The sequence below is a fragment of the Camellia sinensis genome, chromosome 6, assembly GCF_055761805.1.
Source record: "Camellia sinensis isolate YWXY chromosome 6, ASM5576180v1, whole genome shotgun sequence".
NCBI lineage: Eukaryota > Viridiplantae > Streptophyta > Magnoliopsida > Ericales > Theaceae > Camellia > Camellia sinensis.
The window spans coordinates 91,903,689-92,047,867 of NC_138966.1; the positions used below are offsets into that span (position 1 = coordinate 91,903,689).

The 144,179-nt window shown below is 41.0% G+C and overlaps 5 protein-coding genes and 2 long non-coding RNA genes across 21 annotated transcripts; 5 read left to right on the forward strand and 2 right to left on the reverse strand.

The window, feature by feature from the left end:
- Positions 1–54,559: 54,559 nt before the first annotated feature.
- Positions 54,560–55,258, forward strand: LOC145793414 (uncharacterized). Its single transcript, XM_082876237.1, has one exon. The coding sequence runs from the start codon at positions 54,560–54,562 to the stop codon at positions 55,256–55,258; it is 699 nt and encodes a 232-aa protein (XP_082732363.1).
- A 1,131-nt stretch (positions 55,259–56,389) lies between these two features.
- On the forward strand, positions 56,390–59,799 carry LOC145793415 (uncharacterized). The gene is made up of 3 exons (XM_082876238.1): positions 56,390–56,982; positions 57,133–59,000; positions 59,327–59,799. The coding sequence occupies exons 1-3, from the start codon at positions 56,390–56,392 to the stop codon at positions 59,797–59,799; spliced, it is 2,934 nt and encodes a 977-aa protein (XP_082732364.1).
- A 13,936-nt stretch (positions 59,800–73,735) lies between these two features.
- LOC145792773 (uncharacterized) lies at positions 73,736–74,207 on the forward strand. The gene is made up of 2 exons (XR_014332650.1): positions 73,736–73,786; positions 73,976–74,207. It is a non-coding gene; the product is annotated as an uncharacterized LOC145792773 (long non-coding RNA).
- A 3,654-nt stretch (positions 74,208–77,861) lies between these two features.
- Positions 77,862–79,898, forward strand: LOC114300288 (putative U3 small nucleolar RNA-associated protein 11). The gene is made up of 5 exons (XM_082876239.1): positions 77,862–78,288; positions 79,184–79,275; positions 79,398–79,489; positions 79,574–79,667; positions 79,764–79,898. The coding sequence occupies exons 1-5, from the start codon at positions 78,249–78,251 to the stop codon at positions 79,896–79,898; spliced, it is 453 nt and encodes a 150-aa protein (XP_082732365.1). The 5' UTR covers positions 77,862–78,248.
- Positions 79,899–96,492: 16,594 nt separating this feature from the next.
- Positions 96,493–96,891, reverse strand: LOC145793416 (uncharacterized). Its single transcript, XM_082876240.1, has one exon. It carries the CDS (start codon positions 96,889–96,891, stop codon positions 96,493–96,495), a length of 399 nt encoding a protein of 132 aa, XP_082732366.1.
- A 1,987-nt stretch (positions 96,892–98,878) lies between these two features.
- LOC145792774 (uncharacterized) lies at positions 98,879–99,806 on the forward strand. Its single transcript, XR_014332653.1, has 3 exons — positions 98,879–99,016; positions 99,104–99,198; positions 99,519–99,806. It is a non-coding gene; the product is annotated as an uncharacterized LOC145792774 (long non-coding RNA).
- A 263-nt stretch (positions 99,807–100,069) lies between these two features.
- On the reverse strand, positions 100,070–109,598 carry LOC114295591 (L-2-hydroxyglutarate dehydrogenase, mitochondrial-like). 15 transcript variants are annotated; one of them, XR_014332652.1, is made up of 8 exons: positions 109,377–109,598; positions 109,205–109,253; positions 108,932–109,019; positions 102,453–102,628; positions 101,839–102,301; positions 101,436–101,499; positions 100,989–101,148; positions 100,070–100,402 (listed from the first exon to the last, which is right to left on the reverse strand). XR_014332652.1 is itself a non-coding variant. In XM_082874208.1 (7 exons), the coding sequence occupies exons 5-7, from the start codon at positions 101,844–101,846 to the stop codon at positions 100,286–100,288; spliced, it is 285 nt and encodes a 94-aa protein (XP_082730334.1). In that variant the 5' UTR covers positions 101,847–102,275; positions 102,453–102,628; positions 108,932–109,019; positions 109,205–109,253; positions 109,377–109,598; the 3' UTR covers positions 100,070–100,285. The 15 variants fall into 15 exon arrangements, 13 of the variants coding, with proteins under 13 accessions (XP_082730334.1, XP_082730329.1, XP_082730333.1 ...); XR_014332651.1 differs by having other exon boundaries at positions 102,453–102,834; XM_082874208.1 differs by lacking the exon at positions 101,436–101,499 and having other exon boundaries at positions 101,839–102,275.
- Positions 109,599–144,179: the final 34,581 nt, after the last annotated feature.

Sequence of the window (144,179 nt, forward strand, 5' to 3'; positions counted from 1 at the left end):
CCAAATTGGAGTATTTTCGACAAGAGTTCCCCATCCCAGTCGATGTTCAAATCAGGTTGGTTGGGGAGGAGGACTCTATCATGCCTAATGGAGACTCTATGCCCTTTTCCGTAGTTGCATTCATAGAGTGTGGACTCTGATTCCCTCTAGACACCTTGAAGCCCAGATCCACTGCCTACAAACTCATAGCTGACCTCCCAGACTCCAACAAGGGTGCTGGAGATGATTACTTGATCGTCTCGGACAATTGGGAGTTTGAGCCTGATGGCGATCTTCATATCTTTTCTCTGGGCTGAGCAGTGTTTAAAGAGGGTGATGGGAAAAATGGAGTCATCTCATAACTTACCTCTATTAAGACTTGTCAATTCATCTATATGCACTATTTTTTTTTTTTTTTTGCAGCTCTTCCCCAGCCATCAAAGGATTTCCGCCAAACTTTCTTCCCCAGCCCGGATCTGAAAAGGCTTCTAGGTTTGGATATTAACAAGCACAAAGCCCCTTTGCTGCTTAACTACGGGCCGACCTACAAATATGCTTTGCTTGACATTTCCAAGCGAAGCAAGACTCCTCTATCTGAAACAACTCCACCAGTTGCTTCATCTTCGAGGCCAGACCAAGCCTCTTCGTCCGATCCAGTATAGTAGCTATTGACTTCTACCCTCTAGTTAATTCCACCTTCTCAACACTGACGTAGACGCCGAGTTCCTCCGAACGTTCCTACCAATAGAACTCGAAGTAGAAGACGCCGAGATACTGAGTTTTCAATGACAAACCCATCAAACTCTCATGTTGCCCTGCCAGCAATACATTTCGGCACCAAGGTTACCGTCGCTGCAACAGCTGACGAGATGGGCCGCAAACCAGTTGTCGTCGAAGATCTTCTTGCTAACATTCCTAGGGTTGTGACTGTGCAATCCTCCTCTTCTCCATCCCAGTCCAACCCAAAGCCAAAGAGCGAGAAGAAGGCTAAGGTCAAGGCAACAGTGACTCAGGTTGATTCTGAGGACACTGCGCTGATCTCCAAGTTGGCTGAGAAGAGGCCAACTGAGGCAGCAACACCAGATGCCCCACCACCAAAGAAACTGAGGACTAATTGCCCAGAGGGTAACAGCAGCTTCCCTCGCAATATGACCTAGGCACCTAAAGTCAGGGTGGGGGACAGACCTTTGACAGCTGACGACAGCGCGATTGAGAGCATCGAGGTCGGTGCCACCCTGTCAACGGCTGTACTCCTACCACAAGATATGAATCACATGGCCGATCTCCATGAGTATGAGAACTTCGGCTTAATGATACAGCACTTAGTCTTGGTAAGTCTCCTGTTGTATCTTTTAAGCTTTCTAATACTTAGTCAAAATTTTACTAATCTATTTCATTCTTTGCAGGCTATCCAGCATGTGCACTCATATGCGGTCAAGACCGAGATAACGAGGGAGGAGTTGGTAAAGAAAACTCAAGAAGCTGCCAAACTCCTCTCCTCACTTAACCGCTCTGAGGCCAGCAACCGAAGTCTATTGGATCAAGCCAAGGCTGCCAATACTGCTCAAACCGAGGCTGAAACTAAATCCGAAGTTGCTGATGCAGCTACCAAGGTCGCCAAGGCCAGGGTAGCAGAGCTAGAGGCCAAGCTCAAGAAGGCCATTGACTCAAAAGAGGCCGAGGTCAAGGCGACTGACGAAAAGGCTTTTAAAGAAGGCCAAGCAGCCGTTTGTGATCAATACAAAGAGCAAGTTAATTTGTCTTGCAACCAAGGTTATTACCTTGGCTGGACGGCTACGCTCAACAAGTTGTCTGTCCCCATGGACTCCACATTCAGAGACATTAACCAGCTCAGTGTGCCCTTCCCTCCCTCATCAAAGGACTCTGAAGATGAAGCTGAAGAGGAGGACACCGAGATTGATGATGCCGATGAAGAGAAGGAGGCTGCTGTTAGGGCCAAGTCCCTCACTCTGAATGAGCAAGTCCTAGACTTGACTTAGGACGAAGAGGACGAGGTCTCCAAGAGTGCCTCCCCTAAGAAGACAACATCTGAGGCTGAGGTCCATACAGTCGAAAAAAGCCTCGATGAGACCTTGCTGGAAATTGATGCTAAAATCTAGGCCGAAAAAACTGCCTAGCTGGCTGCCGAGGCTAAAACAACGCCGATTGCCGAGGCAAGACAGTCTGAGGAAAATGTTGAAGACTCTTGTACTTAGGATATTTTCCTTTTTTTCTTTGAATCTGCTTTCACTACTTGTAATCTTTTTACTTTGTGAACAATGCTTGCTTTCGTTTGGCCGATGTGCCATTTGCTGTAATCCAAAACTTCATTTTTTAATGCAAGTCGTCTTTTTCTCTAAATGTTGGATATTCCTCCTAATGTATGCTTATTGTTTTTCTTTTGTGCCTTGCATGCTTCCATACTTAGAATATTTTTGCATTTATTTTAAGTACAACTTTCTTGTATAATCACTTTGGGTTGGAACACATCTAACATGTATCACCTCAGACCCATTTCATCTCGGGTGTATCCTTAATTGGTCACCTCGGACTAACTTACCTTGGATTTTCATCTTTTACTGTGATCTCGGCTAGAGGGCACTTTATTAAAAACATTCCACAAGTATTGCTTCCTTACTTGTACTTGCAGCCTTTTATCAATACTTCACCCTTCCAACCCTTCCAGGTTTGACACCCTGGTTAGTGATCTCGAGTAACAAAAAATTCGAGTTTCCTTTATCTGGATATCTCGGCTGACTCAAACTTGTAAATTTTTCCAAAAATTCCCAACAAGTGTCAAGCCTTATAAATTTTTCCAAAAATTCCAACAAGTATCAAGCCTATTCCTGCCTCTAGCCCCCTAATGTGAATCTAAGTACCACTTAAGTTCACATTAAGCATGCAACTCCAATTCTTGCTGACGTCTTATTCAAACAAAGATTAGCCGAGGTTTTTTACCGAGCTTTCTTTGTTAATCAAACTAGATCAAACTTAGTTCAACTTTGCCATTGTGGCAAGTCTAAGTTACTCGTCATGTTTCAATCAGAAATATCGCCAACTTAGTTTAACTCTATCATATGGCAAGTATAATTCAATTCTACCATATGACAAGTCTAAGTTACTCGTCATGTTTCAATCAGAAATATCACCAACTTAGTTCAACTCTATTGTATGGCAAGTATAATTCAACTCTACCATATGATAAGTCTAAGTTACTCATGTTTCAATAAAAAACATCATCATAGGACTATTCAGTCTTATCGCACAAATTTCAACAATTATTTACAAAATCAAACTAGCACTTTATTAAAACTTTGGCTAATAGTACATAAATCTCAAAAAACAAAAACTAATGATAGAAAAACTTCAAATTGCAAGTGTTCTAAGGTCGTGGAAACTCTTTGCCATCAGTGTCTTCAAGCCGATATGCCCCATTGCCGGCAGCTGAGATGATTCTATAAGGCCCTTTCCGGTTTGGGCCAAGTTTACCCTCCCTAAGATCCGTCTTGTTACCGACAACTTTCTTCAAGACGAGGTCGTGAGCCTTGAACTCTCTTGGGTTAACCTTCTTGTTGTAAGTCTTAGCAAGCTGTTGCTGGTATGCCCATAATCGAATTGTTGCTTTCTCCCTTCTTTTTTCCAACAGGTCTAGATCTCAGGTTAGGAATGCCTTGTTAGTTCCATTCTCCACTCCCTGGGTTCTGATGCCAGGATGCCGACTTCCAGTGGGATGAGCGCTTCAGTGCCATAAGCCATGGCAAAAAGAGACTCCCCAGTTGATCTTCTCGGTGTATTCCGATATGCCCACAGAACATTTGGCAATTCTCCCACCCACTTGCCCTTGGCTGATTCCAACCTCCTCTTAATCCCATCCAAAATGGTCTTGTTGGATGCTTTTGTCTGACCATTACTATGGGGGAAACTAGGAGTAGAGTAATAGTTTTTGATCTTGTATTTTACACAGAAGCTCTTAATCAGCTTACTGTCAAACTGAGTGCCATTGTTTGCTATAATGGCTCTTGGAATCCCAAATCTAGTGATTATGTTCTTCCAGATGAAATTCTTCACATTAATATCTTGAATCTTCGCGAGAGGTTCAGCCTCTACCCATTTGGTAAAGTAGTCTGTGGCTACTAGCAAAAATTTTCTCTGTCCAGTTGCCTGGGGCAGTGGTCCCATCAAGTCCATGCCCCACTGGGAAAATGGCCAAGGACTGAACACTGGGTTTAGATTTGCTGTTGGCTGATGTATCAAACGTGCAAACCTATGACATTTTTCACACTTTCTGACATAGGCTTTAACATCCTTTGCATGTATGGCCACCAGTATCCCCAGGAGATGGCTCTATGGGCAAGTGACCTGCCCCCTACATGGCTTCCACAAACTCCTTCATGGATTTCATATAAAAAGTCCTCTACCTGAGAAGGATGCACACACTGGAGTAGAGGTCTAGTGAAGGATCTTCTGTACAGATGGCCTTCTGCTTACAAGCAGAACATGGCCGACTTCAACCTAGTTTTGTGTGCCTCATTTCTGTCCTCTGGTAGTCTACCCTCTTTTAGGAACATAACTATGGCGTCCATTCAACTAGGACCATTTCCACGCACATTGCTTCATACTCCGTTATCAGAGGCTCTACACTTGGCCTTGACAAATAGTCAACCATTATTGTCCTAGCCTCACTTAATTTCATAGCACTGTCCAGGTTAGTTAAGATGTTGGCATGGCTATTGCCATCTCGACTAACCTGTTGTAGATGGCAATTTTCAAACAGTGTTAGCAGCTTGACAACCTCCTTGACATAGGCTATCATTCTTTCATCTTGGGCTGTATACTTGCCCGTTGCTTGATTTACAATAAGCTGGGAGTCACAAAAGACTACCACCTCATCGGCTTCCATGGCTACTGCTAGTTTTAGTCTAGCAATCAGCACCTCATACTCTTCTTCCTTGTTTGAGACCTTAAACCCTAAATGAATAGATTACTCAATCATTCGCCCATCTGGCGATACCAAAACCACTCATGCCCCCGCTCTTTGGCGATTTGAACTTCCATCAATAAACAGGCGGAAATAGTCGCCGATGTAGATATCACAGGGCTTTGGTTTCTCTTCCTTCTTCTGTTTTGCTGGAGTGGGGTCTTTTGGCCCCAGTTGGGTTTCTTTTGGTTCCCCTGGACATCCTAAACCTCGGCTCGCTGGATCCCAGCATGGGATGGCACCAGGGGTGAACTCGACCACAAAGTCAGCCAAAATCTGGCCTTTGATCGCTGTTCTTGGCCTGAATTCCAAGTCGTGTTAGCCCAGTACCACTGCCCATCTGGCTATTCTACCTGTCAGATCTCCATGCTGCAACAGAGACTTCAAGGGATGCTCAGTCAGCATCATAATCTTGTGGGCTTAAAAATAGTGATTCAATTTTTTGGAAGCCATCACCAAGGCTAGTGTCAACTTTTCCAAAGGCAAGTACCTAGTTTCTGCACTTGTTAGGGTTTTACTCACATAGTATACCGTCTTTTGTTCTCCCTCCTTTTCTCAGATTACCATTGCACTCACTGCGTGGTCTAAAACTGCCAAGTATAGAAACTATTCCTCTCCAGATATTAGATTTGATAGAACCGGGCTGTTGTTAAGTACATTTTCAAGTCGGCCAATATGACTTCGCACTATTCTATCCACAAGAAATCTGTGGCCTTCTTCAACAATTGAAAAAATAGTTTACACTTATCAGAACTTCGGCTGATAAATCTATTCATGGCTGTTGCCTTGCCAGTCAAAATTTGGACCAACTTGGCAATTGTTAGACTCTTTAAATCAAAGATAGCCTTAATTTGATCTGGGCTTGCCTCAATGCCCCTTCTAGTGACCAAGTACCCCAGGAACTTACCAAACCCGACTCCAAATGCACATTTTGAAGCATTGCGTCAGAGCCGATATGTTCTTAGGATATCAAAAACTACTTTCAAATCAACCAGATGATTCCCAGGTTCCTTGGTCTTCACGACCATGTCATCAATGTAGACTTCAATTGTCTTTCCAATCAGATGCTTAAACATCTTGGACACTAACCGCTGGTAGGTTGCTCTTGCATTCTTTAACCCGAAAGACATCACTCTGTAACAATAGAGTCCTTTCGAGGTGATGAATGTTGTCTTCTCATTATCTGGGGCATATAGTGCTATTTGGTGGTAGCTTCTGTATGTGTCCAAGAAACTCAACCTCCCATGCTCTGAAGTGGCATCCATTAATTGATCAATCTTAGGCAATGGGAAACTGTCTTTGGGGCAAGCCTTATTTAGGCTGGTGAAGTCCACACAGACCCTCCACTTGCCATTCTTCTTTTTTACTACCATTGTGTTGGACAGCCAGGTCGGATAGTGTACTTCTCGAATGGCCTGGGCTTCCAGCAGCTTGTCCACTTCCTCCTCTATTGCTTCTACATGTACTAGTGTCAGCTTTCTTGCCTGCTGGATGATAGGTTTAGCCGACCTGTCTACATTGAGCCTGTGGCAAGTGACCTCGGGGTTGATGCCTAGCATCTCGTAGGGCGTCCAGGCAAACAATTCTATATTTGCTCGCAATAAAGCTTCTAACTCTTTTTCCTTCTCCTCGGCTAAGCCTGAGTCGAGAAGCAAGAAGCGCTCCTCATCATCTTCTTGGACCAGAATATTCTTCAAAGCCTTCTTACTCTTATCGGCTAGTTCTTTGCCGACATCATCTAGGACCTCCATGTCCTCATCTTCAATTTCAACTGTCTCTACTTCTCGCACATTATAGGTGGACTTAATTGCTGTCATGGAGCAATTTTTTGCCTGTACCTGATCTCCTCTGACCTCCTCAATTCCATGCTCAGTTGGAAATCGTAATAGTTGGTGCAGCGTTGAGGGAACAGCCCTCATTGCATGCAACCACGGTCTTCCCAAAATAACATTGTAAGGGGTAGGGGTATCAATTATTGTAAACTCTATACTTACCTTCTTCGTGCCTGCCTGCACCTCCAGATTCGTGGCTCCTCGAGACCACGTCGGCATTCCGTTGAATCCAACCATCGAGCTGTTAGATTGTTCCAGATTATCTGGGTGAAGGCCAAGCTCCTTGTAACATCTAACATACATGATGTCACATGAACTGCCTTGATCAACCAGTATGCACCTTACCTGGAACTCCTCAATTTTCAGCGTTATCACCAGGGCTTCGTTGTGTGGATGCTGCACCATATCTAGGTCTGCCTCAATAAAAGAAACCATTGGTCTCTGGTACTCATTTGTCCTAGGCTTCTTTTGTTAGACCTGATCACATGTTGGAGGTGCCTCACTTTCTGAGTTTTCCCTCGTACATCATTCTCATTGACCTTTGAGTGAATCACAATGATCACCCGAGGTCCCACTGTTTGCTAAGGTGAAGGCGGTATTGTCGGTGCCTTGGGTAGCATTGTTTGCTCTTCCCTTGTCCTGGCCTCATCTACTAGGTCTCTCAGGTGACCCTGTCTAACCAGATCCTCCAAGTGTGTCTTTAGTGCCCTACATTTTGAGTCAAATGCCCATCGTCATTATGGTACGCACAACGCTTCTCAAGGCTCCTTCCCATAAACTCGCCAGGGATCTTCTTCGACACTCTGTAATATGATTGGTTTCTGATCCTTTTGAGAAATTTATAGACCGGGATCCTGAATACAGTGGTGACTGCCTGTGTAGCCCTCAACCCTATTTCCTACTTGTTGAAACTAGTATTACCTCGAACTCGCTTCGGTGAGCCATTTCTCTTCTCTTGCTTTGGTGTTTGTGCTCCATTCGTGTCTTCCTCTGCATTGGCATACTTCTCAATTCGTGCCATGAGCTCCTCCATACTCTTTAGTAGAGTTTTTGCAAGTGACTTTCAAAGCGGGCATTCATCCTCCAGGCCATTTTTGAAAGATACAGCCCCCAGCTCCTGGTTGCATGCTGGTATTCAGTTGAACACCTCATAATACCGTTTGGCATAAGCCTTGAGGCTTTCACCCTCACTAATGTTCAGAGCTAGCAGGAAGTCTACCCTTAGTGGTTGCAACTTGTTTGTTACAAACTTGGCCACAAAACATCTCGGCCAGGCCTTCCCAACTCTTCATAGTTCATTTCGACAACTTGTGGAACCAATCCGATGCGATTTCCCCAAAGGACGAGGGGAACTATCATGACCAAACCCGCCCCCATAGGTTTAGGAATGTGACTGGCCAGTAATCCGTGATTACGAAAGGCCTAATTGGACAAAGCAAACAAAGGGGGCTAGCAGAAGCTATTATGTAGAAACAAAACGTCCATTGAGCCATGCATTTAAATGATAATGCTATACAAAGATATACACATATGTACACACAGAAGTACAACAAGCCATTACAAGTTCGTCAAAACTTAAGGAAAATGGGAGAAAGATACTCCTATTGACGATAGTTACAATACCAATAACCACTTGACCAAAACACATGAATGTATAACAAAAGGGCAAACATTGACTAGATCCAAACTTAAGTCGGTGGGGGACCTCGCAGTGAGGCACAATGGTTGGCTTGGAAAAACCTGAGTGAGACTGACGTCACTACGTCCTTTCCTGAGCTGGATCACCTACATGGCATAACAAAATGTGAGCCAAGGCCCAGTGAATAACAACTAAACAAAGAGATTATAAATGGCTATTATAACGTAAAATGAAACACAAATTAAGTAGGTTCATACAACCCTTGAGAAGCACAACATTTCATGTAGCGTGAGTGAAAGTAGTAAATACAGGCAGTCTAAAAGACCGAACAGACGGTCGTGAAGACTGGGCAGGCGATCAGGGAGACCGAATAGACAGTCATTAAGACCGAAAATCAGATTTGGTAGACAACCTCACATTAAACAGGAGTTCCTCGAAATGGAACTAAGAGGTCTATAAGCGTTAATGGCACCAGAATAACAAACAGAGAAAATCATGGTCACATCATCAATCATTATCATAGGAATCTTTTAAAATATTCATAAGTTCGAAACAGAGAAAGACAATTAGAATTAACCATATTTAAGCAACAGTGTTATTCACAGTCCGTTCCGTGTTGCGGGTGATTGGAATGAAACGTTTGACCTACACAAACAAAAACAACTGTTGTTCACTTAATTCATCAAATCCTGATTAGTTACTTCCATGACTTAGGAGAATGTAGTTTATTCTTATTAAATATTCATGCAAAGTGAAAGGATATCAATTACGGGCGTGATACGTGCTAACAGAGATCCGAGAATGGAGTAAACGACCCAGAAAAGCGAACCCAGGTAGCCAAACCGGCGTACGTGCGGAGCTCTTTGGCCGCACGTGCGGGACCCTTTCCGCACGTGCGCCCCTACATGCTTTTTAGATAGAACACCTCCTAACCTTCCCCTGCAATCCGCACGTGCGGGCCCACTTGACGTACGTGTGCCAGTACACTCTCGCACGTGCGGGTTTCCCTTACTGCACGTGCGGCTCTGGGTGTTCCAGAACCAAATTTTGCCCTGTTTTTTTCTGCACTCCAACCTCTAAATTTCAAACCCAAATTCATCCAAATCAAGAGCCAAAATTAAGAAACATAGCATAACAACAATTATTAACTAATTCCCAAGGATAAAGCTTAAAATTCATTCATCAAATCCCTTAATCTCATAAACATCTAAAGGTAAAATAAAAGGGATGTACAAGATAGCTCTATGCCTTAATTAAACTGTAAAACATGACTTAAATTCATGCAAAACTATAGAAAGGAGTAAGATCATGGGAAAACCCCTCTTAGTAGGGTTTCTAGCCTCACTTTCACCACATACTCCCTCACCCACTCCTCAATCCTCATGGGTTCATGATGCAAATTAATCTCATACAAGTGATTAAGAGGAAGGTTTACCTTAATGTGTTAGTTGATAAAATTAACTCAAGTTCTTTTCTTCTTCTCCTTCTTGATCATCCACCCAACTCCAATCCTAGAATATCCTCCTCCTCTCATACTCTCTCTCTCTCTCTCTCTCTCTCTCAGGTTATATCTCTCTCCTCCCTTTCTATTTGAAGTCAAGGTATATATATATACAACCCAATTCCCTAACTTAGGTTAACCACATAAGAGTTACCTTAGTTTAAATTGTTAATTAGGTTCACTATCACCTATCTTAACGTAAGGTGTAAAACCCCACTCACCTAGCTCATTAACTAATTGCATAACTCAAGCAATTTAACCAATCAGTCAGATCTCCCCTCGGAGGAACATAACTGTAATAGACTCTAAGCATAAAGATAGGCATTTAAAGCTTAAATAATTGCATAATTCAGATTAATCATAAAAGTAATCATAAAACCACGGTTAAGAAGAAAGGCAGATGTTACAGGAACACCTTGCACAACAACTGCTCATTCCTGCTATACAAAGCCATTGAATTTAAATATAAGCCGACGTGAAAGTTTGAATTGGACTTACCATTATAAATCTGGAACCTCGGCATATGAAATCTTTTTGGGGCCTCAAATCTATCCAACTCCACTGAGAACGGCGTTCTCGACTTGACGGGGGATGTTACCTCGGCGCGGAGACGTTTCCTCTGGGGGTAGTCACTCAGATCCTCATTCGTTCAACCGGGAGCTCGGCTATTAACAGATTTCAGCCTTTTCGGTGCGCTACTCCCGGTGTCATTGTGCGTCCTTCTTGACTTCTCTTCATTCATTGTATCAAAGCAAAGTCTCTTCCGCTGGATATGCCGACGTTCTTTGACGTAGGTCCCCTTGGTTTGTGGTGTCCTCTACAACTCACCTCTCATCGACTCCACTTGCCTGACATCCCGTGAAGGCCGATGTGAGCACTCATTTTCTTTGCCATGTTACGGGACTGCTGGGATTGTTTTCTGCCCCCCTTTCTGGGAGTCAGTCTTTGCTGCTAGTACTAGCGTGTCTTGCAACGGGAACGGTGGTTGCATCACGTTGTTCTGCACCATGAAGTTGACAATCGATTGTAGGTCGGCCAACTTGTTGGCCATCCCTTTCATTTTTCCGTCTTTCCTCAGGCATCTATCCTTCCATACTTGGAGGTCACTTTCGTTTTAGTACTCATATCGACCAGCTTTCTTCGAGGTATTCCCCTCTTTGCCGACGCCCTTCTCCCTAAGATTCGGATCCCGTGCTTCCTCATTACAGTTTTCTTTCTCGATGTTAGGATCTCTATGTTCACAACTCTCACAGTTAATGTCATCCCTAATCTTTTCTTCATGTCCGTCATTACCCATCTATTCTCTTTAAGTTCCCACAGACGGCGCCAAATTATGGGTGTTAATTTTTGACCACACAACTAAACGGGGAAGTCAACTAGAGAGCACAAGCAGAATAGATTAAGCTCAACAACCTATAACAAGAAGACGAGAATACTGCTGTGGTTCGTCCACCTAGAGGTACTCCAACGTTCACGTCAATAATCAATATCTCTCAAAGATAGTACTTCCCTCTGACCCACAATGATGCCCTGCTTTTATAACCAGCAATGACCTAATCTCCTTAGAAGCCTTACTTCAATGGACTTAGGCTCCATACTCATCCTGGACCCTCATCTAGATAGAGATAAACTCTTCTTCAGCTTTATCTCTATCCAGAATGAGATCCTCCTCTGTTCTAGGATTCTTGTCCGTTATCTGCTTAACTCGAATTCCAGTATCTCTGCAGGTAACCTTGGCCTAGCTGAGATCATTTCAGCACGTGACCAGGCCACATGGCACCTCCACTGACACTTCAGCGTCACCTTTGCCACGTGTTGTCATTCATAAAATGTGTCCCCATAGAAACCTTATAATCAATACCATTTTTTTTTTCTATGTGTTTAAGAACACATGTACAATACTCATAGCATATCACCTTTGTTATGTGAAGGTGCAATGTGAAGGTGCTTTTGTAAACACAATTTCAATCTGCAATCCAATGTGTATATCGACTTCACTTTTATTTTACAATCCCACATCGGGAAAAGAAGGACAGAGTGAATTGTTTCACTTATATAAAGTGAATCTTATGTTCCTGTGATATCCCTGTTCTGTAATATGTTAATTGGTCCTTAACATGAATGTGATTATGTGTTTCATATGATTTTGTGTGCCATTATGTGAAAATATGTGGTTTTGAATTTCTATTTGTTCACCGTAGGAATATCTGTTTGATTATCTGCTCTGAAAATTAAATTGAAGGCCTTATCGGCCACGAGAACCGAAATTGACTACGCCATTGTGATTAGCGTAATTTTTAGAGCCTACGGTAAAATTTAATTGGAAATTGAGTCGGATCAAAATAATTAGATTCAGAACGATTAATTAAGTGCCCAATTATTTAATATTGATATTTTTTATTAGTGGGACTTACCTTAAGGGCACTATACACTCAATATCTCTCTTTTATTTCATTTGGCTGATTTTGAGCTCCTTAGAGAGTGAGAAAACCGAATTAGAGAGAGAGTGTGTAGAAGATTGAAGGTTTCTCAAGAAGCTTGAAGATTTTGGAGTGTAACTCAAGAATTAAGCATAAGTTTGGGAAGATTAAAGCTCCTAGGTGAGTAATCAACCCTTAACATATGAATTAGAGTTGTGATTTTGTGAATTGAAGATTAAATATTGATCTAAAACAAGAAATGAGTTGGTTTTGTTGAATTGAAAGTCATAGAACACATGCATGTAAGGAATTGTTATAAATTTCCATGTTTGAGCACAATGTGTATGATCCATGTTGAATTTCTGGTTTAAGTCCATGTATTTGATCATCTCTTCACCAATTAAGTTGAGAATAATGGGTGTCTCCCACATGCATGTGCAAATCTTGGAGGTGTTGGTCTTGAATGTTTGAATTTAATGTGTTGGTGATGAGTTTGGGTCAATTTGAGCCATGTATGTGTTTGATTCATGGAATTGAGCATCATAATGTTGTAATTTAGTGTTTATACCATGTTAGTACATGTATATGTGGAGTTTGAGCTGAAATCAGGCATTTAGAGCCTTTGAATATCAAGTTGAAGCTCAAGTACATGTTCTGGAAAACCTAGAATTTTTTATGTTCGCTCGAGCGGGGGAACCGCCGCTCAGGTGGGAAATACAAGCTCCCAATATTTTCTGCAGACTTGACGTCCGCTCGAGCGGGGAAGTTCACGCTCGAGCGGGGAGCTATGTAGACCGAGTTCATGCTCGAGCGTCCGAGTGCGCGCTCGAGCGTAAATTTGATGTAACCAGCACTTTTGCAGACCTCATGGGTCCGCTCGAGCGGGGAAGTCCACGCTCAAGTGGGGACCCTGTTTCTGAAAATTTTGAAAGTACGCTCTGTGTTTCATTTTCTGTTCCCTTTCACTTCTAAGTACTCTTAGGCATACATTAAACATTGTAAATGAGATAAGAAGATAAGAATGAAGCCTAAAGAGGAATATGGGAATTAAAGAACGGATTAAATCGATTGTGACTCATATGTGTTATGTGATGTGTAGGGTCAAGTTCTAGGGCAAAGCAATCAGCCGATCACTGTGAGTAATATCTTAACAAAGATATCTGAAATATGTTGTTGTCCAAATTACTTACTCCTATATAAGTTTTATAAGTTCGTTGATTTGATTAGTAGACAATGTTATTATGCCAATTGAATGGGCCAGAGGCCAGTTTGATCTAAATAATAGAGTGAATGGGCCAAAGGCCGTTTGGACACGAATGAATGAATGGGCCAGAGGCCGTTTTGACATGAACGAATGGGCCAAAGGCCGTTTTGACACGAATGAATGAATGGGCCAAAGGCTGTTTTGACACGAATGAATGAATGGGCCAGAGGTCGTTTTGACATGAATGAATGGGCCAAAGGCCATTTTGACACGAATGAATGAATGGGCCAAAGGCCAGTTGACATAAATGAAAATATGAATTGGGCCCAAGGCCGTTTGAAGTATGCTGTTCTACATATTGTTTGTATAACTTCTTTATTTGATATTATTCACTAGGCTGTCACTCACGCTCATTCATGTGTCTGTAGGTGAGTCAAGAGAAGTCCAGACCCAGCCCCAGTGATGTTTGTGTGGAACAACAAAGGTTTTGAAGAGTCAGCCCTTGTGTCTCATGTATGAGACCCGTTTTCGCCTTTTGTCATTCTGTTTTATTTTGTCATGTGGGCGAAGTCTTTGAATATGTTGTATATAGTTTTCTTGGGTTGACTTAGATTTATATGATCCTGTATGTATAGAACTTTGTGTAGTACATAAATTGTTGTGAGTTATTAATATGCATAAGTATGGTTTGTTATGATGTGCCATGTAAGCACAGCTCTATGGACAAAGTTTTAAACTGCTTCCATTTGGCCCCCATTAACTCTGTTAACATACTTTCATTTTGGTTTGAGGCCGTAGGTAATCTCATGATTACTGGCTGGTTATGTCCTCAACCCACGGGGGCGGGTTCGGGTCATGATAGAGTGGTATCAAAGCACGAGTTAATAACTCACACACTTGTCCAAAAGAGCAATAAGCGTCTAGAAAAGATCTAGGATGCATTCATGTGATAAGTATGAATTTGGAAGCATCAGGAATATGCCTAACTGTTTTGATATAAACAATTATGTGCGATAAGTTTGTGAATTGCTTGCATTGTAATTGTTTGAATATGTGTGCTTCCTAGTATGTGCATACTTGTGTATCTTTTGTATAAAATATAATGTAAATTAATCAGATGGTGAGAACAAGAGGTGATGAGATAGAGGAGTCCTCTACTGCCAGAATAGACAAAATGGAAAGACTGATATAGGAAATGGCAGAAACGTTGAGGCAACAACAGGAGTGGCAACAACAGTGGCAACAACCACACCCTCCACCTCCATCTCCGGCACCTCTTGTGCCAGATAATCAGAATGACGATCGGATAATAGCACTCACCAAAGAATTCAAGAAAATGAAACCACCACAGTTCCACAGGGGACTAGATCCGTTGAAAGCCGAAGCATGGGTCATCGGCATTGAGAAACTGTTTGAAGTGTTCCCATGTTCAGAGACACAGAAAGTACTTCTAGCCACTTTTATGCTAGAAGACGAGGCAAGAAGATGGTAGATGTTAATGCGAGAAAATCATAAAGATGTTGACTAGGTGAAATTTCTAGAGATTTTCTACGACAAGTACTTCCCATAATGTGTTCGGGATAGGAAAGTAGCAGAGTTCATGGAACTTAGGCAAGACAGCATGACTGTAGCTGCGTATGAGGCCAAATTCATTGAATTGGCCAGGTTTGCACCACACGTGATTGACACTGACTATAAGAAGGCGAGACATTTTGAAGGTGGGCTCCAAAGTGACATTTTAGAAAGAGTGAATGTCTTGACGCTGGAGACCTACATTGGGGTGCAGGACAGGGCCATCATATCAGAGGCTAACATAGCTAGACAGACTAAGTCAACAACTGACTAGAAAAGTAACAAAAGGCAAGGCTTCTTCTCAAAGAAGAGATTTTCAAAAAAGCAAAATACGGGCTCCTCAAATACTTCAAATTCTTCCCGAGACACAGCTCCCATGTGCAATATTTGTAGCAGAAAGCACCGTGGAGTTTGTTACCGTATGTCAGGAGCCTGTTTCAAATGTGGGAAACAAGGGCATATGGCCCGAGATTGTAATCAGAACAATGGGAAACTAGTTGTTAGCTCAACTGCATCAATCTCGAAGACGGGAAATACTATGAGACCTGCCATCACCGGGGATACCGTGAGACAGGGGAGAGTTTTTGCGCTTGTTCCGGGCGATACACGAAATGCCAACGTAGTTGTCTCAGGTACTATTTCTATATGTAATCAGGATGCTTTTGTGTTAATTGACTCTGGATCAACACACTCATTTGTAACATGTGCATTTGCATCTAGACTGAATAGACCTTTAGAATTATTGCCATATCTGCTATGTGTGTCTGCTCCGTCTAGGGAATCTGTATTGTGTGAATCTATATACCGGCTTTGTGATATGCGTGTTGAGGATGCTATCCTATATGTAGATTTGCTGCCCTTAAACTTCAGGCATTTCGATGCAATTTTGGGCATGGATTGGTTGACCAAATATTGTGCCACCATTGATTGTGTGACAAAACGGGTTGTGTTTAAGCCACCAGAACATAAAGAGATTGTGTTTGTGGGTAATGGGGAAGTGCCTCCACCTTATTTTTTATCTACAATGAAAGCATGCAAACTGATCAGGAAAGGGTGTCAGGGTTATTTGTGCTATGTGTTGTCTGAACAATCTGTGAATGTTGAATTGAATGATATCCCTATTGTTAGAGAATTTTCAGATGTGTTTCCAAATGAATTACCAGGGGAATTGGTAGACAGGAAAATAGAGTTTACTATTGAAACTGTGCCAGGCACCCAGCCCATTTCTAAAATTCCCTACAGAATAGCTACTGCTGAAATAAAAGAACTGAAAGAACAGTTACAAGACCTGCTTGACAAGGGGCTTATCCGACCTAGCACTTCACCTTGGGGTGCGCCAGTACTGTTTGTGAAAAAGAAAGATGGAACCCTACGCTTGTGTATCGATTATCGGGAATTGAACAAGGTAACAATAAAGAACAAATATCCCCTACCCCGTATTGATGACTTATTTGACCAGTTGCAGGGATCACAAGTGTTTTTCAAGATTGATTTGAGATCCGGGTATCATCAATTGAAAGTAAAGGCAGAAGATGTTGAGAAAACTGCATTCAAAACGAGGTATGGACATTTTGAGTTTCTTGTTATGCCATTTGGAGCGACTAATGCTCCGACAGCATTTATGGACTTAATGAACTAAATTTTTAAAGCCTACCTTGACGAATTTGTTGTGGTTTTTATTGATGACATTTTGATATATTCTAAAGATAGACTTGAACATGAACATCATTTGAGAATTGTCCTACAAATACTTCGGGAAAGGAAATTATTTGCTAAGCTAAAGAAATGTGAGTTTTGGTTGGATGAAGTTGTTTTCTCAGGGCATGTTATCAACAAAGAAGGGATTTCAGTGGACCTACAGAAAATAGAAGCAATTGTGAATTGGCCCACACCGACGAATGTAACAGAAGTCCGCAGTTTCATAGGCTTAGTTGGGTACTACAGGAGGTTTGTGAAAAACTTTTCCAAGATAATTGTACCTCTTACCCAGTTGACTCGCAAGGAGCAATCATTTGCATGGAATGACGAAAGAGAAACTGTCTTTCATGAACTGAAAACAAGATTGACCACTGCACCAATTTTGACACTACCTTCAGGTACGGAGAATTTTGTAATTTTTAGTGATGCGTCTTATAAAGGTTTGGGTTGTGTGTTAATGCAGAACGGAAAGGTTATTGCTTACACCTCCCGACAGTTGAGGCCACACGAGAAGAATTATCCAACACATGACCTAGAATTGGCCGCAGTTGTTTTTGCTTTGAAAATCTGGTGGCACTATTTGTATGGAGCAAAGTGTGAAGTCTACACAGATCACAAAAGTCTGAAATACTTCTTCACGCAGAAGGAGTTGAATATGCGACAGAGGAGATGGCTGGAACTGATAAAGGATTATGATTTAGAGATTCAGTATCACCCCGGGAAAGCTAACATAGTTGTTGATGCCTTGAGCAGAAAATCAACGGGGAGTATGGCTTGTTTGCTTACTGAACAGAAAGAGATCTTGCAAGATTTTGAGAAGTCTGAAATTGAAGTGGTAATGTGTGAACAGGGTGGATTGATAGCCGCTATTACAGCCGTGCCGGCAATCATTGATGAAATCAAACAGAAACAGAAAGAGGATGAATTCCTCAAGAAGGTGATAGATGAACTTGAGACAAGTTCGAAAGCAGAGTTTGGTGTTGTAAATGAAGTGTTGAGATTTCGAAACCGAATGTGTGTCCCAGATATTCCGGAACTACAAAAGGGGGTTTTAGATGAAGCCCACAAATCGGCATTTGCTATGCATAAGGGTAACAATAAAATGTATCGGGATTTGAAACAGACCTATTGGTGGCCTAAGATGAAGAAAGAGATTGCAGAATATGTGTCCAGATGTCTTCAATGTCAGCAAGTTAAAACTGAACATCAGAAACCAGGCGGTCTACTGCAACCTTTCCCTATTCCTGAATGGAAGTGGGAGCATGTGACTATGGATTTTGTTGTTGGCCTACCTCGGACTTCTCGAGGTATGGATTCTATTTGGGTTGTAGTTGATAGACTGATTAAATCTGCACATTTTCTGCCTGTCAAAACTACATTTAATGCTTATAGATTGGCTACTATTTATGTTGATGAGATCGTCCGTTTACACGAAGTTTCGGTATCTATTGTGTCGGATAAAGATCCGAAATTTGTATCTGGATTGTGGAAGAGTTTGCAGGAAACTATGGGGACAGAACTAAGGTTCAGTACTACATTCCACGCACAGACAGATGGGCAATCAGAACGAACAGTACAGACTTTGGAAGATATGCTTCGAATGTGTGCTTTAGATTTTCAGGGGAGTTGGGAAGACTATTTGCCACTGGCGGAATTTGCTTATAATAACAGCTTCCACTCCAACATCAGTATAGCACCGTACGAGGCTTCGTATGGTAGAAGGTGTGGATCACCAAATTGTTGGACGGAGGTCAGGGATAGAGCTTTACTTGGGCCTAAAATTGTGCAAGATACTTCTGAGAAAATCAAAACTATTCGGCAAAGGCTCAAAACAGCTCAGGACCAACAAAAGAACTATGCAGACGTTCGGAGAAGACCTCTTGAGTATGAGGTTGGTGACCATATGTTCATCCGTGTTTCTCCGATAAAAGGCTAAGTCAGGTTTGGAAAGAAGGGCAAGCTGTCGCCCCGTTACATTGGGCCGTTTCAAATTCTGGAAAGGCTTGGCCCAGTGGCCTATAGAGTTGCTTTGCCACTGGGATTCGAGCAAATCCATAATGTGTTTCATGTATCGATGTTGAGGGGTTATCTCCGAGACCCGTTCTATGTGATTGATTATCACCGGGTAGCTTTGGATGAAAATATGGAGTGCGCTGAATGGCCGGAATGAATTGTTGACCGGCAAGTGAAACAACTGAGAAGCAAGTCCATCCCAATGGTGAAAGTTGAATGAAAAGAACACTATGGGATGGATGCCACGTGGGAAAAAGAGGAGGAAATGCGACTATGCTATCCACATTTGTTTCCCAACGAAGGTAAAATAAGTTTGGAGGACCAAACTTCCTAAAAGGGAGAAGACTGTGATATCCCTGTTCCATAATATGTTAATTGGTCCTTATCATGAATGTGATTATGTGTTTCATATGATTTTGTGTGCCATTATGTGAAAATATGTGGTTTTGAATTTCTATCTGTTCACCGTAGGAATATCTGTTTGATTATCTGCTCTGGAAATTAAATTGAAGGCCTTATCGGCCATGAGAATCGAAATTGACTAGGCTATTGTGATTAGCGTAATTTTTAGAGCCTACGGTAAAATTTAATTGGAAATTGAGTCGGATCAAAATAATTAGATTCAGAACGATTAATTAAGTGCCCAATTATTTAATATTGATATTTTTTATTAGTGGGACTTACCTTAAGGGCACTATACACTCAATATCTCTCTTTTATTTCATTTGGCTGATTTTGAACTCCTTAGAGAGTGAGAGAACCGAATTAGAGAGAGGGAGTGTAGAAGATTGAAGGTTTCTCAAGAAGCTTGAAGATTTTGGAGTGTAACTCAAGAATTAAGCATAAGTTTGGGAAGATTAAAGCTCCTAGGTGAGTAATCAACCCTTAACATATGAATTAGAGTTGTGATTTTGTGAATTGAAGATTAAATATTGATCTAAAGCAAGAAATGAGTTGGTTTTGTTGAATTGAAAGTCATAGAACACATGCATGTAAGGAATTGTTATAAATTTCCATGTTTGAGCACAATGTGTATGATCCATGTTGAATTTCTGGTTTAAGTCCATGTATTTGATCATCTCTTCACCAATTAAGTTGAGAATAATGGGTGTCTCCCACATGCATGTGCAAATCTTGGAGGTGTTGGTCTTGAATGTTTGAATTTAATGTGTTGGCGATGAGTTTGGGTCAATTTGAGCCATGCATGTGTTTGATCCATGGAATTGAGCTTCATAATGTTATAATTTAGTGTTTATACCATGTTAGTACATGTATATGTGGAGTTTGAGCTGAAATCAGGCATTTAGAGCCTTTGAATATCAAGTTGAAGCACAAGAACATGTTTTGGGAAACCCAGAATTTTTTATGTCCGCTCGAGTGGAGGAACCGCCGCTCAAGCGGGAAATACGAGCTCCCAATATTTTCTACAGACTTGACGTCCGCTCGAGCGGGCAAGTTCACGCTCGAGTGGGGAGCTATGTAGATCGAGTTCGCACTCGAGGGTCCGAATGCGCGCTCGAGCGTAAATTTGATGTAACCAGCACTTTTGCAGACCTCATGGGTCCGCTCGAGCGGGGACCTTGTTTTTGAAAATTTTTGAAAGTACGCTCTGTGTTTCGTTTTCCATTCCCTTTCACTTCTAAGTACTCTTAGGCATGCATTAAACATTGTAAATGAGATAAGAGGATAAGAATGAAACCTAAAAAGAAATATGGGAATTAAAGAACAGATTGAATCGGTTATGACCCATATGGGTTATGTGATGTGTAGGGTTAAACGCCAGAGCAAACCAACCAGCCGATCACTGTGAGTAATATCTTAACAAAGATATCTGAAATATGTTGTTGTCCAAATTACTTACTCCTATGTAAGTTTTATAAGTTCGTTGATTCGATTAGTGGACAATGTTGCTATGTCAAATGAATGGGCCAGAGGCCAGTTTGATCTGAATGATAGAGTGAATGGGCCAGAGGCCGTTTTGATATGAATGAATGGGCCAGAGGCCGTTTTGACATGAATGAATGGGCCAAATTCCGTTTTGACACGAATAAATGAATGGGCCAAATGCCGTTTTGACACGAATGAATAAATAGGCCAGAGGCCGTTTTGACACGAATGAATGGGCCAAAGGCCGTTTTGATATGAATGAATAGGCCAAAGGCCGTTTTGACACGAATGAATGAATGGGCCAAAGGCCGTTTCGATACGAATAAATGAATGGGCCAAAGGCCAGTTGACATAAATGAAAATATGAATTGGGCCCAAGGCCGTTTGAAGTATGTTGTTCTACATATCGTTTGTATAACTTCTTTATTTGATATTATTCACTAGGCTATCGCTCATGCTCATTCATGTGTCTGTAGGTGAGCCAAGAGAAGTCCAGACCCAGCCCCAGTGATGTCTGTGTAGAACAACAAAGGTTTTGAAGAGTCAGCCCTTGCGTCTCACGCACGAGACCCATCTTCGCCTTTTGTCATTCTGTTTTATTTTGTCATGTAGGTGAAGTCATTGAATATGTTCTATATAGTTTTCTTGGGTTGACTTAGACTTATATGATCCTGTATGTACAGAACTTTGTGTAGTACATAAATTGTTGTGAGTTATTAATATGCATATGTATGGTTTGTTATGATGTGCCATGTAAGCACAGTTCTATGGACAAAGTTTTAAACTGCTTCCGTTTGGCCCCCATTAACTCTGTTAACATACTTTCGTTTTGGTTTGAGGTCATAGGTAATCTCATTATTACTGGCCGGTTATGTCCTCGACCCACGAGAGCGGGTTCGGGTCAAGACAGTTCCTATTTATATAAGCAAAAGAAGAGTTTTAGTGAGAAGCCCTATAACAATACCATTTTTTTTTCTTAATTTTAAACAATTAAGAAAATCTCCATCGGTTAGTTTTCATTTAACTTTTATTGTACAATCTCACATAGACGTTTTGATTTAAAAATAATTTTGTATGAAATTTTGAAACTCTCATAATATTTAATTTTAAAATAATTAAAATCCCACATCGAGAAAAGAAATAAAAAGTGAGTTGTTTCACTTATATAAAGTGAATCTTATACTCTCATTTAATATTATAATATTGTGCATGTTTCAGTTCAAAATGGTTTAAATTTTAGAATAAAATTTAAAGGTTTTAATTAATATTTTTTTTTTTTGTAAATTTGTTGATTTTTTGACTTAGCTGATTAGGCTAAATCATTTTCGGTTTGACTGATTCACTGGTTTAACCACGGTTTTCGCTATTTAATCAAAATATATTGCGTAAATTTGTTTGAATGACTAAGATTGCTTGATTAGAAATGAACTTCCCGTCCAAACAATTGTTAACTTTTATTTTACAATCCTACATCAAAAAAATGAGGAAAAAATGAGTTGTTTCACTATATAAACCTTATGCTCTCATTTAATACTATAGTGTTGTGTATATTTTAGTTCAAGATAGTTTAAATTTTAAAATTAAAATAAAATTTAAAAGTTATAATTAATTAGTTTTGTATAAGTTGGTTGGTTCTTTGACCTAACCGATGGGATGAACCGTTTTCGGTTTGACTGATTCGCTAGTTTAACTACGATTTTAGCAGTTTTATCAAAATATATTGGTTAAATTTATTTGATTCAAAATAAATTAAAGATTGACCTAATTAAAGATTAAACAGCTAAGATAGCTTGATTCAAAATAAACTTTCCGTCCAAACAATTCTTAACTTTTAAACAATTAAGAAAATCTCGATTGACTAGTTTTCATTTAACTTTTATTTTACATAATATAAAAAAATTAAATATAATTATCATATTTTTATTAAATAATATATTATTTTATCTCATACATAACACAGGTGATATGCTAGTAGAAATAGAATAAGATGGAATGATTAATTTTTAGTCGTGTTATGTATCTCCAAAGCCCCTTTAAACAAAGTGTGTAAGGTGTTATAGCTAGTATCATTATATTTTAGGCAAATTACACTTTATTTTCCTTCAATTATCACATTTTCTCAGTGTATTCCCTCAAATTAAAAATTGATACAATGTATCCTCCTCATCTCTTGAAAGTTTTTAAAGTAACTCGTATGTCTCCATTTTATTAACAAAATAGATAGACAAGGTGCATGTAATGTGACATGTCATATTTATGATGCAAATACCCTTTAAGCCCCGTTTGTTTTCAGATGTAGAATGAGGGGGATTCATAGTGAGGGAATTAATAGTGAGGGGATTGTTAGTGAGGGGATTAAGTAAAATTGTGTTTGTTTTAATGATAGTTGTTAGTGTAGGGATTGTTAAATTATTTTATATAAAATAAATATAAAACGATAAAACAAATAAAAAAATACAAAAATATTAAACATTAATGTTTTAAAAAAATGCCCAATATGTAAAAAATTTTAAATAAATAAAAAATTTCTAGAAAAAAATAAAACAAATAAAATAATGATTTTTATTTAACAAAAAATACAAAAAAAATTAAACATTAATGTTCAAAAAAAAAAATTCCCAACGTGTAAAAAATAAAATAAAAATAAAAAATTTCTAGTCCCGCGGAATCCCCTTGGGGAGGCCCATCCAAATCCCCTTGGGGAGGCCCATCCGAATCCGGCGCCCACTATCAATCCTCTCCTCATCTCTCAAAATAAATACAATATTAGTGAGTCACACCTTACTACCAATCCCAATCCCCCCTCTAACTCCCTAAACAAACAGGGCCTTAAAAGATTTGTTTCAAACATGACATTTGCACATTACATGCACTTTTTTCGCCTGTTTCATTAACAGAATGAAGACATAAGGATTAAACTGAAAATTTTCAGAAGATGCAAGGGGTACATCGTATCAATTTTTAGTTTGAGGGGATAAAATGAAAAACAATAATAGTTAAGGGAGGCAAAGTGTAATTTGTCCTTATATTTTAGTTATTCTAATGAGCTATAACAATACCTATTTTAACAAAAAAAATAATTACATTTGAAGAGCCTTGAGAGGTTCTTTAAATAATTTATGTGTATATATAGATAAAATAAATAGTAGAGTTAAAATACATAGATAAAAAAAAATTACACAAAATAAAGAAGATATATTTTTCATATTTTAACTAGTAAAAAATAAAAAAATATAATTACAACTGCTCTCACGTAATGAATATTCTTTGAATAATCATTATATTTGTAATGAGAAAATGCTATAAATTCTAAAAAATTTATCAATTTTTTTACTAAACCTCTCAAATGAGTATAAAATCTATACAAATCTATATATATATATATATATAAATCTCACCCTCACATAAAAGATTTAATAAATTATTAAATACCCCTAACATAACTCTTTTACATTTACTCCATGAACCAAACGTACACTACTTTTTGGATATGGGGACATTGCTATGCAGCCCGCACAGCAGTGTCTATTGTGCGGCAATTTGAGCCCATTTCAGGATCCATTATGATAATTCAAACCGTTCACATTTTAGAATACGTCAAGTAAAACATGCCTGCAAAAAATCAAGTTAATCGGATATCGTTTACGCATTCATCCACTCACATTTGTGTCTACAAAAATAAATACAAATGTATTTTAGCTTGATTAAAATGAATACAAATATGAATAGATCAATACGTAAACGATATCCAATTAACTTGATTTTTTGCAGTTATGTTCTACTTGACGTATTCTAAAATATGAACGGTTCGAATTATCAAAATAGGCCCCAAAATGAGCCCAAATCGCCGCAAAGCAGCGTCCCCAACTCCCTAATTTTTGTGGTCAAAAAAATTCCTCATATAAACGTGTACATAATGAATAGGGCTTCAATGTGTGTGTATACCCTGAGGCCCCGTTTGTTTGGGTTATGGGGAGGGGATTGGGTTTGATAGTGAGGAGGGGATTGAGAATGGGGTGTTTGTTTTGAGAGATAGGGAGGGGACTAGTAATCCCTTGGTATTAGTAAGAAGGAGGAAGGGGGATTGGTAAGGAGGAGGTAGAGATGGTATTAGAAAAATAGTGAGGGGATTAGAAATTTTTTTATTTTTTTTATTTTTTATATATTGGGAATTTTTTTAAAATATAATGTTTATTTTTTTTTATTTTTTTATTTGTTTTATTATTTTATATAAAAATAATTTAACAATTCCTCACTATTAATCCTCTCACTAACAATCCTCTCACTATTAATTCTCTCACTATCAATCCCCTCCATTCTATTTCCCAAAACAAACGAGGGCTGAAAATATAGGTATCGGCAGGGTCATCTTGACTTTGACTCCATCAGAATTAATATTAGTTTTATTATTTTTTAATATGTAAATGTTATTAAGTTATTTTATTCTTATTGTTTTTCACTTTGTCTTATTTTTTTATATTTTTTCTCACTAAGGGGTTATTTGGGATATTTTAAATAAGTGTACTTTTTAACTTTTTATGAAATATGAGTTGGGTTTGAAGTAATGTAATAGAGAGGTGATGTGACTTAAATAAGATGATGTGACTTAAATAGGATAGTGACTTTTTAACTTTTTTTTAAAATGCCAAACTTAGCCTAACTTATTTTGTCATGTTATTCTTTGTCAGTATCAACTCTCAAAAGTATATCAAAACTTTTCTTTAAAAAAAAAAAAATTAACTAAATTATGTGATTTGGTTTTAATATATGCATTATTTGCCTTTTATTAAATAATAGTTTGATTTTTCGGGCTTCTTCCGATCCGTTTGACGTCATTTCTCTCAACTCCAAGTATTTCCAAGTATGTTCATCATTTCATGGTTCTTCAGGTGCATTATTAACCAAGCTGAAGGGCAATGCGTTCCCCATTGGATATGAGGAATTCCTAAAAGAAAAAGAAGCACAGTTCAGTACTTCACCAAGATCTTTCTATCAATGAATGTCCCTACTTTTTCCGTTATCTTACTTTATTTTCTTTCATAAACCCACTTTCCTTGCCCCTTAAAGGGAAAAAAAATTAGCGAAAAGTCATATGGGTATAAGATATTAGATCTAATATAAAATCTTATTTATTGATAAGGACACACCGGAAAAGTCATCGACGGTGGCAGTAGGAGGTGGTGATGAGGCAGAAAAATGTGTGATATTGAACAGATAGGTTATTGAATGAGTGATACGTGTCACATTACAGCAGATAATCACTACTAGAAAAGGAGGCTTTAGATACGGAGCTTTTTGCGACGACTTGAAAATTGTCGTAAAAAGCAAGCTTTCGCGATGGCAAGAGGAAACCGTCGCGAAATTAATGAAATACATTATTAGAGATGGAAAATCCAAGACTGTGGCAAAAAGTAATATTATATGCGACGGTACGTTATCCGTCATAATTTTTTTTTTTTTTTGTGACGCCCTTTGTTAGTCCATCACAAAAGGCCTTATTTTTGCTCATTCACGACAGTTCTTAAACTTGTCGCAAAAACTTAATCAATATTTTGCTCATTCTCGACGAAGTTTTGTTGGAAATGGTTATAAAATTCTGGATAAAACCAGAATTTTTTCCTAAGTTCGGTCTATTTTTTAGGTGGGCCCCGAGTGTCGATTTACTCGGGTCAAAGTGGTAACGCGTTCTATGCCGCGTTGTGATTCACGTGGTATATTTGGTTGCTCAAAACCATTACCGAGTGAATGGGAAATTCAAGCCAAAGTGTGCTCCATGGAAATGGAGTTTTGGTAGAAATTCCTTAAGGTGGTAAATTGGCTTGTCTCACATTGATTTGGTGGGAAGTTTTGAAAGGGTTTATAAGGCTTAGGGTGAGATACTTGGGGTGTGCCCCAAGGGGTACCCAAGTGTTTTAGAGGGAGAGGTTATGGGCAAAATGGGCTAGACCCATTGGACCCAAAAATCACCACGCGCGCCACCATCTGTCCGGTCGGGCGGGACTTGGGCGCGGGTGTGTGGTTGGGCTTCTAATCTTTTTGGGCCAAAAACATTTTAATTTAATTTTATTTTTTATTAAAATAAAATCCATAATTCAAATTAAACTGGTTTGGATTTATTCCTCATCCAAACAGAATTAAACTGTTTTGGATTTATTGCTCATCCAAACAGAGCCCTTCCCGTTTCTATCTGTTTAAATAAACAGATTCAAATCTGTTTAAATTTGAATCTAACAGATTTCATGCATGTTCAATTCAAAACCAAAAGCCACCTTTACATCTATAAATAGACTAGCCTCCCATTTGGATTTTACTAAAATTTTTCGTACTCCATCCTCTGCAAATTATATTCTTCATCTTGCTGCATTTTATTTCCGAAAGAAAGAGTGTAAACACTTAGTGCGTTTGTAAGGCAAACAATTTGTAGTGCTGCTATTGTTTGTGGTAAGATCATTTCATCCTGGGAGATAGACGTCCAAATTCTGAAAGCACCGTGGAGAGGACGAATCTGTCTTAAGGACACAGTGTTAAACACTGGACTTGATCAGAAAAGTTATTCAAATAAATTAACCAAGTAAGTTGTTTAATTTTATTCTGTTTTTATTTGTTTATTTAATCAGATTTTATTTTTGTTTTTGTAACAAAATAAAATCTGTGGTTTTATTTATTTATTTTTATTTCGAGTTTGATTTTTGTAATCAAACAAATTCTCTCCTTTTCTCTATTTCTTTTATTCTTGTTGTTGTTTTGTACACAACAGAATTTAATCTTTTTAAATACAGTGAAGATTGTCCAACAATCTTAAGACAGAATCCTTTTTGGGTATCTTCATTGTATTTAATTTTCTGTGTTTTCAAATTAATATTCTGGTTGGAAAAACAAATAGTGATTTATGTTATTTGACAGATAGTAGTAATATACCGTCTCTTTTCTTTGACAACAACTAGTAGTACGATACTGGTGTCATTAACAATTCAGAATATTATTTGGTATTACAGAAAATTCTTGTGATATTTTATTTTTCTAGTTTTAGTAACAAGGAAAATAAAATTATTTTGTTGTTATAATTTATTTTCTAGTTTTAGTAACTAGAAAATTAATTTGTGTTTTAATTTTTTCTGATTTTTGTAATCAGAGATTATGGCTACTACAACTGAAACTGCATCTGGCAGTGGTACTCCTATTGTTACACCTACATCGGTCCCTATCCAGAACCATGTTCATGTACCAATCAATCATGGAGAAAAACCAGAAAAATTTAACGGTACCGAGTTTAAGAGATGGCAGCAGAAGATGCTGTTCTATCTTACAACTCTTAATTTGGCTCGGTTTCTCCATGAAGAGGCTCCAGTACTTAAAGAGGGTGAAAGTGATCGGCAAGTTGTTGCCACTATAGATGCTTGGAAACATTCAGATTTCCTGTGCAGAAACTACATCTTAAATGGCCTTGACAATATGCTGTATAATGTATACAGTCCTCTGAAAACAGCAAAAGAATTGTGGGATTCTTTGGAGAAGAAATACAAAACAGAAGATGCCGGCACGAAGAAATTTGTCGTCAGTAAATTTCTGGACTTTGTTATGGTAGACTCCCAAACGGTAATATCTCAAGTTCAAAGTTTTCAAATAATTTTGCATGATATTCATTCAGAAGGTATGTCTCTTAGCGAGTCATTCCAAGTCGCTGCTTTAGTGGAAAAGTTACCACCGGCTTGGAAAGATTTCAAAAATTATTTAAAACACAAACGCAAAGAGATGACTATGGATGAATTGATTGTAAGATTAAGAATTGAGGAAGATAACCGAAAGGCTGAAAAGAGGAATGGGAAAAATCCCATTGAGTCCAAGGCTAATGTGGTTGAACAAGTTCATAAACCACATAACAAAAAGAGGAAGTTTACTGGAGATGGTCCTAAACAAGGCGATAGTAGCAAGAAGTTCAAAGGAAAATGCTATAACTGTGGCAAAACTGGACATCGAGCTTCTGACTGCCGCCGCCCTAAAAAGAATCATGGAAGTACAAGTAAGAAGACCACCAATCAAGCCAATGTAACAGAATTGGATTACATCTCTGACGGAGTGAATGACATCAACCTTTCTGCTGTGGTGTCTGAGGCTAACTTGGTTGGAAATTCCAAAGAGTGGTGGGTTGACACTGGAGCAACTCGTTACATATGTGCGGACAAGAAGATGTTCACTACCTACAATGAGGCTGCAAATGGTGAACAACTTTTCATGGGAAATTCTTCTACTTCTACTGTGGCTGGACATGGGAAAGTGATCTTGAAGATGACATCAGGGAAAGAACTGACCCTCAACAACGTACTGCATGTACCTGACATCCGGAAGAATTTAGTTTCTGGGTCTTTGTTAAGTAAAAATGGTTTTAGGCTTGTATTTGAGTCTAATAAATTTGTATTAACAAAGAGTGGTATGTATGTTGGTAACGGATACATGAGTGATGGTCTCTTTAAGTTAAATGTAATGACAGTTGTACCGAAAGTTGCTATAAATAAGAATAACACATCTTTTGTTTATATTCTTGAGTCAAATTTATGGCATGGTAGATGAGGACATGTGAATTTTGATGCTTTGCGTAGATTAATTGGTTTAGATCATATACCAAAGTTTGAAATTAATCCTAATCATAAATGTGAAATTTGTGTAGAAGCGAAACTAACTAAGGCTCCATTTAAATCGGTTGAAAGAAAGACCGAACCTCTAGAATTAATTCATACTGATGTATGTGATTTAAAATTTATTCAAACTAGAGGTGGCAAAAAGTATTTCATAACATTTATCGATGATTGCACAAGATATTGTTATGTTTATTTACTTAGAAGTAAAGATGAAGCCTTAGAAATGTTTAAACTCTACAAAACAAAAGTTGAAAATCAACTTGGTAAAACCATTAAAATGGTTAGAAGTGATAGGGGTGGTGAATATGATGCACCATTAAATGAATTTTGTGCACAACATGGCATTATTCACCAAACTATAGCCCCTTGTTCTCCACAGCAAAATGGAATTGCTGAAAAGAAGAATAGAACCCAAAAAGAAATGATGAATGCCATGTTACTAAGTTCAGGTTTACCACAGAACTTGTGGGGGGAAGCAATATTGTCTGCTAATTATGTTCTTAATAGAATACCCCACAAGAAAACCAAAAGCAATCCTTATGAATTGTGGAAAGGTCGACCGCCTTCCTACAAATACTTAAAAGTGTGGGGGTGTTTGGCAAAAGTTGAAGTTCCTGTTCCTAAAAAGACTAAGATTGGACCAAAAATAATAGACTGTGTGTTTATTGGTTATGCTCAGAATAGTAGTGCATATCGGTTTCTGACTTATAAATTAGAAATATCTGATATAAATGTGAACACTATTATAGAGTCAAGGAATGCTGTGTTTTTTGAACATGTCTTTCCTTACAAGAGAGGACAGGAATTAAGTTCACAGAAAAGAACTTATGATTGTACACAAAGTCAAGAGACTAATGACAATCAAACACAAGAGACTAGTAATAGTCTCGACCAACAGGATTTTACTAATGATGAACCAAGACGAAGTAAGAGAGCAAAAACATCAAAATCCTTTAGTCCAGATTTTCTGACATACTTGTTAGAAAATGAACCTCAAAGCTTTAAGGCAGCAATGACAGGTCCTGAAGCACCTTTGTGGAAAGAGGCTGTTAATAATGAAATTGAATCCATTATGCAAAATCATACTTGGGAATTGGTGGATCTTCCACCAGGTTCTAAACCTCTTGGATATAAATGGATATTCAAGAGAAAAATGAAAGCAGATGGTTCAATTGACAAGTACAAAGCAAGACTTGTTGTTAAAGGTTACAGACAAAAGGAAGGTCTGGACTATTTTGACACATATTCCCTTGTGACAAGAATAACATCCATTCGCATGCTTATTTCTATAGCAGCGTTGTTTAATTTAGAAATACATCAAATGGATGTTAAAACAGCTTTCTTAAACGGTAATCTAAATGAAGAGATCTATATGGAAAAACCCGAAGGGTTTGTAGTATCAGGGCAAGAAAAGAAAGTTTGTCGACTTGTAAAATCCCTTTATGGATTAAAACAAGCACCTAAGCAATGGCATGAAAAATTTGATCATGCAATGCTTACTAATGGGTTTAAGATAAACGAATGTGACAAATACGTCTATGTTAAAAACACTGACCAAGGATATGCCATAGTTTGTCTTTATGTGGATGACATGCTTATCATCGGAAGCAGTCAAAACATGATCAAATCAACTACGCAGATGCTTAACAAAAGATTTGATATGAAAGATATGGGGGTCGCAGATGTTATATTAGGAATGAAAATTACTAAAACATCTGACGAATATGCATTATCTCAATCTCATTATATTGAGAAAATTCTTGATAAATTTATCAAGGATGATTTGAATTTAGCTAGAACACCTGTAGACATCAGTCTTTATTTATCAAAAAATAAAGGAGATGCAGTGTCTCAGTTAAAATACTCCCAAATCATTGGAAGCCTAATGTACCTAATGAATTGCACTCGTCCTGATATAGCTTATGCTATTAGTAAATTGAGTAGGTACACTAGTAACCCTGGAGAAGACCATTGGAAAGCGATCATTTGAGTTCTTAGATATCTAAGATTCACCCGTGATTATGGTTTGAACTTTACTCGATATCCAGCAGTACTTGAAGGTTATTGTGATGCAAATTGGATATCGGATACTAAAGATTCAAAATCCACTAGTGGATATGTCTTTACTTTAGGAGGCGCTGCTGTTTCTTGGAAATCCACCAGACAAACTTGCATCGCACGATCCACAATGGAATCCGAGTTCATTGCTTTGGACAAAGCAGGAGAAGAAGCAGAATGGCTTCGTCACTTCTTAGAAGACATTCCAATGTGGCCAAAACCTGTGCCAGCTATTTGCATTCATTGTGATAGTCAATCTGCAATAGGCAGGGCACAGAATCATATGTATAATGGTAAGTCACGACATATTCGTCGTCGACATAATACCGTAAGGCAATTGTTGTCAAACGGAATAATCTCAATAGATTATATAAAATCTAAAGAGAATATTGCGGATCCGTTAACAAAAGGTTTGACAAAAGAGCTAGTGTATAGTTCATCGAAGGGGATGGGATTAAAGCCTATTACATAAGAGTCGTCATAATGGTAACCCTACTTATATGACTGGTGATCCCAAGAACTAAGTTCAAAGGGACAACTAAGTTATGTATGGCTCACCAGAAATCACCAAGGGATTAAAAATTCCCTACCCATTCCTATGGTGCGAGTGATATCTGCAATATATGTTGTATGCAGGGGTATAAGGATAAGCTTTGCTTTTAATGATTACTTATATCTTGGTTAAGGCATAAAATCAAGACGAGTATAAGGAGATACTCACAATAAGAATCACCTATATGAGTGTTGAACTGGGGCCGGTTCTATGAGAATGAAAAGACTAAATTCTCTAGAAACACTTATGAAAACCAGGCGCGTTCAAGGCCAAAATGAACACAACAGTGAGAACCATGATGTGCTAGAAGATATTTTGTGTGAAATCTATTGTCTTGGCTTACACAAACGGCTGAACAATTCAAGGCATCGCGTCCATTGGTTAGCCAGTAAGTCCGATAGGTTATCACTAGGGAAGGTTCAAAGCCGAAAACTACCTATCCTGATGCAAGATATTTTCGAGTTATACTCTTTCGTTAAAGTCTGCATATTGTTGCATTTCCGTTGTCATCAAATTCCATTCATGTGGGGGATTGTTGGAAATGGTTATAAAATTCTGGATAAAACCAGAATTTTTTCCTAAGTTCGGTCTATTTTTTAGGTGGGCCCCGAGTATCGATTTACTCGGGTCAAAGTGGTAACGCGTTCTATGCCGTGTTGTGATTCACGTGGTATATTTGGTTGCTCAAAACCATTACCGAGTGAATGGGAAATTGAAGCCAAAGTGTGCTCCATGAAAATGGAGTTTTGGTGGAAATTCCTTAAGGTGGTAAATTGGCTTGTCCCACATTGATTTGGTGGGAAGTTTTGAAAGGGTTTATAAGGCTTAGGGTGAGATACTTGGGGTGTGCCCCAAGGGGTACCCAAGTGTTTTAGAGGGAGAGGTTATGGGCAAAATGGGCTAGACCCATTGGACCCAAAAATCACCACACACGCGCGCGCGCCGCCGCCGCCGGCCGTCCGGTCGGGCGCGGGTGCGTGGTGTGTGGTTGGGCTTCTAATCTTTTTGGGCCAAAAGCATTTGAATTTAATTTTATTTTTTATTAAAATAAAATCCAGAATTCAAATTAAACTGGTTTGGATTTATTGCTCATCCAAACAGAGCCCTTCCCGTTTTCAAACAGAATTAAACTGTTTTGGATTTATTGCTCATCCAAACAAAGCCCTTCCCGTTTCTATTTAAATTTGAATCTAACAGGTTTCATACATGTTCAATTCAAAACCAAAAGCCACCTTTACATCTATAAATAGACTAGCCTCCCATTTGGATTTTACTAAAATTTTTCGTATTCCATCCTCTGCAAATTATATTCTTCATCTTGCTGCATTTTATTTCCGAAAGAAAGAGTGTAAACACTTAGTGTGTTCGTAAGGCAAACAATTTGTAGTGGTGCTATTGTTTGTGGTAAGATCATTTCATCTTGGGAGATAGACGTCCAAATTCTGAAAGCACCGTGGAGAGGACGAATCTGTCTTAAGGACACAGTGTTAAACACTGGACTTGATCAGAAAAGTTATTCAAATAAATTAACCAAGTAAGTTGTTTAATTTTATTCTGTTTTTATTTGTTTATTTAATCAGATTTTATTTTTGTTTTTGTAACAAAATAAAATCTGTGGTTTTATTTATTTTTTTTATTTCGAGTTTGATTTTTGTAATCAAACAAATTCTCTCCTTTTCTCTATTTCTTTTATTCTTGTTGTTGTTTTGTACACAACAGAATTTAATCTTTTTAAATACAGTAAAGATTGTCCAACAAGTTTGTCACGACCCAACCCTGATGTTTAGGACTGGATGTCGCAACTAGTTGATTTCTAAAGCTACTAGGGATTAATTCTAGATTAAACAAACTAAGTAATGCAGCGAGCTAAGATAAAATGTGCACATAGATATTTAAAGAGTACATTGGAACTTTTATTTATGTAACATGAGTCTGACAATAATTACAAATAACAAAGGAAAAAAAAAATAGCCAGTGTGTTTGGTTTGAGTTTTTTGGATTAAGTTTTTTGAAAATTAAGTTTTTTGATTTTCGTATTTTTTTGTTTTTAATGAATATTTTTAACATTTTAAACATTTTTTTTACTTTTTTAGATGCACCTTACTTAGATGTATCTAAAAAGTAAAAAATTTGTAAAAAAATATTTTAAAAGTTAATAAATACATAAAAATATAAAAAATGTACATAATTTTCATATTTTTTTTGTATTTTTAGTATTTAGTGAATTTTTAAAAGGTTTTTTTCACAAATTTTTTACTTTTTAAGTATAATTATGTTAGGCATGTCTAAAAAGTTAAAAAAAAAAATCTTAAAATATTAAAAAAATTCCGTAAAAACAAAAAAACACGAAAAATAAGAAAGTAGAATTTTCTGAAAACTGTTTTTGAAAAAATGGAACCAAGCATAGTGAGTAGTGTTTATCTCAAGTCTTAGTCTTGATTAATGGGGTAAACCAATTTCTCCTTAAAATTTTCACCTAAAAAGGTTTAATAACTATAAACACATGGCAGAGTGAATAATATTATACTAAGAGTATAAGGGTATACATATCACTATGAATAATTATTTAAGCTAAACAATGAATAATTTTATTCGAATAAATAAATCATTTTAACCAATAGGAACATAATGCATAAATCAAATATGCAAAATAATCATAACTATAGTACAAAACATAACAGAAGGTCAATGGATTCATGACAGACAAAGGGTGACAAAGTGACTAATCAGAGAGCCAATAGTTATATAAGTCACCCAAAACATGTGATCGTCAGAGGGTCACTAAAGTGATAATTTAGAAGGCCGATGGTTATTTAAGCCTCCTAAGGTATAAGACTTCCGTGGTGGTACTTATAAAAAAATTGCTTAAAAGCACATTTAATAAACAGTTATATTCATGGGTTTTCATTTTTAAGCAAATAGAATTCATAAAATAAATAACATAATTAAAATATTAATATAATTTATAAAATATGATTTACATAAAATTAATTCATAAAATAATAAAACAATTTATAATTATTCAAGATATAATACAAATCATTTTAATATCGATCCACAATATTTACTTTTTCGTTTCTTACTCTGCTAACTCCCTCTTTTCTCTTTTGCTTATGTTCAAATGGTTAACACTATTTCTTATTTATACTAAGGCTACACAGATGATCAGCACTGGCGAGACAAACTTTACATCCATAAAAATCTGCCACCTTTCTTTCCTCCTAGATACATTTTTTCCTAGCAGCTTATCTCCAAGCAAGCAAGGAGATTAACTTTAGGTTTAATGCCTATTTACTCCTTGGCCCATATACCAAAATAATTACATTATCACTTTTTTTTTAATAATACACAATGATTTGTAGTTTAAAATTAAATTACATTTTAGCACATATAATTATAAAATTAAGTATATTAATATTATTTTATTTTATTTCGGGCTTCCATTGGAATAACATACGTTGCAAATCGCATCAATTCATTGGAATAACATATTCTGCTACCAACATCATTCCTTACTTCAAGTGTAGGAACTCCGACGCCTTCCGTTCCCATAGTGAATCTGGAAAATACTTTTCATAGAATACTTTTAGAAATCTAGCCCAAGTTACAATCTTTTCATTTTCTAAGGTGAGAAGCCACCATTCTTGCTCATCCTCTTTAAGAGTGAAGGTGGTGAATGGCACTTTATGTTCTTTTGTGCAAGGTAGGGTGCGAAAAATCTTCTCTATTTCTTTAACCCAAGCTTCACCTAGCAATGGGTTTGAATCCCTTGTGAATGTAGAAGGTTTCAGGTCTTGAAAGTGCTTAATCGTAGTTTGCCCTTCTCGATGTTCTGCATTCCATTGGTTACATTATTTTGCAAGGCTGACAAGAAACTAGCAACAACTCTTTCTACGATTCTTTCCATTGGATCGACTCTGCTGGACAACGATCTTGTACCATTTCCATTCGTTAGCCATTGCTACAAAGTATAAGTTTTAATGAAAATGGTGCATAATTTCTATTTGTACATAACAATTGTTAATCATCACACACCTAATTTAAAATATTACCCACATAATTTACAAAACATTATACACATTATTCACAAAAAAAACACCGGCTTTATTTATGCATAAAGATGTTGGTACATTACTTGTCTCTACGAGTTAACAGTTACGTCTAGATAGTGTCTAACCCTTCTATTGCAAAAATGGATTAGAACTAGGCCATGATAAGCTCACTGTACATCAAAAAATGATCTTACTCTCAGGGTCTAATTTGGAAAGAACCATAGAAACTGCAACTACACGTGGTATTCAAGCTCCCAACCACTTAGCTTAATACCAAAACATAGCCAAACGACCTCCACCTGGTAGATAGGAATGCCTACTTTGTAACTCCATATCTGACATCCTGTGATGCGTACCGATACCTCTACATTTGCCATAAAATCACAAAAATTGACTATTTGGACAATAATAATGTTTTGAGGGGGAAGGGTTCTTGCTTTTAGGTTGTCACTTAAAAAATCATTTCCTCTTCGGGCCACAAATTTTGGAGGCAAGGATGCCACCAAGAAGCGAGGGTGTCCTATGCTTGAGGTCATGCCTACCACTCATGTTGGTCCGAGAAATCTGTCTAGTGTACTGTCGTGTCACGACCCAAACCCATCTCTATAGGTTTGGCGTTATGACCGGCCAATCTTAAGATTAGCGAAGACCTCTTAAACAGATTTACAAAATTAGGGGCTGGCGAAAACAAATATTAAACATACATTGTCCATTGAGTTGTGCAAACATATATGAGACAGAAAAATTTAAATTTTATATATATAATTACACATCATTCTTACGTCATCATATATACAGAGTAGACAAAAGGAACTTAGCCCTAATTATAGAATAAACAAAAACTTAAACTTAAATCACATAGCCTTGACCACTTGACATATTTGGAACCTCCACAGGAGGCACATAGGTTGGTTGACAAAAACAAACTCCAGGCAGACCTTTCTAAGCTTGGTTACGCACTTGATCACCTACATATATATACATAAACAATGAGCTAGAGCCCAATGAATAACAACAAAGTAAAGGTTTTAATGAACGATGTCCCATAACAGATTTCAAAATCAAAATTTTAGATCAGAAATAGATTCATATATATATTTAGATTTGTAAACGGTCATATGTGATACATTCATTAACTAATAGATCAGATTAGTCATAAAGACCCATGTGCAGAGTAGTTGGTCATAATGACCCATATTCACATGGTGGGGTTGTCACATGTCGCCACCGATCTTCCACCATAGTAATTCCATCTCTGTTGGGTCTGCCCGTAGGTATACAAGCCTACCCATTAGTCGGTTAAGGATTGGATATGAATGTCTAACTATGTCTTCAGAATCCTCCATTTCCTCTGGCAGATCTGGGACACAGTTGTTGGTTTCAAAAATCCTCTCAAAATCTGGCAGATCGAGCCCGTACCAAAAAGAATCACCGAAGTTGAGTTATGACATTTCCTACACCATAGGATGCCTAAACTCAGCTATATAACTAATAAGAGACTATACACATAATGGCTAACGTATCAAACAAACTAAGATTTTCCTTATCCTACTTCCTAATTGTACGCATGTCTTATGCTTCAATGATTTTGATTTTGATTTTTATTTTTTAAATCATTGCCCTGATATCAATTTTGTCGCGACCCAACCCTGGTGCTTAGGGTTGAATATCGTAACTAGTTGTTTTCTAAAGTTGCCAAGAATTAATTCTGGATTAAACAAACTAAATAATGCAACAGGATAAAATAAAAGGTGAACAGAGATATTTAAAGCATACATTGGAACTTTTATTTATGTAACATGAGTTAGACAATAATTACAAATGACAAAGAAAGAGAAAAAAAAAACATGGTATTTATCTCAAATCGTGGTCCTGATTAATGGGATAAAACAATTACTCCTTAAGTTTTTCACATGAAAGGAACAACTATAAGTACATGGCAGAGTAAGTGTCACGCCCTAATTTTAATTACTCGGAAACATTACCAAAGCCTTAAAATTAGGTCCATTTTTTTTAATATAAATATCTATTACACTCGAGTAATAGAAATACAACGATACCTGTTTTCTCTCTCTCAATGAACATTACAATGACAATCATACATGCCAATCTCCTACTGTGCTACAAATAAATAAATACAAATATAAAATCCACTTCCTTTACATCTACTATGAAATTATACAAATGGACTCAAGAACTCCATAAATCTTCAATCAAATAATTCAAATTTTCTTCCTGTAAAAAGATAAAACAACAACGGGGTGAGCACTAATGCCTAGTAGGAATCTCATAGTTCTAAATCAATAACTAACACACATATAGAAATGATCATGCATGCAGGGCGATACCATATAGTAGGGTAACATTTCATAATCTCAAAATATCATAAGTAAGGTATCTTTTTCTCAAAAACTATTGAAATACTTTTAAGAAAAACCTTTAGCCATTAAAATCATCCCTTAACTTTAGAAAACCATAGATCCTTGTGAAACAACCATATTTAAGAAACAACATCATTTAAAGATTATTAACCAATCCCCAAAATATTTCTCATTTAATTTTCCATTTTTAATACTTCTCTTTTCCTTTCATTCTTCTTTTCTACTATTTGTTTTCAATTTAAAACCCCATAACTTCAAGTTTAGGTTCCTTTTTGACTCGCCAACAATTCTCCTGTACTTAATTCACACCGTTAATTACACCCGCAAAGTTTCATTTCAAGATAACACAATACTAATAACCCCTTCAATCCAATCCTTTATTTAATTACAGAACAACACTCACAATTTACTTTTATTAACACAACTACTTCATTAAGTTTACCATCATAGTCTATAATTCCCATATCCATTTTTGGTTTCCATTATTTACAAATAATGCCTATGCACGTTTCCTCTTTGAACCAAACTACACACCAATATGAAATTTCACAAATTCATCACAAGCAACAAATAACATCATCAACTCAACACACTTCTCAACACATAGCTCAACACAATCCACCTTTTGCCGACTTACTACGAAGGGATAGCGGGCACCCAATTCATTTTCGAAAACTAACCATTTTTGTAATTAATTTCCATGTTCTGAAGAGAATTCTCACAAAGTGTATATAGTTATGTTTTTTCCTCAACACAAAAGTAAATGTAAATGCAATGCTATGCCAAGGGTAATCAATGAGGAAAAATATTCAGTTCAATACATTGTTTCAAAATCGCCATGTTCTCAACATTATCATGTGATTTCATCAATTTCAAACTTCCAATATTAATTCAATAGGGGCGGTAAATACGACACTGGTAATCCCTAGGTTGGTGTCTGCAAGTAGGCTCAACAAGTACTACCAAACTGTCATTTTTACTGGTGCTAACCGGAAGGCTCGACACCTATCCGCGCGGCTTTCGGATATTTCACCCTTGACACTCAAACCAACTTATCAAATTCATCTACACCCCTATCCGGACTTACCAACATATTTACCCCATACACATTTCCATATATCTCATACAAATCATTTTCTGTCATGAATGCAAATCTCTTTGATTTAGAACCACAATGCACAATAATAAATGAAATTATATGCAATGCAATAATTCCCATAACTCTTAACATTTCTTCATGTTCAAAATTTCTACAATAATGCCACATTCAAAATTTCCCATTTCTTTCCTTCATTATTCTTCACAAACCCACCATTAACCATCAATTCATACCACAATTTCCTTCATCTCAATATATATATAAATAGAAGATTACCATTCTTGCAAACACATTATGGAATTTATAATCAATCACTTCGATTTCAAGATAGAAAGGAATTGAATGGACATCTTTCACATTTTTCCAAAAATCCCTGAATGTCTAGGGTTTTCACCAAAAACCAAACATTTTCCATCCCCATAAAGAAACCCCAGTAAATCATTCTTTTGATTTTAATAACCAAGCAAACCCACAAGTATTTAGTAAAATGATTTGGGATTAAACCCATTTTTGAAAACTCCACATTTTAGGTCACAAAAATCAAAATCAACATAGTCAATACAATTCCACATAATCACCACAATTCAACATATCTTAACTCAACACCACTAATTATAATTCAAAGTGTACTCCTAAATTTTCATTTCATCATTTCATCCCAAGGCTCATGTTATCCATATCATTAACTAATCCTTTTTCTCAAGTTTCATTTCATATCATAGCTTAATTTACAATATTCATAAATAAGGTTCAATCGCTAATTTTTAACATGATTTTCAAACACTTCCAAAATTCAATTAAACTTGTATATATACAATTCAATACCTCAATTTCATGATTCTACTTACAATTTGGGCAACCTCATTGTTTATCATCATGAATCAACTTAGGGTTTTCAAGAAAAATATAGAATTTCAAGAAAAAATTCAAACTTCTTAAACCTTTACTTTTTGTTCCAATCTTCCCATTTGTTATACACCCTTGGTCCATAATCCATAATCCATAATCTAAACCCAATAATAGAACCCCAACATTTCAAACCCTAACCCCAAAATTTCATGATTAATACTATATGCTCAAAATGTAGATTTTGCATTTATATACTCCAAAATACTACAAATCTATCTATTAATGTAAGCATTGAAGGAGAACTAGGACCCCTACCTCAAGAATCAAGCAAAGGAGCGAAGCTTTGATGAGAATCCGTCACAAATCCGAGCTTCAATCGGTTGAAAATGTTGATCTTCTCTTGTTCTCCATCCTTAATTCAAGATCCATGGTGGATTTGTTGATAAAAGTGGAGGAAATCAAGGTTTTAGGGCTAGGTTTTCGGACCTAGAATGAGAGGAAAGAAGAGGGGAAAAGAAAATGTAAGAAATGATCTAAAAATCACGTTTTTGAAGCTGCTGAATCGCACAGTCCCGCACGTGCGCCGTTTTTCCCGCTCGTGCGGATCTGCTTCTAGCACAGATATGTAAACTTCAAATGGGTATAACTCTCTCATCCGGACTTCGTTTTAGGTCGTTCTTGTGTCCAAATTGAAGCCCTGGAAATAAGCTTTCCAATGGTTCTAGCCTCACATCTAAATTCAAAGTGCGGAAAAAGAAAAAGGCAAAAGAGTGACGGCTGATCGTAGGCGAATTGTTCGAATTAAAGTTTTTAGTCCAATCTTTCTCTACCATCATGTTACCACCTCAATCGATGCCCCAAAATAAAAAAATAAGGAGGTTCCAAACATCACTCAAGGGTCCTCAATTATAATATTTAAAGTTCACTTGTCAACCCATCAATATCAAGAGTCCGACAACCATACAAGTTTTAAGGTGACAAGCACCACTATACATCAATCCAACGTGAATTTAAAATCCGAGTCATTATAACCTTCCCACCTTAAGAAATTTCATCCCCAAAATTGCATTCGTTCTAACAAAAATAGCAACAACCCTATGCTCACCAATTCTTAACAACCCCTAGTTCACAACAAAACATGAGAGCACCCATACATATCCACCCAACCTTGACAACTTTCAATTACATCTCACTTCAATTCTAAACCCAAAATACAAAGTGTTATAGTAAGGAATATTATACTAAGACCGTAAGGGTGTACAAATCACCATAGATAATTATTTAGGCTAAACAATGAATAGTTTGGTTCGAAGCCATTGGTTATTTAAATCCCCAAGCCATGAGATTGTCAGATGGTCAGTAAAATGACAATTCAGAGAGCCAATAGTTATTTAAGTTCTCTAATGCATGAGACCTCTATGGTGGTACTTATAAAATAATTACTCAAAAATATATTTAATAAATAGTTATATCCATGAGTTTTTATTTTGAAACAAATGAGGTTCATAAAATAAATAACGTAATTAAAATATTAATATAATTTATAAAATATGATTTACATAAAATAATTCATAAAATAATTCATAATTATTCAAGATATAATATAACCCATTTTAATATCCATCCTGAATTTTTACTTTTTAGTTCTTTACTCTGCTAACTCCCGCTTTTCTATTTTGCTTATGTTCAAATGGCTAACACTATTCTCCTATTTATACTAGCTGCACAGATGATCAACACTGGCGAGATACACGTTACAGCCATAAAAATTCTGCCATCTTTCCTGCTCATTTTTTCCTAGAAGGTTATCTCCAAGTAAGCAATGGTTCCTAGTTTAATGCCTATGTACACCTTGGCCCATATACCAAAATAATTACGTTATCACTTTCTTCTTCTTTTTTTAATAATACACAATGATTCCTAGTTTAAAATTAAATTACATTTTAATACACACAATTATAAAATTAAATATATTATTATTTTATTTTATTTTGATATTAACACAGTGTTAAAATTAATTAAATACTTGGAGTGTCACAAAGTTAATATATGGCGACTAAAATTTTAGTCACAAAATGTAATTTTTTGGTGACAACAATTATTTAGTCGCAAAAAACATGGGCTACATTTATGGCAACCTAATTAGTTTGGTCATTAATAATTTATTTGTCAATATTACACTGTTTTGAATGAATCCCTAATTTTTTTATTTCCCAGAAATAGTTGAGCAAAACTCTCTAAATTTTCCAAATTTCTTCAACAATAATACTTGAGACCCCTACAATTTTTGACCCCCACAACCCCCCATTGATTTGTGGCCACACATTATATATATATATATATATTTCTTTTCTTTTCTCCCCTCTCTCTCCTCCATCTCTCTCACAAATGTACTGGGGATGCTGGGGTCTGGACCATAACCCTTTCTTCAAACCCTTTGGCACCTATAATTTCTTCTTTCTCCTTCTCTCATTTTCACGCTCAAATCTCTCTCTCTCTCTCTCTCTCTCTCTCTCCATTCATCTTTATTACGGGACTCATCTCACTCCCATTCTGATTCATCCACCGGCTAGACACTACTACAATAATGCTTAAAGATCACACAAGAGGAATTAAAAATATTTCACTTTTATTAGAAGTGTGATTAATAAAATTAGAATAATATTTTAATCACAATTAATTCAATTGAATGAAATAATATTTATTTTTAATCTAACAGACACCTTGCTTATGGGTGTAAATTCAATTTTCTTTTTTATATGAGTTTCAATAGTCTAAATGGGATTCAAGTTTTGAAATGGGTTTGAAATATACAAGTGTTCTCTAGCCTTGTCCAAATAAATTTTATGTTTAAGTTTTTGTTTTTCCAATTTTTTCAGCATGTAATGCCATTTATAATATCCATGAAGTTCATGTCTTCTTCTTTGTAGTTTTGCACCTTAAATGTTTATTTGTTTACTTAATTGAACTTCAATGTAATGGCTTTCATTTTCCTGCATATTTCATACAACAACAAAGGGTTTGAGTTTGTTATTGTGAAAAGAGTAAGCTTCTAAGAGGAGTATGTCAACCAAAACTTTGATTTCATATTATTTGGAGCACCATAAATACAATTATTTTATTTGTTTGAATGTGGGCCGTTATTTGAAGCCTTTCCTTATTGCTTGAGAGTTGATTTTGGTTTTGGCTTTTGATGATTTATTTTATTTTATTTTATTTTTTGAATTTGAATTTGAACTGTTTTGGAATGGGTAGTTTTCCTTTTATGTTCATTTTTTTTTTCTCCAAATTTTATGGCCTTCTTAGGGTTTTGCCACGTAATCCTGTTGGAGATTTTTAAAAATTACATGAGATTTATCACAGATTGACAAATGTTGTGCTACAACACCAAGTTCAGATTTTTAAAAATTACATGAGATTTATCACAGATTGACAAATGTTGTGCTACAACACCAAGTTCAGATTCTTGATGCAAGGATGCCTCTGTGTTTGAACAAGATGAATACTTAGTTCATTCATCAATCTCTGTAAGTTCCTCTCTGTGTGTAAATCCTCTCTATACATCTATTTATACTATTAGTTTAATCTTTCAGATTTGAAGGAGTGTTAGATTAGGTCCCTCTCTGGTTTGAAATAGTGTTAGATTAGGTCATTAAAAAGTTGTTATGGCTTTGTTTGCTGCAATATTTGATTAGGTAATGGGTTTATTTAATTAGGTCATAAAAAAGTTATTATGGCTTTGTTTGCTGCAATGTTCGATTAGGTAATGGGTATCCCTCCGTTAATTAATTTGTTCATTTGTACATATCTATTTGTGAATAATTTGTTGCTTATCTGTTGTTCAACTTAAGATTCGTGCGCTTTGCTATAAAAACTGTTGGCTATCTTCTTAATCATTACTATGGGTATGTAATAATAATTTCAAATCTTGCTAGAAACAAATCATGGTTATTCTATTCTTAATGATCAATTTCTTGGATGAGTTGCTAGGTTTAGTTTGTGTTTTTCATAGGTTGTAGCAAAAGCCAAGGAGTGAGTACATCACCTTTGATGGTGATAATTATTGTGTGGGATGAGTGCATTAAGTATGCATTTTGTGATAATTTTGACTACAATTTAAACATTTGCATTGTTTAGATTACCTAAATTATAATTTTTAATCTTTTTTATATTTTTATATTCCCATTTGTTTGCAACAAAGGATTTTTTCTTCACTATTTTCTATTTTCCAAAAATAAAATGTTTACTTTGTTGGGTTTTGATTGGAAAAATTTAGGTTATAAAGGCAATGGAAGGGTTGTATAGCGTTTCTGGTTTAGACTCTATCCATTTTGGTATTCTGGACTCGGGTTTCATAACCTTGTATGGTTGTTTATGTCTTTTCCCCTCATTCTTCCTTAAACTTGATTGTTGGAATATAGTTGTTGTGCTTGGAACAGGTTAGTTGCTTGATTTTCAAACCTTTGTTGCCCAGATTTTTGCTCTCCCGCTCAAGCGGTACTTCTTGCGCTCAAGTAGGCTTTGCAAACTCTCAGTACTTTTGCAAGTCTGCAAAACTACTGGGAGAGTGTATTCTACGCTCGAATGGAGTTCCTACGCTTGAGCGGGTGTGCGCTCGAGCGGCCATTCTTGCGCTCGAGTGATATTCTTCAGTCTGTAAAATTACTGGATGTGTGTATTCTGCATTCAAGCAGCCATTTCTTGAGCTCGAGGGAAACAACTTATTGTGTATGACGCTCGAGCATCAACTCGTGCGCTTGAGCAGACTGTGCATATATCAGTTCACAGCAGCACTTTTTCACATCACTTTTTCACATTTTTTTCTACCAAAATTGTAGATTTAGAGCTCCTCTCTCTAAAACTCACTGTCTCTCTACCTTTTCACCTAGATTTAGTGGTTTCTGCACCCTACTCTAGAGCATCTCAAGAGCTCCATTTTGATCTGAGTAGAAGTTGGTTTCGGCATCCTTGAAGTTCTTCCATTGTTGCTTTGGTCATCTAAGCTTGAGGTAGAAACTCTTTACACTCTCTATGAATTTTAACTTGGTTATTTTCTTAATGTGTGAGTAACATTGGGTATTGAAGAAATTTTTAATAAACCTAGGGTTTGGGGTTTCAATTCCAAAAAGGGGTTTTATAATGGATGTTTTAGAAATGGTTATGGGGATGGATATGACCTTGGGTTATGTTAAAATTGTTGATTTTTGGTGATTGGGATGAGATTGTGAAAAATGGAAATTTGGCCCTAATATGTTCAAGTAATTATTTTGCATAAATAATGAAATTGGAAATGGGAATATGAAATTAGATGAATGGTTATATAAATGGTGGAATTGGATGTGTATCACCTCTCATCTATGGTAATTTGAATAATTTATCTGTTGAAAAGATTGTATATCTCTTTAGAAACATCTATTTTGGACTATCAGTTGAGGATAGCCATGGTTGTTGTAGAAATTGCATGAGGATTAGGTGAATTGAAACTAATCTCTTATTGATTGTCATTGAATATAACCTTGCTAAATGCATTGTATATGTATCATGCTGGGGAGGAGAAAGGGGATGGACTCCATTGAATTAAGTTGGCCTGTGCATCTAGGGTGAAAGTCTCGAAAACTTGGTGTATACATGGGTGCCGATTTCCGCAAATGAAATTTCCGTAAAATAGCAAATTGAAGTGTTTGTGTGTAATGGTTATGTAGTAAGAAAGCCACTGAGTTGTAATCTCAGTTGGGTTGTCTAGGTAACAATGGATATAACTCATGAATTGAGAAGATATGAAATGACAAGAAACGAATTGATACAAAATGGATTGGGATATCATACTTGGCAAAATACGATTTTGGAAAAAGAGTTGTAAATGATTTTATCTTCAAGCATTGGTCATGTGCATCATGTTTATAACCTTGTTAAAGTTCATATATTGTGCTAGATTATTTTTTGCTGGGTTTTGGCTCACCCTATTTGGGAAAAAACCATTTTCAGGTGCCAGTGATATGCCTCCGCCAAGGCAGTAGCTTGGAGGGATTGAGAGCAAGAGCTTCTATTTTGTTATATTTATTTTTGTATAGCCAAGGGCTTTAAATTGTGTTAAGCTAGGCTCACTTTTGTTGTAACCAAGAACTGTCTTGGAAAGATGTAAGCCCACAGGGCATTTATTTCGTTGATCACTTAGTTTGGTGCCACATACTATAGATTCATGGTAGAGCTTATGAATATGTAATGCATGTGACCTTTTGTAAATAGACTCTGAATAATGAAAGTCTAATACTCTGTTTATGTCATTTTGTATTAGTCTTTACTATTGAATTATTGTATTATTTTGGGGGCATGACAGGTTGTGCTGGTCAATTAGTGAGTGTTCCAAGAAATTGAGTACGAGCACAACGGCTAATAGAGCAAGTGAGCCTTTTCTCTTCTTTATATATAAAATATATATATATATATATATATATATATATTTATGGTGAAATCGATCGAAATTAGATTAATGTAAATTGATTTACAATATTATTAATGCTTCCAGGCTACCCAACATTTAAGGAAGTGAAGATGTATTTATACTGTTGAGAAGTTTTGTTGTCTTAAGAAGTGGATCATTAGTTAGGGTAGTTTTATATAGAAATGGTTACAAGTAACTAACTCTAACAAATTCAAGATTCTGACTTCCACAACTAACACAGTTATAACAAAGATATTTATCACTCAAGTACATATAAAGTTAGAAACAAACAATACCTCAATTGGAATTTTGGTTAGAAAATTATAAGCAAATTAGCAAAAGCCAAGCACTGTGGATGAGCTATGTGAATTGATCAAAATTAGAGTGGCCTTATGGATGAAGTCAATAAGCACTAAGGAATCTCATTTCACAATTCATGACCTTATTTATAATTTGAGGCAGATTAGAGTTGGCTTAGATGAAAGGAGGGGGTAGTGGCAGAGCCGATCCTTGGCTGCTACAGCTGGTTTTGATTGGTTGAGGATTAGCTAGTGATACTACTGGATGGTTTGTAGGTTGTCCAGTATAAATCTGATAAAATGCTTGGTGGCTGTCCTTTAAGTGGGATTTGTTTGATGTTTGCTGTTTTCTAATTTTTTTTGTTGTTCTGTTCACTAGTTTGTTTGGTAGTTAGTGCCTTGTAAAAACAAAAGCATCCCAATTGGAATTCCTATTAAAATGTTCAAAAATTTGCAAAACCTAAGGCTTAGTTATAACTTGTTTGAGGATGAGATTATAAAATAGCCAGTAAACCAACTAAAAATTAGTACAAGCACCTCATAAAAGTCTATATAAACTTCTACAAACAAACTAAACCCCTATTCAACTCTCAGTTGTAAAAGTCGAGCTAAATTTGGCAAATTTAATTAGAAACACTCTAATTGGTATATCATAGTTTTGAGAGCTTGATCCTAGGCTACATTTGAATTAATGAAATATCAAATGAATGGTTAAATGGCATCGAATGTCAACGAAACTTGACATACACAACTAACTAGGCACAAATGACTTGTATAAAAAGACGGGACTCGAAACCGATTCTTAGTTTTGAATTTGGAGCTTAATTTTCGTTTGTGAAAACTTGTCCTTAAGAAAATCTTTTACTGAGCTGGTTGACACACTAAAATGATCAAAATAGCGTTGGATGTCAATGAAACTTGACACACACGACTAATTAGGCACAAATTACTTGTAAAAAAAGACAGGACTTGAAACCTATTTTTGGTTTTGAATTTGGAACTTAATTTCCAAACCGGTTAACACACTAAAATGGTCAAATGGCTTTGGATGCCAACGAAATAGTCGAAGTTGGTTTGGAACCACCATCCTGAGGTCTAAGAACAGTTAGAGAAACTGTTGGAAGATATATTTTGTGGCGCTTGATTCATGTTAAAATCTTATTTATTTATTTATTGAAATAAATATCAAATGTTTTACATTTTTTGTAAGCTTGAAATTAATTATATTGTAAATAATTATTTTTATGTTTCTTTCTGCAAATGCTACCCTTTTGAGTACGTGATGATATCTTCGTATATCGATAACTATTGATACTAAAACAAACTATAATATATATGTTTCTTTATTTGTACTGTCGATACTTTTGTTTTATTTTATATACAAATTTGAGTTCTTGATTTATAAATTTTTTTTAGTATTGTTGGAGGATGTTTTATATATTTGTGTAAAAAAAGTTTGGTTGATACCGTATTGTTATAGGGTATATATAAATTATTATTCATATATATAATTTTGTGAATGTGATTGTAAATGTGGTTGTGGATGTATTTTATTTTAGAAAATATTAATAATTTGTACAGGGAATGAATTAATAAAATATATATTTATTTTATGAAAATAATTATTTTGCGACAGTAATAAACCGTCGCTAATGTAATCATTATTTCTTTGCATTTTATTAGCAAGGGTTAACCTGTCGCATATAAATATTAGTACCAGATAGACAAAAAGGCCGATTTCAACAAACATATTGATTTCAACTGATAAACAGATAGGTTGATTTCAACAGAAAGTTATCTTTTTGGACAAATCGTGTTCTTTTAGCCTAAAAAGATTAAAATTTGGGGCTAATGGCTTGAATGATTCAAAAATGGACTTATGGCCTAGTTGTCCCTATTTATATGGTTTTATTTTATATAATTGTATTTTAATAGTAGTAATTTTACGTGTTAGTTAATTGAAATTTGTGTTTTTATTTTAGGGGACTTGGTCCATAAATCCAAATCTCAATTTTGTTTGGCTAAAAGTTTAGGTATTGAAATATTTTGTCCATAAGGGCATGGCTAAGTAAAATGACCAAAATACCCCTCTATATATAAAATTGTCTCTCTCTCTCTCTGTCTCTCTCTCTCTCCTCTGAAACCAAAAGTCCACAACACACTCTCTCTTATCGCAAACCTTAAACATCTCTCTTTCTCTGTTCTCTCTTCTAATTCTCTACTACTTTTCATCTCCAACACCACCACATCCATCGCTACTAGCACCAGTGGTGGTGATGTCTCTAGTGATTGTTTCAATGTCATCGTTTTCGTCGATGGTTCCATCTCTCTCTCTAAAACCCTTTCATCTCTTTCTCTCTCTAGCTCTTCTATCTCTGTCAGCCCACACCCCCCTTCTCTTTCTCCTTTCATCATTGCTCGTTGATCTCTCTTCCTTCGTCGCCGATGATAGATCTACTTTGTCTTTACCTTCGCTGTCTCATCCCTCTTCCTAATCATTCACGATAACCTTAACCTCACAGTAACGTCGAAATTGTTGGTTATGGAAGATCTAGATCTGTCAAGACAACATAGTAGAGCTTAGCGAAGGTGTACCTTCTCGATGTGCTTCGATCGGTGACGGTAGAAGTTGAGATGCGCTTTGGTCTGGAATAACACAAACTCTACTCTCATTCACGTTCAAAAACCGATGAAGGCACCACTGTCGGATCCAGATCCAAATCTAATATTCTTTGATCTAGATCTTGCTCTCTCTATCTCTATCAGATTTCTCAGATTGATCTAAACAGATAGTCTCATATTTGAGATCTATTTATTTATTTTATTTTGTAGTTGTTGTTGATAGGGGAAGGGGTAGACTTAGACTAACGTGGACTAGTGTAGTAAATAGATATATGAATTTCCTTAATTTAACTAATGAAATGGCCTTGGATAGAGTCGAGTGGAAAAGAAAGATTTATGCAACCGACCCATTTGATGGGACTTATGGCTTGGTTTGGTTTGGTTTGGTTTGGCTTGGTAGTGGTGGTGGTGGTGGTGGTGGAGACGACGACGATGATGATCTAAAATCTTTATTTTTTTTGGTAATTCTTGTTGATGATGATGATGATGAACTGATATATATATATATATATATTGATGATGATGGTGTTGAAACAGATTGCAACATATATGGAAAGAGAAAAATAGAGATTTGAACAAATAGAATTTGTTTTGTTTTGGTATTTCAACAGATACAAAAAGTAAAAAAATGAATAGAGATTTTCCAATAGATATTGAGAGAAGAGAGATAGAGAGAGAAATAGATAGAGAGAGAAAAGAGAACTGGATAGAGGAATAGATAGAGAAAGAAAGCTTGAAAATGGTGTGAATTTGAACAAATAGAAAAAAATAGATTATACAAATTCAACAGATAGACAAAAAACTTGAACGGATATAAAATAATTTGAACAGATAAATATAAATTTAAACATATAGTCAAAAAAGTCAACAAATAAATTAAGAGATAAAATTAGAAACAAAATGTCCTCCCAAAATAACAAAAAGACTTCTCATCAAACTATTTCATAATGGATCTCTCACCAACAAAAACTATTCATGAATCCTAATGCCTTATACCCTCCTTAAATTGGATTTATTACCAAGTTTTTCTCTTTTTTATATATATGTATCATTTACTATTTATTAATTGATCTTACACCTACTCTTTCTCCTTCTATCCTACTTTTTCTTCCATAACCCACTTTTCATGCTATTTATCTGATTTTGTTAAATAGGTACACACTATACCCATGCAAGTAGTGTTAGTAGTGTATAGTTTTTCGATAATTTTGTAAATCTACAAAGCATTTCTCATTTATATTTATCTTTTAATTAGTAGTAATTTTACATATTATTCTTTTTGTTTGTATTTAATTTTACATCTTTACCCTTTCAGTTAGTAGAAAGATGGCAGTGTATTAGTCCTACACTTTCTTATTATAATAAAAACAATAGTAGTATAGATACTAGATAAAAAAACAAAAAGAAAAGAAAAACATTTCAAAACATATTTTTAACTTTAATATATGATGATATTTAACGTTTTGTATATGATTTTTTACTATTTGATAATATTTGAATTCTAACATCCGCTTCTATCTCTCATATTACAATTAGACCCAAGATACCGGGTCATTTTGTAAATAATTTATGAACACAATGAAATATTTATAAGATTTTTTTTATTAGAAACAGCTTAATAACTCAATTCAGCATTTAAAGATGATTTTTTTTTTTTTGGTTGTTGTTGTTGTGGTTGTTACATCTAAAGATGAGTTTATTATAGTAAATATAAATTAAATGTGTTTGATAACCAAAATTCATCTCACTTAAAAAATTTATCTGACTCATAATAAATACATGGAAACAGATTCTCTCCAGTTCGGTGTTGTTGGGCCTGTGAGGTCCACCACATGTCTCATTTCGATAATCTAAACTATTCAATATGTAGAGCTTGTCGAGTACTTCATCCTATAAAAATTACGTTGATCGGATATTGATAGCCCCTTGATCAGAACATATTTTTGTCAACAATTTATTTTTAAAATTATATTTACCATTAAAAAAAATATGATCCGATTAAAAGACTACCGATATCCGATCAACGTAATTTTTTACAAAGATGAAGTATTCAACGAATTCTACATAATGATTAATGGTAAATATAATCGGTAAGAGAGACATAAGGGAAGGAAAATTTCACTTCGAACACTAAAATTCATACTCAACATCACACTTGATAAAAGAGAATCTCACCTACTAGAGTAACTTCTTAAGCTTAAAATTTTGTTATGAGAAACGATGAGATATTTGAACCTCCAACCTCAACTTAAAAAAAGGGATAAATTACACTCATTTTTTCTAAATTTGGAAAAATAATAATAATAATAATAATAATTCCTACACTTTTGAGATACTTACATTGATTTTTTTTTTTTTTTTTTTCGATGGTGAAAAATAGGAACTACACTGAGCGAATAGCCTCCTTTCGAGCTAAATCCACCAAAGCTGGTGGAACTTCCTCCATCCACACTTGTTGAGAATAATGTTGAGCTAACTTAGCTAAACCATGAGCCAGTTGATTACCTTGACGCCGCACATAAGAAGCTTTGAATCGCCGAAAACATCTACTTTTGCTCACGGCATGAGTCAATATGTTCACAATCAGAGAGAGGTGCAATTTGACTTTGAAATGCCTTGATAATGTTCAGAGAATCCATCCCCCAGGTGAATGAAAAACTGACGTCGTGTAATCACATAACAGTTATGACATTTTTCATCAACAATTTATTAATCGTGTAAATGAAAAAATGATATCATATCTTTTTTACTAAAATATATATTATATTTATTTATTTTGGTATCTACCCACCATTGTATTAATTTCAATCACTTCAGGCTTACTAAAAAAAAAAAAAAAATCAATGTAATCATATTAAAAGTATGAATATCTAACAGTATTTTTTTCAGTTTTCAAGAGAGGGGTTTGCCCTCAAAGACAAAATGGCAGGTGATGCCATCAGGCCCGAAGGCCTTTGGTTGGGAGCTCAATTCGGTCACTTTTGTTTTAGTTCACATTTTTCCTGGGCTTGTAGGTTAATAATTAGGCCATTTTACTATTTGTTTGTTTTGGGCATGCAAGGCCAATTCGGGAGATTCTATATACTCTATTATGCTGTGTTTAGTTGAGAGATTTGGAGAGAAATTTAGAAAGAAAAATAAAAAAGGTAGGTGAAATGTGAATAAATCATGCCTATATTTCACCTAGTTTCACATACCTTTTCCCTTTCCCTTTCCCTTTCCAAATCCCTCCCCAAATCCCCCCACCAAACACAGCATTAATATATTCAATTTATTAATATACTCTATTAAATTATTTAAGATTATAATTTACTTTTAATACACTTTTTTTTTTTTTTTTCAAATTATCCTTCAAGATACACTCAAATAATAAACACATCAAAATTCTCAAATAATACCATTTTGAAAAATCCTTCAAAAAATCCTTAAATAAATTTCTCATTAAAGTTATTTCATTTTGATCACCACAACTTTTTTCTGGCAAAACATGTCGATTCTTTTCCTCAATACACATGCTGAATAAACATAAAAATTGATATTGCATTTAACCCTAGCTCGTTTTATTGAGTGATGTATATCTATATTTGTATGTGTACATGTTTCTGTCTCTATATGTAGTATCAGTATTGAGAGGGGAGATTTGCGCCGGACAGTACGACCGAGCTACGGTAACACGGGTGTAGCAAACCTCACGGTGCCGAGTTGTCTTCTCAATTGGCGTGGCCCTCCGGCCTGTCATACACGGCCGAGGTAGGTTGGCCGACCAGGCATGGTCTAAGGCCTGGCCGAGCTATGACTGCTAGACGTTCGGCGATATGCGCGCGTTAGCACGGCGCAACCGAGCAAATGACAGTCCGGAATGAGTCTAGGCCGAGAAGAGGACCAGCACGCTTCACCTTCAGTTAACCCGAAGAGTTTGGACCAGGATGGTGGTCGGCGTGCGCCCGACCGGATAGCACGGAAGCTCGGTCGTGTTCTCTGTGGTTGTGATTTTCTCCAAGGTGGTGGGAGGCGAGCATTGCCACCTGTCCAGGGAAGTACAGCAGAGGTAATGCACGCACAATCCTGAGGCTGCATGGCCAGCCTAGAAAAAGGAATGGGGGATGAACGTTAGGGGTAAGCAATTGATGCCATCTGAAACACACACTCTCTCTCTCTAACAGCCTTCTTCTTCCTCAAGTGATCTGACTTGATCGTCGGAGGGTCTATCCGGCAACCCACCGCCGGGCAGCTCACCGTTTCTGTGTTGCCAGGTTAGACGCCGTCACGTGAAGCTTGAGTCCAAGGAGTACGGAAAGTAATGAATATTTCACCCCCGTACAATTGGCGCCGTCTGTGGGAAGTCATTGATACTCAAACCTTGCTCTTCAAGCTTCTTCGACCATTTCCATGGCCAACAATGACGAAACTCCACTATCCGTCGTCGATGGTATCACACCAGAGTCTATCCGACGGAGAGAAGGACCCCCAAATGTTTCAGCCATGGCGGGCCTAGAGACCTCTTCGAGAGGTACGCGTACTGATCGCTTGCACAGTCCAGAGGGCCGTCGACGGAGAGGGGAGTCTCGTGCGCAGAGCCTGGAGCACAAACTCAAAGACCAGGACGCCCTCATTCACAGGATGATGGCTGAGATGGAGATGCTAAAACACCAAATAAAGGGGAAGGGTGTTGCTGGAGAGGGCAACCTCAGTGAGCGCACCCCGTCTCCTCGTTCTAGCAGTCGCCGCCAGGAAAGGACGCACTCTCTCTCTATCACCAGAAACTATGGGGTTGGGGATTCCAACCCAAGGGAGGGCAGGTCCCTCACTCGCAATAGCACCTACCACCCCTCGCGCCCCTCGTCGATGTCGCGATACTCTTTCTCCACCCGTTCTAGAGACCTGAGAGATGTGTTGGAGGAGAGGGCGCACCGTCGAGAGGCTCAGAGAGTGCCAGCGTTGCAAAGGTTAGGCACCCATGTTCGTTGTAGCGAAGAAGTGGCAATGCCAGCACCCAGGGTGATGGCTCCTGCACTAGTGGACAAAGAGCTGGCGAGACTTACAACCATGCCGCTGTCTCCAGAAATCGAGAGTACACCGCTCCCTGCCGGATTCCACCAGCCTAAGTTCACCTTGTACGACGGCAAGACGGATCCGTACATGCACGTGAGTCATTACCGGCAAGTAATGGCTGGCCACCGGCGTAGTGACGCCTTGATGTGCCTCATATTCCTAGTAAGCTTGGGAAAACTGGGCCTGAAATGGTTCGAGAGGCTTCCAGAGGGGAGTATCGAGGGATGGCAGCAACTAGCAGAAGTCTTCGTCACCAGATTCAAAACCAACACTCAAACACCGAAGGAGGTCGACCATCTCCTGGGCGTCAAGATGGAATCTGGAGGTTCGTTGAAGGCATACAATGCAAGGTACTGGGAAACTTACAACGAAATCCTCGACTGCCCTACTAATCTGGCGATCACTCAATACAAGCGGGGTCTCCCAGTCGGACATAGGCTGCGAGATTCACTCACAATGCACCAACCCACAACCATGGAGTCCTTGATGTAGCGGATCGATGAACACATTCGTGTGGAGGATGATGCCGCCTCCACGGCCGAGAAGGTTAATCCGGTCGCGGCGGACAGAAGGGTGGCAGGGAAGGTTTACTTGGTCGGGCAGGAGGATAATCGCCCAAACGACCAGTTTAAAAGATCAACGCTATGGCCCAAATCGCGATGATAGAAACAAAGGTCGCAGAAACGACCGAGCTGACGCTCCGCGTGATGCAGAGGAGGATGCCAAGAGAAATTGAAGGTGTGGACTGGAATCACCACGGTCTTTAAAATCCCTATCTACTGTATCTTAAGTGAGATTCGAGGCGAGCCTTTTGTCCGCTGGCCGGCCAAGTTGGGGAATGCACAGAGAGGCTTCAATTCAAGGTATCGCTGCACATTCCATGAGGAATGGGGACACCGAACGAAGGATTGCTTGCCACTCAAACAACATTTGGAGGAGCTAGTGGCCTCGGGACATCTTGACCAACACATAGATGGGGGTATGAAAGCCGCGCCATTGGGGCAAACCGAGCCAAACGGCCTAGCCGCCCTAGAGGCAGCACCCCAAGGGGTAATCAACGTCATCCATGGCATCATTGAACCAGCAAGGGTCTGCGAGCTCAGAGGGATGATTAAGAAAGCCGAGCACATAAGGGAAGTGCTCTCCGTTCAGCCCGCTGTGAAGAAAGGGAAGACCGAGAAGAAGGACATCCTTATCTTTTCGAGCAGGGACTTGGAGTGGATCCAGATATCCCACAATGATACCCTAGTGGTAACCCTTCGTGTCAAAGACTTTGACATCAAGAGGATCTTGATCGACCAGGGGAGTTCGGTCGAAATTATGTATTATGACGCGTTCAAACAAATGAAGTTGGAGGACAAGGACTTGGCCCCTGCGACGTCCCTTTTGGTTGGCTTCAACTCTCAGCCAGAATGGCCGGTAGGGAAGATCATATTGCCGGTAAAAGCGGGTTCAGTCACAAAGCAAGTAGAGTTTTGGGTGCTCAAAGTCTCATCCACCTACAATTTAATTTTGGGCAGGGACTGGTTGCACGCCATGCAAGCAGTAGCGTCGACTTACCATCAGGTTTTGCGCTTCCCGACGCCAAGCGGACAGATATAGGAAGTTTGGGGATACCAAGTGATGGCAAAACAATGCTTCGTTGCGGTAAATGGCAGCCGAGCAGCCAAAGGGTTTGTCCAAATGATTGAGGGACCCGAAGGAAATGAAGTCCTTGAAGACGTAGGAAGAAAGGTCGAGGAAAAATCGGTCAAGGATTTGGTGGAAGTGCGCATCGACGAGAACGACCCAACTAAGTTCTTCCTCTTGGGATCATCTTTGTCTAGCACTGAGCGGTTAGATTATGTTAACTTTTTGGTTTCCAATTTGGAGGCTTTTGCATGGTCGCCTTACGACATGACTGGCGTCGACCCCAGCTTTATTTGCTACCAGTTGAATGCTTTCCCTAATGCGCGGCCGGTCATTCAGAGGACTTGCTGCTCGGCTCTGCACCATGCTGAGGTAGTGGCAGAAGAGGTCAAAAAATTGTTGGAAGCAGGGGCAATAGAAGAAGTGCAATGCCCTCGATGGATATCCAATACGGTAGTTGTTCCAAAAAAGAATGGCAAGTGGCGAGTCTGCATTGACTACAAGACGGTCAACCGTGCATGCCTAAAGGATAGCTTCCCCCTCCCTCGAATCGACCAGCTGGTGGACTTGACCGCTGGCCATCAGAGGTTTAGCTTCCTGGATGCATATCGCGGCTACCACCAGATAGCCATGTATGAACCGGACCGAGAGATCACATCGTTCACTACTCCCAAGGGCTTGTATTGCTATAAAGTCATGCCGTTCGGACTGAAAAATGCCGGGGCAACTTTTTAAAGGATGGTGACAAAGATGTTCGCTCCACTGCTGGGCCGCACCATGGAGGCCTACATTGATGATATGGTGGTAAAGAGTAAGGAGAAGTCTCAACACCTCGCCGCCCTAGCAGAGATGTTTGCCATACTTAAACACCACAAGCTTCGTTTGAATGCCTCCAAATGCGCCTTCGGAGTCGGCACCGGAAAGTTTCTGGATTTTCTGGTCACAAACCGAGGGATTGAAGCCGACCCATCCCAAATCAAAGCTGTACAAGAGCTGGAGCGCCCGGACTCCACAAATGACGTGCAACATCTTGCCGGGATGGCAGCCGTGCTAAACAGATTTATCAGCCTGTCTTCAGATCGTTGTTGGCCCTTCTTCAAAACTTTGAAGTTCAAGTTTTTCTGGGATGACGAATGTGACCGTGCACTGGCGGATCTAAAAGTGTACCTTCCCTCAGCCCTAATCATGGTCACGCCAAAATCGGGTGAAGAACTGTATCTCTACTTGGTGGCCTCTCAACATGCAGTGAGCGCCGTCCTTGTCCGTACTGAAGGCATCCAGCACCTGCCCATCTTCTATGTAAGCAAGACTGTGCTCCCGGCTGAGACGAGATATCTTCCGCTGGAAAAATTAGCTCTGGCCCTGATGATGGCTTCGAGAAAGCTGGCACACTATTTTCATGCCCATGCAATAGTTGTGCTGACCGAGTTTCCACTTAAGGTGCTCTTTGAAAAGGCACACTTTACCAGGGGAATCCTGAAATGGGCCGTGGAATTGGGGCAGTACGACATCAAGTTCCGACCGCACACCGCAATCAAGGCTCAAGCCCTTGCAGACTTTGTGGCGAAATTTGCCCCTGGAATGCATCCGGTTTGCCTGGTTGATTTGGCTAGAGCAGATTTGGCACAGCCCGTGGTTCAGGCAATGGCGACGAATGTTGTCTCGCAAGTGGAAGAAGAGCAAATGGCAGCCGAACTTGAGAACCCGGATAACTCATCGGGGTGTGAACCCAGCCAAGGCAAGAAAAGAGACCAGAATGGTGAACCCAGCCAAGGCAAGAAAGGAGACCAGAATGAGCCGACCAGAGCCTTAGAGTTGAGAAGCTCACAAAACCCCTCTGACTGTTGGAAGTTGTTCATTGACGAGATGTGGAAGCTCTTCGTCGACGGGGCATCCAACAGGCATGTCGCTGGGCTGGGTATCGTGTTGACTTCCCCGGACGGGCTGGTTATCGAACAAGCAATTACGCTTAGCTTCCCTACGTCCAACAATGAGGTGGAGTATGAAGCCCTCCTTGCCAGACTGAGGAGTGCATTGAGGATGAAAGCGTCGGCTCTCATGGTGTTCAACGACTCCAAACTGGTGGTCAATCAGGTCTCCGGGGAGTATAAGGCCAGGGATGAAAGAATGGCCAAGTATCAGGCGTTGGTGCGCACAGAGATCAAGAAGTTCACCGCCATACGAGTAGAGCAAATCAACCGTGAAGAAAACAACGCAGTAGACGAACTGGCCGGCCTTGCATCTACGCAATCAGCCTTCCCTAATCCCTTGATGATAGGATTCTTGCCTCAGCCAAGCATTGAGGAGCCAGAAGTGCCCAAGGTACTCTGCACTGACTTGGGACCTTCCTGGATGGACCCCATCATCACCTTCCTGAAAGATAGAGTTCTACCCGAAGAAAAGAAAGCAGCCAACAAAATCCGGGCTAAGTCAGAGCGGTTTTGGCTCTCGCCGTCCGGAGCCTTGTACAAGAAGTCTTTTACCGGGCCGCTCCTAAAGTGTGTCTATCCCGCCAAAGTGGAAGCTTTCCTCTATGAGATTCATGAGGGCATCTACGGGAGCCATACAGGGGGCAGATCCTTGGCTTACCGAGCAATCTCCCAAGGTTACTGGTGGCCATGCATGCAGGCAGACGCGTAGAAATACGTTCGCCGGTGTGAAAAGTGTCAGAAATTCGCTCACCAAATCCACCAGCCAGCCAGAAAGTTGCTCCCCCTTAGAAGTCCTTGGTCGTTCGCGCTTTGAGGACTGGATATTGTGGGGCCACTCGCAGCTGCCCCGGGCAACCGCAAGTTCTTCATCGCTGCTACCGACTACTTCACCAAGTGGGTTGAGGCCGAGCCATTGCAACCATAAAGGAAAAAGATGTAAAGAAATTTGTTTGGCAAAATGTTATCACTCGCTTCGGTATACCAAAAGCCCTTATCTCAGATAATGGTACTCAGTTCGATGGGAAACTCTTTCGCGAATTTTGCGAAGAGCTGAAGATTGAGTTCTATAATTCAACACCGGCCTATCCTCAATCAAATGGGCAAGCGGAGACCTCCAACAAGACCATTCTAGGCGGGCTGAAGAAGCGTCTTGAAAAAGCCAAAGGGAAGTGGGCTGAAGAACTCCCTAATGTGCTCTGGGCATACCGCACTACGCCGAGGCGATCGACCGGAGAGACACCATTCGCCTTGGCCTATGGCATGGAAGCCGTTATCCCGCTGGAAATTGGTATGCCAACTATCCGGTCTGAGAGTTTCCAGCCAGATTTGAACAATAAAGCAGTCGCATTGGAGCTTGACCTAGCCGAGGAAAGAAAAGAACGTGCTCTGATCCACATAGCGGCCTATCAACAGGAACTCTCCAAGAAATACAACAAGGCTGTGCACCCCAGGCTGTTCAAAATCGGGGACTGAGTCTTGAGAAAGGTGATGGGCAACACGGTGGTCCCTGGCGAAGGAAAACTTGGTGCAAATTGGGAAGGACCGCACAAGGTGACTGGCCTAGCAGGCAAAAGGGCATACCATCTGGAAGACTTAGATGGTAAAGTTATTCTCAGACCATAGAATGCTGCCAACCTCAAGATTTTCTACTTTTGAAATGTAATTGCTTTTCTTGCTTAGCTTTCTAGACCTTTAGCCTTTTGGTACTTGATGTAAGGATAGCACTGCTTTTCGTAATGAAAAATAGCTCTACCTTTTGTTTTATATTGTGTCTTCCTGTGCAAAGACATTACAAGGTTATTGGACCTCTGAGGCTGCCAGGGGCAAGGAGACCTATAGAAACAGACCGCACAAACAGTTGGTGTATTGTCCAGTGAAATAATTGGCGTATTGTCCAATTTGCATAAGGTCCGAGCTAATTTTTGCTCGCCCAATTGGGATGTTGGCGTCATGACAACTTAAATGAAATATTGGTGTTCTGACCAATCAACAGGCCGAGCTGATTTTGCTCGGCCAAATCGAAATGTTAGTGTTTTGCCCAACTGAAAAGAGCCGAGCTGACTTTGCTCGGCCCAACGAAATGTTGGTGTCTTGTCCAACTTATAAGAGCCAAGCTGGCTTTGCTCGGACAAATGAAATGTTGGCGTTTTACGCAACTCAAGCAGGCCGAGCTAATTTTGCTCGGCCACATGAACATATAGGTGTTCTGCCAATCGAAGAAGGCCGAGATGATTTTTGCTCGGTGAAAGGGCCGTGATGCTTGGCATCTTATCAAAATGAAAGGGGCCGAGCCGATTTTGCTCGGCCAAAATGAAATTTTGGAAATACATCCAACCTCCTATAGGACCGAGCTGATTTTCGCTCGCCCAAATCAGAGCGTTCACGTTTTGCCCAATTCATGAAGCCGAGCTGATTTTAGCTCGGCCAAATGAAATAGTGACATTCGCTCAAAAATTGAAGGAATTTTGATTTTGGCTTGGCATAGCCGACCTACCAGTTGTGATTCATGACCATTTGAATGAAGAAATTTTGCACGTCGCAACCGAACAGAAATAGAAGATCAACGAGCAAAAAGTTCAAATTTTCATTCATTAAGGAAATTGCATTACAAATGTGGGGCCTAGCCCGGTTACATTCAACAAAAAAAAAAAAAAAAGAGAAAAATAAAAAGCAACAAGGCAGGAAACGGTGGGTCTTCAGTCAAGATCGATCTCAACAGTTTGCTTGGCAGTCGTCGTTGTTTGCTCGGTCAAGCCCTCCTCAGTCTCATCTTCCACAGCAACAACTTCCTGCTCGGCCTCGCCATTTTTGGCCGTCTTAGAAGTTTCATGAGGAGTTTGGTCGGCGGGCCGTACAGTGTCGACTTCTTCTTCGGCGACTTTCTTCGCCTCTTCGATGAGCCTTTTTTGAGCAGCGGTGGCATACGCCTGCATGTACACCGGGATATAAGTAGCGGGCGAATGTTGGAACATCTCAGCGTCTTGTTCAAGGCCAACTTTTTCCACGGCAGCTTTCCAGCCGCACTGGAAAAAGATGTCCTTCGTTGCTTGAACCTACCGTTCATAAGTCTTCTCGCCTTGCGCATACCCCTAGTCTTCAGTGTCATCAACAGCCTTATCCTTCTCCTCCTTATGGGCATCGCGAAGTTTCTGCAGCACGGCAAGGTACCGAGCCTCGTCGACTTCACGGCCCGATGTTTATCCTCTTCAGCCCGACCCAACTTCTGGCTTAGCGTATCGCGCTCGGCCTCGGTCGCTTCTTGCACGGCCTTTAACTTGGCTATTTCGGCCGTTTTGGCCTTGTTTTCAGCAATGGCATCCCGCAGGCTCTGCCGCACTGCGATCATTCGATCGTGGGCTAAATAGTTCTTTTGCGCAGCCTGAAAACAAATGAAAGATTGTAAGAATTCTGAAAACCGAGCAAAAACCGGTCAATAACCTGAAGAAAAAAGAGTGGAGAACTTACCAAAACGATCGATTTTGCCGCCGAGCGAAGCACCTTTAGGTCGGGCAGTTCGTCGTGCTTCTTCATGTCGGCGGGAAGGATCAACCCCTTGGTCATGTTGAAACCGAATGAGTAATCCTTGTCCGCGTACACTGAATCGGCCTTAGAGACAGCCCGACCTTTGTACTTGATCTCGGGCGCCCAGACCGGGGGGGCAGTTGGGGTTTTGGATGGCCCGCTGAGTAGTTGTTCGGTCTGGTCACCCAACTCGGTGGATGGGTGCTCGGTTGAATCTTCGTCGACTAGATGCTGCCCGGTTTGGTCTTTTCTTGGTCGCTTCTTCGACCGGCCTGTTGGTTATTCGCTTGCAAGAGCCAGTACAGGCCCCTCCTTTTGCCCGGCTGGAGTGGAGGAAGTCCCCCCAGATACCTCTGGTGGCTGGGAGTCGCTTGGTTCTTCGGTGATCATTGATTTGATTGCCCGGATTTTTGCCATTTCTTGTTCGGCGGTGAGGGGAACAAGTTTGATCGGTGGGAGGTTTCGATCCGGCTTTGGGGAGGGCGCACGAAGAAAGTCAGGCACCCTGCTCTTGCGCGGTGCTGTGTAGTGGTAGGTCGGTTCGAAGCCGAGGAGTTTTGGAGACTTCCTTTCCTCGGCCGGATGATGAAGGAGAACTCTAATGGCCTCTTGATTAGCTCGGGAGTAGTCGTCGGCCAAGAGCTTGTAATCTGCAAAAAAAAAAAAAAAAAAGGACAATTGTTAGATCGGTAAGAAAAAAATTAATGCAAAAAGAAAGTAGTGCAGTTTGCCGAGCTACTCACCAGCACTGCCAAAAGCTTTCCTAATGTACCAGCCCGGTATGGGCGCCTCAGTATCCTCATAACGACCGGACACCCACAGGAAGTCATCGTCGTTTGTCTCCTTATCTGGGTTACCCTCTATGAATTTTGCTCGGCCCTTCTTGACCTTCAGGTACCAGCAAAACCCACCCTTATTTTTGCTAAGATTGTTTTGATGTAATATCTCGGCGAGACCGAGATTGAGACCAAGCCTCCTATTCAGCTCGGCCACGCCGTTTATTATCTTGTACGTGTTGTTTGAGACTTGGGTCGGACAAAGCCTTGTTTGCCTCAAAAATTTGCAGATCAAGGGTTGGACCAAGAAGCGAAGCCCTCCTTCCACGATGGATACGACCGTGAAGGGGCACCAATCTAGGTCACCCCATGGGTTATCTCCCTTTTTGGCCAGCTCTAAATGGATATCATCTGGAATGTTGTACTCCCTACGAAACTCAGCTAGTGCACCGGGCGAGCTCACCATAAACTGGTACTTTCCCATCTATCTCGGTTTTACTTATTTGGCAGTTTAATTTGTATCGCGGTGGAAAATTCTGGTGTATTTGCTCAGACTTTAAGTTCCACCAGTGGTAATGCTGAAGGGGCCTGGTCGGTCCTAGTTTGTTCTGCATTGTTAAAAAATAAGTCTAAGGGTTAGCACAGCATAAATTGCACGGCTCCTATTAGAACTCCTAGCTTGGTCAAAATCCCCCGTTATATGTAGCCGGTCTAGCCCCTATCTCGGCTCAACTATCTGGCTGATTTGGCCTTCCTAGTTCGGTTCTGACTTCCTATAACCAGCACAGTCGCGGCCTCAACGAGAAGCCACGAACGAGTTTTTGCTCGGCTGAAGTTTTATTTATCAATCTAAGTTGCCTATGTAGCTCGGTTCCACCCAGATTCAATTTGTTCATCACAAGTGCAGAGTTTGTGCTTTGAGGCTTGGGGAATTAAGGGGCACGAAAACCCCAAATGCTCCCCCAGTTCCAGTTTTTTCTAGAGTGTATCATTGTTAGTCTAAAGGGGAGGGGGATTGTTGTGATTCCAACATCCCTAAGCAAGGACACGAAGAACACAGTTGAAGAACTTGAAGAGTAAAGACTAAATGTACGAAATATGGATAGAGGGACTTACCAATGTCAGATGCCTAGCAAAGTCGACCCCTCAAGCTTGTTTGTAGCTTCGGAAGGAACAGAAATGGACGTTGGGGAGCGAAGGGGAGCAACGGCAATAATGGTGGAAGTTTGAAGTATTGAGGGCTAGGGTTTTGGCTTGAAGGAGGAGATGAATAGTGTAGGTGCAAATGACCCTTCGTTTGTGCATAAAAATGGGGGAAAACCAAAAGGCTGCGCCGTTCGAATTTCGCACATGAAAAAACAGCTTTGGGGCTGCACGGGGCCAGTGGGATGAAGCCATGTGGCATCAAAAGGACAGCTGTCAGTACGGTTGTACGACCCTTGATAGGACTACAGGCAGAATTCGAAGACCGACCAAATGGGATAGCTCGATGATAGCTTCGGCCCCAATCACGCTCGGCTTGGTACTGGCGCAACTAAGGGACTGTTAGCTCGGTCATGGTGGTAACCCCAATCACGATTAGCTCGGATGGGATTAAGGGGCAATTGAGAGGGGAGATTTGCACCGGACAGTATAGCCGAGTTACAGTAACGCGGGTGTAGCAAACCTCACGGTGCGGAGCTATCTTCTCAATTGGCGCGGCCCTCCGGCCTGTCATACATGGCCGAGGTAGGTTGGCCGACCAGGCATGGTCTAAGGCCTGGCCGAGCTGTGACTACTAGACGTTCGGCGATATGCGCGCGTTAGCACGGTGCAACCGAGCAAATGACAGTCCGGAATGAGTCTAGGTCGAGAAGAGGACCAGCACGCTTCACCTTTAGTTAACCCGGAGAGTTTGGACCAGGATGGTGGTCGACGTACGCCCGACCGGATAGCACGGAAGCTCGGTTGTGTTCTTTGTGGTTACGATTTTCTCCAAGGAATAGGCCGGTCTTGGTTTGCCGGTCAAGTGTGCCACGTGGGCCAATGGCGTGAGGCAGGGGAAATCTACTCCAGGCACGCGTCAGTGCCGTTTGGTAGTTTTGTATGTACTGGATGGAGGATTTGGCCTTTACACGCGTAAAGTGGTGGGCGGCGAGCACTGCTACCTGTCTAGGGAAGGATCGCAGAGGTAGTGCGCGCACAATCCTGAGGTTGCATGGCCAGCCTAGAAAAAGGAAGGGGGGATGAACGTTAGAGGTAAGCAATTGATGCCATCTGAAACACACACACTCTCTCTCTCTCTAATAGCCTTCTTCTTCCTCAAGTGATCTGACTTGATCGTCAAAGGGTCTATCCGGCAACCCACCACCGGGCAGCTCACCGTTTCTGTGCTGCCAGGTTAGACGCCGTCACATGAAGCTTGAGTCCAAGGAGTACGGAAAGCACTGAATATTTCGCCCCCGTACAAGTATGTTGTCTGTTTTTATCTCATTGTCAAGAAAAGTATCAATACAATAAAAAATAATGATATTAATGATAATAGTGAGTTTTGGTGGGATGAATTAGAGTTTTTGAGTGAAGAAGATAAAGATAAAATAATTTCACTTTGCTTGTTTTTAGTTTTCCAAAAATACTTCTCAAAAAATTCTACTTTATTATTTTTCATTTTTTTTTGTTTTTACTAAATTTTTTTAATATTTTAAGCATGTTTTTTAATTTTTAGACACACCTAACATAAATGCACATAAAAATTATAATTTTTGTGAAACAAATATTTTAAAAATTCACTAAATACCAAAAAATACGAGAATTCAATCTATTTTTCATATTTTTATGTATTTATTAATTTTTTAAAATATTTTTTCACAGATTTTTTACTTTTTAGATATATCTAAGTAAGGTGCATCTAAAAAAGTAAAAAAAAAAATACTTAAAATTTTGAAAATATTCACTAAAAACAAAAAAAAATACTAAAAATAAAAAAACTCAATTTGTAAAAAACTTAATCCAAAAAACTCAAACCAAACACATATTGAAACTAGGAGAAGAAGATGAAGGAAGTTAAATATAAAGAATACGTATACGTGGTTTGGATATACCATAAAAAATATATATTCTATTTTAAGATTTAATATGCATTGTTTTTATTAATAAATTTTAATTAAAATATAATAAGAATTTAAAATTTAAAATTTTAACTAAAGGTGTGGAGTTTTTATTTGAATGCAATACAAAAAATGAAAAGTTGGACAGCCCAGATCTCAAATAGACTGGACCAATTCCAGCCCACCACAAAGCCCATGAAAGCATGATTAGCCTCAGGCCAACTAACAAAAAAATTAAATAAAGGGCAAGTTTTTAATGGGTCATCTAATCCATAGTTTTAGTAGAAGTCCCACAATTTTTTTTTATCAACCCACTAAAAAGTTCCACATATCACCACTTTTAAATGAAATTGGATCACGTGAGCAATTTCTTTTCTTATCAAACAAATTTTATTAGTAACAGTCGATTTGATTGATTCACATACGTAATATGTGTCAACACTTCTAATTATTAAAATGTGATAGGCACAATAATGATTTGAAGATAATTATGTTCGTTTAATTATTTATTTATTTTAAACTTTAAAATTCCATACGTTTTGTTCCATAAATTCAGTTTTTATAAAATTGCTCATTTTGAAAACTATTTGAGTAGATCTATCACAACAACAAAAAATTTTAAAAAATCCATGGTAGAAAAATAGGAAATTTCGCTGTCAACTGAGAGATATCTCAGTTATGTATTATGTACACAAAAGTTTTGAACCGTAGAATTTCTCAATTATGGTCATAAAAGCTGCAAATTTTCTTATTTTTTTAAACATAATTTTATATTCAACAACAATTTTATTTGATAGATATAAACAAATAATCTTAGAGCATGATCATACACTTAGAAATATACACGTTGTTGTGATTTTTGTAATTGTTATAACTATGTCTAAATTAATTGAAACAATTAAGATCATTTCAAGTGTAACCTATTGATAGTATTAGATTGAAGACTGCAACTTTGTAGTTTTAATCATGTTGGTTTCTTTCGAATTGTGCTTTCTCTTTTAAGTGTGTAGTAATAATGAAATCATATAATTTTTTCATCATTTTCTTATTTTTAGCGTCACGTAATTCTTAAACTCTTATTGGGCACTATTAACATAAAATTGCCAGAAGACAATGTAATTATTCGTAGCATGGGGAACCATCTTGACTAACCCACACTGGTTCGGGTCTTGACTTCATCGATATATTCTATTACTCATATTTATTACTTGTACATTACTCGTATATATCATTATAATAAAGGATAATGTTATGGTACACACCTTCTTTAAAATGTGTACCATATGCACTAAGGATGGGCGCAAATCGGTTGCGGCCATGGAACTTCTAATCCGTTATCTGTCTACCAGATTGGTAGATTGAAGAAAATCAATCCGCGTCTGTCCGCCAATCCGGCGGATACGGATTGGGCAGATTGGCGGATTGGCAGATGGATACGAATCGGTTTAGCAATTGAAAATTTTACAAATTTTCAACATGCAAAAAAAAACAATGAAAATAATAACAGTGCACTTCCTCAAAACCTAGGCAATTTTCACAAAACCTAGGCAATTCATAACAATGCACTTCCAAAAAATAACAGTGCACTTACAAATTAACATAACCTGGGCACTTAACATAATAGTGCACTTACAAATTAACAGTCATCCAAAACCTGGGCAATTTTCACATCTATGTATGTAACATAACAGTGCACTTCCTCAAAAAAACCAATGTTTATTCCTCAAAACAACCAATATTTATTTACAGTTGCATAATTGGTTCCATTCCGGTGGGCATAATTCACCTCATATTCACATCTGAGAGGTTGTTGTCCAAAAACTAATCTATTATTTTCATTTTGAATATCTCAAATGCCCCCCTCTCAACTGTCATGAATCTTTTTATTTTCAGTTCCTAAATCAATTTATAAACACAAATTGCTCAAATCAGTTCATTTTCAAAGCAATTCCTAAATCATACTGTAGACACCCTATTTTTGACCGTCCTCAAGACTTGGACGTCATCGTTTGAACACTCGGTGATCATCCATGTTCGTGTTCGTTTTGAGTTCTCAGAGGTCTCGGCTACGCACCTTGCCTTAAGATCTCTCGACTTGCTTGTTTTGTGTTTGGTTTTGCACCAAACACTTGTTGTTTTGCTTCTGAGGATAGGGAATGGCTTGTTGGTCATCCTCATACCTCACCGGCCATGGCTTGAGACCACCGGCCCTGTTTTGTTTCTACCGGCCATTGGTGATGGTCGGTCGGCACCCTTTATGGTCGGGCGACCATTGTTTTGGTCAATTTGTCATTTTTGGCTGGCCAACCACTGTTCATCTACTTTTGGCAGATATTTTATGCCAGCTGTGATAGCTGGCATCCACGATGCCCCCCTTCCATACACACCCTCGTACTTAGCTTGTTTTGTAAACTTTGCAAGATTGGAATTCCTATAAAAGGAGGGCTTCTCCTTCCTCCTCAAGGGTTCCAAAAAGTTCCAGAGGTCTGATATTAGGGTTAGAGAAGTCCTATATCTATCCATCTCTATATCTCCCTCTCCTTTTGATTTGTGTGTGTATAAAGGTGTTTTGTTCTTAGTTTTGCACTAAGACACATAGTATTACACCATATCTTGGTTGCTGAGGTGCCAAAGGGTTGTTCTTGGAGTTTTTGAGTTGGTTTTGACCTAAGGAGGCTGCTGGAGTGGTCTTCTTGAAGAAGGTCTTCAAGGATAAGAACTTTACCTCTTTATTCTCCATTTTTGCACAAGCTTTTGACCTATCTTGCATCTGTTTTTGAGCTTAGTGCATAACTATAAAAGTTCTGATTTTGTGTGTTTTAGAACTTTGTTTAAGCTTGTTTTGAGGTTTGGGGTTGTTTCCCCCCTCCAAGACCTTGTTAGGCCTTGTTTAAGGCCATACCTTTTGGCCCTCGCTTTGAGCTTTGCATGACCTCTCTACCACTGAAATCCAAAGGATTTTCAGTGGTGGAGAGGTGGTTTTGAGGTCCTAAATGGGAGAGGGTCATCCCCTCTCCATGTTGCCTTTGATGCTTGCACAAATGGCTTGTGTTATAGCTTGTATGCCTAGCTTGCTTTAGCTTCATTTCAGCCGGTATTTGTGCTTATTTTGTCATGATATAGCACTGTTTTAAGTTGGTTTAGACACACCATGGATGCTTTGCATACATGTCTTGTAATGCCATGAAATTGCCTTAACATGTATCATGATGTACCATGACTTTCTAGCATGATTTTGGCTTAGTTTTGTGGAGCTTTTATGCATGTTTTGGTATGCTTAAGGTTTGATTTTGGTTGTTTGGGTCATCCATGACTTGTTTTGTATAGCTACCATGCAATCTAGCTTGTAGACTTTGAGTATTGGATCCTCTAGCATGCTTTACTTGCATTATTTCAATAACTTGGAGTCACTTAACATGTGATTTCAGTCCATATGGCATGCTTGTTTACTCACAATTGATGCTTCTTTAATGTCTTAAAGAGTTTGTGTTTCATGCTCTATGTTTGTGCCATTGTGCATGCCATCATGTGTAGGCATTTGGGATGCCATCTAAGTGTGTCTTTGGCCTTGTTTTGGTCTTCCTTGGGACTATTTTGAGTCCCTTTGGCCCTTTGAGGCTTGGTCGGCATGGTCATGGCTTGAGCCCCTTGGCTAGCCTTGAGCCTTGGACCTTGTTGCATGCTTTGCTTGATTTGTTTAGTTGGTTTGGCACCTTTTCTAACATGATTTCAAAGCTTACAATGTATGTCATTTGTCCATGTTTGTTTCTTTTAAGTGTGCTTAAAAGTTGCTTCTTTATGCTTAAGTATTGGACCATGTATGCATGTATGTTTGTGTGTACACTTGCCTCCATTTCCTTGGCATATGCTTAAGTATTGGACCATGTATGCATGTATGTTTGTGTGTACACTTGCCTCAATTTCCTTGGCATATTGGCCACTGTTTTGGACCTATTAGAGGGCTGTCCATCTTGGTGTAAGTCCATCCTTTGTATGTTGCTGCATGCTCGCCTTGCGTGTTGTTGCATACTTGGCCTATCGCATGTTGTCGCATGCTTGAATCACATTGCATTTGGTATGCATCGTCTTTGTTAAGTTGCCTTACATGCTTCCATGCTAAGTCCCCTTTACATATTGTTGCATGTTTGTCATTAGCATGGTTGTTACATGCCTCGTATGCTTGTTTGCTTAGGTTGTGTGCCTAGTACACATTGCTTGTTTACATGTTCATGTTGCATACTTAGCTTGCATGCTTAGGATGCATAACATTGTGCATATCATGCATGCCTTGCCTCTTGATCAAGCATGATAGAGGTTGGGTCCTTTATGTGTTTTGTGTGCATTCTATTTGACATTGAAATTGTACACTTTGGCCTCTTGGACCATCATGCATTGAAATGTATGATTGGTAGTCCGAGAGTCGAGGACCAAACTCCCTTGAGTTCATGACATGATGGGGAGGTTGGTTGTGCAAACATTCGCTTTAAGATGCATTGCCATGCCTGGTCTGTCATCTGCTGCTGTCAAAACAGGGTTTTGCAGGAAGATATGGTCGACCGACCATTTTCAGTGTCGATCGACCAATAATGGATGGCCGAGAGCCTTACAACTGGTCGATGACCACTTTCCCATGGCCGGTGACCATTCTTCTTGGCCGGTGATATTCCATAGTGATCAGGGAGTGATGCTGAAGCATCCTTGGGACTTGTGCAATTTTCAGAGGCATAAAACAGTGAAAACAGAGGCAGCTTGTGCATGGTGGTGGATCTCCGAGCGGAGCCGAGCACGCATGCATTGGACCCTCTTCCCGAGGCTGTTTTACCACTTTATTAGCTTAGTTAATTTGCTTAAACTAGTTAAGTGGTCTGTAACTATTTAATTAGCTTGTTAGTTAGTTAAATTTGTATTATTCTTTTGGTCCCTCCGAGAGAGGGTAATTTGTAATAAGTGTGCGTGCATGTGTGCATGTCTTCCAACGCCCACTTCTTTCTGCCTTTTATTTAACTGCTTATGATGGTTAGTTTTAGGGCATATTTGATTTAGCATACCTTATGCAATGCATGCGTGCATCCATTCATCTGTATTGCATGCATCGGGCTCGGCGCATCATACTAACCGCATAGTATTTCAATTCCAATTTGAATACGTGCATTGAGTTGTTGCATTTCACATGCCATCTTTAGATTAGCCGAGCCTATTCTAGTGACATTTTGTATGCGATGCATTAGCCATTTTAACATGGACTTAGATCATACATTAATTGCTAACATGTTCTTCATTTTGGCTCGGAGTACACTGTGAGTGTTTATGCTTTAGCATATTGCATGTATGTGAGTGTTAACATGAAAGCGTACTTGCCATGAGGCTAATTGCTTAGTTGATTTACTGCTTGAATGCCTGTGGGTGAAGGTTGGATTGTTTGAATTGGAATAATTCGTCGAAACCTGTGTTTTAGCCTACTTGCAAGTAGCAAACCTCAAACTATTTTCCAAACAAAACGGATATGCGATGCTTTGTTCTAAATTAGGCGATCTAGTCTATACTTTTGTGTTGTGCGCATCACATAGTAAGATTAGCTAAATAACAGGAATAAGAGCACATAATGTTTTCAAAAATCGATATCATGGTTAGTAGAGGCCGATCTCTGATCGGGCGAGCGGGAGTGCTCATAGCTGACATTTCCCAATCGTACCCAAGTTCCCAAGCCGAGGCAACTTTGGTGATAACGGACACGCGGCCTTAGGCAATGAGTCAGGGTTTCCTAAATTTTCCAAAAATAAAACATTTAGGTGGCGACTTTGTATCTGGCAAAGCAGTTCATGTTTGGCACTTCTTTCTAAAAATCTGTTTTTCAAAACGATTTGCCGGATTTGAACTCTTTGGTGATTTATCAATCTCACATTGCACATTGTGAGATCAGATTAAGAACCGTGACAATTTGAGTCCGAACTGTAGTGAGCCCAAATGAACAAAACGGGATTCCCTCCCGGGGCGTTCGGGGACGTCTACACATACCAGAGTGTGATACTATTAAATCAAACTTGTTTATTAAATCATATCATACCAGAGTGTGATATTATTAAATCATACCAGCAGTTCCTAAATCAAATCAGTTCAACTGTAATACTATTTAATCAGAACATGAGACATACCAGAGAATAGGAGAAGAGAAATAACAAATTAATCTAATATTTTTTCTATGAAGTCCCTTACAAAATCCATTATAGATAACAAGAAAAAGAAACCAAACCTCTGTGTCTTTTCTCTCTGTAAGCTTCCTTTCTCTCTGTGTGTAGAACCCTCACTGTCAATCTCACCACCTCTTTAGTTTTAGAACTGGAAAAAAATCGGGAAAAAAAAATTACAGATTGAGGAGAATAAGAGAATTTCAATGCCCTAATTAATCAACAAAAACATGATCAAATACTCAGTCAAATACTTAGAAAAAATATTAGATTAATCTGATTAATTTAACACAGTCAAATCCTCCATGGCAAGCTTAACCATGGAGTTTATGTTATCAATTTGGGCTTTCATTGATCAAATACTCAGAAACATGATTAATTTAACACAGTCAAAGGCCTAATTAATTAACAGAACACAGTCGAAGCCCTATCAAAACACAGTCGAAGCCCTGAAAAAATAAGAACATCTATACAGAGACAAAAAGAGAAGAGAAGAGAAGAAGTCGAAGCCCTAATTACTGAAAAAATAAAAAAAAATAAAAATACAGAACACAATCGTCGATCGTCGATCAAAGACAAAAAGAGAAGAGAAGAGAAGATTACCTTCAAATCAATGCTTTGATCGCTGCTAGCCACCACTGTCGCCGATGGCTACCACTGTTACCGACGCCGATCGCTTCTTGTCACCTTTGTTCAAGTATGAGAGAGAGAGAGAGGCAGACACTGTCGTCGAACTCGAAACCTACGGCTACAAACAAAGCTTAAATGAAAAAAAGAGAGGCAAGATTGAGGGGAAAATGAGGGAAATTAGTGTGGGCGGGCGGGTCGGGTGATTCAATAGAATTGGCGGATTACCTGCGACTCGACCCGCACCTGCGAAAATGATATTTTTTGGACCACACCCGCCTGCCAGGTGTCACGCATACATCCATTGTGCCTTGGGTCGGGTCAAGTCGGGTGAGGTGAGGTGGGTTGGCAGATCCGTTGCACACCCGGCTGTGCAACGGATCCACTGACCCGCCACACCCGACCAATCCGACTAGCAATGGATGGATGCGTGACACGTGGCGGGCGGGTACGGGTCCGTTTTATGTCACTTTTCGGACTCGGGTCGGGTGGCGGGTAATCCACCATTTTAGTCACCCGACCCGACCGCGTCTTGGTTACTTTTTTTTTTAAAATTTTTTTTTGCCCTTTTATGCCTCAACAACGGGGTTGATATCTAGGGCTATGCAATGGATCCACCGACCCGACACACCTGACCAACCCGATCCGACCAGCAACGGATGGACGCGTGACACGTGGCAGACGGGTATGGATCCGTTTTATGTCACTTTTCGGATTCGGATCGGGTGGTGGGTAATCAGTCATTTTAGTCACCCGACCCGACCCGACCGTGTCTTGGTTACTTTATTTATTTATTTTTTTTATATTTTTTGTCTGCCTTTTTATGCCTCAACAACGGGGCTGGTATCCCTCATTTTGGGGAGCTTCTATTTACACACACTAAACCCCCTCTATACACACACTTAATGAAGGGAGTGTGTAAAAAGTGTAGTGAGGGAATGTGTAGAAAGTGTATATTGTATGTGTAAATAGAAGCTCCCCTCATTTTGCCCCCCTTTTCCTTTCTGAAATCCTTCATTTGCCCTAATTTTCTTCGACAACGACAGACATTCTCTCTCTCTCTCTCTCTTTCTCTCTCTCTCTCTACCCTACCCATCGTCCGACGATCTACAGGAAACGGTGATCGATCTACACTGACTGAGGTATCTCTCTCTCTCTCTGTGCTTTCCTCTTCTTCTCTTTTTCTGAGTCTAATCTTTTTTTTTTTTGTTCCAGTTCTAAAACTAGAGAGGTGTTTAGATTGATCGATCTACTACAGACTAAGGTACCTCTCTCTCTCTCTCTCTCTCTCTCTCTCTCTCTCTCTCTCTCTCCTTCTTCTTCTTCTTCTCTTTTTTTCTCTTCTTCTCTGAGTCTAATCTGTTTGTTTGTTTTTTTTTTTTTTTTGGTTCCAGTTTTAAACTTTTAAAGTCTAATATATTATTATTATTATTATTGTTTTGTTTTGTTCCAGTTCTAAAACTAGAGACGTGGTTAGATTAATTGACAGTGTTAGGGTTCTACACACAGAGAAAGGAATACAGAGAGAAAACCACAGAGAGGTTTGGTTTATTTTTCTTGTTATTTGCTTCTGCAGTGGATTTTGTGAGGGACTTCATAGAAAAAATATTAAATTAATTTTGAGATCTGTGATGGTAGTTTGTTTGTATAAAAATGAAACTTGAATTAATCTGTTTTGTTCTGAAGTTCACAATCTGTTTTGATTCAGAATCTGTTTTAATCTGTTCATAATCTGGGATTAATCAGAAGTTCACAATCTGTTTTTTTATGTTCTGAAGTTCACAATCTATTTTCTTGTTATCTGTTCTGTTCAAACTTTGATTCATAATTTGATTCACAGTCTGTTTTGATTCATAATTTGATTCAGAGTCTGTTTTGATTCATAATTTGATTCAAATTAAATTAGTGATCCTTTTTCAATCCTTTGATTCATAATTTGTTTAAAGATTAAACTTTGATTCATAATATATTCATAATCAATGTTTAGTGAACATCAAAGTTTAGTCAGTGAACATTAAATTTTGATTCATAATTTAGTCATAATATATTAATAATCAAAGTTAAACTTTGATTCATAATTTAGTTTAATTAATCTGATCTAAATCTCATTGTTCTGTAATTTAGTCAGTGAACTAATCTGTTCTGTAATTTAGTTTAATTTAGTCAATGAACATTAAACTAATCAAACTGAACATTAGTCAATGAACATGAAACTTACTGATCCTTCTTCAGTTTAATTTAGTCAGTTTAAAGTAATCTCATCAGTCAGTTTAATTTAGTCAGTGAACATCAAACTAATCTCATTGTTCTGTAATTTAGTTAGTGAATATTAAACTTTGATTCATCTTACTGATCCTTCTGTAACTAATCAAACTTACTGATCTGTCTGTTCTGATCCTTCTGATTCATCTTACTGATCCTTCAGTTCTGTAACTAATCAAACTTACTGATCCTTCTTCAATCCTTCTTTAATCTGTTCTGAAGTTCATAATATGTTCTGAAATGATTTTTTATTTGTTCATAGTCTGTTCATAATCATTAGGGTTGATAATGAAGAAACTCGTTGTGAAGAAGGAGGAAGAGTGCTTGATGAGGACACTGGTTGCTCATATTGATTATATATATACCCAGAAGCAACACAAGCCCTGAATGAATCTCTCTTTGTTTGTCTCTTAATTATAATCACTGGCTAGGATTCTAATATTTGTATTTATATATCAGTTAGTATTAGCATAATAATAAAGAATAAAACATGTTTCCTATGTTTTCTTTGTTGTTGTTATTGTTGTTGTTATGGGTATTTTAGTTCATTTGCTACTGTTTTTGATTCAATATCTTTAGATTTTCCTCAAATTTCTAAAAGATGTAACCTCAGATCAAATATTGGGTTTCTTGAAAAACAATCAGTAAAATCTTTAACGGAAACTATTATTAATTTCATTGTTTTTTTTATGTGGAAAATTTGTAAAATTTTCAACCGCCAAACCGATTCGTATCCATCCGCCAATCCGCATCCACCGGATTGGCGGACGGATGCGGATTGATTTTCTCCAATCCGCCAATCTGGTGGACGGATGGCGGATTAGAGGTTCCGTGGCCGCAATCGATCCGCGCCCACCCCTAACATGTCGGATTTGGGTTCGATTTAGGTCTTAGGATTAAGCTGTGGGATGAACCTAACCAACCTAGATTTAAAAAGTGAACCAATGTATGATGATTATTATCATTTCAATATTATAATCGTTTTGAATATATGTCTTATTTATAGAATATTGTTGATAATACTATTATAAATTGGTTATGCAGGAATAATTTTTTTTTTAATTGAATTTTGATAAAATTTTATCTAAATTGATTATGTAACCAGAAAAATTAAGTGAATCAGTAAAATCATTAATTAAAAAATATATTTTAAAATATTAAATAAATTTAATTAATGCTTTTGATGTTTGCTTTTATTTTCCTTTTGTTTGGAAACTTATAACAAAAAATTGTTTTGCATATTATTTTTGTTCTCATAAAAGTAAAATTAATTTCAAAATGTTAAAAACTTTTTGAAAAAAAAAAGAAGATTTTTTTTTAAAAAAAAAGAAGATTTTTTTTTAAAAAAAAAAAAAAATTAGGTTGCCACACTTTCCTTCTCTCACATGGCCCTGGCCAGTAGATCAACCTTTATAGACTTTCTGATACCTTTCGATAAAAATAATGTTATATATATATCTATTAGTGTATTAACTAGTATATCAATTAATGATATAATATAATTTAAGATGTTTTTAATATTTATAATTTATATAATAAGTGAAATTAATAATAATATCATAATTAATATTAATACATTAATTAATACCTATAATATTACTCTTTCAATAAACTCGAACTAATTCTTTGACCCCTTTTTATGACATTTAATAATCTCCACGACAATCCTCCTAGGACATCTGACGATACTCCAACCACGGCACCCATCATCACTCATCAAATATATTTATTATTTTTGTTCTTTTTTATCAAAATATTTTATTATTCAAATTAGAAGAAAAAAAAAAATATATATATATATATATATTATGCCTCCATTTAGAAAGTGGGTTGCCTTTTTGGCTTTTTTGCTATTTTAGTCTGAGCTAAAAAACTTGGTTTGAGAAGAGTTTTTTAGTTTTTTTGACTTTTTTTATGAGAGAATAGTGTAATAATTATGAGTTGGATATAATATTTTGTTTGTTGTGGCTAAAATAGCCTATTTTGTCTTTTGTGGCTAAAATAGCCACAAACAAACTTGCCAAATGGACCTATATATATATATATATATATCAATTAATATATTAATTAATGATGTAACATAATTTAAGATATTTTTAATATTTATAATTTGTATAACGGTAATGTTACATATACCAATTAATATACTAACTAGTGTAATAACACTAATCATACATTATTATTAACCATGCTTATTATACAAATTACAAATATAAAAAACTCTTAAATTATGTCACATCATCAATTGGTACACTAAAACTCTTAAATTATGTCATATCATCAATAGTTACACTAGTTAGTACATTAATTGGTGCATATAGCATTATTTTTTGTTTAATGAATAATACTATATGCACTAATTAGTGTACCAATTGATGATGTGACACAATTTAAGAGCTTTTTAGCATTTATAATGTGATTAATGAGTGGGATCAATAATAATGTCATAACTAATATTAGTACACTAGTTAATATATTAATTGATACATATAACACTAACGTTATTTAGTGAATGAGATCAATAATAATATCATAATTAATATTAATATACTAATTAATACACTAATTAATGCTTGTAACACCATCCAAAAAATGGCGTCGCAAATAACCTGGTAAAAAGAGTAAACAACGGTGTTTTGCAAAACATTTTTCCTACTAAATTCCCTCCTATTATCATTTTTCCTGCCCTAAATTACAACTCTTCTCTCTCCCACTCCTCGCCGCCGACCGCACCCATGTGCCGGTTGTCGCCTCCGCAGTCGTCCATCTCCAGTAAGATGGCTCGCTGCCCAACTTGACAGTTTTCATCATCTTGTTTAGTGAGAGATTTAGAGATTCTTCTGAGAGTGAAGTTTTAATTTCGTGTTTCAAATACCTAATTAGGGTTTTGATTTTATGCAATTCTAGGGTTTAGCGCTTTTGATTTGTGTGTTTGTTTTGACATATTCGGATTCTAATCTAGATGAATTATGGTAAAACATGAAAATAATGCTCGATGTTATGTAAAAGTTATTGAGACTTTCGGGTTAGTACATTTTAGCGAATTTTATGCTATATATAGGGCTTGTTTGGTGTAGCTTTTTTTTTTTTTTTTTGGGTTAATTTTTTCCTTTGGTTATATATTCTACATCATTTTTTGGTGCATTGTATCAATTTCAATCAAGCCCATTTCATGTAATTAATTATTTTTATAAAAATCACAAGCTTTTATATATTTTACTCATGTTGGGTTATGCATATTGTTGTTGATTTGTTGTATTGGATTCAAAGCCTATAACTAACATGTCATTTTTATCAAAACTTGTACAATGCTTGTGTCTTTCTAGTCCCGGGCTAGTACTTAAAAGCTCAATGTTTTCCAGTGGTTTTGCAGCAACTAGCGAGTGGAAGTTTCTAATCTGTCAACGCCAATATCTTAACCCTTGTGTGCTTTCCTTAATTCTTGAAAATGTCGTCCCTAAGAAATGCTGTTTATAGACGGGCTCACAAGGAACGATCTCAGCCGTGAGTGACCGCATTTCAAGTTGCAAATGTCTTCCCTTGTGAGAGGGTAATTTTTGGGAAAGAGTTGGGCCGAGCTGTGAGTTGGGCCATGCGGCCCAAAGTGTGAAAGAATCGGTAAGAAGCCGTAGTGTTATTTCGGCCCAGTAGAGGTATAGATACTCCGGCCCAGGAGAAGTGAAGTTATTCCGGCCCAGGATAGGTGTGGTTACTCCGGTTGAAGAGTGTGTATAGCAACTCCGGTCCGGTGGCAGTTTGAAGTGAGTCCGGCCTTGCGTTTAGTCCGGTCGTGACGTATTATGGTTAGGTCGATCAGAACTTGCTACTTGGAAGTTTGATCTAAACACATCATGGTTGAACAGGGGAAAGCCGAGGTAAGAAGTTATAGGAGAAGACCGAGCTAAGGACAGTTCAGCCTTCTCCATGGCTCTGCGTAGTCAAGCTTATTTCGGTCATATAGTAGTTCGGTCAAAGTGAAAACCATCCCACTTGGTTTAAGCAGTAGGGGAGGGTGTAAAAGGATAAGCATTATCCTTAGGAGTATGAATCCTAGGAGGACTCTGCATGGAGAAATAAAAGTCCTATTAGGATTATGCCACTCGAAACCTATAAAAGCTCACAAGCACCACCTTGGAGGAGGTAATTGAACACAATTTTTCTGAGAACATAGAGCTTTTGTCTATCTGTCAAGTTACTGACTTAGGCATCGGAGAGGTTTCCGGCACACACCCGCCGGCTAGCTCACGTTTGTGTTTTCAGGTAAGAAAGCGACGTCGTACGGAGGAGCGTGGACTTGGTCAACAGGATTATACGAGGAGAATTATTTCCTCCCCGTACACCTTGTTTTTTTTTTTTGGCAAATAACCAATCTCATGTGTTGTCTTGCACTTTATTTCAGACAATCAAGAAAAAAAATATGGGCTTCTCGAGAAACACAAGGACTATGTTGTGCGTGCAAAGGCATTTCACAAAAAAGAGGATGCTTTGCGGGTAACTTTAATTTCGTTCCTGCTGTTAGTCATTATGCAGTCACAAGTCATTTTGTTCCGCTACTCAGCATTTGATTCCTCTTTAATACATGACTATGCTGTGCCTGTATGTTCACTTTTCAGAAACTCAGAGAGAAAGCAGCATTCAGGAACCCAGATGAATTTTACTTTAAGATGATCAAAACAAAAACAGTGGATGGAGTCCACAAACCGGAGTAATTTTTAAGTTGCATTGCTTTGATTTCTTTGCTTAACCCCTTCACATCCAATCCAAGCTAATTCATTAGGTTCTGTTACAGGAGTCAAGCTAACAAATACACTCAAGAAGAACTCATGTTAATGAAGACCCAAGATATAGGATATGTCCTGCAGAAGCTTCAAAGTGAAAAAAATGTAACTAATTTTAACAAAAATAAATTGGAAATTTAAGGATTTCAGGGTTCTCCTTTACTGGCTTTTTTGGGTAAAAATTTATTTTTTATGATATAGAAAATTGAAAAGCTAACAACCGTGCTACAGTCTCTTGATGATCAACCGTCAACCAGACGTGTTTTTTATGCTGAAGACAGGTGTGAGCTTTTTGCTGTCTCTATTTATTACCAATTACTTTATCAGCTCATTTGACTTACACCGGAATGAAAAATGGCTAAACTAGAAAGTGTATTTTTTACGTAGTATGTGATCATCTTTGGAATTGTTTGTCGTATTTGATCTAAAAAATCCAACCTGGAAACTCTATCTCCGTTAGAAAACAATGTTGTCTCCGAAAAAATAATGTTTGTCCCATTTGTCTCATTTTAAAATTTTTAACTAGAAAAACTTAAATTATGAGTGATATTCACCTAAAGAAAAATATGGAAGCTTAAGTGTTTGGTGATCATATAACTACACTGTTTGTTATATCATGAGAAAATAGCATGCGATTGGGAAAACATCAAATGCATGATTATATGAGTCATCACTAAATAAACATAACTGTCTGTTATCGCCACATTAGTAACATAAAGACATTGAATGATCAACTGTTGCATTTGAATTTTCCCATCTTCGACTTCATGTTGTATTGTTTTACATTGAGTATTTATGGGCTTAACGGTGACTTCCAGGAAGTCTATTTTTTGCAGTAGTTGCTTAAAACTATTGCTAGAACTCCCAGATTTTTAGCAATAATCGGAAAAAACAACTGCCGGCACCTATTGTAGCAAGTCTGCAGCTCAACATTTGGTTCTAGATGATGCTTGAGAGGGGAGATTTGCGCGTTAGTACGGCCGAGCTACGATAACACTGATCATGACGAACCGCACGCCGCCGAGCAGACTCCTCTCTTGCTCGGCCCAGCGGCCTGACTTGCACGACCGGAGAGGTCGACCGACCAGACATGAACCAATGCCTGGCCGAGCTATAACGCGGCCGAGCGCGCAGCAGTGTCTGATGACCAAGCTGAGAGCAGCCCGGACTGGACTTGAGGTGCGATTAGTGTCGGCATGCGCCTAACTGATCGGCCGAGATGGACGGGTTTCATGGCTGTTCAGTCAGTTGGGACCGATCATAAATAGCCCGACCATGAGCATAACACTTTGGCCCCTTTGCCAAGGGGCAGGTCGGCATTCATTAGCTCGGTTATGTGTTCGAGGAGGCAATTCTCCACAGGGAACCAGCTGGTCATGGTACTCCGGTTAAGTGTGCCACCTGGGCCAATGGCGTGAGGGGGAGGACATCTGCTCCATGCACGCACCAATACCGTTTGGCAGTTCCGCATGTACTGGTTGGAGGACAAAATCTTTACACGCGTAAGGTGGTGAGAGGCGAGCACTGCCACCTGTCCAGGGAAGGACAACAGAGGTGGTGCGCGCACGATCTTGGGGCTGCATGGCCAGCCTAGAAATAGTGGAGGAAGGTGAACGTTAGAGGTATGCAACTTCTTTCCCAAAGAGAATCTCTCTATCAGTCTTCTTCTTCCTCAAGTGGACTGACTTGATCGTCGGAGGGTCTATCCGGCACACCACCGCCGGGCAGCTCACCGTTTCTGTGTTGCCAGGTAGATGCCGTCAAGAGAAGCTTGGAGTGCAAGGAGTACAGAAAGCAGAGGATATTTCGCCCCCGTACAATTGGCGCCGTCTGTGGGAAATCTTTGATATTCAACCTTTGTTCTTTGAGCTTCTTCGACCATTTCCATGGCTAACAATGGCGAAGCCCCACAGTCCGTCGTCGATGGCGTCACACCTGAGTACGTCCGCTCGAGAGAAGGCCCCCCGAATATTCCAGCCATAGCGAGCCTAGAGACTCCTTCGCGAGATGCGCGAGACAAACGGGGGAGGAGTACTGATCGCTCGCAGAGTCCAGAGGGCCGCCGACGCCGGGAGGAGTCCCATGCGCAGCGCTTAGAGCACAAACTCAAGGACCAAGACGCCCTCATTCACAAGATGGCGGCGGAAATGGAGCTACTGAAACGCCAGATTAAAGAGAAGGGTGTTGCTGGAGAGGACAACCTCAGTGAGCGCACCCCGTCCCCCCGTTGTAGCAGTCGCCGCCAGGGGAGGACCCACTCTCTCTCCATCACCAGGAACTATGGGGTTGGAGATTCCGACCACAGAGAGGGCAGGTCCCTCTCTCGCGACAGCACTTACCGCCCCTCACGCCCGACGTCGACGTCGGGATCCTCTTTCTCCACGCGTTCCAGGGACTTGAGGGATGTATTGGAGGAGAGGGCATGCCGTCGGGAGGCTCGGAGAGTGCCGGCATTGCAGAGGTTGAGCGCTCCAGTTCGTTGTAGTGAGGAAGTGGCGATGCCAGCCCCCAAAGTGATGCCCCCTGCGCTGGTGGACAAAGAGCTGGTGCGACTTACAGCCACGCCACTGTCTCCAGAAATTGAGAGTACGCCACTCCCCACCGGATTCCACCAGCCAAAGTTCACTTTGTACGATGGCAAGACGGATCCGTACATGCATGTGAGCCATTACCGGCAAGTAATGGCTGGCCACCGGCGCAACGACGCCTTGATGTGCCTAATATTCCCAGCAAGCTTGGGAGAGCTGGGTTTGAAGTGGTTCGAAAGGCTCTCGGAGGGGAGTATTGAGGGGTGGCAGCAACTAACGGAAGCCTTCGTCACCAAATTCAAAACCAACACACGAACGCCGAAGGAGGTCGACCATCTCCTGGGCGTCAAGATGGAGTCTAGATGTTCGTTGAAGGCATACAATGCGAAATACTGGGAAACTTACAATGAGATCCTCGACTGCCCCACCAATCTGGCGATCACTCAATACAAACGGGGTCTCCCAGTTGGACATAGGCTGCTAGATTCACTCACGATGCATAAACCCACAACCATGGAGTCATTGATGCAGCGGATCAATGAGCACATTCGTGTGGAGGATGATGCCGCCTCCGCGACCGAGAAGGCTAATCCGGTCGCGGCGGACAGAAGGGTGGCAGGGAAAGTTCACTCAGTTAGGCAGGAGGATAACCGCCCAAACAACCGGTCAAAAGATCAGCACCATGGTTCAAACCGTGATGACAAAAACAAGGGTCGCCGAAACGACCGGGCTGACACTCCCCATGATGCGGCGGAGGATGCCAAAAGAAAATTGAAGGCACGGACTAGAATCACCACGGTCTTTAAAATCCCCATCTACCGCATTTTGAGCGAGATTCGAGGTGAACCCTTCGTCCGTTGGCCGGCCAAGTTGGGGAGTGCGCAGAGGGGCTTCAATTCAAAATATCGCTGCACCTTCCATGAAGAACGGGGCCACCGAACGGAGGACTGCTTGCCGCTCAAACAACACTTGGAGGAGTTGGTGGCAGCTGGACATCTTGACCAATACATAGATGGGGGAATGAAGGCCGCACCATCAGGGCAAGCCGAGCCAAACGGCCTAGCTACCATGGATGCGGCCCCGCAAGGTATAATCAACGTTATCCATGGTATCATTGAACCGGCCAGGGTTTGCGAGCTGAAAGGGATGATCAAGAAGGCTGAGCACATGAGGGAAGTGCTCTCTGTTCAACCCGCTGTGAAGAAGGGAAAGACCGAAGAGAGGGACATCCTTTCATTCTCGACCAAGGACTTGGAAAGAGTTCAGATGCCACACAATGATGCTTTAGTAGTCACTCTTCGCGTCAAAGACTTTGACATCAAGAGAATCTTGATCGACCAGGGGAGTTTGGTAGAAATTATGTATTATGACGCGTTTAAACAAATGAAGTTGGAAGACAAGGACTTGGCTCCCGCAATGTCCCCTTTGGTCGGCTTCAACTCACAGCCAGAATGGCCAATCGGAAAGATTATTTTGCCGGTCAAAGTGGGATCGGTCGTAAAGCAAGTAGAATTTTGGGTGCTCAAAGTTCCGTCGACTTACAACTTGATCTTAGACAGGGGCTGGCTGCATGCCATGCAAGCAGTTGCTTCGACCTTCCACCAAGTCATGCGCTTTCCGGCACCAAGTGGACAAATAGAGGAAGTTTGGGGGGACCAGGTGATGGCGAAACAATGCTTCGTTGCGGTAAATGGCAGCCGAGCGGCCAAAGGGTTCGTCCAAATGATTGAGGGGCCTGAGGGTAAAGAGGTCCTTGAAGACGTAGGAAGAAAGGTCGAGGAAAAATCGGTCGAAGATTTGGTGGAAGTGCGCATTGACGAGAACGATCCAACTAAATTCTTCCTCTTGGGATCATCCTTGTCTAGCGCCGAGCGGATGGATTATGTCAACTTCTTGGTTTCCAATTTGGAGGCCTTTGCCTGGACGCCTTACGACATGCCTGGCATCGACCCGAGCTTCATTTGTCATCAGTTGAATGTCTTCCCCAATGCACGGCCAGTCATTCAAAGGACGCGTCGCTCAGCCTTGCACCATGCTGAAGTGGTGGCAGAAGAAGTGAAGAATTTGTTAGAAGTTGGGGCCATAGAGGAGGTGCAATACCCTCGGTGGATATCCAACACGGTGGTTATTTCGAAGAAGAACGGCAAGTGGCGAGTCTGCGTTGACTACAAGACTGTCAACCGAGCTTGCCCCAAGGACAGCTTTCCCCTCCCACGAATTGACCAGCTGGTGGACTTAACCGCTGGCCATCAGAGGTTTAACTTCCTGGATGCATATCGCGGCTACCACCAGATAGCCATGTATAAACCAGACAGAGAGATCACGTCGTTCATAACCCCCAGAGGCTTATATTGCTACAAAGTCATGCCGTTCGGACTAAAGAACGCCGGGGCGACCTTTCAGCGAATGGTAACGAAAATGTTCACTCCTCTCTTGGGCCGAACAATGGAGGTCTATATCGACGATATGGTGGTGAAGAGTAAGGAGAAGTCTCAACACCTCGCCGACCTTACAGAGATGTTCGCCATACTTAAGCTCCACAAGCTTCGTTTGAACGCCACCAAGTGCGTCTTCGGAGTTGGCACCGGAAAGTTTCTGGGTTTCTTGGTCACAAACCGAGGAATTGAAGCCGACCCATCCCAAATCAAGGCAATACAAGAGCTGGAGCGCCCAAACTCCACAAAGGACGTGCAACATCTTGCCGGGATGGCAGCCGCGCTAAACAGATTTATCAGCCGGTCTTCGGATCGTTGCAGGCCCTTCTTCAAGACCTTGAAAGCTAAGTTCTTCTGAGATGACGAGTGCGACCGCGCACTAGCAGACCTGAAAGCATATCTCTCCTCAGCCCCTATTTTGGTCACACCTCAGCCCGGCGAAGAGTTGTACCTCTACTTGGCTGTCTCTCAACACGCGGTCAGCGCGGTATTGGTCTGTGCTGAAGGCATCCAGCACCTACCGATCTTCTATGTAAGCAAGAGTCTGCTCCCAGCCGAAACGAGATATTTTCCCTTGGAAAAATTGGCGCTGGCCCTAATGATGGCGTCAAGAAAGCTGGCATACTATTTTCATGCCCATACAATAGTTGTGTTAACCGAGTTCCCACTCAAGGTGCTTTTTGAAAAGGCCGACTTCACTGGGAGAATTTTGAAATGGGCCGTGGAATTAGGGCAATATGACATCAAGTTCCGACCGCGCACCGCAATCAAGGCTCAAGCACTTGCTGACTTTGTGGCGGAATTTGCCCCTGGGATGCATCCAGTCTGCCCAATTGATTTGATTGGTGCGGATTTAGCACAACCCATGGTTCTGGCAACAAAAACAAGTGTTAGTGCGCAAGAGGAGGAAGGCAAAGAGCGACCGAACCAGCGAAGGCGAACGACTCGATGAAGGAGGAAGTCAACCATGACGAGGAAAGAGACCAGAATGAGTCAACCAGAGACTTGGAATTGAGAAGCTCCCAAAACCCCTCTGATTGCTGGAAGCTGTTTATTGGCGAGATGTGGAAGCTCTTCGTTGATGGGGCATCCAACAAACATGGGGCCGGGCTGGGCATCGTGTTGAACTCACCGAACGGGCTGATCATCGAGTAGGCAATTACACTCGGCTTCCCAGCATCTAACAACGAGGCTGAGTATGAAGCTCTCCTTTCCGAACTAAGAAGCACGCTGAGAATGAAAGCCACAGCCTTTATGGTATTCAGTGATTCCAAGTTGGTGGTCAATCAGGTCTCAGGGGAGTATGAGGCAAAGGACGAAAGAATGGCCAAGTATCAGGCGCTGGTACGCGCAGAGATCAAGAAGTTCGCTGCAATAAGGATGGAACAAATTGACCGCGAGGAAAACAACGCGGCTGATGAATTAGCCGGACTTGCTTCTGCTCAGACAGCTTTTCCTAACCCCTTGATGATAGAATTTTTACCCCGGCCAAGCATTGAGGAACCAGAATCAGCCGAGGTACTCTGCACCAACTTGGGCCCTTCTTGGATGGATCCTATCATCGCCTTCCTGAAAGATAGAATTCTACCAGAAGAAAAGAAGGCGGCACACAAGATCCGGGCAAAGTCAGAGCGGTTTTGGCTCTCCCCGTCCGGGGCCTTGTACAAGAAATCTTTCACCGGGCCATATTTGAAATGTGTCCACCCCACCAAGGTGGAGGCTTTCCTCTACGAGATACACGAGGGCATCTGTGGCAGCCATACTGGAGGCAGATCCTTGGCTTACCGAGCAATTTCTCAGGGTTATTGGTGGCCGCGCATGCAGGCAGATGCTCAAAAATATGTTCGCGGGTGCGAGAAGTGTCAAAAGTTCGCCCACCAGATCCACCAGCCGGCTAGAGATTTGCTCCCTCTCACAAGTCCTTGGCCGTTCGCGCTTTGGGGGTTGGATATTGTTGGGCCACTCCCAGCTGCGTCGGGCAATCGCAAGTTCTTCATCGCCGCTACCGACTATTTCACCAAGTGAATTGAGGCCGAGCCACTAGCGTCCATAAAGGAAAAGGACGTGAAGAAGTTTGTATAGCAAAACGTCATCACCCGTTTCGGTATACCCAAGGCCCTCATCTCGGATAATGGCACTCAATTTGACGGTAAACTCTTTCACGGGTTTTGCGAAGAGTTGAAGATCGAGTTCTATAATTCGACACTGGCCTATCCTCAGTCAAATGGTCAAGCAGAGGCCTCAAACAAGACCATCCGGGACGGGCTGAAGAAGCGGCTTGAAAAGACTAAGGGCAAGTGGGCTGAAGAACTCCCTAATGTGCTCTGGGCATACCGCACTACGCTAAGGCAGTCAGCCAGGGAAACACCATTTGCTTTGGCCTATGGCATGGAGGCCGTCATCCCGTTGGAAATTGGCATGCCAACCATCCGCTCTGAAAGTTTCCAGCCAGATCTGAATAATGAAGCGGTGGCATTGGAGTTGGACCTTGCTGAAGAAAGGAGGGAGCGAGCATTGATCCACATAGCGGCTTATCAACAAGAACTCTCCAAAAAGTATAACAAGGTTGTGCACCCCAGGCTGTTCAAGATTGGGGACTGGGTATTAAGAAAGGTACTTGGCAAAACAGTGGTCCCTGGTGAAGGAAAGCTCGGTGCATATTGGGAAGGACCATACAAGGTGATTGGTCTTGCTGGTAAAGGGGCATACCATCTGAAAGATTTAGATGGCAAGGTTGTCCCCCGACCATGGAATATGTCCAACCTTAAGGTCTTTTACTTTTAAGATGTAATTTGCTTGTGTTGTTTAGCTTTTCTGGACCCTTAGCCTTTTGGCACTTGATGTAAAAGATAGCAATGCTTTTGTAATGAAAAATAGCCCTCTTGTTGTTTGGTATTACATCTTTATCGCAAGGATGCCAGGCAATTATGGATGCCAGGGGCAAGGAGACCGCGCAAACAGTTGGTGCATTGTCCAACGACATAATTGGCGTATGGACCAATTCGCATTGGGACCGAGCTGGTTTTGCTCGCCCGGTTGAAATGTTGGCGTCATGGCCAACTTAACTGAAACATTGGTGTTTTGCCCAATGTAAGGGCCGAGCTGATTTTGCTCAACCCAGTTGGCGTATTGGTGTCTTGTCCAATATGGAAAACGAGCGGAGTTTGCTCGGCAGAATTCGCAATGTTGGAGTTTTGTCCAGTCGATAAAAAGCCGAGCTGACTTTGCTCGGCGGAAAAAGAAATGTTGGCAACATGACCAACCTAAATGAAACATTGGTGTTTTGCCCAATGTAGCGACCGGACTGACTTTGCTCGGCTAGATTTAGCATGTTGGTGTTTTGTCCAACTACTGAGAAGCCGAGCTGACATTGCTCGGCAGAAGTGAAATGTTGGCGATCTACCCAACTGAAAGGGCGAGTTGGTTTTTGCTCGGCCCCATACTTGAGCCCTCAATTTAGAGCCGAGCAGATTTTGCTCGGCAAATTAAAAGGTGCGTTTGAAATTCCAAAGGAGCCGTGCTGCTAGTTGAAGTTTGAACACGTTAATGGAAATTTTGCACGTCGAAGCCAAAAAGCAATATAAGTTAAACGGGCAAAAAGTTCAAAATTTCATTGATTGAGGAAATTGCGTTACAATTGTGGGGCCCTAGCCCGGTTACATTAAACAAAGAAAGACAAGAAATGAAAATAAAACAGGAAATAGGATGAGGCATTTCAGTCCAATTCCAGATCAACCGTCTGCTCGGCGACCTCCAGAGTCTGCTCGGCCACCTCAGGACTATGCTCGGGCAGGCCTACTTCCAACTCATCATCCGCGACCTCCACCGTGACAACCTCCCGATCGGCTACTTGATCTTCAGCATCCTGAGACGCTTCAGGAGAAGTTTGCTCGGTTTGTTGTGCGGCGGCGACTTCTTCCGCGGCTTCCTTTTTGGCCTCCTCTATGAGCCTCTTCTGTGCAGCGCTCGCATAGGCCTGCATATAGTGCGGTATGAAGGCCGCAGGCGGATGTAGGAACATGTCAGCATCCTGACCAAGGCCAACTTTCTCCACGGCAGCTTTCCAACCGCACTGGAAAAAGATGTCCTTGGTCGCCTGCACCTGCCGTTCATACGTTCTTTCGCCTTGAGCATAGCCCTTGTCTTCAGCGTCGCTAACCGCCTTATCTTTCTCCTCTTTATGGGCATCGCGCAGCTTCCTCAGCTCGGCGAGATACCAGGCTTTGGTCGACTTCACGGGCCGCTGTTTGTCCGTTTCAGCTCGGTCGACCATTTGGCTCAGGTTATCTCGTTCGGCCTCAACTACCTCCTGCGCGGCCTTAAGCTTCGCTATCTCGGCCTTTTGGGCCTTGTTCTCAGCTATTGCATCCCGCAGGCTCTGCTGCACTTTGATCATTCGGTCGTGGGCCAAATAGTTCTTTTGCGCGGCCTGAAAACAAGCGAGAGATCGTTAGTGTTCGAGAAACCAAGCAAAAACCGAGCAAACAGTTTGATGCAAAGAATGGAGAACTTACCAGCACTATGGATTTTACCGCCGAGCGGAGGACCTTAAGGTCGGAAAGCTCGTCGTGTTTTTTCATATCAGCGGGCAAGATCAACCCCTTGGTCAAATTGAAACCAAGCGAGTAGTCCTTGTCCGCGTAGACAGAGTCTTCAGCAGAAACTGCTCGGCCCTGGTATTTGAACTCGGGTGCCCAGACCGGGGGGGTGGTTGGGCCCTTGGATTTGCCGGTCTGTGGTTGCTCGGTCTGGTCCCCGAGCTCGGTAGAGACGCAATCAGTGGAGTCTTCATCCGCCAGACGCGGCCCGGTTTGCTCCTTCCTCGGCCGCTTCTTGGACCAACCAGTCGGTTGTTCGCTGGCAAGTGCCAGTACTGCCCCTTCTTGTTGCCCGGCTGGTGTGAAGGATGTCCCCCCGGTTGCCTCTGGTTTTTGGGACACGTCTTCTTCCCCGGTGATCATGGACTTGATGGCCCTGATTTTCGCCATTTCTTGCTCGGCGGTGAGTGGAACAAGCCTGATCGGTGGTAGGTTTGGATCTGGTTCTGGGGTTGGCGCACACAGAAAGTTGGTAACCCGGCTCTTGCGCGGTGCGGTGTAGTGGTAGGTCTGTTCGAAGCCGAGCAGTTTTGAAGCCTCCCTCTCCTCGGCAGGATGGCACAGCAAGGCTCTGATGGCCTCCTGGTTGGCCTGGTAGTAGTCTGCTGCTAGGTGCTTATCTGCAAAAAGAAGACAAGCGTTAGATCGGCATGGAAAGTAATTGATGCATAAAGAAAATAGCGCGGTCAGCCGAGCGACTCACCGGCACTGCCAAAATCCTTTCTAATATACCATCCCGGTATGGGTGCCTCAGTGTCCTCATAACAACCGGACACCCACAAGAAGTCGTCGTCGTTGGTCTCCTTGTCCAGGTTGCCCTCTATTAGCTTTGCTCGGCCCTTCTTGACTTTGAGGTACCAGCAAAGTCCACTCTTATTTCCACTTAGACTATACTGATGGAAAATTTCGGCCAAACCGAGATTGAGACCGAGCCTCCGGTTCAGCTCGGTGACCCCGTTTATTATTTTGTGAGTGTTATTTGAAACTTGGGTCGGGCAAAGCCTTGTCTGCCTCAAAAATTTGCAGATCAATGGTTGAACCGGGAAGCGGAGCCCTTCCTCTACTATTGATACGACGGTGAAAGGGCACCGGTCTAGATCCCCCCAAGGGGTGTCTCCCTTTTTGGCGAGCTCTAAGACGACGTCATCTGGGATGTTGTACTCCCTACGAAACTCGGCCATCGCACCGGGCGAGCTCACCATGAATCGGTACTTGCCCATCTATCTTGGTTTTATTTGGTGAACTAACTTGTACCTCGAACAAAAATGTTTGGTGTAATTGCTCGGTCTTTGAGCTCCACCAGTGATGGTTCTTGACTGAACTGATCGGTCCTAGTTTGTTCTGCATTGTTAAAAAATGAGGCCAAGGGTTAGCGCGGCATAAATTCCACGGCTCCTATTGGAAATAGCTCACTGAAGGATTTTTGGTGTTTTACCGGCCTGACCCCTATCTCGGCTAGACTACTTGGTCGATTTCCTAGCTCGGTTCATTTCTATTTGCAGATCTAATGGAGTATTCAGCGCGGTTAGGCTTTGAAATGGAGACCTCAAGTTACAGCTCGGTGCGTTCCTATTTACCAATCTAATTAGAGTATTCAACTCGGTTACGACCTCGGTAAGAAGCCACAAACTAATTTTTGCTCGGCTATAGCTCTACCTATGGATCTAAATGAGCGTTTAGCTCGGTTCTACCAAGATTTAAACTGTTCATCCCAGAAGTGGGGCGAACTCGTTTGAACCAAGGAGGAACGGGGCTCAGAGGCGCCTTCCATTCTCAAAGTTCCCATTTGCCCTAGGGTATGCAGGTTCTAAGCAAAGAAAGGGGGCACTGGTGGTCACAAACAAAAAAACACGAAGCACAGTGGCACGGAAATGAAGAACGTGTATAAAAAATTTTGAGAAACAGAAATAGAAAATGCAAGGGAGGGTAGTGTAACTTACCAGGGGGACAGATGCGAGGGTGAACGCAACCTCGAGAGCTCGATTGCGGCCTTCGAAAGGATCTGAAATGGAGGATGTAGCACAGAGACAGTAATGGCAGTGATCTTGGAGGTTCGAAGGTTTGGGAGGTTTAGGGTTTGTGTGGAAGAGAAGGTGAAAAGTGAAGAGTTTTAGGCCCTTCGTTGGAATACAAAAGAGGGGGGAAGGAACTCCAAACGGCTGCGCCGTTTGAATTCTGCGCGTGCAGAACAGCTGGCTGCACGACCCAATGGTGTGAAGCCACGTGGCACTGGAAACGTGGCTGTCAGTATGGCTGTACGACCTTTGATGAGACTGCAGAGGAAATGGCCGACCAAACGGGACAGCTCGGCGATAGATATGCCCCCAATCATGCTCGGCTTGGTGATGGCGCAACTCATCCATTAGCTCGGTCACGATGGTAACCCCAGTCACGACTAGGTCGGATGGGGTTAAGGGGCAATTGAGAGGGGAGATTTGCGCGTTAGTACGGCCGAGCTACGATAACGCCGATCATGACGAACCGCACACCGCCGAGCAAACTCCTCTCTTGCTCGGCCTAGCGGCCTGACTTGCACGGCCGGAAAGGTCGACCGGCCAGACACGAACCAATGCCTGGCCGAGCTATAACGCGGCCGAGCGCGCAGCAATGTCTGATGACCAAGCTGAGAGCAGCCCGGACTGGACTTGAGGTGCGATTAGTGTCGGCATGCGCCTAACCGATCGGCCGAGATGGATGGGCTTCATGCGATCAAGAATGAAGAACGGTGGAAGTCCAGCGTGCTTCATGGTCGTTCAGTCAGTTGGAACCGATCATAAATAGCCCGGCCATGAGCATAACACTTTGGCCCCTTTGCCAAGGGGCAGGTCGGCGTTCATTAGCTCGGTTATGTGTTTGAGGAGGCAATTCTCCACAGGGAACCAGCTGGTCATGGTACTCCGGTTAAGTGTGCCACCTGGGCCAATGGCGTGAGGGGGAGGACATCTGCTCCACGCACGCACCAATACCGTTTGGCAGTTCCGCATGTACTAGTTGGAGGACAAAATCTTTACACGCGTAAGGTGGTGAGAGGCGAGCACTGCCACCTGTCCAAGGAAGGACAACAGAGGTGGTGCGCGCACGATCTTGGGGTTGCATGGCCAGCCTAGAAATAGTGGAGGAAGGTGAACGTTAGAGGTATGCAACTTCTTCCCCAAAGAGAATCGCTCTATCAGTCTTCTTCTTCCTCAAGTGGACTGACTTGATCGTCGGGGGGTCTATCCGGCACACCACTGCCGAGCAGCTCACCGTTTCTGTGTTGCCAGGTAGACGCCGTCAAGAGAAGCTTGGAGTGCAAGGAGTACGGAAAGCAGAGGATATTTCGCCCTCGTACAATGCTCTTAGTTAGAATGTAAAATGAAGGAATTTCGGGTTGAGATTTAGGAGGAAGAAGAAGAAGAAGAAGTTTTATATATATTGAATAATCATAGTGCCTCAACTTTACGTCAGTCAAATATATATATAAACCCTAACATAGCAATATGACCATCTTACCCTCAACTTAAGTAAATATTAACAATAGAACAAAAGAACAAATTAAGTATTCTAACACGTCCCCTCAAGCTGGAGCATAAAGATCGAACATGCCCAGCTTGACAGATAAGCGATGAAACGAAGGCTGAGCCAAAGGCTTGGTTAGAATATCACCTAATTGGTCCTCAGAACGAACATAGAGAGTCACAAGTTATTTGCGGAGTAAGAGATCACGAATAAAATGACAATCAACTTCGATATGTTTGGTGCGTTCATGAAACACAAGATTATTGGCAATGAAGATAGCAACCTAATTGTCACAAGACATGGTCATAGGAGTGGGAACAGAAAGCCAAAATCTTGGAGAAGAGACTGAACCCAGAGCATCTCAGAAACAGTATGAGTCATGGCACGATACTCGTTCTCGGCACTAGAACGAGCAACAACAGTTTGTTTCTTGTTACGCCAAGTAACAAGATTATCACCAACAAAAGCACGCTAGCTCGATGTGGAACGGCGGTCAGTCTTATTACCAGCCCAATCAGCATCACTGAGGCTAGTAACAAACAAAGAGAAAGAGGGGCAATAGAGCAAACCTTGACCGAGAGCACGCTTTAAGTATTGCAAATACAACACACAACCAGAAAATAGGGTTGACGGGGAGCATGTATAAATTGACTGACCACACCCACAACATAGGTAATATCTGGACGAGTGACAGTGATATAGATTAACTTCCCAAGCAACCGACGATAACGACCAATATTGGGAAATAAGTCGCCGGTGTCACCATCAAGCTTGACACCAGAATCCATGGGAGTATCACTGGAGCTAGTGCCTAAGAGGTCAGTCTCAGTAAGAAGATCAAGAAGATACTTCCTTTGAGAAAGAAACAAGCCCTGAGAAGAGCGGATAACTTCAATCTCAAGAAAATATCGAAAAAGGCCCAAGTCTTTAGTGTGAAATTGTTGTCCCAAATACAGCTTCAAATCATCAATACTAGTGGAGTCACTCTCTGAAATGATGATGTCATCCACATAGACAATAGGAACAATACTCTCAGTAGACAAGTGGTGAACAAAAACAGAGTGATCAAAGGTGGAACAGTGAAATTCATAGACAAGCACAACAACACTAAAGCGATCAAACTAGGCACGAGAGGATTGCTTGAGACCATACAAGGCCTTCCGCAATCGACAAACAAGATGCTCTTGGCCAGGAACAACCCAGGGGACTGATCCATATAGACCTCCTCTTGGAGATCACCATAGAGAAAGACATTCTTGATATCAAGCTGATATAAAGGCCGAGACTGATTAATTGCAACAGAGAGAAGAATCTGAACAGAATTAAGACGAGCCACAAGAGAGAAGGACTCCAAGTAGTCAATACCATAGGTCTGGGTGTAGCCTTTAGCTACCAGGTGAGGCTTAAGTCGCTTAATAGCTCCATCAGGAAGATACTTAACAGTATAGATCCAATAACAACCCACAATAGATTTTCCAAACAGCAGATAGGTAAGTTCCTACGTCTAATTCTGATGAAGAGCATGCATTTCCTCATCCATGGCATGCTTCTAACCAGAGATGGAGATAGCTTGCTGATAGGTGCGGGGAATGGAAATGCTTGACAAGCTACAAGCAAAAGAGTGAAGACCAGGAGCGAGGCGATCATAAGAAACGAAATGAGTAATAGGATGTTGAGTGCAAGTTCGTTTACCTTTGCGGAGTGCAATAGGAAAGTCATCAGATGGCATATCAACAGGTGGAACAGGGGCCTCAGACGAAGGAGATGAACTGGTCGGGCCATAAGACACAATACGATGAGCATGAGACCGTTGATAAACTTGCAAAGGAGGGGTAAAAGCAAGAGCAGATGGAGGGGATATAAGTGTGGATGTAGAAGACGTATAAGAGGGAAGAGTAAGAGTGAGACAAGCTGGTTCCCCTTCACGAGAAGAGAGAAGATCAATAGATAACTGTTACTAAGAGGAAGAAAAAATGGAGTAGACTTGAAAAAGGTAACATCAGCACTGACAAAGTAACGACGTGACTCAAGATGATAACACTAATACCCTTTCTGAGTGCAAGAATAACCTAAGAACACACACTTGCGTGCTCTAGGAGATAACTTATCCAAACCAGGGTCAAGAACATGGACAACGGCCACACAACCAAAAATGCGAGGAGGCGAGGGAAAAGGAGATGTTGTGGGATATAGCAGAGAACAGGGAGATGTGTGTACAACACTAGAGGGCATGCGATTGATAAGCAAACAAGTGGTAAGAACTACGTCGCCCTAAAACTGTTTGGGGACATGCATATTAAACATCAGGGTGCGAGCAACATCTAACAAATGGCAGTGTTTCCGCTCTGCAACACTATTTTGAGGGGATGTATGAGAACAACTAATTTGATGGATAATACCATGAGTATCACAAAAGGTAGTTACAATAGATTGCACATATTCTAAGGCATTATCATATCGAAATATCTTAATACGTTGGCCAAATTGAGTAAAGATTTTATTATAAAACTTAGAGATGATGGAGGCAAATCAGATCTTTGTTTCATTAAAAACCACGAAGTCATCCGAGAGTAATCATCCACAAAAATAACAAAATAAAAGAACCCATTAACAATGGGAGTTCTAGGACTCCAAAGAGCAAACAACTTAGACACACGACTAACACTACGACTAGGAAAATAACTACGGAGATATTTCCCAAATTGACAGGCTTTACACTTAATCTGAGAAACATGACTCAAGCCCGGAACAATGAACTTGAGCTTGGCCAAGGAGGGGTGATCCAAGCGAAAATGCCACTGAAGAGGAGATACACTAGCATTCAACACAACAAATGGAGGATGAGGAGAGGTCTCAGTGTCCAAAAAATATAGTCCATCCTTCTTATGCCCTGAACCAATCATCCTCTTGGTCTGGAGGTCTTGCAAAACACATGAAGTAGGAGAAAAGGTTATCGAACAATGGAGAGCTTGAGTCAATTGGCTAACAAAAAGCAAATTAAATAGAAATTTAGGAACATAAAGACTAGAAGGTAAAGAAAGGGATGGAGTGGACCTTGACCACAGACAGGCCGAGAAGATCCATTAGCAAGTATAATGGTATGATCAATAGGTCTAAGAGTATCAAAAAGAGAGGAATTACCATAGATATGGGAACTAGCACCAGAGTCTAGGAGCCAAAGCTGAGGGGACTTAGCCACACATGCAATATTGCCTGAACTAGCCATGGTAGCAGTAGAGGATGAAGGTAGACTAGGTTGGAGAGACTGGACGAGCAGTAAGCTCACTAATCTGAGTAGTGAGTGTCTCATGAGAATAACCGGAGAAGCATCTGAGCCAGTGGAGAACAAGGAAGACTGTGAGGATGGGACATCCATAACATGATGGACATGATTAGGTTTGCTATATTTCTGTGAACACCAAGGTTCAGTATGACCTTGGGAACCACAATGAGTACACTTGCGATCACCACGTGTACGAGAACCAGGTCCACTACTACTGCTACCACGGAAGCCACCACTACGAGGTCCACCTCCACGAGAGCCTCGTGAACCATAATAAGAGCCCCGGGAACTAGGTGAACCATGAAAACCCCCGCGAGTAGACCCATGATCACCACTACTAGAAACCAATGCAGAAGATGATAAAGTAGAGGACCTAGAAGTGGATTGTGCTTGTCCCAATGAAGAGCTTAATAGTCTAGAATAGGCATTGGCAACTGAAGGTAAAGTCTCACTGGCAAGAATCTGATTCTTGAACCCTCGCAACTCAAGATCTAAGCCAGAAAGTAAAGAAGTCATCATAAACTCCTCCCAATGTTGCTTCTGCTTGGTCACATCAGTAGTGAAAGGTCGATGCTATAGTGACTGATTTCACAAAGTCTTGAGACTACTATAATAATCAGGAAGAGACCGGCCAAATTGACGCATAGTAGAAATCTGTTCATATAACTCATAGACCCGAGAGACATTACTTTGATTTGAAAAAGACTCGGCAAGGGAGTCCCAAATGTCCTTAGAGGTATCACAAAATTCTACGGTAGTAACAACATGTGGTTCCAGACTATGCCAAATCCAACCCATAACACAAGAATCCTTACTACACCAATCATCATAAGCTTGATCATCAGTAGGAGGAGGGAGTTCGCTAATGAAGCGGGACTTCTTCTTACCGCGTAAGAAAATCTTGATGGCGTGGGTCCAAGTCAAATAATTGGCACCATTCAATTTCTTGGTAGTGATAGATTTGGGCATGTCATCATCTTTACCCATAGTTATAGCCTTAGCCTCAATCTTAACCATAATGATCAATCACACAAAATTTTCAACACGAGGGGCAAAAAACTTGCAAACAAATACCCACAACAACCAGCACCAACAATTTTGGACCCAAATTACTTGCAAACAGACACAGAACTAGCTCAAAAAAACGAAAGTCCGCAGCAAAAATAGGCAAGAGTGAGGAGAACACAGGTCTGCCACCAGATTTGGACCCAAATTAAACCAACACACCAACTCAAAAGCAGAAATCAAGAAATAGATGACAAATATCCCTTGCTAGAAAGATTTCAGCCCTTGTATAGGAACTTTCAATAGGTAGAATTGAAGAAACAGTGCTGCTGGACCACAAAATAGGCAATAATTGAACAAAACATCAACCCAACAGTAGCAAAATCACAAATTAAGATCAAGGGCCCCTAGGGTTATGATTTTCGGTTCCTAGGGAAGAGATTCCAACAAGAAAAAATAGCAAAAAGCAGTCCCAAGAGCAGATTTGAAAAACAGTCCCAAAAACATGAAAATACTTTCAAAAATCGAAAACTCACATTAGGGATGATCAAAAAATTTCACAAAAATCACCATAAATCTCAATAGGCAATTTCGAGTCTAGGGGTGAAGGACCCGTCTGTACAGTGCTTACGTCATGCTGATGTCATCATACGGCTGATGACATCAGCATGTCTGGGTCACCTTAGATTGATTTCCAGAGTCCGTAGAAACCTTTTTGATGAAGAATAGGTCGCTTTGATACCAAGTTAGAATGTAAAATGAAGGAATTTAGAGTTGGGATTTAGGAGGAAGAAGAAAAAGAAGTTTTATATATATTGAATAATCATAGTGCCTCAACTTTACATCAGTATATATACAAACCGTAACATAGTAATATGACAATTGTACCCTCAACTTAAGTAGATATTAACAATAGAACAAAAGAACAAATTAAGTATTCTAACACTCTTAAATCCAATGGGATTTGTTAGCTTTGAATTAGCATGATAAATTTGTCAGCTCCAAGTGTAGTTCTAGATTTTGTTAGCTTCAAATTGGCATGATAAATTTGTTAGCTCAATATGTAGTTCTAGATTTGTTAGCTTCATAGCTTTGAATTATGGATGGATGAAGGTTATATGAGATTTTTATGAATTTGTAAGGGCTTAGGTTTTAGTTTAACTTATTTAAGTAAAGGATAATATTGGAAACTAAAAAAATATTCTAGTAGGATGCATTAAATGTTTTTTTTTTTTTTTTAAATTGTTGTCATTAATTACAAGCTAGTTTGTTCAAACATCTGAATACAATTTTTTTTCTTGAATTGCTGGGCACTTGTTTGCAAGACCCAATGTTTAATATTATTTGTTCATAATGCAATTTGGTTGGAAGATGCCATCATGTCTATTTTGCAAATCCTTCATTTTTCTCATTATAATGACATGTTTGGGATTCTCTGTTTCTGTTTCCTATTACCTTCCAGGGAGGATGCCAAAGAGATGCAGTTGCGAACATCAAAAGTTGGAAAGGTGCCTGTTTTTGAGGATCTGCCTGATCAAATTAAAAGGTAGAAATGATTTGTTCAATATGTTATTGGATACTGATCAATTTCATGCTGTGAATTTTGTCATTTAGAAAATGAACTGTCATTCATGGAGGTGATTATTAAAGCATCTGTTTTGATATTTCTACATTCATAATATTTCATTAAAACTAGCTAAGAAGAATTTTTTTTTTCTTCTCTGATTTTGATTGATTTATATTGAATTCAATAATGGATTTGAACTCTACTAGGGATAATGTGGACCACTAATACTCAAAATGGGTTTGTTGGTTGTAAAAATTATATTGTTTTCAAATTCAGTCTACCATGCTAACCAATGTAGCGATGTATTATGGCCAATGGCCATGGGATTGTTGACATGATCTGCTGTTCATTTTGTAGACAGAATAGAGAATAAAATGGGGCATGGCTCTCGTTTATTCCCTTCATATATTTAAAAATATTGTGGTTTCGAGTATTTGCAGGAAAACAGCTGCTTCCTACAGAGAGCTGGAGGCGCGAAAAGGCAGAGTGAATGACTTGGAGAAATTATACATGGATATGGCTATGCAGAAAGAACTACAGGTATATTGACATTTTGGATTTGTCTAATTGTGTCATCGGCTGTTGGGTTTATACCACAATTATAGATAAATGCATTTACTGGGGCAGAAAAAGGGGCGGAAACGCAAACTTCGTGAAGATGAGATTGTATGTCCAACCTCCAAACCAGTATACAAGTGGCGGCCAGACCGAAAACGATGAAGGTGGCTCCATCTCTCAGGCTTCGTTTGGGAAGCTATGGTTTGAGCTTTTTTGGCTATTTTAGCCACAAAAAATAAAATAGGCTATTTTAGCCATAACAAACAAAACATCACATCCAACCCATAATCATTACATTCTTCTCTCACAAAAAAACTTAAAAAAGCCAAAAAGCCCTTCCCAAACCAAGCTTTTAAGCCCAGGCTAAAATAGTCAAAAAAACTAAAAAGTCAAAAAGCCAACCCACTTCCCAAACGGAAGCTCAATGTCTTGTTGGATTTGTTGTTCCCATCTACTTTACTAAATTAATAATTGTATGTTTCAGAGAATTGGGATATTGTCAATGAGGTGAAGGTACCGTTATGTGGTCTAAAACTCGACAGTCAGCTTCACGTGGTTAGCTGTTGAAGGTGTTTACGTGTGGAGTTTGAGAAATCAAGAACAAAATAACTGTTTGTGGCTCTAATTGCGTGATCAGCTGGTAAGACGATACCTGTAGCAATTCATAGTCTGTAGTTTTTTGTGTCTGGAAATTTTTGATCTTACATTTCAGTTACAGTTACCAGAAATTGTTCTGTGATCTTACTTATTTCTTGGAAAGTTACTTTCGCTATGTTATCTCCTCTCTCTCTCTCTCTCTCTCTCTCTCATGGAATAAGAGTTCTTGGAAAGGTGCTGCATTTTCATTATTCATGATTAATTAATGGAAAGTGGAGGATTCTACATCATGATTAACAAACAGGCTCTTTTTCAGCTTAAATAGTTAAAAAAAAAAAAAAAAAAATAGCTTTTTCAGTCTGAACCAAAACCAAACAAAGCCTACTATTTTTTTTCTCGGTGTCCTGGATTGGAACCTGAATTAAACAGAGTTTGGACTTTGGATCAACATTGTTTATATTAATACATGAATAGCATACATGATATAACCACCAAGATCTTTGTATGTGGTATGTAGCAAAATGATAGACTTCAGCACACTTGGCATAGTTGAAGAAACTTTCATATTCACTATTTTTCACCAATTGAATTTTCTTTGACTGAAACAAAACAAATAAAACAGCGGGCATTGAACTTGACTCAATTTGATGTGGTCTACAATCTTGACAATCTGCCAGCAACATACTCCGCAATTGCCATGCTTGAAGTTAGACCTGGTGATTCAATTCCAAACAAGTTTACAAGGCCAGGAACTCCATGAATTTCCTCTCCCTGCCAACCAAAAAAAAAAAAGCATTTGCAACTGATGTGAACTCGCCAAAAACAATTGTTCACTCCATCCACCAAATAATTGGACAAAAGAAATTAGATTGAAAATAAAGTTCAATCATATTTGCTAGTTTGATTATGTATCAAATAAATATAAAGTAAAATTTTATGTACCAAAAGTTCAAGAAAATAAGATTCCAACTCATGACAAATTAGGACGGATTTTGTTTCATATTCGTGGCTCCACTAAGGAGAAATTTAATGCTAGAGCTTTGGGGGTATGTAACTTCACATATGAAAGAACACTTTTATGTTTTAACGACTTCATTAGGGGCATAGGGTGCTTATTATTTTGGTAACAAATCATCACATAATTCAAAGAGTATGTTTGAACTTCGCAGGGCAGGCCGTTCAACATGATTGGTCAATAGACAAAGTTCCATTTAAAAAATTCCAAAATGCAACGAATAAAACTAGCATTTCTGAGAACATGCAATGCATATATAGATACAAATTCAAGATTTTGAAAGAGGTTGGCAAGCACAATAGAGAATGAAGTTAAGCAGTGACGGAGTGAGCAAGAAATAACCTGTATGACAAAATCAACAGAACCCTGTTTGGGACCAGAAAGTTTGGGTCGAATGCCAGTATATCCGGGCTCCAGAGATCCATCCTTCAGACTAGGGTAGTACTTTCTTATCTCTGGGTAAAATCGGTTTACACGATCTGTGCGTAAGGAGTAATCAAACCTGAATAAGATGAGAAAATACAAACATTATTTATGAAAGGTATACCAAAAAACAGAACTGCTACTTAGGAAAGCACAGGAAATGTACAAGTCAATGCATGATTCATGGCTTGCTAGTTTGCTGAAACTAAGATAACAAACTACACAAATAAAAGGATTGCAGGCACAAAGTAGAAGTGAAATTTTTTTCACTCTTTAGAAGTGTTGGAATGTAATTATTTTTGGTACAAATGGTATTTTTGTAATATGCATGGTTTAAGTATAAATAAGAGTTACAAGGGAGCGAACCCCCGTATTCCCTCTTCTTTTTCCTCCAACGTCTTCCCCTCTTCTCCTTCTTCTTTATCCGGTTCTACACATTTCAACATGGTATCAGAGCAATGTAGAGATTTTAGAAAACCCTAGAAGAACAGCTTCAGCTGAGACAGCATGTGCGGAATTGTGATTGCTTCCACACCACATGCAAGTTCCATATGCTAGATTTGTTAGAAATTCAAAACAATTATATACATAATATTGTTGAAATTTGCACTCAGGCTGTCACATTGGAATTTGAACAAGAAGATCCCATAGGGTGTTCGCTCTCTTCCCCACGTGTGCGAAGCATCTTGTACAATCAAGTATAAACAATTAACCATGTGAAAGATTCTCAAAAATGTAATGTGAGAGCAAAGGAATACAGAAAGATTACTTGTTCATGAAGCTCAAAATATCATCAACACCATCAATCCATTCAACATCAAGGCCAAATTTGACTTGGCCATTCAAATCCAGAGTAACATGCACTCCGAGGCCACCATGCTCTAGAATGGGATAAATCAAATGCTTGAAAGGTGGAGATTTAACATTTGACAGAGTGAAGTAGCAACCACGAGCATAATAGGAAGAAGGAATAACTTCACTATCTATGCCATCGAATCGCTTTGCAAGGGACGGAGCACTCAAGCCTGCAGAGTTCACTACAAAGTTCGGAACAAGTACAAGCTCAGGCTACAACAGAGATTTCCCATCCCAATTTTCAAGAGCCTTGCTATCGGAAATATGAAGGCAAATAGTATTTCCCTCACGATGACCACCAATCACAGTAGTGTTGTAGGAGAACGTTGTTCCATAACTCTCAGCTTCCCCCTAAGCCGACAATTCGAGTGACATCCCTGTCAATATATATTTGTAATCCATGGTAAAATCAGAAGCATAAGATAAGAGAATAGGTAAGTTACAATTCCATTTTCGCATTCACAACAACCCATCAAGTTAGGTTTTGGCATTTGATTAACAAGGGGCAAGAAAGATAGTAGGCCATACCACTAAAGATAACATTAGGGAATGGGTATCAACTATTCCTGACATGGGCAATAATAAAGCTTTAATACATTGCAATACAGGCTCAATTCTCATGGCTTCATAACCTTCCATCATCCTCAGACCGTCAACCCCATTTTCAATCCCAAGATTCATCAGACTATTCAACTTTGGAATCTCTGAAAATCCAGTAGCAACTATGAGTTTACAAATCTGTTTATGAGGAATATCATGTTCTTTGCAATACTTGTACAGCAATTCTCTTCCTTTAACACAAAACAGTGCCTGCAGAATGAGTTGACTGAAATTTCACCGACAAATCTTTCTAATATACAAAATGAAATAGGACTGAAATTTCAACGACAAATCTGGCGTTCCATTCCACCTGTGATTTTAAGTTGGCCATGGAAATTAGGTTTCCAAATGGATATTTTGCCAACTCAGCATAAAATTGTGATTTAAACTTGGGATTTCAGTTAAATTCAGTTTTAAGCTGCGCTGTGACTATCAAAAGTGTTTTATATTTTACTAAATAGTTTCAAAAGTGTTGTATACATTGCAACTTCTAGCCCAAACACCCCTAATGGCAGTATGTTAGCAGTGCAAACTCTCTCTATCTTTCCTCCTTTCTTTTTTGATAAAATAGGAAAAACAAAACCAAATTTCAACTTTACACATCATAAGAAAACCAAAGTTTAAAAAAAATGGAAGAAGAATTGTAGCAAGAAAAGTAGGGAGAACAAAATGTCGAGTTAATAAAAACATAATATAAGAAAGGACAAATTACACCACCTAGTTATAATTGAATCAAGGGTAAATTACACTCACCTCTTCTGAGTAGGGGTGGGCGCGGGTCGATTGCGGCCACGGAACTTTCAATCCGTCATCCGTCTGCCAGATTGGCGGATTGGAGAAAATCAATCCGCATCCGTCTGCCAATCCAGTGGATATGGATTGAGCGGATTGGCAGTTCAGCGGATGGATGCGAATTGGTTTGGCGGTTTGAAATTTTATAAATTTTCAACATAATTCAACTTATGCACTTCCACAAAAAAAAAAAAAAAAAAAAAAAAAGAGAGAGAGAATATTACAGTCAATAATTTAAAAAAATATTACAATTACTGCATGTCTCATCCAAAGAAAAAAAAGTTTGAAACTTTAGAATATCACAATCACTGCATGCCTCATCCACATATTACAATCACAGAATGCCTCATCCACATAAAATATTACAATCTATGGTTCTTAAATTAGGAAGCACGGATACGGATACGGGATACGGATACGATACGGATCCGGCGATACGACAAAATTTGAAAAAATAAGATACGGGTACGGCGGGGATACGTTCGTAAAAAATATTATTTTAACAATTTTTAATAATGCAATATGCATAAAAATAAAACCTAAAGCAAAAGACAACTTGATAAAGAAGAAAGATTCCTATAAAACTAAGAGTCTTCAAGGTCAAGAGTCTTCAACTTGTTCCCCTTCATCATTGAATATCACAAGACCTTAGCTAAAGCCAAAAAACCATTCTTAAATAAAAATTTCAGCAAATATACTTTTTTAAGTCATCAATGATAGCCTAGAAAACACGGATACGAATATGGTGATATGGGGATGTGGATATGGCGATATGTCAAAATTTGAAAAACTACGATACGGGTACAGCGGGGATACATTCATAATTTTTTTTTTTTATATAATTTTAATAATGTAATATGCATGAAAATAAAACTTAAAGGAAATTAATAAATACGGAGAGAGATTCCTATTAACCTAAAAGTGCTCAAACATTCATAAAACATCCAAAACTAAAAGCAAATGCAAATGCAAATTAAACATCATCCTTACATGCCAACACCAAAAAAAGAATGAGAGCAGAGAGTAGAAACGTGAGAGAGTGAAAAAGTGAGAGAGAAGTGAAAGAGACAACAAGGATACATCAATTTGACAAATTCTATTACTTTAACTCTCACTATATTCCTCTTATCAAAGAACTAAATAAAATATTATAAGCAATATATAACTTCGAGTATCCGATACTTCAAAATTAAGTATCCGATACTTCAAAATTAATAAAAAATTAATTAAAAAGTATCTGATACTTTTAAGAAGTATCTGATACGTATCCGCGAGTATCCGAGGAGTATCGGTATCCGATACGTATCCGATACGGATACGTCACCCCTTTTGAAGTATCCGTGCTTCATAGTTCTTAAAATATAAAAACAATTCAAACCACCAAAACCATGAGCAATAGTAGAGATTGTATGTCTCTGTATTGTTACATTTATATATATTTTTGAAAACAAAAACCAATCAGCATATATCATATTTTCTATTTATTGCTTTTAGAGTTAGATTTAAAAACCAAAAAATATAGATAAATAATACGTTTATTTTTTTCAATTTAAAAAATATATTCAAGTTGAAAACTTTTTTTCAAGAGAATATTTGAACTTTTTTTCAATTGAAAACACAAACAAAATATTTAAACAAATTGAAAACACAAAGTCTTATAAATTACTAAGAGTGCTCGCGGTTTGGCGGTTCGGTTGCGACCAAATGAACCTCAAATCCGCCATCCGTTCGCCAAATTGGCGGATTGGAGAAAATCAATCCACAACCGTCCGTTCGTCATCACGCATCCGTCCAAAATGCGGCGGATCGGTTCGGTTCAGTCGGTTTTAGCGGATCGGTATATCCGCTGCTCACCCCCACCCATCACTCATCAAATATATTTATTATTTTTGTTCTTTTTTATCAAAACATAATTTTCATCCTGTTGCAAATATTTTATTATTCAAATTAGAAGAAAAAATATATATATTATGCCTCCGTTTGGGAAGTGAATTGCCTTTTTTGCTATTTTAGTCTGGGCTAAAAAACTTGGTTTGAGAATGGCTTTTTTACTTTTTTTGTGAGAGAAGAGTGTAATAATTATGGGTTAGATATGATATTTTGTTTGTTGTGGCTAAAATAGCATATATATTTTAGCCACAAACCAACTTGCCAAACAGACCTATATATATATATATATATATATATCAATTAATATATTAATTAATAATGTAACATAATTTAAGATATTTTTAATATTTATAATTTGTAAAACGGTAATGTTACATATACCAATTAATATACTAACTAGTGTAATAACACTAATCATACATTATTATTAACCATGCTTATTATACAAATTACAAATATAAAAAACTCTTAAATTATGTCACATCATCAATTGTTACACTAGTTAGTACATTAATTGATGCATATAGCATTATTTTTTGTTTAATGAATAATACTATATGCACTAATTAGTGTACCATTGATGATGTGACATAATTTAAGAGGTTTTTAGCATTTATAATGTGATTAATGAGTGTGATCAATAATAATGTCATAACTAATATTAGTACACTAGTTAATATATTAATTGATACATATAACACTACCGTTATTTAATGAATGAGATCAATAATAATGTCATAATTAATGCCTATAACACCATCCAAAAAATGGCATCGCAAATAACCTGGTAAAAAGAGTAAACGATGGTGTTTTGCAAAACATTTTTCCTACTAAATTCCCTCCTATTATCATTTTTGCTGCCCTAAATTACAACTCTTCTCTCTCCCACTCTCTCCTCGCCACCGACCGCACCCATCTGCCGGTTGTCGCTTCCGCAGTCCGTCTCCGGTAAGACGGCTCGCTGCCCAAATTCGGATTGGTGAGAGAAATTCATACAAGCTTGTGATTTTTATAAAAATAATTAATTACATGAAATGGGCTTGATTGAAATTTGATACAATGCACCAAAAAATGATGCAGAATATATAACCAAAGGAAAAAATTAACCAAGAAAAAAAAAACTACACCAAACAGGCCCTATATATAGCATAAAATTCGCTAAAACATGTACTAGCCCTGAAGTCTCAATAACTTTTACATGACATCAAGCATTATTTTCATGGTTTACCAGAATTCATCTAGATTAGAATCCGAATATGTAAAAACACACACACAAATCAAAAGCGCTAAACCCTAGAATTGCATAAAATCAAAACCCTAATTAGGTATTTGAAACACGAAATTAAAATTTTTTTCGGAAGAATCTCTAAATCTCTCACTAAACAAGATGATGAAAACTGTCAAGCTGGGCAGCGAGCCGTCTTACCGGAGATGGACGACTGCGGAGGAGACAACCGGCAGATGGGTGCGGTCGGCGGCGAGAAGAGAGTGGGAGAGAGAAGAGTTGTAATTTAGGGTAGCAAAAATGATAATAGGAGGGAATTTAGTAGGAAAAATGTTTTGCAAAACACCGTCGTTTACTCTTTTTACCAGGTTATTTGCGACGCCATTTTTTGGATGGTGTTACAGGCATTAATTAGTGTATTAATATTAATTATGACATTATTATTGATCTCATTCATTAAATAACGGTAGTGTTATATGTATCAATTAATATATTAACCAGTGTACTAATATTAGTTATGACATTATTATTGATCCCACTCATTAATCACATTATAAATGCAAAAAACCTCTTAAATTATGTCACATCATCAATTGGTACACTAATTAGTATACTAATTAGTGCATATAGTATTATTCATTAAACAAAAAATAATGCTATATGCACCAATTAATGTACTAACTAGTGTAACAATTAATGATGTGACATAATTTAAGAGTTTTTTATATTTGTAATTTGTATAATAAGCATGGTTAATAATAATGTATGATTAGTGTTATTACACTAGTTAGTATATTAATTGGAATATGTAACATTACCGTTATACAAATTATAAATATTAAAAATATCTTAAATTATGTTACATCATTAATTAATATATTAATTGATATATATATATATATATATAGGTCCGTTTGGCAAGTTGGTTTGTGGCTATTTTAGCCACAAAAGACAAAATAGGCTATTTTAGCCACAACAAACAAAACATCATATCCAATCTATAATTATTACACTCTTCTCTCACAAAAAAAGTCAAAAAAGCCAAAAGATCCTTCCCAAATCAAGTTTTTTAGCCCAGATTAAAGATGTTGAATAATAGTGTCCGTTAAAGATTTTACGCATAAAAAAAAAACAATGAAATTAATAATAGTTTCCGTTAAAGATTTTACTGGTTGTTTTTCAAGAAACTCAATATTTGATCTGAGGTTACATCTTTTAGAAATTTGAGGAAAATCTAAAGATACTGAATCAAAAACAATAGCAAATGAACTAAAATACCCACAACAACAACAACAAAGAAAACATAGGAAACATGTTTTATTCTTTATTATTATGCTAATACTAACTGATATATAAACACAAATATTAGAATCCTAGCCAGTGATTATAATTAAGAGACAAACAAAGAGAGATTCATGGTGCTGCTTCTGGGTATACATATAATCAATATGAGCAACCAGTGTCCTCATCAAGCATTCTTCCTCCTTCACTCCTTCACAACTAGTTTCTTCATTATCAACCCTAAGGATTATGAACAGACTATGAACAAATAAAAAATCATTTCAGAACAGATTATGAACTTCAGAACAGATTAAAGAAGGATTGAAGAAGGATCAGTAAGTTTGATTAGTTACAGAACAGAAGGATCAGTAAGATGAAAAGGATCAGCATAGAAGGATCAGTAAGTCTGATTAGTTACAGAAGGATCAGTAAGATCAATCAAAGTTTAATGTTCACTGACTAAATTACAGAACAATGAGATTAGTTTGATGTTCACTGACTAAATTAAACTGACTAATGAGATTAGTTTAAACTGACTAAATTAAACTGAAGAAGGATCAGTAAGTTTAATGTTCATTGACTAATGTTCAGTTTGATTAGTTTAATGTTCACCGACTAAATTAAACTAAATTACAGAACAGATTAGTTCACTGACTAAATTACAGAACAATGAGATTTAGAACAGATTAATTAAACTAAATTATGGATCAAAGTCTAACTTTGATTATTAATATATTATGACTAAATTATGAATCAAAATTTAATGTTCACTGACTAAACTTTGATGTTCACTAAACTTTGATTATGAATATATTATGAATCAAAGTTTAATCTTTAAACAAATTATCAATCAAAGGATTGAAGAAGGATTGAGGAAGGATCACTAATTTAATGTGAATCAAATTATGAATCAAAACAGACTGTGAATCAAATTATGAATCAAAGTTTGAACAGAACAGATAACAAGAAAATAGATTGTGAACTTCAGAACATAACAAAACAGATTGTGAACTTCAGATTAATCCCAGATTGTGAACAGATTAAAACAGATTCTGAATCAAAACAGATTCTGAACTTCAGAATAGAACAGATTAATTCAAATTTCATTTTTACACAAACAAACTACCATCACAGATCTCAAAATTAATCTAATATTTTTTCTATGAAGTCCCTCACAAAATCCACTGCAGAAGCAAATAACAAGAAAAATAAACCAAACCTCTCTGTGGTTTTCTCTCTGTATTCCTTTCTCTGTGTGTAGAACCCTAACACTGTCAATCAATCTAACCACGTCTCTAGTTTTAGAACTGGAACAAAACAAGATAATAATAATAATAATAATAATAATAATAATAATAATAATAGATTAGACTCTAAAAGATTAGAACTGGACCCAAAAAAAAAAAAAACAAACAAACAGAATAGACTCAGAGAAGAAGAGAAAAAAAGAGAAGAAGAAGAAGGAGAGAGAGAGAGAGAGAGAGAGGGGTACCTCAGTCTGTAGTAGATCGATCAATCTAACCACCTCTCTAGTTTTAGAACTGGAACCAAAAAAAAAAAACAGGTTAGACTCAGAAGAAGAGAAGAAAAGAGAAGAAGAGGAAAGCAGAAGAAGATGAGAAGAAGAGGAAAGCAGAGAGAGAGAGAGAGAGAGAGAGAGATACCTCAGTCAGTGTAGATCGATCGCCGTGTGTAGATCGATCGCCGTTTCCTGTAGATCGTCAGACGATGGGTAGTGTAGAGAGAGAGAGAGAGAGAGAGTGTGTCTGTCTCCGTCGAAGAAAATTAGGGCAAATGAGGAATATCATAAAGGAAAAGGGGGGTTTATTAGTTATGACAATATTTTAATTATAAATTATGAGTTCTTTGGTCATATTTTATGTGATGTGTTGTTTGGTTATCACTTAAATTTTTTTTTGGAAATGATTGAGACCCCTCCAATTATCACCTCCATCACCCCACACATACGTGGTCGGTGGTGATTGAAGGAGAAGAAAAAAAAAAAAGAAATTAGCCAATCAGAAAGAGAGGGAGTCAAAGGGGATGGCTCGTTTAGGGAGTCCAACTCATTTTCTTTTCTTTTTTAGTTGCAACCTCATATCATAATACTGAGTTATATCATTTGTGATAATCAAATTCACAAATAACATAATTTGCATATCGTACACAATATAATTCCTCCAGATAAAAATATAATAAATTTGATTACAACATTATTATTATTATTATTATTTATAAAAACCTAACAAATATGGACAGTGAAACTGGTATATATGCATTATTGAGTTTCATCTCCAATCATTGAACGCTTCAATGTTGAGCAAACACATATAAAGTAACAAAAATTCAAATGGTTATTTTAAAATGGATATGACAAGCACTACCTTCGTTTGACTTAGAGCATTCACATGGTGATGTCTTCGTAAAATATGACTCAAATTGTTTAAGACTATGCTCTGTTTAATGAGAGGGATGAAAAACAGAAAAGTAATAAGAAACAAAAATTAAAGGGCAGGTTTCACTTTACCCCTATGATTTGCTTTTCTTTTAGTTTATGTATTGAAGTATACCGTTAAATATTTTGTTAAATTTAACAATAATTGTAAAAGACGTACCATTCATAAGGAGGTTATATACTTATTTTCAAAATTTAAGCAAATAAATAACACATGAAATAAAGTATAAGGAGTTAAAGTACACTTTACCTTCTAAATAAATTATGAAAGTATTCGTAATTCACATACTTAAGTTACTTATATACAAGGATATTTTAGTATTTTCATTAAATCATTAACAGATCTAACGGTATACTTCAATTCACAAATCACAATGGGGTTATATGGTTCTTTCTAAATGTGAGGGGAGATCTACGCGTGACCCAAATCACAAAGGAGTAAAGCGAAACTTGTCCAAATTTAAATAATAAATACCTCCTTTCAAGAAAATTGATTTTACTTACGCTTTGTGAATGTTTAAATAAAATTACTTTTGATTGATCCAAACCAACAAGTCCTATATCAGAAAATGTACTGATAGCACACAAAATTGTAAATTCTACTATTTTGGACTAATCAAAACTTGTATTCGTTTACAAAGATTGATAATATGTGAATAGAATCAAACTCCCTTTCAAAAGCAATATCGATTGAATGTTTTTAAAAACTTTAGACTTGTAAGAGGATCTAATTTAAGCCCACTAAATTATTTAGGCCCAATAGCCCAAGATTAGTGGACCCGAATTTATCGCAAGTCCAAGATTGGTGGGCTTGGATTTATCGCCGTCAAACGGGCTGAATGGCTCTAAGCCTCGAAAGGGTTCGGATCCACGAACCTAGAGACTTACTCGGGCCCGGACTCGAAAGGGTATTAAGCAAGCCTAGAGATCCGAGGCACTCGGACTCGAAAGGATTCGGATCCACGAATCTAGAGATCCGAAGTACTTGGCTTCGAACGGATTCAGACGCAATCTAGAAGTCGCTCCGTTAATGAGTCCCAGAACACTTGCGGGCTCGGAGCTTTCCGGGATCTACGCACCAGAACCATGGGCGTAATGGAGTTCGAACAAAGGACCCGATCCCGAGGACGGTGAGTGGAGATAAATTCACTCTTCGGTTAAACTAGCCTATACCCGGGTCGAGGTGGCACGACCCCGGGGGGTCCATGAGACTCGGCAATATTTTGCGGCAGGACGTCCTCTGGGACTACCCCTGACCCTTTGGGATGATTGGGGATCATTGGTTAGGTGTGGCTAAGAAGAAGGGTTCGCCGAGGGATTGATCTCCTCTTCGGGGTTTTCTCATCCTCGGAGAAGTCACCTCCTCGGAGAGGTCACCTCCTCAGACAAGGTGGTTAGAGAGAATATCCCCCATGTGCCTTGCACATGGGCTCCATCCTACATCATGAGGTGCCTATAAATAGCACCCACCCATAGCTTTACAAGGGATGGATTTTGGAGATTTTTGAACTCTTGGGAAAGAACTAATTTCCCCTCTCCATTATCAACCTTGAGAGTGAAAGTGGGAGATCCCTGGGAGAGCCTTGCCATTATCCTCTCTCTAGCCATTTTGCCTTCTTCTTCACCCAATCTCTTATCTCCATCATCTCCTTTGTTGTTGTTTTCCTAAGTTGAGATTATTGAAGAATCTAAGCCTCTCATCATATTCTAGAGAATTCGAAGTTGTTCTTCAAGGATCTTCGAAGATCTTCGAATTTTCCAACTCCTTTCTCGAACCCTCTCCTACATTTTGGCGACTCCGCTGGGGAGGCGGATTGGTTAATGGTCTCAACGAGATCTGGAATCCACACAACTCTAACAAGGATGGCGGGAGAAGATGAAGTTCACCAACAAGGATCCTCTAATGGTGGTGATGAAAGAACCATTGCTCCAGATCAACCACTTTTGCTTGAAGCCATTCAAGGACTTCAGAATACTCAGCAAGAGATTCTTACCACTCTTCAGAATCTCACTCACACCATGTTGGTGATGAGTTCCAACTTTGCACCGGCGCCAAACGGAAATCAAACTGGTGGTGGAGTTATTCCCGCCGGAGCGCAAAATCAAATCCAAGGAGAAGTAGGCCCCAATCAGCCTATGGCTCACGGCAACACGGCCACAGTAACACATGCTCAAACCACAGTAGGCGGCGGCAGTTTGCCCACGCCCGGGCTCCATGGCGTGCCAAGCCAAGATCCAATGGTGACTAGGGGAGTTTCTGGTGTAATGAATGGTGCTCCGGCGACTGTTGGTGTCCAGGAGAACATAAGGAGCATGATGGCGCAAAAGGGAGCTCTGCCCGTACCTAATCTTGTTACGCCACCAGTAAATGTTACCCAAGCACCAAGCGGGCCTCCTTTGGTGCCAACAACAAATCTGCAAGCACAACCCGGTATAGTGGCGCCGTGCGGTGGACTCTACGGGCCTCAATTCAATATCCCATCACCAACTGGCTTGTCTATAGGCGCTGACGGCCAGTATCGTCAAATGTCCTCACCAATAATGAATTCGCAGCACCAGAATGGCCAAGTCGCCCCTAGCTCAGTCTTCGGGTCCACAGGCCAAGTCCCGGGAATACCACCATCAAACTCTCTCCCTCAACAGTTTCTCACTCTCGCCGATGTGCAGGCCATGTTCGATCTCGAACGGGGCAAGAGGACCTTACCCTCTTTGCCTGATCCAGACGTCAAGCCGCCTTACCCCATTGAGATGCTGAGCTATCCATACCCTGAGGAGTATACAGTGCCAAAGTTCATCAAGTTCGACGGCAAACAAGGAAATGCCCGAGAACATGTTGTGCGATTCATCGAGACTCTGGGTATTCACGGTTCAAACCACGTCCTCCGACTGAGAGAATTCTCTAAGTCCCTCACCGACCGAACATATAGTTGGTATGTTAATTTGGCCCCAAACTCTGTCCGAAGTTGGGAGGAAATGGTTAACAAATTTCACTCCAAGTTCTTTCAAGTGGCGGAGAGGGTGACCACACTTACATTGTGTAAAGAGAAGCAACAAGAAAGTGAAGACATCCTTGACTACGTCAAAAGGTTTCAGGACAAGGCCGTAGATTGTCATGAAGCAGTCGAGGAGAGTTATCTGGTTCAAATCTGTCTAGAAGGGGCATTGAGCAGATACAAAATGTTTCTAGTTAATCACAAGCTACCCACCTTCTCGGCATTAATAGAAGCAGCTCGGAACATTAGCATTCCTCATGCTCAGGAGTCCGGATTTAAGGCCAGTTACAAGACTAGTTTCAAATCATCTCGTGGACCTATTGTTGCTGCTGCCTCTGCCCCAGATACCCGAAATTCACAAGGAGGAGGTCATAGAGGCCAGAAGAGAAAGCAATATAATGGTGAAAAGGGGAATGTTTCTTATCCATGTGGAATCGAGGAAGTGAAAGCTCTAGTTAAGGAATGGGTGGCTGACGGAGAGCTAAAATTGCCTTATGTTGAAGAAATGCCATCAAAGAAGGACCGTGAGAGCCCTGAATTCTGTGTCTACCATCGTACATTGAAACATCCGACAGAGAAGTGTTGGACTCTCAGGAAAATCTTCAGAGATAAAGTCGAGGCAGACGAATTGAGGTTCAAAAAGCAAGGGACTCAAGACATCCGAGAACAACCATATCCTCAACACCGAGACAAGGGCAAGAATGTTGCTATGATAGCTTATGAAGGCCCGATGATCGAGGCTATCGCCAATCTCGATGACGATGATTGTTATCTGGACGACATCCTCGAGCCAGAGGGTGAGCAAGTTTACTATGGAAGTGCTTTCGATCCAGAGGGCAGAACATTTATGACTCATGGCGAGGATCCCTTCGATCCAGAAGGAGGAGAAGAGTACTACGGAAGAGGAGGACACCATGTTTATGTGGCATCTTATTTTGAAGAGACCGAGGAGATGGTTAACTACGAGCCTCCAAGAGTGGAAAAAGATCCGGATCACTATGCTAAAACCTTGCAAGACTGTGTAAAGTTCAAGCAGTTCTTTGACCAGCTTGGACTTTCCAAGGTGGCAAGAACAGAAATCACCAAGTCTATCATTAATATAGCCGAGGCACACCATGAGGAATGCATGTCGACTGAGGGATCTATCCCGAGGAAGGCAAAAGAGCAATCTAGTGCCATTACTTTCTCCGAGGTTGATCGGAAGTATCCTTTTTCTCACAATCGCCCGCTTTATGTGACTGCTTTTATTAACGGGGTTGAGTTCAAAAGGGCCTTTCTAGATAGTGGAGTGTAGACACCCCATTTTTGACCGACCTTAAGACTCAGACGTCACCGATTGAGCGCTTGGTGATGTTGCATGATGTGCTTGTTCAGAAGTTTCACAGTCGCGGCTGCGAGCCCTGCCTCCGGGCTTCCGAACCCTTTTCTGTGCCTTGTCTCGGTTTGCGAACCAGACTCGGTTTTCTCTGTTTCTTTTCCTAAAGGGAGGGAGAGGTCCTGTAGACCATCTCTCAATGTCCGTAGGCTACATTTTGTGGCCGTAGGCCATTTTGCCCATTTCGGAGTCCGGTTCCCGGTTTTCGGAGCCGTCAGGCTGTGTGCCTCGGTTCGGGACCGCTTAACCATCTCCTATTGCTCTGATTTTTGGCATACATCTTATTTCATCCATTTTGAGGAACACTGGGGGCTGAGAAACCCACTTCGAGGTCAGATGCAATTTTCGGTGCTTAACAGCCCATTTCCGGGACCCCGAACTACGTGTTTTGGCTCCGGAACATTCGTTTTGCAACGGTTTTCGCTCATTTTTGGCAGGTACCTCTGTTTTATCACAGGGAAGGTCACTGAAGGGTGAGAGGCCAGCAATTGTTGCAGCAGCCAGTTATCTCTCCTCCCGAGCCTCCCGGCGCCCGTTTTTCGCACTTCCGGGCTAATGTTGAATACCTTAGAGCTAGCGTTGCCAACTTTCGACCACATATCTGTGATCTACACATCTGAGAGGCCCCTAAAAGTTCATGGCCGGCCATTAAGGTCACCTGACCCTTTTGACCCCTTTCTTCCGGGCTAATGTTGAACCCCTTGGACCCTTTTTCTCGAACTTTGAACCACATATCTGTGATCTACACACCTGAGAGGCCACTAAAAGTTCATGGCCGGCCATTAAGGTCACTTGACCCTTTTGAACCCCTCTTTCCGAGCCACTGTTGAACCCCTTGGGCCCACTTTCTTGGAATTTCAATTACATGGTTGTGTTGTACACACATAGGCCTACCTCCCCAATACTTGGCCGGCCAGAAAAGATGGTTGACCCTTTTGACCCCTAGCCGGCCGGCTAGGGGGTGTGGCCGGCCGGCCACCTCCGGCCAAAGTGAGCGGCCGGCCGTGCTCTCCTCACTGTACCCCTTCCAGCTGTGAGGCAATATCCCCCAGATATTTTCTGTATCCGGGGGATATTTTGGGAGAGAGTTATGCTCTCCTTTGCACCCCCCTTTTACAACCCCTCTTTGGTCCTTATAATGAGCTGGTGGTCTTCTTTACAAGGGTTAGAAAAATTCATCTCAAGAGCAAAACCCTAAACTCCATTGTTATAGCTTTCAATTCTCCAAAAAACCCTAACTTCTTAACCTTCATTCCTTCTACACCACCAAGCTCTACCACCAAAATCTCATTTCCAGCAGCTAGGAGGGATTCTTGAAGGCTAAAGAAGCTGCAAATCAAACCAAGAAGCAACAAAAGCTTAGATCTTCAAGGGTAAGTTACACTTTGATCCTTTTGACCCTTTCCTTTGATCTATTTCTAAGCCTCATCTCCTTTTGGTTTCAAGCTTCGGACCTAACTGAAAAGGGCCATATTTTGAACTCATCTTCACTTCTCATTAAGGGCTCAACCCTGTTTGAGCCCTCCATAATACACTTGCTTCATTGACCATCTTGTATGACACAATTTTGCATGCTATTTTTGACCCATGAGCAATTTATTTTCGAGTATGTTATAAACTGATATGAGGTTTATTTTGAGCCCCTCTTCAACATTGGAGAAGGGCTCAACATTGTTTGGTGTTTCCATATGTCACTTGTAGTTATATCCCCTATTTGGCCTCATTTTTGCATGAGTTGATAGCCCTCTTTGCTTCTGTTTTTGGACCTTGGTCCGAACTTAAAGTGGTCTTGTTTTGGCCTATACTTCATGTTTCATTCACACTTTTTTTCTGTTTGGTGATTATTTTGTATACTTCATGTTTTAGCACCTTTTGAGCTTCATTTTACATCACATTTTTAGCATATTTGTATACTGATTTTGAGACTGCCATATACTGTAAATGTTCATATTTTTGGTCCATCTTCAGTGTTGTAGAAGGAATTTTTTCAGTTTGGGTTTTGCTTATACCACTTGCTTCTTTACCCTTCTTTTGGCCCCCATTCTTGCATGCTATGCTTCCCTTATCTATGCTTGCTGTTTGGCCATGTTCATAACTGGGAAAGTGCATCTTTTGGGACTGTCTAGCTTCTGTCTTTGCATTTCATGTCCATATTGTGCATGTTTAGCATGGCTATAGGCCATTTCGGATGCCTAATGTTGCATTTCGGGACATTTCCTTGCATTTCATGTCATTTCGCTTCATTTCGGGACTGTTTTCCCCCATTTTTTGCTGCTGAAATTCCATTGGCATGCTTGCATATCATTTTTGCCATGTTTCATCACATTTTATCATTGCCTCGGTTTGCGTGCCCGTGTGCACACATTTCGAGGCACTCCGTTTTTATCCGTCGGCATCTTATGTGAGCGTGGCTGAGGCCCTCTCATGTTAGTATAAGTCCATGTTGCATTTTCCATGTCGTTTCATCACATTTTATCATTGCCTCGGTTTGCGTGCCCGTGTGCACGTATTTCGAGGCACTCCGTTTTTTATCCGTCGGCATCCGATTTGAGTGTGGCTGAGGCTCACTTATGTTGGTATAAGCCCATTTGTCATTTCCATGTCATTTTAGCATCGCCTCGGTTTGCGTGCCCGTGTGCACACATTTCGAGGCACTCCGTTTTTATCCGTCGGCATCTTATGTGAGCGTGGCTGAGGCCCTCTCATGTTAGTATAAGTCCATGTTGCATTTTCCATGTCGTTTCATCACATTTTATCATTGCCTCGGTTTGCGTGCCCGTGTGCACGTATTTCGAGGCACTCCGTTTTTATCCGTCGGCATCCGATGTGAGTGTGGCTGAGGCTCACTTATGTTGGTATAAGCCCATTTGTCATTGCCATGCCATTCTGTCATCGCCTCGGTTTGCGTGCCCGTGTGCACGCATTTCGAGGCATCTCATTTTCATCATATCTGTCATCGCCTCGGTTTGCGTGCCCGTGTGCACGCATTTCGAGGCATCTCATTTTCATTGTATCTGTCATCGCCTCGGTTTGCGTGCCCGTGTGCACGCATTTCGAGGCATCTCATTTTCATCATATCTGTCATCGCCTCGGTTTGCGTGCCCGTGGGCACGCATTTCGAGGCATCTCATTTTCATTATATCTGCCATCGCCTCGGTTTGCGTGCCCGTGTGCACGCATTTCGAGACCTCTCATTTTCATCGCATTTGTCATCGCCTCGGTTTGCGTGCCCGCATGCACGCACTTCGAGACCTCTCATTTTCATTACATTTATCATCGCCTCGGTTTGCGTGCCCGTGTGCACGCATTTCGAGGCACCTCATTTTTAGCATTGTGTATGTTAGGATCGCATCTTAGTTACATTTCATGCATATCATGCATATTGCATCGTGTCCGGAATAGGAGTTAGTCCGGGCACGGGAATCGAGGTACATTTCGTACTCCGAGTGACGGAATGTGTCTCAATTCCCCAGTCACCGACACTCCGGATTATCCATGATGGGGTTAGGTTTTAGCTGTAATTTCATGTGCATTCATCCTATATTGAGTTGTGCATTTCGATTCCTCGACCATCATGCCTCGGTATGCGTGATTGGTGGCACGAGGATCGAGACATGCATATATTTGTGCAAATACATTGCTATGCCCCTTTCTTGCTCTCTGTTGCAGCAAAACGCAGAATCAGCAACTTTTCAAGGCTTGGCACGCATTTCAAGAAACAGATGTAAACAGAGGCTAATTGGGGCATTCCGGTGGATTTCCGCGCAAGACAATCCGGACATGCATCATCCATCAGAAGCAAGGCAGTCCCTGGCTTGCACGCCAGTTTATTTGCTTTCTAGTTAATTCTTTAATTAATTAGAATTCTGTAATATTCTTTTATTTTGGGGACTGTAATATTCGGACTGTATTATTTATTCGGATCCTCCGAGTGAGGACACAACTGTAATAAGTGTGCGTGAGTGTGATGTATGTCTTCCAACCCCACGTCTTTCTCCCTTTTATTTATCCGCTTATGATGGTTAGATTAGGGCATATTTAAATTAGCATACAGTGTGACAGCATGTTTGCATCATTCATCTGTATTGCATGCACCGGGCTCGGCGCACCATACTAACTGCATCGTACTTTCAATTCCAAATTGAATACATGTTAGTTGTAGCATTTCATATACCATCTTAGAATAGCCGAGCCTGCCATAGTTGCATTTTTGCATGTGTTGCATTAGGCATTTCTGTATACTTAGGATTCATGCATGATTTCTAATGTAATTCTCTGTTTTGGCTTGGAGTACTCGGTGAGTTTTTATGCTTTAGCATCCTTGCATGTGTGTGAGTGAATGCCATGAATAGCATATTTACCATGAGGCTATGTGCTTATCTGATATAACTGCCTGAATGCCTGCGGATGAAGGTTGGGTTATCTGGATTGGAATGAATCATCAAAATGTTTAAAGCCTACCTGCGGGTAGCAAAACTTCCTTTAAAAGGCAAGCATGAAATGTTTTGTTCCAATTCGGGCGACCCGGTCTATACTTATATGCTGTGAGCATCACATAGTAACCTAGGCTAATAAACCGGGATAAGAACTCGCAATGTTTTCAAAAATTGATATCATGGTTAGTAGAGGCCGGTCTATGACCGGGCGAGCGGGGGTGCTCACGAAGTGACCTTCCCCAATCGTACCCAAGTTCCCGAGCCGAGGCAACTTTGGTGATGACGGACACGTGGCCTTTTGGCACCGAGTCAGGGTTTCCTAAATTTCCCAAAATAAAATATTTAGGTGGCGACTCTGTATCTGGCAAAGCAGTCCATGTTTGGCACTTCTTTCAAAAATCAGTTTTCCTAAAACGATTTGCCGGATTTGGACTCTTTGGTTCAGACTTAGAACCGTGACATTTTGAGAGTCCGAGCTGTAGTGACCCTAAATGAACTGAACGGGACCTAAACCCTCCCGGGGCGTTCGGGGGACGTCTACAGTTTCTGGCGACTCTGCTGGGGATTTAGAGAACTTGACTCGAACTCATGATATCTGTTTTTGACTACACTTGGGTGTTTCTTTGCATTGCATTTGCATTGGTGCGCCTAGGACACCGTGTTTGCCATCTGCTATTCCTGAACGGTTTGCCGGAGGCTTGTCTTGTCAAGGCATGACCATAAGGCTGACCGGTTGTGGGCTCTGCCAGTATGGGAACACAAACCCCGGTTTTACCGGGGCACCCTTTTTGACCATTCGGCCTAGTGCATATTCGGATCCATAGTGACCATTCCAAATTAGGACAGGCTGCTTACCCGTTTATAAGTTGTTTGAAACCGCTGTGTGCATAGTGAAACCCTAGCTCCTGACAAAATAGGACAGGGAAACCTTACCCCAACATAGGGGTGTTTTGGCTCTCACTTATCTGTTATGTGCTTTAGAGTGCGTCTCTACAGGAATGCATGTATCGGTATATGAGTTTGGGCATCAGGCCTGCGGGCTTCAGTTCAAGTATCGGCAGTATCAGGCCTGCGGGCATCAGATCAGTATATGAGTTTGGGCATCAGGCCTGCGGGCTTCAGTTCAGTATTAACAGTATCAGGCCTACGGGCATCAGTTCAGCATTGTCGACATCAGGCCTGCGGGCATCAGTTTTCTATTACGGGTATCAAGCCTGCGGGCGTCAGCCAGTATTTGAGGAATATTTATCTGCGGATATCAGATTCTGTTTTAGGGAGCAATGATACAGGGATGATAATCAGTGTTTGAGGACAGTGTATATTTCAGCTTATTGACTGTGTGTTGATTATGCCCGACTATGTGTCTTGCATTTTATTTTAAGCTGTTATGCTGCCCGTTTATCTGTTTATTTATTTCCTTTTCGCTTTATTTATCTTTTGCTAGGGTCAGTTTTAGCACGATTGCTTCCGACCCAACAGGCATTCCCCAAGCACCTTGGACACGAGGTCGTCGACTCCACCGATCTGAGGATCTAATAGACGGACAGCCAGTGTTCTATTCTCTACCCCCTGTTATCAGAAGGAAGCCGAAAAGGCGTAGTGTGTCAGAACAGAGGTTGTCAAGGCAGTGGGTTACTCCATCAGAGGACTATAGGACTGAGGTCTCAATTACTGCTGCAGAAATAGACATACCAGTTAGACAGATGGAGCAACAGAATACATCAGGGATAGAGGCTCTAATGCGCCAAATGCAGGAAAGCATGAAACAGATGCACGATGATGCCGCCCGTCAAGCGGAATTCTCCAAACAACAGGCCACAGTCATGGCCCAACAGGCTGAGTTGATTACTAGACTGCAACAACAGAGTACAGCATCTGCTTCACACCAAATCCCTCCTCCAGCAGGAGCCCTATTACCCGAGAAGGCTCCTGTTATTCAGGACGTCCCTCCCAACACCCCGAATACTGTACCGGCTGTCCAAATTTTGCAAGAGGACACAAGTCTTCCAACGGGGCCTGTCCCGCCCCCAATTCCACCACAACTGTCCAAGGCTCATACATCCAATCACCCGGACTCTCCATCCGAGGACGAGGTTGATCCTACGGCTCTGAAATTGAGCAAATTGGAGAAACTCTTTAAGAAATCCCAAGGGGCTAAGGCTATGCCGGATATCGGAGATGGATATACCGAGGAGGCCGTGACACTCCCCGATAGGTTCAAAATGCCACAAATAGACCGTTTTGACGGGACTGGTGACCCCATGGTTCATATCTGACTGTTTGCGGATGTCTTGCGGCCAATGGGCCTTACACGACAACAGAAGCTCTCATTATTCGGCCGAACCCTGTCGGGTGTGGCCTCCCATTGGTACGCAAGATTATCGGATGAGGTGAAGAAAAACTGGGATGAGATGGCTGAGGCCTTTGTCACACAATATTCCTATAATACGCAGATCGAGATCACAACCCGTGATCTAGAAACAACAAGGCAAGAGCCTAAGGAATCTTTCTCGGACTTTGTGATCCGATGGAGGGCAAAGGCGTCAACGATGACTCTAAGGCCCACTGACAGAGATCAAATTCGGATGATTGTGCGCAATCTCCACCCCAAGTTAATGCAAAGAATGATTGTGGTCCCCTTCCCTACTTTCGCAGATTTACATGATATGGGGGTGCAAATAGAAGATGCTATGAGGCAAGGACTGCTTGACCAGGACAGAGAACAACCGAGGAGGACCTTCAATCGCAATAACAATGCAGGCCCGAGCGGCCCTGCAAATACGAGAGCCTCGGAAGTTGGTATGGTCACCACCACTCCCCCTCCCCCTCCAAGACCCACGACTGCCACACCATTCTCCGGCGCGTCCGGAAGCAACTCACAAAACAGCCGATTCCAACCCCGAGGCCAAAGAACCTTTACTCCACTATATATGCCTCTGACCAAAGTCCTAGGAATACTGATCAGAAAGAATCATTTGAAACCCCTGGAACCAAAGCCATTACCAAATCCACTTCCCCCCTCATATGACTCGTCAAAATACTGTGCATACCACCAACAACACGGTCATGACACCGACCGTTGTTACAGACTGCGTCATGAGATCCAAGATCTTATTGACAAACAGGTGATCGCACCTCCCGACCAACCCAATGTTACGACCAACCCTCTCCCATCACATAACCAAGCTCCTCCTCCCAAAAGAATTAACTTTATCCAGACTGGGGTCGCATCTTACGATCCTAGTCTCTACATTACTCCCACCCACCTACCCAAGCCGGAGGTGCTCCTCCCCGATTGCACTGACTTCTTGTGCATGGTGGACACCTCCAAAACCCAACCAGAACCGATGGTGGTGACCGTCGAAGGCAGGGCAGGGCAGATTTTGGGAGAGACCGAGTCTGTTGAATCTGGGACTGGGCAGAGTTTTGCTGAGAGGGCTTATGATCCAAGCAAGTACATCCTATCAACGAGCCGAAATGGGCTAAGTGTAGAATTTCCCGAGACAGGAGAACTGTGCATGATCCGAGGGGAGGGATCTGAGTTATGGGCAGATGAGCTGACAGCCGTAGAAGAGGACTTTGCTAACTTGCAATTTCTCGATAATCAGGAGCTGGAGGATGCGTCCATTAACTGGAATGATTATGAGGGATTAGAGGAGGCCACGGGATGGCTCGAAGATCAACCGGATGCAGTGGGGGAAGCTCAACCGAAACAGAGCCCAGCAGGGGCAGAAATATCAGTTGTGGCCGGAACGGCCGAAAATCAAGTGGTACCGCCGGAGAGCGCCGGTGTTAAGAATTCTGCTCAGGACATGGGCATTACGGATGTGGGAACTATTGAACAAACAGCTGTACTGACGCAGTTGGAACAGGGAAAGTTTGAGGAAGCTGAGAGAGCCAGAAAGGCGAAGGGCCCTGAGAGGACCGAAAGTGCTGTGTGCACAAAGACAGACAGTGCTGCGAGCATTTGGACAGAGAGCACTGAGAGTGCGAGTAGACTGGAGCCGGACAAATGTTTGTTGGCTGCCAGTGGAATGTGGTGGGAAGATGACGATTTGTGTCTTGCCCACACCGATGAGGATTGGGGGAATAACCAACCGGATGATACTTGGTATCTAGATGAAGTGGACCATATGACAAGAAGTGGGCGGTACTTCAAGCCCCCACAAATAGACCAACCCGAGGCATCCGGGAAAGACAGAGAAGCGGAGAGACAGAAGGAGAAGCAGATCGAGGACGAAGCTGTGCTGAAACAATTAAAGAGAATACAAGTAGACATCTCCATCTGGGGACTGCTAATGGCATCACGAGTGCACAGGGAAGCTGTCCTATCTGCCATGGACAAGTCGAAACTTTCTATAGACACCACGCCTGAACAGCTGGTTGGGCTGGTTTTTCCGGGAGGAGGTTCCCCGGCATTAACTTTTTCAGACAAGGAGCTACCGCCTGAGGGCGCAAATCATAATAAGCCTCTCTACATCTCTGTGGAATGTAGAGATAAGTGGATACCGGTGGTACTTGTTGATACCGGGTCTGCGATTAACGTCTGCCCGACCAGAACGGCATATGCAATCGGGTTGAAGCCCGTAGATTTCGTCCCAACCACCCAAGTGATCAGGGCATATGACAATACCAGCAGAGAGGTGATGGGGACTGTTAAAATTCAAACTAAGGTTGGTCCAGGACAACACAGTATCGAATTTCATATTTTGGACGTTCCCGCAACCTTTAACTTACTTTTGGGGCGACCGTGGTTGCACCAGGTCAAAGCAGTCTCTTCCACCCTTCATCAAATGCTGAAATACCCTCACGGGAAAGGGGTAGCAATCGTTTTTGGAAATTCATCGATCCATCCCCCGCCAGAGGTGTCTACACCCGTCTTGGAGATCGAACACGGCACGGAGGATGTGTTTTTGTCGGGGTTCACTTTGGCCGAAGCTCAAGTAGTGCAGAATGTCATGGCTGCGAATGAGGGCATGTATGTTAGTGCACAATCCATATACCTCATGAACAAGTTGAAGCATACCCCTGGGATGGGATTAGGGAGAAGCGGCCGGAAGGGCGTCTCAGTGTTGGCCGAAGTGCCACACAACCCCCACGCCTTTGGACTGGGTTATCTGCCCACCAAGGAAGATTGGGTGAGGAAAGGGAAAGAAATGGCCGGAAGGGCCAGAGCAAAGAAGGCCGGGAAGCCATTTGATTTAATGCACAGGCCCATCTGGGGTACCCTGAACGGACGTTTCGTCCGGGAGGGGGAAGATTTTCCATTCTGCGGCTTCCCGGAGCCATGGCTAAACACAAAGGGGAAGCGCGTGCCTGGTTTTGAAATCTTCTTCGACATACAATTATCTGGGGATGATGTTGCCGAGGCGCAGACAGACCCACCAACCGAGGTTGAGCAATGTAAAGCAGTGGATCCCGAGAGTACAGAGCTGGAAATGGGGGTAGCACTGGCGAGTCTACTATCAGATCCTCCGATCAGCCAAGAGTGCTTGGGGGATAACTCTTCGGTTTCTGTGATTGGAGATGAAATAGCCGCGGGCTTTCCAGCGCCGATCTTGGATGCATCTATCGCACCTTCTCTCATCTGGCAGTATGAAGAAGGCTTTTTATCTAGCAGTTCCGGGTCAGGTAGTGAGCCGGAATCTGATTCTACCGAATCTTCTGCGTCGGAATCAGATTCCAGCTCGACTGAGTCTGAGTCCGGTATTCCTAGGGGTGATAACCCGGATACCACAGTCCTGTCTAGGTCGTCTTTTTCATTTTCTTTTGAGTCTGTTGTAACAGAGGAATCTGACGGCTTGGAAGTATTTAATGAGAATGATGTGGATGTGGTTTCCGAGTATTTTTCTGTGCCTTTGATTTATTGCTTAAATCAGGATTTTCAAAATTTTGATGAAAATAGTGAGGAAGAAATTCCTCCAGTTTTGCAACGATTAATTGATCAAGAGCAGGAAAGATTTGTTAAACCTTTAATCGATGAAATCACTTCTGTGAATATTGGTACTGAGAAGGACCCGCGGCTGGTCCAGATCGGGTCCACGTTGTCTTCAGAGGAGCGCGAGCGCTTAGTCGCTTTATTAAAGGATTTCAAAGATGTTTTTGCGTGGTCCTATGAAGACATGCCTGGAATCGATCCTGAGATTGTACAGCACCGGATCCCTCTTGATCCAGAAGCCCGCCCTGTCAAACAGAAACTCAGAAGGATTCGCCCGGACTGGGCCCTCAAGATTAAGGAAGAGGTCACCAAACAAATTGACGCAGGGTTCCTATTGGTGTCTGAATATCCAACTTGGTTGGCCAACATAGTCCCGGTGCCAAAGAAGGACGGCAGAATTCGGGTCTGCGTAGACTTCAGAGATTTGAACAAGGCCAGTCCGAAGGACGACTTCCCCTTGCCGCACATCGATGAATTGGTGGATTTCACGGCAGGACACGCCTTGCTTTCGTTTATGGATGGTTTCTCAGGCTATAATCAGATAGTGATGGCACCCGAAGACCGGGAGAAGACTGCGTTCACTACCCCGTGGGGGACATATTGTTATCGAGTGATGCCATTCGGGTTGAAAAATGCTGGAGCTACGTATCAACGGGCAGCAACTACAATATTACATGATATGATCCATAAGGAGGTCGAAGTGTACGTGGACGACATGATTGTCAAATCCAAAGATAGAGAGGGCCACTACACCACCTTACAAAAATTCTTTCAAAGGATCAAAGAGTTTCGGCTGCGACTGAACCCCCAGAAATGCACGTTTGGTGTTACAGCAGGGAAGATGTTAGGGTTTCTGATCACACAAAGGGGCATCGAGGTCGACCCTTCCAAAATCAAGGTCATCTTAGAAATGCCACCACCAAAGACTGAAAAGGAGGTGCGAGGCTTTCTGGGTAAAGTGCAATTCATAAGACGGTTTATTTCTAAACTAACCTTGACTTGTGAACCACTTTTTGGTCTCCTGAAGAAAGGAAAGAAATTCCAATGGGACGGCCGATGTCAAGCAGCTTTTGAGCAGATCAAAGAATATCTACAGAACCCACCCGTGTTGTCGCCGCCAGAGCCGGGGAGACCGTTGATACTGTACCTTTCGGTAACTGAGACCACCATGGGCTGCATGCTCGCGCAGGAGTCAGAAGACAAAGTGGAAAGGGCCATATACTATCTGAGCAAAAAGATGCTAGATTACGAAACCCGCTATACACCGCTGGAAAAGGCTTGTTTGGCCTTGGTATGGGCAACCAGGAAGCTGCGGCACTACCTGTTAGCTCACTCTGTAATGTTGGTTTCGCGATTGGATCCCATCAAATATCTTTTCGAGAAACCAGCACTTACGGGTAGGCTAGCTCGATGGCTGCTGTTGCTCTCCGAATTTGATTTGAAGTATGTAACGCGCAAGTCAGTAAAAGGCAGAGCGGTAGCGGAGTTCCTTGCCGACCACCCGGTTGAGGGGGATGAAGCGGTTGAGTATCTATTCCCAGATGAAGCCATTCTGCACGTTGAAGATGAAACCTGGACAATGTACTTTGACGGAGCGTCAAACCAGTATGGGTATGGGATAGGGGTGTTGCTGATAGCGCCTGATGATTCCCGTATTCCTTTAGCATTCAAGCTCCGGTTCAAAGTTTCCAACAATGAAGCAGAGTATGAGGCATGTATTGCTGGCCTGGAAGCAGCCCTGGAACTAGGGGCAAGACGAGTGGACGTCATTGGGGACTCGAACCTTGTTGTGTCTCAAGCAAAAGGAGATTGGAAGGTCAAAGAGGAAAGGATGATAATCTACCACCAAACCTTGGATTTGTTAATTCCTCGGTTTGAGAAGCTAAATTTCACCCACCTCGTAAGAGAGAACAACAGGTTTGCAGATTCATTAGCAACTCTATCTTCTATGATAGACATCCCGTCCGGAGTCCGGATGCGTCCAGTTATTATCGATCAGAAGTTTGCGCCGGCATATGAGTCGATTTCCGCCATAGATGAGGTTCAAGACGGCAACCCCTGGTATTATGACATCTGGAAATTCTTGGAAAAGGAGGCATATCCACCGGGGGCAAATGCCAAGGATAAGAGGGCTGTCCGAAGAATGGCTGCTCAGTTCATTATCTGCGGGAAAAATTTGTACAAAAGGGGCCATCTGGGAATGCATAAGCTCTGTGTAGAAGCTGAAGAGTCAAAACGCCTGATGGAAGCCATCCACGGGGGGGAGTGCGGTGCACACATGAATGGAGTAATGCTGGCCAGAAAGATCCTCAGACAGGGCTACTACTGGTCAACCATGGAGGAGGATTGCATTGGTTTTGTTCGGCGATGCCACAAATGTCAAATTCATGCAAATCGCATGAACATCCCACCGTCAAAACTATATAACATGACTTCGCCGTGGCCTTTTTCAGTCTGGGGAATTGATGTGATCGGAGCTGTTACCCCGAAGGGGTCAAACGGGCATGAGTTTATCCTGGTAGCGATAGATTACTTTACAAAGTGGGTCGAGGCCCAATCATACGCAGTGTTGAAGGCGTCGCATGTCGCAAAGTTCATCAGGAACAACATCATCTGTCGCTACGGGGTGCCAAACGAAATAATTTCAGACAATGGTTCCCACTTCAAGAAAGAAGTGATAGACTTGTTGGAGAAATACAATGTGGCTTTCCATAAGTCCTCTACATACAGGCCGCAGACCAACGGAGCGGTTGAGGCCGCCAACAAGAATATCAAGCATATACTACAGAAGATGGTGGAAACCTATCGGGATTGGCCAGACAAGCTGCCATTTGCTCTGTGGGGCTACAGGACTTCAATCAGAACTTCTACTGGAGCAACTCCATATTCATTGGTCTATGGAATGGAGGCTGTTCTACCCATTGAGATTGAGGTCCCATCGTTACGAGTATTGGCTGAATGCCAGATAGCCGAAGCAGATTGGCAGCAAAGCAGATTCGAAGAACTCATGCTCTTTGATGAAAGAAGACTGAAAGCACTGTACCACATCCAAGGCTATCAACGCAGAATCGCCCGGGCTTTCAACAAGAAGGTTAAGTCCAGGAATCTGAAAGAAGGAGACTTGGTGCTCAAAGACAACCGAGCTCCCATCCACGACCCAAGGGGCAAGTTCAAACCCAACTGGACTGGTCCTTATATCATCAAAGCTATCTGGTCAAGTGGAGCTGTGGTTCTGATGGATCTAGATGGCTTGGAGTTCTCACAACCGATCAATATGGACAAGTTGAAGAAATACTATCCTTGAGAGGCTCGCTAGGCCGAAAACCCGAAAGGGCGACCTAGGCAAGATTCAGAGCACAAAAAATTAGAAAATATAAAAACTGAGCTCGCAAGGTTGAAAACCCGCAAAGGGCGGCCTTGGCAAAAGTTAGAGCGCAAAAGGAGAGTGAAAATACTCGAGCGAACCTAAGCCTGAACTACGTAAGACTTGATTCCCATCTTTGGGATACGTAGGCAGCTTCGTCTTGAAGTTCAGTCATAAACTTTTCCCCGATCAACTTTGTCCATTTCGATCATCTCAGTCATCTCTATCTATCAGCATTTCCGTGATCTCCGGTACAGTGCTGTTCAAACTAGGGGCAACTTTCCGTTGCTTTGGAGTGCCGCATTGTTCTTCAAACTAGGGGCAACTTTCCAGTTGCAGGGATCTGAGGTTGTGCATTTCAGTGACAGATTTTCGGCGTGTCCAATTCTGATCCACATCGAAAATAGTTTTGAAAAGTTTTAATAAAAGTTGACTTTGTTCAAATCAATCTTTTTACGACTTAGACCATTTTTGGACCAAAAGTGGAAAATTTTCAGTACCATAACTTTCAATTTCATTGATTTCAAAATGGAGTTCTCCTGCTCTTGCATTACAATCGAGGTTGCTTTTTAGTACAATCATAAAGAAAACTTGAAAATACTAATAAGCAATAAATTTGGGGCATAGTTGAATCAAGTATCTCTGTGTCCCCCTCCAGAGCTGGACGGGATATCTGATGCCAAGCTGGGCCCAACTTGTACCTCCTCTTTGAGCCAATCCACACATTCATCCAACAAAGTGCAACTGAAGGTTGAAGCAGGGGCCAGAGGCCAGAAACTCTCTAGTCCTCCATGCCGTGGCATATCTCTGGCCGGCCAGCTCCCAGGGATGACTGGCAATGTTGCAGTGTGTCCCCTCGGCCCTGTTTTGCTCTTCGAAGGAGAACTCCAAACATTGCCATACAACAGGAAAGCCGAAGGCCTTCATTACAGACGCGTTCCGATGCCCAGATCGTCAGAAGTACACCTTTTGTTGTTGAGCTTTTTGCTTATCGAGTTGTTGTACTTTGTTTATCGAGTTGTTTGTCGAGCGGACGTGTCTTGTGTTTTGAGTCCTTGCTCTCTGCTTAAGCAAATTTTGTTAAAGTTTTGTTTGTTTGCATTGTTGCTTTTTGCTTATCGAGTTGTAAACTTGCTAAAGATTCTGTTATATCTTAGTAAGTTGGGTTGTTTAGTTTGTTGCGTCGGTTCACTACCTGATTTGGTGATTACAATGCGCATTACCATTCAATTTCATTTCTTGTGCAAAACAAATTGATGCGATATGATGCTAAAAGTTCAAAATACAAGCACCCTTCCAAAAGCTATTTCATTTCATCATGCATTACAACAAATAAAGGTACAAGTTTTACAAAAATAAAACTGCCTAACGATGTGCAAAGTGCTACAAACTACTAGTAAAAAGAAAAATAAAGCATGGAAATAGCAGCATCAAAATCCTCGGGAACGGGAACGAGAAGCACGCCTAGTCCTCTTTTGCGGGACAACCTCCACACCATCATCAGAGTCGGAGCTGTCATCCTCAGGATCCTCCTCAGCCTCGCCTCTGTTCCCCGAGCCAAAACCGGAGCCTCCCTCCTCAACAGGTGTCTCAAATTGACGGTCGGTAGCCTCCTCCTCCTCCTCATCAGGCTCCACCTCCACGACATGAGCCCTGCGCCTGCGGACCGGTCCTCCTCGAGCTCCTCGATAAGGCCTAGATGGCCCGGCTCCTCGGGAAGGCCGAGATGGCCCCTCCCCCTGATAAGGCCCGGATGGCCCAGCTCCCTGATAAGGCCCGGATGGCCCAGCTCCCCAATGAGGCCCAGGTGGCCTGGCCTGCGGCTGACCGGACCATGTAGGCATCTGAAAACAAGGAGTTTAAATCAAATACATCAGTCCAAATATGTACATCGGATACAGATACGAGCAAAAGCTACATGAAGTGGGTGCGTGTAAATACAGTGTACAAGTGAGGTGTGTGTCAGATGTGCTCTACACAAGTAGTCTATCAATGCAGTAGAAATCAGCATGTCATCAGAAGTATGATAAATGCCAGGAAAAACTGAAGGGTACCTGAATGCCCGCAACAGACAACTGTGCCTCCCTGCGTAGGACCATGCCCTCGAGTGTGGCCACCAGCTCAACCATCTCCTCCATGTACCCTCGCGATGGCTGCAAAAATGAGTTCATAGTCATCAGTGAACAAATGAGTATCTAAACATCTGAAATGATGAATGACGAAAGTGGAGCGTACCGGCGATGAGTCCGGATCAATGGCATATCGATCACTGGGCATCCGAGGCTCTAGTGGAACTGGAATCGGAGAGCTAGTCCCATACTGCCACGCCATCAACTCAGTAGGCATATCTGGCCATCCCAGATGAGGATGAATCGACGGGTTCGGAGGAAACGGTCTACTCCCACCTCTAGATGCGCCAGCCCTGCTAGAAGAAGGGATGTCTGTAGCTCGAGCCCGAGCCTGATCCGAGGATGACATACCGGCAGGTCTCATCATCGGAATACGAGCTTCTGTCAATGGGGGCATCAAATATATGTGACGGTAGGTGGCGTAGTCCCCCTCCGCAACATATAACAAAGCATCACTGCCCAGCATGGCGCCGACTACCTCTGAGTAAGAGAGCCTGTCAGCGGTCCGCATACTAGCTGGAGGTACCGCGGGAACATCCTGAGAAAGATATCCCCGTACCTGACACAGAAAGCGCTCCCCCAGGAACCAGACTCTGCCAACTGGCCCTTCGAGCAGGACCCTATACCGGGAGATGCCTGATGCTCCGGTATACTGAAGTAGGAGATCATCACCCAGAGGTGCCCAAGGCTGCCAAGTAATCTGCGGATGATAAATGTATGAACCAATAAGAGAACGAGAATATACAGAGCAAATCAAAGATGAAAATGAAAAGAACTGAAAGTTCTGAAGTACCTCTGAGTGTCGCACAGTGTCGAAGTACTGTCGCAGGCGAACCAGGGTCTCTCGAGGCCTCGCCCGGTGCGGGCCCTCAAAAATCAATGAATATGGGGTTACAGGAATCCCCACCACCTCCAGCACTGGGGCTAACGATGGGAAGTATACATAAGCCCATAGCTGAGAAAAGCAGTGCAGAATGTAAGTACAAGATGCTGAGAGCAAAATGCAGACTGTAAAAGTGTGCTGTATGTGCAATGTACAAATAATGAAGAGCAGAAATGTAAATCAAGGAGACAGAAAGTACCTCCCAAGCTCTCCAGTAGCCGCCAAGCAAATCGCCCCGCCCGCGGGAAGTCGCGCTCATGTAAAAGTAGAGGGTAGCCAGGCCAGCGCCACCCCAATCATATCTACTGACCTGTGATAGGTCGACTAGAGCGCTCAGCAGATATAGCCCAATGGTGTTCCCTCTGTCGGCAAACAGGGTAGTCCCGAAGAGGAACATCAGGAAACCACGAGCATACTGCTCTGTCTCCTCAAGAGTCTCGGGCACCATCTCCGCCCGCCGGAAATGGGAGGAGAACCAAGTGTATCTGACTCTCCCTGAAACCCTATCAACAGGTGGGCGAGCCCCCAACAAATACATCCAGGCGGCCTCCCACTCGCCCATATCCTCATCGTATGGGATGGCCCAACCTCCGACATCAAGGCCGGTCAATACCGCAAAGTCAAAAGGGGTCATGGTCATGTCCCCGGTAGCAGAAAAATGGAAGGAATTGGTGGTGTCCCACCATCTCTCTACTAGGGCTGCCATCAAGGTCCTCCTAGCAGGACATCGTGACAACCCGGCGCAGAAGGGCCCAAACCCTGCCAAGTCTACCAAATCCCTGACGCCCTCCGGGAGCTCAGTATACCAATCCCGCGCCGCGGTGGAACCATATCCTCGCACACTGCGGGAACCACCCTGCATTCAGAATGAATATATGTGTCAATAATAAGATGAAATGGGCTGAGTGCCGATGAAGTGAAATAAGTTGCATACAAATAAAATGAAGTAGTCGTGTGTTCAAAAGTGAAGTGTACGGACTGTGCGTTCAATATAATCAACTTTCAACTTTCAGTTAAATTGTGGGCTGCGTGTTCACTATCTACCTGGGCTGCGTGTTCAGAGAATTTGAATCTTGGGCTGCGTGTTCAACTTTCAGTTAATTTGTGGGCTGCGTGTTCACTATCTACCTGGGCTGCGTGTTCAGAGAATTTGAATTTTGGGCTGCGTGTTCAACTTTCAGTTAATTTGTGGGCTGCGTGTTCACTATCTACCTGGGCTGCGTGTTCAGAGAATTTGAATCTTGGGCTGCGTGTTCAACTTTCAGTTAATTTGTGGGCTGCGTGTTCACTATCTACCTGGGCTGCGTGTTCAGAGAATTTGAATCTTGGGCTGCGTGTTCAACTTTCAGTTAATTTGTGGGCTGCGTGTTCACTATCTACCTGGGCTGCGTGTTCAGAGAATTTGAATCTTGGGCTGCGTGTTCAACTTTCAGTTAATTTGTGGGCTGCGTGTTCACTATCTACCTGGGCTGCGTGTTCAGAGAATTTGAAATTTGGGCTGCGTGTTCAACTTTCAGTTAAATTGTGGGCTGCGTGTTCACTATCTACCTGGGCTGCGTGTTCAGAGAATTTGAATTTTGGGCTGCGTGTTCAACTTTCAGTTAATTTGTGGGCTGCGTGTTCACTATCTACCTGGGCTGCGTGTTCAGAGAATTTGAATCTTGGGCTGCGTGTTCAACTTTCAGTTAATTTGTGGGCTGCGTGTTCACTATCTACCTGGGCTGCGTGTTCAGAGAATTTGAATCTTGGGCTGCGTGTTCAACTTTCAGTTAATTTGTGGGCTGCGTGTTCACTATCTACCTGGGCTGCGTGTTCAGAGAATTTGAAATTTGGGCTGCGTGTTCAACTTTCAGTTAAATTGTGGGCTGCGTGTTCACTATCTACCTGGGCTGCGTGTTCAGAGAATTTGAATTTTGGGCTGCGTGTTCAACTTTCAGTTAATTTGTGGGCTGCGTGTTCACTATCTACCTGGGCTGCGTGTTCAGAGAATTTGAATTTTGGGCTGCGTGTTCAACTTTCAGTTAATTTGTGGGCTGCGTGTTCACTATCTACCTGGGCTGCGTGTTCAGAGAATTTGAATTTTGGGCTGCGTGTTCAACTTTCAGTTAATTTGTGGGCTGCGTGTTCACTATCTATCTGGGCTGTGGGTTCAGAGAATTTGAATTTTGGACTGCGTGTTCAAACTTCCATTTAAAGTGTGGGCTGTGTGTTCACCTTCGAATTCGGGCTGTGTGTTTAACAAATCAGTGTTTGAGCCATATGTTTTAATGTGGGCTGTGTGTTCGCAATTAATTAATGAACCGAGTGTTCGGGAGTTTGAATGTTGAAACTACATGTTCAAAGATGTAAGGAAAGTACTATGTCACAAGCTGAACGTTTAAACATGGCAAGGGTGCGAAATGTAAAAATACAGAAGATGAGGTAAATACCTCTCGGGCCTCATGAGAGAGATGCTGCTCCGGCTCTCTGAGAAGCAGATCTGCGGGTGCTCTCTCGTCAAAACTGGTAAAATGACGGAAAACGGCACGAGGGAGGGCGTGCACTGCTGGACGGTACCTCTCGGGCATGAAAGGTCGAGTCCTCGGAGGAAGAGTCATAGGATCGAAGTCGTCCCCAGCGCCCAGAAAACCTCCACCATGAGGAGAATTGCCTGCCATTTTCGAGAATCTGCAAAAGGGGAGCCAAAAATGAGCAAAATGAGCAGGAATTGGCAAAAGTCAACAAAAGTCAACTCTCGGGAAATAAAAAGTCAACAAAAGTCAACTCCCGAGAAAATATTCTAAATATTAAGATGAACTTACCTCAAGTGGTGAAACTGCAAAAAGAAGCTCCGAAGCCGGAATTTAATCGCTCCAAAGTGTTTAAAATTAAGTGTTTTTACGAAAACAATTTGCGCGAGACGTTGGAAAACGCGCGTAAAACTCAAAACTGGAGAGAAAAGTGTTGAAAGAGGCAAGGAATGAAGTGAGGTTCGGCTACCATTTATAGGCCTCAAGCCTTGGGTGAAAAGGCATGGAAAAGGAGGCAAAAAGACCAAAATACCCTCGGCAAAAGGGCATGGCCGGCCGGCCCCTCTTTCTAGCTGGCCAGGCATCTGCTTTTTGCAGAAATGGCCGGCCAGCCATTGGCTTTTGTGGAAAACGGTTGGACACCCCCCCTTGGGAAGATAAACGGCCGGCCATCATCTCCACATGCTCACCTAGCTCTCTGCAAATTTTGAGGAAGATCGGAGTTCCCGGGACCTGAAAAAGTTCAAGAAACGTACACTTCCGGTCGCAAAATTGCTCCGTCGGGACTTCGGTTTCAAGTTCTGACATGTGTTTCATCATCATTCATCGAAATCAAAGTGTATCCTTTTTGAATGAGTTGTAACCTCCCAAAGAAGCAGATCGGAGGCCGTGATTGAGTTACCCTCGCCGAAACACGCGTTTCCATACTCGTTGTTTCACGACGAATGGCACTCTGATTCATGCTCGTTTTGTACTTTCATGCATACATCTTGCATTCTCATGGGCATACTCACATTGTCATGTACATTTCTTGATATTGGTATACCTCCGTGCTTGAGCATGCGTTGTCACACATGTTCCATTCTTGCATTGCGGCGCATTCACTCACCAGCACTGCGTGTGTCGAACTTTCGAAATCACATTGAATATGTGTTGTTAGCATATTATACTTGTTGCAATTTCTCTCTTTTGCAGGCACGATATTGTATGTACGGTTCAATTGAGGCTGGTGCGACCAGACGAATCGCGTAGGTATCGTATCTTCTCCGTGTGAGACGTGGCGGAGATTGAATAATTCTCCGCATTCTTAACTGCATGAAATGTAGTTGTTGCTTTGCATTCTTGCTTAAAACTGTTGCATCTATTTGCGAATACTTGCTTCGTTACAGCCTGCTGCATTTGCATGATCATTGGGTTACCTTCGGCTTCTTGCATATCATTTGCATTTTGCCCCCTGCCTGCGGGCATGCCTGCGGGCACATCTCTGTCTATCCTGTATGTTTGTCTAAGTCTTCGGCCTTGTCAAAAATGGGTCGTCTTTTGGCTTTGACATTCACTCCCGTCACTTGTGACTTCCGAGTTCTGTCAAAGAGGGGCAACTGTAGACACCCCATTTTTGACCGACCTTAAGACTCAGACGTCACCGATTGAGCGCTTGGTGATGTTGCATGATGTGCTTGTTCAGAAGTTTCACAGTCGCGGCTGCGAGCCCTGCCTCCGGGCTTCCGAACCCTTTTCTGTGCCTTGTCTCGGTTTGCGAACCAGACTCGGTTTTCTCTGTTTCTTTTCCTAAAGGGAGGGAGAGGTCCTGTAGACCATCTCTCAATGTCCGTAGGCTACATTTTGTGGCCGTAGGCCATTTTGCCCATTTCGGAGTCCGGTTCCCGGTTTTCGGAGCCGTCAGGCTGTGTGCCTCGGTTCGGGACCGCTTAACCATCTCCTATTGCTCTGATTTTTGGCATACATCTTATTTCATCCATTTTGAGGAACACTGGGGGCTGAGAAACCCACTTCGAGGTCAGATGCAATTTTCGGTGCTTAACAGCCCATTTCCGGGACCCCGAACTACGTGTTTTGGCTCCGGAACATTCGTTTTGCAACGGTTTTCGCTCATTTTTGGCAGGTACCTCTGTTTTATCACAGGGAAGGTCACTGAAGGGTGGGAGGCCAGCAATTGTTGCAGCAGCCAGTTATCTCTCCTCCCGAGCCTCCCGGCGCCCGTTTTTCGCACTTCCGGGCTAATGTTGAATACCTTAGAGCTAGCGTTGCCAACTTTCGACCACATATCTGTGATCTACACATCTGAGAGGCCCCTAAAAGTTCATGGCCGGCCATTAAGGTCACCTGACCCTTTTGACCCCTTTCTTCCGGGCTAATGTTGAACCCCTTGGACCCTTTTTCTCGAACTTTGAACCACATATCTGTGATCTACACACCTGAGAGGCCACTAAAAGTTCATGGCCGGCCATTAAGGTCACTTGACCCTTTTGAACCCCTCTTTCCGAGCCACTGTTGAACCCCTTGGGCCCACTTTCTTGGAATTTCAATTACATGGTTGTGTTGTACACACATAGGCCTACCTCCCCAATACTTGGCCGGCAAGAAAAGATGGTTGACCCTTTTGACCCCTAGCCGGCCGGCTAGGGGGTGTGGCCGGCCGGCCACCTCCGGCCAAAGTGAGCGGCCGGCCGTGCTCTCCTCACTGTACCCCTTCCAGCTGTGAGGCAATATCCCCCAGATATTTTCTGTATCCGGGGGATATTTTGGGAGAGAGTTATGCTCTCCTTTGCACCCCCCTTTTACAACCCCTCTTTGGTCCTTATAATGAGCTGGTGGTCTTCTTTACAAGGGTTAGAAAAATTCATCTCAAGAGCAAAACCCTAAACTCCATTGTTATAGCTTTCAATTCTCCAAAAAACCCTAACTTCTTAACCTTCATTCCTTCTACACCACCAAGCTCTACCACCAAAATCTCATTTCCAGCAGCTAGGAGGGATTCTTGAAGGCTAAAGAAGCTGCAAATCAAACCAAGAAGCAACAAAAGCTTAGATCTTCAAGGGTAAGTTACACTTTGATCCTTTTGACCCTTTCCTTTGATCTATTTCTAAGCCTCATCTCCTTTTGGTTTCAAGCTTCGGACCTAACTGAAAAGGGCCATATTTTGAACTCATCTTCACTTCTCATTAAGGGCTCAACCCTGTTTGAGCCCTCCATAATACACTTGCTTCATTGACCATCTTGTATGACACAATTTTGCATGCTATTTTTGACCCATGAGCAATTTATTTTCGAGTATGTTATAAACTGATATGAGGTTTATTTTGAGCCCCTCTTCAACATTGGAGAAGGGCTCAACATTGTTTGGTGTTTCCATATGTCACTTGTAGTTATATCCCCTATTTGGCCTCATTTTTGCATGAGTTGATAGCCCTCTTTGCTTCTGTTTTTGGACCTTGGTCCGAACTTAAAGTGGTCTTGTTTTGGCCTATACTTCATGTTTCATTCACACTTTTTTTCTGTTTGGTGATTATTTTGTATACTTCATGTTTTAGCACCTTTTGAGCTTCATTTTACATCACATTTTTAGCATATTTGTATACTGATTTTGAGACTGCCATATACTGTAAATGTTCATATTTTTGGTCCATCTTCAGTGTTGTAGAAGGAATTTTTTCAGTTTGGGTTTTGCTTATACCACTTGCTTCTTTACCCTTCTTTTGGCCCCCATTCTTGCATGCTATGCTTCCCTTATCTATGCTTGCTGTTTGGCCATGTTCATAACTGGGAAAGTGCATCTTTTGGGACTGTCTAGCTTCTGTCTTTGCATTGCATGTCCATATTGTGCATGTTTAGCATGGCTATAGGCCATTTCGGATGCCTAATGTTGCATTTCGGGACATTTCCTTGCATTTCATGTCATTTCGCTTCATTTCGGGACTGTTTTCCCCCATTTTTTGCTGCTGAAATTCCATTGGCATGCTTGCATATCATTTTTGCCATGTTTCATCACATTTTATCATTGCCTCGGTTTGCGTGCCCGTGTGCACACATTTCGAGGCACTCCGTTTTTATCCGTCGGCATCTTATGTGAGCGTGGCTGAGGCCCTCTCATGTTAGTATAAGTCCATGTTGCATTTTCCATGTCGTTTCATCACATTTTATCATTGCCTCGGTTTGCGTGCCCGTGTGCACGTATTTCGAGGCACTCCGTTTTTTATCCGTCGGCATCCGATTTGAGTGTGGCTGAGGCTCACTTATGTTGGTATAAGCCCATTTGTCATTTCCATGTCATTTTAGCATCGCCTCGGTTTGCGTGCCCGTGTGCACACATTTCGAGGCACTCCGTTTTTATCCGTCGGCATCTTATGTGAGCGTGGCTGAGGCCCTCTCATGTTAGTATAAGTCCATGTTGCATTTTCCATGTCGTTTCATCACATTTTATCATTGCCTCGGTTTGCGTGCCCGTGTGCACGTATTTCGAGGCACTCCGTTTTTATCCGTCGGCATCCGATGTGAGTGTGGCTGAGGCTCACTTATGTTGGTATAAGCCCATTTGTCATTGCCATGCCATTCTGTCATCGCCTCGGTTTGCGTGCCCGTGTGCACGCATTTCGAGGCATCTCATTTTCATCATATCTGTCATCGCCTCGGTTTGCGTGCCCGTGTGCACGCATTTCGAGGCATCTCATTTTCATTGTATCTGTCATCGCCTTGGTTTGCGTGCCCGTGTGCACGCATTTCGAGGCATCTCATTTTCATCATATCTGTCATCGCCTCGGTTTGCGTGCCCGTGGGCACGCATTTCGAGGCATCTCATTTTCATTGTATCTGCCATCGCCTCGGTTTGCGTGCCCGTGTGCACGCATTTCGAGACCTCTCATTTTCATCGCATTTGTCATCGCCTCGGTTTGCGTGCCCGCATGCACGCACTTCGAGACCTCTCATTTTCATTACATTTATCATCGCCTCGGTTTGCGTGCCCGTGTGCACGCATTTCGAGGCACCTCATTTTTAGCATTGTGTATGTTAGGATCGCATCTTAGTTACATTTCATGCATATCATGCATATTGCATCGTGTCCGGAATAGGAGTTAGTCCGGGCACGGGAATCGAGGTACATTTCGTACTCCGAGTGACGGAATGTGTCTCAATTCCCCAGTCACCGACACTCCGGATTATCCATGATGGGGTTAGGTTTTAGCTGTAATTTCATGTGCATTCATCCTATATTGAGTTGTGCATTTCGATTCCTCGACCATCATGCCTCGGTATGCGTGATTGGTGGCACGAGGATCGAGACATGCATATATTTGTGCAAATACATTGCTATGCCCCTTTCTTGCTCTCTGTTGCAGCAAAACGCAGAATCAGCAACTTTTCAAGGCTTGGCACGCATTTCAAGAAACAGGTGTAAACAGAGGCTAATTGGGGCATTCCGGTGGATTTCCGCGCAAGACAATCCGGACATGCATCATCCATCAGAAGCAAGGCAGTCCCTGGCTTGCACGCCAGTTTATTTGCTTTCTAGTTAATTCTTTAATTAATTAGAATTCTGTAATATTCTTTTATTTTGGGGACTGTAATATTCGGACTGTATTATTTATTCGGATCCTCCGAGTGAGGACACAACTGTAATAAGTGTGCGTGAGTGTGATGTATGTCTTCCAACCCCACGTCTTTCTCCCTTTTATTTATCCGCTTATGATGGTTAGATTAGGGCATATTTAAATTAGCATACAGTGTGACAGCATGTTTGCATCATTCATCTGTATTGCATGCACCGGGCTCGGCGCACCATACTAACTGCATCGTACTTTCAATTCCAAATTGAATACATGTTAGTTGTAGCATTTCATATACCATCTTAGAATAGCCGAGCCTGCCATAGTTGCATTTTTGCATGTGTTGCATTAGGCATTTCTGTATACTTAGGATTCATGCATGATTTCTAATGTAATTCTCTGTTTTGGCTTGGAGTACTCGGTGAGTTTTTATGCTTTAGCATCCTTGCATGTGTGTGAGTGAATGCCATGAATAGCATATTTACCATGAGGCTATGTGCTTATCTGATATAACTGCCTGAATGCCTGCGGATGAAGGTTGGGTTATCTGGATTGGAATGAATCATCAAAATGTTTAAAGCCTACCTGCGGGTAGCAAAACTTCCTTTAAAAGGCAAGCATGAAATGTTTTGTTCCAATTCGGGCGACCCGGTCTATACTTATATGCTGTGAGCATCACATAGTAACCTAGGCTAATAAACCGGGATAAGAACTCGCAATGTTTTCAAAAATTGATATCATGGTTAGTAGAGGCCGGTCTATGACCGGGCGAGCGGGGGTGCTCACGAAGTGACCTTCCCCAATCGTACCCAAGTTCCCGAGCCGAGGCAACTTTGGTGATGACGGACACGTGGCCTTTTGGCACCGAGTCAGGGTTTCCTAAATTTCCCAAAATAAAATATTTAGGTGGCGACTCTGTATCTGGCAAAGCAGTCCATGTTTGGCACTTCTTTCAAAAATCAGTTTTCCTAAAACGATTTGCCGGATTTGGACTCTTTGGTTCAGACTTAGAACCGTGACATTTTGAGAGTCCGAGCTGTAGTGACCCTAAATGAACTGAACGGGACCTAAACCCTCCCGGGGCGTTCGGGGGACGTCTACATGGAGCCTCTATCAACATTATGACTCGCGCTACTCTAGAAAAGGCCGGAATCTCTGAAGAACGCATTGTGAAGCAGCCGATAGTCATCACTGGCTTCGGTGGAGAAAGGAGAGTTACTATCGGATGCGTAACAGTTGATTTAGCTGTTGGAGAGATTCGTTCGGCCACCAAATTCCATATTATCGATTCTGAGGCAAATTATCACATCATTCTAGGGAGGACCTGGATGCATAGATATGGGGCTGTACCATCGAGTTATCATCAGTGTGTTAAGGCTAAATGGGGAAAGAAGACGGTGACAATTCAGGCTACAGAAAGGCCTTTCGAGATCCATGAAGCTCATTATTCTGATGCCATCTACTTCACCGAACTGGCTGTCGAAGAAGTTCCCACCACCTCTAAGCCTCGAGGGGTCAAAATTCCTCGTTGGGAGGATATCAAAGATGACAAGGAGCTGATGGTAGAGTCGAGTAAGCGGGCAATGTCTAGACCAGAAAGTCCGCCTATTCCTCGGAAGGTGATGAAAGTTCGAGAAGGAGGCAAGATGGTGTACTATTTATGAAGGTGCGGGGAGTCGGTTTCTTCAGTCACCGACTCCGAGTCAAAAGAAGAGCCTCCTGACAATGATATAGTAATAAAGCCTGAAGTGGCTCCAGAATGTATGCAAGATGGGCCGAAGCCTCAGCCCGAACAACTTATTGAAATAGATCTGAGTGATGGACAAGATGCACCGAGGCCGGTATTCGTAAGTTCGAGCCTTAGCCCAGAGAAGCGGGAACAGTTGTTAAAGTTGATAAGCCGATACTCAGATGTGTTTGCTTGGTCATACAAGGAAATGCCCGGACTAGATCCTGACCTAGTCTCCCACTATCTTGATGTGTTCCCAAACTCCAAGCCAATTAAGCAAGCTGCTCGAAAATATCATCCAGATCTCGAAGAGAAGATTAAGGAGGAGATTGAAAAACTTCAACAGGCTGGTTTCATCCGGCCAATACAGTACCCCACGTGGTTAGCAAACATCGTGCCAGTAAAGAAGAAGAATGGCCAAATCAGAGTATGTGTAGACTTTCGAGATTTGAACAAATCTTGCCCGAAGGATGAATTCCCTCTTCCTCACATCGACACCCTCGTGGATACTACCTTGGGACACCAGATGTTCTCATTCATGGATGGATTCAGTGGATACAATCAGATTAAGATGGCTGAAGAGGACGCAGAAAAGACTGCTTTTAGAACACCTCTCGGAAACTTTTTCTATACAGTCATGCCTTTCGGACTCAAGAATGCCGGTGCAACTTACCAAAGGGCTATGACTGCAATCTTTCATGACATGATCCATCATGAGGTGGAAGATTATGTTGATGATCTAGTGGTGAAATCCAAGAAAGAAGAAGACCATCTTCGAGACCTTGAGAAGGTATTCAAGAGGTGCCAGAAATTCAAAATGAGGATGAATCCTCTCAAATGTGCTTTCGGGGTGACGGCCGGGAAGTTCCTCGGGTTTCTTGTACATAGGCATGGTATCGAGGCAGATAAAGACAAGGTCAAATCTATCAGAGCAATGCCTCCCCCGCATTCTCAGAAGGAGTTAAAGAAGTTCCTCGGGAAGGTATCTTATATTCGGAGATTTATCCCAGCACTGGCAGAGATCTCTGCGCCTTTTGGCTCTTTGTTAAAAGGAGATGCCAAGTTCGAGTGGAACCAAGAGCACCAAAAGGCCTTTGAGAGAATCAAGGTGGCCTTGACCTCGCCTCAGACCATGATAGCCCCGCAGCCCGGGGTGCCTCTAATGTTGTACCTAACTTCAACCCCCAAGTCCATAGGGGCATTATTGGTCCAAGATGTAGATGGAGTAGAACGCCCGGTGTATTACATCAGTCGGAAGATTCGAGGAGCAGAAGTCCGATATACTCCAGTAGAGAGACATTGTTTAGCTTTGGTATTCACTGCCCAAAAGCTCAGACATTACTTCCTAGCACATCAGATTCAGATTGTTACTAGAAGTGATCCAATCCGATACCTCCTCAGCAAGCCTGCTCTAACCGGGAAGGTGGCAAGATGGTTGTTAGCACTGGGTGAATTCGAGATCACATGTGTAGCCCCCAAGGCGATCAAAAGCCAAGCCTTAGCTGATCTCCTTGCCCAATTTCCAAATGGTGACTATGAACTAGTGAATGAAGAATTAAGAGGAGAGGTGCACGCAACTATGGCTTCCGAGGAAAGCTTCTGGACATTGAGCTTTGACGGAGCAGCAGCCGGAGGGAAGGGAGGAACCGGGATAGTCCTTACAAGCAAAAGTGGGGAAAAGCTATATTTGTCTTATAAACTGGATTTTCATTGTTCGAATAACGAAGCCGAGTATGAGGCTCTTATCTTAGGCTTGATAGCAGCTGAGAAGCACAGTATCAAGAAGATTCGGATCCGGGGGGACTCAAAGCTGATAGTGAAGCAAGTTTCAGGACAGTTCGTCTTAAAGGAGCCTGCTTTGGCCACATATCGAACAACAGTCCAAAGGCTTCTTGACAAATTTCAGAAGGTCGAAATAGAGCATGTGCCTCGCTCCGACAACAAGTTTTCAGATGCCCTCGCAACATTAGGGGCAAGAGTTGACATTCCAGAGGAAGAGGCAACGATTGTTATCAAGAAGAGAACAGAACCTTCAATAATACCCGAAGACAAAGACCTTCCGGAGGACTGGAGAGGAGAAGTCCTCGAACAACTCAGAAGCAAAGTTGGAAAACTGACTATGGCCAAGCTTGCCCAATTCACAATTATTCAAGGTGAACTTTACTTCCGAGGGGGTACCGGATTCCTAGCCCGGTGTGTTGGCCAACAAGAAGCGAGCTTCCGACTACAACAAATCCATGAAAAGTCTTGCGGGGATGGGGATATTAGTCTGTATAGAAGAATCCAAAGACAAGGTTATTATTGGCCCGAGATGGAGAAGGACTCGAATCAATTACAGAAGGAATGCCCCAAGTGTCAGTCATACATCCGGGAGGATGAGAGTTGCTTTGAAATTGATACCCCTGACTGGAGGCAAGTCTACATTGACTATCTCAAAGAGGGAACACTACCTGAGAGCCCGAGGGACATTGCACACCTCAAGAGGAGAGCGAGGCGGTACTTTCTTGATCAGGACAAGCTGTATAGAAGAAGTATTGAGGGCACTCCCCTGAGGTGTCTCTCCAAGGAGGAGTCAGATCTAGTCCTCGGAAGAGCCCACGAGATTGAACATCAAGGAGGGGCTCGGCTGTTCGAGCAACTTATACACCTTGGGTATTAATGGCCGACCATGGAGTCAGATGCATCCCATCACGTGAAGAGGTGCCAGACTTGTCAGAAACACGGAAATTTGATCCATGCTCCCGCTGTAGACCTGCATAGTATCCGAACGCCATGGCCGTTCCATACCTAGGCTTTCGATCTGATAGGGCCCATCTCCACATCTTCTAAGGGGTACAAGTGGATTCTCGCAGCCACAGAATTGAGTACAAAGTGGGTCGAAGCAATTCCTCTGAAGAACGCTACGGGGCCTGCAGTCGCGAACTTCATCAAGGAGAATATCATTTGCCGATTTGGAGTACCAAACACCATCCTCTCGGATAACGGCACTCCCTTCATAAACAAATATGTGAAGAGCCTCCTAGAGACTTACCAAGTGAAGCATCACAAATCCACACCCTACTATCCAAAAGGGAACGGGCAAGCGGAAGCCACA

Bases quoted from the DNA above. Each gene is read 5' to 3' on its own strand.
- LOC145793414 (XM_082876237.1), top strand. From the start codon at position 54,560: ATGTCGCGATACTCTTTCTCCACCCGTTCTAGAGACCTGAGAGATGTG.
- LOC145793415 (XM_082876238.1), top strand. From the start codon at position 56,390: ATGGCAAAACAATGCTTCGTTGCGGTAAATGGCAGCCGAGCAGCCAAA. The intron at 56,983-57,132 runs GTTTAGCTTCCT...AACTTTTTAAAG, and splicing joins TTGACCGCTGGCCATCAGAG to GATGGTGACAAAGATGTTCG. The intron at 59,001-59,326 runs GTTACTGGTGGC...CCCTTATCTCAG, and splicing joins TTACCGAGCAATCTCCCAAG to ATAATGGTACTCAGTTCGAT.
- LOC114300288 (XM_082876239.1), top strand. From the start codon at position 78,249: ATGCTGTTTATAGACGGGCTCACAAGGAACGATCTCAGCC. The intron at 79,490-79,573 runs GTAATTTTTAAG...GTTCTGTTACAG, and splicing joins GATGGAGTCCACAAACCGGA to GAGTCAAGCTAACAAATACA. The intron at 79,668-79,763 runs GTAACTAATTTT...TTTATGATATAG, and splicing joins AGCTTCAAAGTGAAAAAAAT to AAAATTGAAAAGCTAACAAC.
- LOC145793416 (XM_082876240.1), bottom strand. From the start codon at position 96,891: ATGGGTAAAGATGATGACATGCCCAAATCTATCACTACCAAGAAATTG.
- LOC114295591 (XM_082874200.1), bottom strand. From the start codon at position 101,515: ATGTTGAAATGTGTAGAACCGGATAAAGAAGAAGGAGAAGAGGGGAAG. The intron at 101,149-101,435 runs GTTCGCTCCCTT...CATCTTATTCAG, and splicing joins AAAGAAGAGGGAATACGGGG to GTTTGATTACTCCTTACGCA. The intron at 100,403-100,988 runs GTTATTTCTTGC...TTTGGTTGGCAG, and splicing joins CTGTTGATTTTGTCATACAG to GGAGAGGAAATTCATGGAGT.